The sequence below is a fragment of the Schistocerca gregaria genome, chromosome 2 (assembly GCF_023897955.1).
Source record: "Schistocerca gregaria isolate iqSchGreg1 chromosome 2, iqSchGreg1.2, whole genome shotgun sequence".
Classification (NCBI taxonomy): Eukaryota; Metazoa; Arthropoda; class Insecta; order Orthoptera; family Acrididae; genus Schistocerca; species Schistocerca gregaria.
In genome coordinates, this window is record NC_064921.1 from 32,698,091 (window position 1) to 32,842,269 (window position 144,179).

The window sequence follows — 144,179 nt, forward strand, 5'->3', positions numbered from 1 at the left end:
GGATCTCTTGCCATGTGATGTTGAGTCCCATAGTGCTCAGAGCCATTTGAACGTCATTCCCAACAAATTGCCTGAGACAGAGGACCTGAGCTATACAGCGTTTCCTGGTCTGAAACACGCATTTCCCTGTGTTTTAACTGGCTCTACAAAATGAGTCAAACGAATCATCAAAAGTCACCCAAAGATTTTGTGCATATGGCACAACAAGGATATTGGACTATAGTTTTCTGGATCAGCTGACAATTTTTCAAGTTTAAAGATAGGAGTTACACGATATCTTCTCCAGGTTTTAGGAAAACTACAGTCTTTAATAAAGTTGTTGGATAGTGCCAAAAACCACTTGCTCACTTTATTGTCATCTACTCCTGCTGCTTTGCCAGCTTTTTTTTCTTTTTTTTTTCTTTTTTTGTCATCAGTCTACTGACTGGTTTGATGCGGCCCGCTATGAATTCCTTTCCTGTGCTAACCTCTTCATCTCAGAGTAGCACTTGCAACCTACGTCCTCAATTATTTGATTGACGTATTCCAATCTCTGTCTTCCTCTACAGTTTTTGCCCTCTACAGCTCCCTCTAGTACCATGGAAGTCATTCCCTCATGTCTTAGCAGATGTCCTATCATCCTGCCCCTTCTCCTTATCAGTGTTTTCCACATATTCCTTTCCTCTCCTCATTCCTTACCTTATCAGTCAACCTAATTTTCAACATTCGTCTATAGCACCACATCTCAAATGCTTCGATTCTCTTCTGTTCCGGTTTTCCCACAGCCCATGTTTCACTACCATACAATGCTGTACTCTAGACGTACATCCTCAGAAATTTCTTCCTCAAATTAAGGCCGGTATTTGATATTAGTAGACTTCTCTTGGCCAGAAATGCCTTTTTTTCCATAGCGAGTCTGCTTTTGATGTCCTCCTTGCTCCGTCCGTCATTGGTTATTTTACTTCTTAGGTAGCAGAATTCCTTAACTTCATTGACTTCGTGACCATCAATCCTGATGTTAAGTTTCTCGCTGTTCTCATTTCTACTACTTCTCATTACCTTCGTCTTTCTCCGATTTACTCTCAAACCATACTGTGTACTCATTAGATTGTTCATTCCGTTCAGCAAATCATTTAATTCTTCTTCACTTTCACTCAGGATAGCAATGTCATCAGCTAATCGTATCATTGATATCCTTTCACCTTGTATTTTAATTCCACTACTGAACCTTTCTTTTATTTCCATCATTGCTTCCTCGATGTACAGATTGAAGAGTAGGGGCGAAATGCTACAGCCTTGTCTCACTCCCTTCTTAATACGAGCACTTCGTTCTTGATCGTCCACTCTTATTAATCCCTCTTGATTGTTGTACATATTGTATGTGACCCGTCTCTCCCTATAGCTTACCCCTACTTTTTTCAGAATCTCGAACAGCTTGCACCATTTTATATTGTCGAACGCTTTCTCCAGGTCGACAAATCCTATGAACGTGTCTTGATTTTTCTTTAGCCTTGCTTCCATTATTAGCCGTAACGTCTGAATTGCCTCTCTCGTGCCTTTACTTTTCCTAAAGTCAAACTGATCGTCACCTAGCCCATTCTCAACTTTCTTTTCCATTCTTCTGTATATTATTCTTGTAAGCAGCTTCGATGCATGAGCTGTTAAGCTGATTGTGCGATAATTCTCGCACATGTCAGCTCTTGCCGTCTTCGGAATTGTGTGGATGATGCTTTTCCGAAAGCCAGATGGTATGTCGCCAGACTCATATATTCTACACACCAACGTGAATAGTCGTTTTGTTGCCACTTCCCCTAATGATTTTAGAAATTCTGATGGAATGTTATCTATCCCTTCTGCCTTATTTAACCGTAAGTCCTCCAAGACTCTTTTAAATTCCGATTCTAATACTGGATCCCCTATCTCTCCTAAATCGACTCCTGTTTCTTCTTCTATCGCATCAGACAAATCTTCACCCTCATAGAGGCTTTCAATATATTCTTTCCACCTATCTGCTCTCTCCTCTGCATTTAACAGTGGAATTCCCGTTGCACTCTTAATGTTACCACCGTTGCTTTTAATGTCACCAAATGTTGTTTTGACTTTCCTGTATGCTGAGTCTGTCCTTCCGACAATCATATCTTTTTCGATGTCTTCACATTTTTCCTGCAGCCATTTCGTCTTAGCTTCTCTGCACTTCCTACTTATTTCATTCCTCAGCGACTTGTATTTCTGTATTCCTGATTTTCCCGGAACATGTTTGTACTTCCTCCTTTCATCAATCAACTGAAGTATTTCTTCTGTTACCCATGGTTTCTTCGCAGCTACCTTCTTTGTACCTATGTTTTCCTTCCCAACTTTTGTGATGGCCCTTTTTAGAGACGTCCATTCCTCTTCAACTGTGTTGCCTACTGCGCTATTCCTTATTGCTGTATCTATAGTGTTAGAGAACTTCAAACGTATCTCGTCATTCCTTAGAACTTCCGTATCCCACTTCTTAGCGTATTGATTCTTACTGATTAGTGTCTTGAAGTTCAGCCTACTCTTCATCACTACTATATTGTGATCTGAGTCTATATCTGCTCCTGGGTACGCCTTACAATCCAGTATCTGATTTCGGAATCTCTGTCTGACCTTGATGTAATCTAATTGAAATCTTCCAGTATCTCCGGGCCTTTTCCAAGTATACCTAATCCTCTTGTGATTCTTGAACAGGGTATTCGCTATTACTAGCTGAAACTTGTTACAGAACTCAATCAGTCTTTCTCCACTTTCATTCCTTGCCCCAAGCCCATATTCTCCTGTAACCTTTTCTTCTACTCCTTCCCCTACAACTGCATTCCAGTCGCCCATGACTATTAGATTTTCGTCCCCCTTTACATACTGCATTACCCTTTCAATATCCTCATACACTTTCTCTATCTGTTCATCTTCAGCTTTGCGATGTCGGCATGTATACCTGAGCAATCGTTGTCGGTGTTGGTCTGCTGTCGATTCTGATTAGAACAACCCGGTCACTGAACTGTTCACAGTAACACACCCTCTGCCCTACCTTCCTATTCATAACGAATCCTACACATGTTATACCATTTTCTGCCGCTGTTGATATTACCTGATACTCATCTGACCAGAAATCCTTGTCTTCCTTCCACTTCACTTCACTGACCCCTACTATATCTAGATTGAGCCTTTGCATTTCCCTTTTCAGATTTTCTAGTTTCCCTACCACGTTCAAGCTTCTGACATTCCACACCCCGACTCGTAGAACATTATCCTTTCGTTGATTATTGAATCTTTTTCTCATGGTAACCTCCCCCTTGAAATCCGAATGGGGGACTATTCCGGAATCGTTTGCCAATGGAGAGATCATCATGACACTTCTTCAACTACAGGCCATATGTCCTGTGGATACACGTTACGTGTCTTTAATGCAGTGGTTTCCATTGCCTTCTGCATCCTCATGTCGTTGGTCATTGCTGATTCTTCCGCCTTTAGGGGCAATTTCCCACCCCTAGGACAAGAGAGTGCCCTGAACCTCTATCCGCTCCTCCGCCCTCTTTGACAAGGTAGAACGAGGCTGACGTCTTATACCGGAAATCTTCGGCCGCCAATGCTGATTATTTATCAAAATTTAGGCAGTGGCGGGGATCGAACCCAGGACCGAAGACGTTTTGATTATGAATCAAACACGCTACCCCCGTTTTTTTCTTTCTTTTTTTTATCTCATTATGTTCGCTTTTGTTCGGTGTATCTGCTCGGGGCGGACGTCGTCAGACATCCGTTTAAGTTCGTTGTTGATCCATTAGCTCAGTTTTTTTTATAACAGAGGGCTGCTAACCCTCTGACCGAACACGGTTAAAACATGGAGGCGCCGGGGCTTGAAACCCCTAGACCACGGGGAAGTACAGCCTTACAGCTGTTTATGGTTACAGAAGTTGAGTAGCGTTAGTTCCTCTGCCAGTACAACTTTCTAATCTAACTGACGTATAGGATGGTCCAGTTTAACATTACTGGCAAGCTATCGAGCTGCTTAGCTGTTACGTTTGCATGGTCCTTTCTAGTTGCTGGTCCACAACTGAGACGCTAAGAGACGTCTACGCTTTGCGGCTACCCTTGCTCAGATCTGTCTCCTCCATGAATTTCACAAAGGATCTTCCTAGTTCTTGGATACTGCTGTCAGCAAATCTTCCCCAGCCTACAAAGCTAGACGATTTTATAACAATGGAAATGTTTTCAGAACGGACTGGCCAGGAAATGCAGTAAGTACAGTGCTGATATATGCCTCATTTGATATGCAGTCATACGTATACATATGAGTCCTTAAAAGCATACTGCATGCAGTAAAATGAATATTTGACGACTAGCAAGCTAGGTATCAAAAATGTTTTCACCTACATGTAGTGTTTTGAAATTTGCACTTCTCAGCTGATTATTATGTTCAAGTCTGTAATTGTGACATTGTTCATCTGTCTGTATAGAAAGTAGTGCCTCTACCCATACTACACGAAACAAGTTGCTTAAATGACACACATCACCAATATCACATATTTGTAACTTGTCTAGGGTTGAAACTGGCCATTACTGTAATTTATACGCATTGCGAATTAAAGCAGTGAAATTGACACCCTTCGGTAGTTAAAATGGTTCCATCATTTAGACAGAAAACTGAGTCTATAGACCCATACATGCAGTGATCAACTGGAGAAGAACCGAAGGATGGGAAGAATACGTTGGACTGATAGATTGAAAAACGAGGAGATAGAATTGTGTAAGATCACACACAACTGCTGAGAATAAGAGACAGGAGAAGAAGAAGTTTGGTTGGACAGAAGGAAAGGCTTTTAGAAACCGTCTTACAGCCATAAGTGCAAGGCAAGAGGAGGCAAAGAAGGAAAGGTGTTGTTGGATCCTAGATGATGTGCTGGACGGCAACACAGACAGCCACAATAAGAAGGAGGCAGTGGGTGCCAGGAAATGGAGATGCAAAGGACGTGCTTACATAGCAGAAAACTTCAAAAATACTCAATATTTTATATCAGTGATTATGCTCCCAGTACTTTAGAAATACTACGTAACACAATTTTCTACATGATATTATACGCAATCCTTACTGGGGCGGCTCACTTATAGCGATAATAGCCATTCGCAGGGAAGATCTCTGATCAGTTCTTGTGTAACCGCAGGAAGACCTTCCACCAGCAGGGGAAGAGGTGAACTCCAGTGGCAACATACTGACGCCTCTCTGACGAAACTGTGTGCAATCAGGGGTTCGCAGCTGCTGTGAACATGTTGGCACCCATGTCAGCTGAAAATCTCGTCAAGTCAGCCGCTTGTGTTATGTTGACACGAAGATGCTGGTTTCAATTCAAACTATAAGATACTCCACCATTTCGAGGAAATTAAGTAAATCCGTCTCACGTCAGGACTATGAATTTTAGTATGGTGAGAGCCCATTTTCAGCTACAGTAATTTTGAATTTGGTACACAAGCTTTGTATCCCAAGACATCTTGGTTATCGTTCTAGTTTGCGGTTGATCTTCCTGGGGTAACCTGATATGCAGTGGGGCATGCATGCATTCTTTTGTTTCTTTACTGGGCTACTCCCTTTCGTGACACGTGACGAACGTGGACTTATCATAACATTTACTATTGGCTGTTTTGGCGTTTTGTATTCATACTGGCGAGTGGCGTGGCTTATTAGTGTCGGTAGATACTTCGCATTTTTACATTGCCTAGGGAGCTACATGCGCGAATAAGTGCTCTAAATCTTTCTTGGCGTATGAATTTCTTGCAGTCGACAAATCTGCCCTTTCATTGGCGCTTGTGTTTTCTTGTTTTAGTGACTTTTGGATTAATGCAGTTTTTGTGTTTCAGGGGAGCTAACAGTCATTTCATAGTTAGTACTGTACTGAATCCAAGCGTGAATCTGGAAGCTGGCTTTGCTGTATTGTCCCGTGTGCACCCGAATGGAACTATCTCCACAGCCAATTCGAAAGAAAAATAAAAGGGGACAACTGACACCTTTGCGTTCTGTTTAACCCTTTATACACCACTGGACAGAGGTATCTTATGTCTTCGTAAAACCGCTGGTCAGCATATTACATGTATACACTGTACTATAATTTGTTTAATGCGTCAGAGTACGTGTTTGTTTGTCTCCTTCTGCTGCCTCAGGAGACTATAGCTGATGTACTCAGCGTGCGAATTCATGGTGTAGGCAGATATTAACTGTTTCAGCTATTACTTCCTCTAACAGAGCATTTAACTTAATTTATTTGCCTCAGGGCGGTACAGTTTTAATTTCTTTGCCGTTCTGGCAGGTCCTGCTTAGCTATAGTATATAGCAGTGCTCACAGGTAATTTTACAACTTCCCTAATAATCTGAATGACCGGTACGGACCTAAATTTTTGATGCCTCCTGATTCTATATACTTTTGCTGAAGCTATTTCTGTAAATCTTCGATAACTTGTATACTACTGCATTTGTCGACAATTTAGTGTTTTAAAATTGAAAATCACTTTCGTGTTTGCTGTGTCGTCCGAACAAGACACAGCCAGGGCAAAAGCACCACAGGCGCAGAGATGCGAGCTGCTGCCAGTGCCTAGAGACTCGCCACTGCGTGAGTTCCATCAGCGGCGCGGGCAGCGCTGAGGGTGAAGATATCGACTTCGCCTCCGCCTGTTGCCGGCAGTACAATCCGCAATGACTGGACGAGAATGGACAGACGCCTACTCAGAAGAGTAGCTCTCGATTGACTTAGACAGGGAACGTCGAATTAGTGAACTCATAGAAGTAAACAGACAGTTGTTGTAAATTCCATTTGCTATGTACTCTAAACTTTACCTACGATTATTTGCACTTGACCATTTAGGGCCTTTTTCGGGTCATATTACATACAATGTTGCAAACTTCATTATTCGACAAGTCACAAAGATACGTAAACCTTTTTAACAGATTTGTGTGACTATATTACTCTGTTGGAGCGTTGTGGAACCTCCGTTCCCCTATCCTGTTACCTTACCCTGGGGTATAGCTGTGTAATAGTGGCAGGGACAAACTGTCCAGCGGTGTACTGCACCAGAAGCCGTTTCACGAATTCACTAACTCGTCCTACCGAAACAGCAGTGGTAACTAGGCAGCCACAGCAGTAGCGACGGGGGCCTTACAAAATGGCGACGAGGGTATACAAAAGTGTTCACTGAGGACCTCAACTGTACGTGATTCCGTACTTCGTATATGTTTAATACTCGACTGGGCATTGGCCGTGGATTTAACAGCGGTCAAAAAAGGAAAATTAGCCTGTATGCAGGCAATGGCGTATTTGGATTAACTTATAGATCTATTATTGGTGGTGCTTCTTGTATTCGAGTGAACTACTCTGTAACTACCTTGTGGGGCGTGGACCGCTAATTTTGTTGCTCAAGGTTATTATTATTATTATTATTGTTATTGCTAACTCTTGCCCTGAAGTTATTGGTCGCAAATTGTTAATGTTGTCTTAATTAGTTTTGTATTTTGTCTTTTGTACTGTCATACTTTTAGAACTGTTCAGTGCTTTTAAAAATTGGGAAATTTTACTTCATTGTTTTGTTAGATAAATTTATGTTTAAAAGTAAGGTGACCAAATTTTCTGGACTCAAATTTGGGACATTAATATATTTCCTAGGCCCAAATCCGGGACACATTAAATATGTTGCAAAATAGGCTATATTTATTTATTTATTATATAAGAAGAAAGTTTCAATTAAATGTAATAAATCGAAAATATCAATTAAATGTGTTACAGAGAAAAGCACATTTACATTTTATTAATACCTTCTAAGATGAATGAGTGTGATCAGGGCACCTGTATTTATCAGTGCTGTGAATTTTCTTTATCCAGTCTGTATTTTTCCCATCATAACTAGAACTAATAATAAAATATACCGATACAGGTGAAATGAATGTCTAATTCGGGACAAATTGATCCATGATTGTTAATTTAGGGGCAAACAGGTGTCCCGAATTACGTTTGAAAGAATTCGGGACAGACACACAAAAATCGGGACTCTCCCGAAAAAAACGGGACGGATGGTCACCTTATTAAAAGTCTTTATTTCTTCCAACTTTATTGTAATCCTCTGCTGTCAAGAGATTGTTGTGTTTAGGAGAAAATAAATTATTATTTATCTAAATACGATTTAATTTGCCCAACACCATAGCATTCTGCACCCAGCTACCTGATGCTATAGTGGTAGCAGTGTATAGTTAAACCTGAGTGATCCTCTGGAGTAGAAGGAAGAGAGAATTTCGCTGTGTATTGTATATTTTGATTTTGACTCCAAACAGTCGTCAAAAGGGGCAAGGTGTTGGACCAGAGAGTAGTCTTGGCAATATCCTATCTTGCAAAAGCCCAGTTGCAACGAGAGTTGGCCATGTAGTTAGAGACCGAGTGCACCACGGCTGAGCTGCGTCAGTGTTTGCGAGGGCACTGGGCGGCCGTACTCTTACCGTTACATCTGACACAGTGGGTGAGCTAAGTGGTGCTTGCTCCATTCGTGGCAGCCTCTTGGTGGGTGTTATCACTGGGCAGTATTCCTATTTGAGCTCAAGTATTTAATATCCAAGCCCAGCTTAACCACTGGGAATCGAATCCTCAGATCCTAAACTGATATCAGTAAGTGAGGAAGTGGAGGATAAAGTTAACCATTTACAACTCAAAAGTGTCTCAATGAACTGGCAGGACAATGCAAGACGTGAATAGTGCTATGTTCCTGGGTAGGTCAGATCCGAGCTTGTAGGGTGGGGTCAGATTGAAGCTTCGCAGTTGTTTAACAAGTAACCCAACGCACTTTAGTCTGTGTTAAGGAAGCATGAGCCTATCCAACTGAACAAGTGGTAGATTTGCTGTCGCAAGGGACCTTGCGGGCCACTGACCCCGTGATATTTCAGGTTATTTACCTCCTGATTCGTGGTAAAATACGTACATCAGCGTCAGAAGTCCTTGGTACAGATGAATCGCAAAAAGTGTTTCGAAGTAGGTAGTTTGGTTGCCATGGTGCCTCATGATACATGTGTGGTCCTGCCCACTCGTGTAGGATGCCTAAAGGATGCTGCATTCTCGGAATGCTGTACAACAATTCAAGCAAAACCCATTAACAGTTTTAATTACAATAAAGAAGATAGACAATACTTTGTATTACATGAACGTGACGCAAGCGATGGGAGACAGGAAAACAGTCTGTGTCTTTCTCTATATACAATGTCCACACAAGTAATGGCTGTGGATCGCTAATGACGACCGCTCCTGTCGTGCTGCGGTTCTGGTCAGCGGGCTATTGACTGACGTCGTCTCACAGCCTTCTCTGCGCTTGTGTTCTTCATCTTCATGCCCGAAAAATATATAAAAATTTTCTAACTTCATATCCGTCTAACTGAGTTTAAACCTTTAACATACTTCTCAGCGAGTACATCTCGGCCAGGAGCTACGATATTATATGAAACTCTGGTAGCCGTTAGATATGCAACCAGCAACTCAGACGTGGTGACGCTCTCCAGAATACCGGAGGGCCGCAGGACTCCACCGCGTATTGCTGCCGCTGCTCAAAGCAGTCATTTAATATACAACACAGGTATCAGTATTCGACGCTAAAATAATCTCCCACTTCGAAAATCGCAGGAGGAGCTTTTATGCCCCGAAATAATCAGGCAATAAATATAGAATCCAAATTGATTGTATACTTGCGGAATATAGGTACAGGAATACAACCGATGAGAATTACACAATTTGTGCATACCAGAATAGAAGCAAAAATAAAAAAAAATTAAGAAAGCTAGTTTGCTGAAGATGTGAGACCTGTAGAAGATAACATTGCGGTAGAAAGAATTACGGGAATGCCTTTACTTGAGTATATTAACACATCACGTGACAGATGTCACGTGATGTCAGTAGTTTTAGAATATGATAAAGGAAGCAATCATAAAAGCCAGGCAGAAAAGTGCAGGCAGAAATTGTAATTGCAGGTACTTGAATACGGCGATTAAGCCGCAACAGTCTGTCGTAAATAAAGATTACTTATTATAAGTAGCTATTTGGTGCATGGAATCTAATAATCATGGCGTTATAAGACGTGTATTACGCTGCTGTCCCTAAAGAAGAAAAAGAAAGTGAGTACAATTTCAGGAAAAGTGGACGATTTATTCAAAAGATTCATAAACTGAGTGCAAAAGTACCGCAGTGGCCTACCTCTGGCCCTTTTGCAGGCAGTTTTTCTATTTGGCATTGATGTCTTCTCGAGGAATGTCGTGCCACATTCTGTCCAATTGTCGCGTTAGATCGACAAAATCCCGAAATGGTTTGAGCGCCCTGCGAATAACACTCCGAACTCTCCCAAGCCGAGTGAGATCCGGAGACTTTGTTGGCCAAGGTCAGGTCTTGCAAACACGAAGATAAGAAATTGAAACCCTCACCGTGTGTGGACGAGCATTATCTTGCTGAAATGTAAGCACATGATGGCTTCGTATGAAAGGCAACAAAACGGGGTGCAGAATATCGTTGAACTAGCCCTGTGCTGCAAGTCTGCCGCGCATGAAAACCAAAGGGGTCCTGCTACGAAAAGGAATGACACCCCAGACCACCAGTCCTGGCTGTCGGACAGTATGGCGCGAGGCAGTCAGGTTGTCACCCCACAGCCGTCCGGGACGCTTGGAATCCCACGGACTGCAGTAGAATTGTTTTCAGTGATGAGTCCCGCTTAGAGCTGAGCCCCGATGACAGCGATATTGAGCGCTTGTAAATAAGCACATCGCGAATGGTGGAATGTCTGAGACAGAGAAATCACGGAGATGCTGAATAACATGAACTGGCAAAGGCTCGACGATAGAAGCAAACTGTCCTGCGAAAGCTTACTTACAGAGTTTCTGGAATCGCTATTAGGTAACTAGTATAGGAACATACAGTGTATCGCTCGCGTAGGGACATCAGGTACAAGATTAGGCTAATTACAGCAAACAAATTTAAGGCATCATTCGCTTCACACAAAGGAGAATGGAATCCATTACTTATAGCTCAGTGCAAACTAGGTTCTGCTCTTCAGTTTACAATGGCTTTCTCAGTATAGTTGTAGTTGATGATATTTGGTTTGTGGGGCACTCAAATACGCGGTCTTCAGCGCCCTTACAGATTCCCAATCTAAACACAGGCCACCCTGGTCACTTTCATAAATGATGATGCAATGATGAGGACAACAAACACTCAGTCCCCGAGCAGAGAAAATCCCCTACCTTCTGGGAACCGAACCCAGGACGCCGTGATCCAGAGGTAGCGCCAATGAAAGTCTCCAAGCAAGAAATTGAAGCCAGGCGCACCAGAAATTAATGGTGTCTGTCCCGTACCAGAAGTAAGAATTATTTATGTCCACTATACCTAACGATATTCCCATTAATTTTCCATTTACTAATAAATAACCTAGTGGATCTTCTGATGATCTTTCTTTTGCCTCGATGCGATGTTACACATCGATCATGCCACACGTCTAAAGAACACTGAGTAGTAGTGAAAAGTGCTTTCCATATTGAGTTGTCTTTTTAAAATCGCAGTGCAGCAAGATAACCGCCGAATACTTTGATTTGTTTATAAGTGTTACCATCAGTTTACAGATTTATCGATCGCGGTTGATATTCTTAGTAGTCATTTGTGTTACATGACAGAAAATGTACCGTAACCATTTTTTTCCTTTTATTGGTAAATCTGTCTCTCACTTTCCAATAGTAAGACATTTATGCCCCCTCCTACATATGTTCATTTTTCTTTACGAAGTTAAAAACGGCAATGCGCTGTGCATGCTAATTGCAACCTGTGAAATGAATGAGACAAAGAGGTAGTTACACTAAATTGTATATCAAAAGGAGCGAGGAGGTGTTCAAGGAACTTAAAATAGGATCCATCATACATTTCATACAGTGTAAGGTGTCAGGTAAATCCAACACCTTCCATGAAAACCCTGACATAATAAGCAAATCTATTAGTATGTCGCATAGCTCCGAATAAATCGTGACATTAAATTAACCAAAGTAATACAAGTAACGAGTGAGCAAATGGAATGCCACAGACTAACACAAGAATGCCTAAATGCATGTCATACCTTCCCACCGTGAGGCAGACGCAGTTCCGAGGGGAGAAACGAGGACAGAAGCCGAGAGCAGAACCGTCTTAAGCTAGAAGGCCCTCCGATAACGGACGGTCTGGACACCGACGTCGGCAGCCTACCTATAAGTCTACCACCCGCACGTTTTAGCCTGAGACTTTTCACCACCCCCCAGCCCATGTTAAAAGCTGGAGCCCTCCACAAAAACAGTATAGATCTTACGATAACACAAAAAGGGCCACTACCACCCGCAAGTTTTAGCGAGAGACTTTTTCGCGTCTCAGGTACGTCAAGGACCACCCCCCAGCCCATGTTAAAAGATAGAGCCCTCCAGAAGAACAGTATAGATCTTACGATAACGCTAAAAGGACCACACCACCCGCACGTTTTAGCGTGAGACTTTTTATCGTCTCTGTTACGTTACAAACTTTAAAAACATTGCCACACCACGAAAAGTATAACGTTTCTCATTGGATAGACAGAATTTTTGTAGGTGGAGCTTAAGGTTAACATCGAGACCCTGACTGGTCAGATTAAAACACAGCCAGATAGTTTTTTTTAAACTAACTTCGGTAAATTGTAGTAAGAAAAAGTTAGAGGAGAGAGTTGGTTCCGGTACGGCGAGCTGGATGGCTGCTGCGCCGGCCGCTGCCGCCCTGACGCTGGCTAAACACCGACAAGGTAATGAACGCACGCGATGCCGCATTTTTGAGCGCATAAGGTTTCACTCAGAACTGCAGAAGTCTCATCTGTTACACTCCCTTTTTGCGTAATACTAGTGTCGATCGTTAATTAAAACTCATGGTGATCACATTTGCCACTTGAAGAAAAGATTTGAAACGCGCTGATTTTTCTTTTATATAGTTATTGAGAAGCCACATCAGCCACTGTAATTTACGATAAGTTAAATAAGTAATTAAAGATAATTGTGGGTCACTGTAGACCATTTTGATAGTTTGCTCTTTTGTGAAACTTAAATTAAACCTAGATTATAGATGTGATATTGCATAGGTCATCCTTCGATCGATTGTAGAACTTGGAAACCCATTCAGGGAATATTCGTTCACATTTTTGTTGAACGCAGTTGGTTTTTACCATCCTGTATTAAAACATTTCCTTTTATCAATAGTGCAATTTATAAACGATGTTTTGTGAGTAGAATAAAATTTCCAATGGTAAACTTAACTGCTTTTTCGACGTTATTTTACCAGCTAACTAAAAATAGGAAAGCCTTGAACCCTTTCCACTAAATTTAGTTAGTATTAAGATTCTTTTACAGGGAGTGCAGTGAAGCTGACGCTGAGATCATTTAGTATTTTGTTATATCATCGCTAGTCTCACTGAACTCTTCTGAATTCTACATGTCATGTGTGGTCTGGCGTCTCCTTACCAGCAACAGGTCCCAGGTTCAAACTTGTTAATTCCCTAAAAAACACGCTCAGAGCGTCGTTGCGCGAAAGAGGTAGGGTACACGATATAGTACAAACAGACACCACCATGAATGTTTAGAATAGAACTACCAAAACAGCTGGAGAAAACGTCTACAAAGAATGAGCTCAAGGAAGATCCCAAAACTAATCTATACTACCATCCCAACGTTGCAAGATCGATAAAGATGGCACGAGAACTTCTGGGCGGGACCATAGCAGGCCAAAAGCCTAACGCTTTGTAGGGAGGAGAAGAAGACATAAGATTAATAAAAGTCGTCAATTGTAATAATAATAATCATAATCTCTGATGGACAATGACGGTAGACCATTATTTCTAATATCTGTTTCTGTTTTTGAAGCAAACCAGGCGCTGTATCATGTGTGAGATACAGAGGCGAGCGAGTGCGCCGGGCTTACCCCAGTTCACTGTTAGTAGCGCCACGCCACCTTAACGCGTCTGCATGTAGCGCACAAGTATTGCACCACAATTTAGTATGAAATTAAAAATCAAAATTTATGTTTAAAACTTTGTTAAATTATAGTTTAGTGTAATAATGTTCCAAATACCAAGTCTTCATGCTCTAAACTTAATAGTTTACGGAAAAATGCCGTTTTAAGAAAAAAATCAGAGGCGGTAAATAATGACGCTAGGAAGAAAGAATTTGGTCAGAAGGGGCAGTTAGAAGTTATAAATAAGTGATGCTGGTTTCCATAACCATAAAACAAAAATTAACGCCAGAATCCACATTTTTCGGAAAAATCAGAGACGCTAAATAATGGACTTACAAACTTGAAAATTTGTTTTATGCTTCATTACACCCCAAAAATAATAACAGAGAGTTCACGTTAATCTACCTCCTATAGTTTCTGAGTAATTAAATAAAAACTAATTTTGTAACTAAAATTTACCTACGTGTTGTAGATGAAGTACTTGAAATTTTAATGATAGAGGATTTTGGTTAACCCAGATGATAAAATATATCAAATAATAGAGCTACACCAATTTTAAGACTTGTAACACAAATAGTAACTGATATAAGTCTTAGCAAAGGTATGGTTCAGAAGTAACAATCTACCGTTTGTTCCACTAAATAAATTCTGTTAAGCAAAGTTTTCATTCTAGCGAGCTGACACTTTCTACATGCTTTCAAACTGCTTTTCTTCATACAAACAAAAATTAAGAAGTTTCTGAAGTAAATGGTAACTATATTATTAAAGATTATGTGCCCGAGATAGAGGTCGTTTGTAGACTGCCGCCGTATGCAAATAGGCAAAGACAACAAATGTTTTCTCAGCAGTCCGCACCGGCACCATATAAACACAGCCCCTGAGGCAGTAGGAAGGTTCACTTCGCTCTCAGACACTGTGAGGTCAACGCCAGTTAAACGTCTGGTCGCGCTCTGCCTCGGATGACGTCAGAGCCGAGCTGTGACAAGCGCGTATTGGGCAGTGAAAACGGATAGTGAACTCGCGAGGACTGTAAACCGTCCTGGATCGCTTAGAATTCGGTAATATAACTGATAGTGTGGCGTCCGTGTGAAATTCAATTCCGCGTGGCAAGTGGTGAATTTATTTCCACTTTTATGACGAGCATTAATTTTTGAACATTCATTGCGAACTTTCAATTAAGTGATGTTAGTCAGGGTGAAAAACAATCTGGTAGAAAGTTACCGTAGAGGTCCCCTCTGAACTGCTAAAGGTGCTGTTAGATTAGAAAGAAATGTTTTCAATTGAACATAACGCAATTTTAAGTGTTGTTTGTGAGAAACTTTAATTAAATCAAATCTTGATTGGAACTTAAAACTTTTACTGGAGTCACAGTCCTGATCCCGCAAAGAAATTGGGAACAGACTCTTTTCTCTCAGTGGGATGGACCGGAATGTAGCCGTGCAGACTGGAAACTAAGGTCAGTATGTTTCCCTTCGCTGTCTGGCTGACCACCAAATTAGTTGCCTGGCTCACGTGATTAAAGACGGCATCAAAACTATAAACCAGTGAAGTAACTTACTCCCTCCCCTCCCCACTCCCCACACAGGTTATAACCAGCTAACTGTTTCCTGATCCTTAACCTATACTGATGCACCGTTCAGGTACATAGCGAGTTTGGCCATTCCAGTCAAAGTGTGGGCAATTTGTATATTGAGTCATTAGTCTTCTGGCTGGTTGAGTGGTTTGATGTGGCACGTTAGGAATTCCTCTCCTAAGTCAACCTTCTCATCCCACAGTAGCACTGGCAACCAGCGTCCTCAATTATTTTCAGGATGTCTTCAAATCTCTGCCTTCCTCTAAAAAAAAAAATGGTTCAAATTGCTCTGAGCACTATGGGATTTAACATCTGAGGTCATCTGGCCCCTAGAACGTAGAACTACTTAAACCTAACTAACCTAGGAACATCACTCACATCCATACTCGAGGCAGTATTCGAACCTGCGACCGTAGCGGTCGCGCGGTTCGAATCCATGCCCGAGGCAGGATTCGAACCTGCGACCGTAGCGGTCGCGCGGTTCCAGACTGTAGCGCCTAGAACCGCTCGGACACCCCGGCCGGCCTTCCTCTATAGTTTCTATCTTCTGCAGCTCCCTTTAATACTATACTTACATTTTGGCGATGAGGTAAACGGTAGTCGTTGTTGCTATGGAGGCGAAGTTGGTCTGTCTGCTGGAGCAACAGCAGCATCTCATGCAGCAGCAGCAGCTCCAGTTAGACATATTACAGAAATCACTGCAGTTGCTAACGGATAAAGTCGATGCCCGGAGCGCATTACCACAACAGCTTCAGAGTCATCAGGTTTCCGATGCTTTTCCACGCCCGCCGTCGTTTCCACGCTAACGAGGACTGGGAAACCTGATTAGATCGGCTGAAAGAACATATCACGGCTTTTAAAGTCACAGACGACTTCTTGCAGTGGTCGTTGTTTTTGTCTTGGGCCTCCCCGGACACGTTCTTTCTTCTCTGCAAGTTAGCATCGGTGTCTCATCCTGTGGCTTTCTCTTTCCAAGAGATCTGCCTTTTGCTGACAAACTATTATTCCCAATGCTACCATGTGGTCGCCTCCCGGCTGGAGTTTCACCAGTACCATAAACAGCCTGGTCAATCGTACCGTTCCTGGCTCACGGACTTGCAGGGTCACAGCAGTCGATGCGATTTTACGTGCACCAGTCAGCAGTGTAAGGCTTCGTATGCGGACTCCCTGATCCGGTATGTGGTGGCTCAACTGGCTCCCAATCCTGAGGTCCGTACTGCGGCCTTGAAACTCGACAACCCCTCCTTGGAAGAGATTCTCCGCATTGTCCACTCCTTTGAAATTGCTCAAGTGGCTAACGAGCGTCTTATGGCGCGACCGCAGGCGGCGTCGATCGTGGCGTCACGGCGGGTTCGGCCCTCGCGACGTCGACCTGACCCGGCCGACAGAAGCCAGCGCCGTCGGGACTCCTCGTGTTCCGACGTCTCTATGGCATCGGCGCCTTCGGTCGCCCCTCGTCGCCGGTCATGCGGCCCACTTCCATCTCGCCCGTAGAGCTTTACCGCCAATTCGCGGGTTGATTGTCCCCACCGCTGAAAAACGTGCGCGCTGTGTAACAAGGAGGGCCACATCCGATCGGTTTGTCGCAGTCGCTCGACTCGATCCAGTCCTGCCCCTCCTGGGCCTCAAGATACTGTCCATGCTCTACAATCGGTCGTCCCACAGGATGACCGGTCAGCGCAGAAGCTTCTCCTCACGCTTTTACACTGAGGATGTCAGTTTTCAGGACGACACTGGGCCCACCGTCTCCCTGATTACTAAGGCTACACATACATGGCTGGTTTCTCCTGCGCTGTCGCCTCCCTCTCGACGTTTAGTCGCCTACGGAAACGGTTCCATTCCTCTTCGTGGGCAGTTCATTGTCCAGACGACGTACAAGTTTGTTCCCCGGCTCCTTCCCGTCTCTGTCGTCGACCATCCGTCAGCTTCGAATATTTGGGGCCTGGATGAGTTTCATCTGTTCGGTTTTTAATTTCCGACGAAGTTAAGGTCGATTCCACGGCTGTTCCCTTTCATGACTTGGACGATCTGTGCTCCGCTTTTGCGTCATTGTTTGCAGCAGATCTCGGCTGTGCTTCCAGCTCTTTGGCGCACATCACCCTTCGACCGGATGCACAGCCTTGCTTTTTCTGGGCCCGGCCCATTCCGGTGGCCTTATGGCCAGCAGTCAAGCAGGAACTTGATCGGCTCCAGGTCGCTGGAGTGCTACAACCTGTAACTTACTGTGCATGGGCGACACCACTGGTGGTCATATGGAAACCCAATGGGTCCCTTCGGCGGTGTGCGGAGTTTGGCGCTACAGTCAATGCTCAGTCCCTCGTTGACACTAACCCTCTTCCCTGACAGGAGGAACTTCTTGCAAGGCGTTAAGTTATAGATCGCAAAGTTATTAAGCACGTGCAAGTTGGCCACGGGCCGGTGTCAGAGAGAGAGAGAGAGAGAGAGAGAGAGAGGGGGGGGGGGGGGGGGGAGACTGCAGCTTCGAGCTGACCACTTAGGTGTCGATCAGCAGTCAACAACGGTTGTCACCTGGTTCGAAAGCTCATCTGTGGGAGTTGGCTTTGGGTCACAACCACCCTCATTTCAGCAGTCAACAACGGTTGTCACCTGGTTCGAAAGCTCATCTGTGGGAGTTGGCTTTGGGTCACAACCACCCTCATTTCAGCAGTCAACAACGGTTGTCACCTGGTTCGAAAGCTCATCTGTGGGAGTTGGCTTTGGGTCACAACCACCCTCATTTCAGCAGTCAACAACGGTTGTCACCTGGTTCGAAAGCTCATCTGTGGGAGTTGGCTTTGGGTCACAACCACCCTCATTTCAGCAGTCAACAACGGTTGTCACCTGGTTCGAAAGCTCATCTGTGGGAGTTGGCTTTGGGTCACAACCACCCTCATTTCAGCAGTCAACAACGGTTGTCACCTGGTTCGAAAGCTCATCTGTGGTAGTTGGCTTTGGGTCACAACCACCCTCATTTCAGCAGTCAACAACGGTTGTCACCTGGTTCGAAAGCTCATCTGTGGGAGTTGGCTTTGGGTCACAACCACCCTCATTTCAGCAGTCAACAACGGTTGTCACCTGGTTCGAAAGCTCATCTGTGGTAGTTGGCTTTGGGTCACAACCACCCTCATTTCAGCAATCAACAACGGTTGTCACCTGGTTCGAAAGCTCATCTGTGGGAGTTGGCTTTGGGTCACAACCACCCTCATTTCAGCAGTCAACAACGGTTGTCACCTGGTTCGAAAGCTCATCTGTGGGAGTTGGCTTTGGGTCACAACCACCCTCATTTCAGCAGTCAACAACGGTTGTCACCTGGTTCGAAAGCTCATCTGTGGGAGTTGGCTTTGGGTCACAACCACCCTCATTTCAGCAGTCAACAACGGTTGTCACCTGGTTCGAAAGCTCATCTGTGGGAGTTGGCTTTGGGTCACAACCACCCTCATTTCAGCAGTCAACAACGGTTGTCACCTGGTTCGAAAGCTCATCTGTGGGAGTTGGCTTTGGGTCACAACCACCCTCATTTCAGCAGTCAACAACGGTTGTCACCTGGTTCGAAAGCTCATCTGTGGTAGTTGGCTTTGGGTCACAACCACCCTCATTTCAGCAGTCAACAACGGTTGTCACCTGGTTCGAAAGCTCATCTGTGGGAGTTGGCTTTGGGTCACAACCACCCTCATTTCAGCAGTCAACAACGGTTGTCACCTGGTTCGAAAGCTCATCTGTGGTAGTTGGCTTTGGGTCACAACCACCCTCATTTCAGCAATCAACAACGGTTGTCACCTGGTTCGAAAGCTCATCTGTGGGAGTTGGCTTTGGGTCACAACCACCCTCATTTCAGCAGTCAACAACGGTTGTCACCTGGTTCGAAAGCTCATCTGTGGTAGTTGGCTTTGGGTCACAACCACCCTCATTTCAGCAGTCAACAACGGTTGTCACCTGGTTCGAAAGCTCATCTGTGGTAGTTGGCTTTGGGTCACAACCACCCTCATTTCAGCAGTCAACAACGGTTGTCACCTGGTTCGAAAGCTCATCTGTGGTAGTTGGCTTTGGGTCACAACCACCCTCATTTCAGCAGTCAACAACGGTTGTCACCTGGTTCGAAAGCTCATCTGTGGTAGTTGGCTTTGGGTCACAACCACACTCATTTCACCATATTCCACACATTTTCGATTGACTACAAGTCTGGCGATATGGAGAGCCTGGGGCAAAAGGTTGACATCCTGTGACACGGAGAAGGCATGCGTTCATGCAAGAAATTGTAAATCTGTGGGTAACAAGATGTCATTCACGTTGATCACGCTGATCACAGAGCACTGGATGTGCACCATCTGTGATTTGTGGTTGGATCCAACAGCGCCCCACACCATAAAACCTTGAGCTGGTGCTGGATCTCTTGTGCGAATGCGATCACTGTGATTCTGCTCCCCCTGTCTGCGGTGAACCAAATTCGGCCATCATTTTCAATCAATCTGAAAACACTATCTGATGCTGTACCTATCTCCAGAGACGTCGTTCCATACACCATTGCCGTGTAGCACATTCGTCAAATGTAGGCGGAGAAGAGGACGACACGCATCTAACCCATGCCACAATAAAAGGCGATGGACTGTCACCCCTGGTGTATGATGTGTTAGATTGTTCCACTGTTGCGCCGGAGCCGAGGAGGACACAGATGTGTCCTGCTCTGTGGAGTCGATCATCTCGGGGAGTGATCTGACCGATCTCGTCGTGTTCTAAGGCGTTCTGAGAAAAACTCAGCACACACCTCTTGCACTGCCAAAGGGGTTACTTATACACGAGTAGCAGTTTCCCGGATGGATGCATCACATTCCCTAATGACATTAATGCACCCACTTTCAAACTCACTGATTTGACGATACGGTTCGCGCATACGCCTGCGAGGCATGCAGCAGATCTGCTCAGGTCACACTGACTCACTACCTTCTGTTTCTAGCGAAAATGAGAGCCGCAGGCACATGTTACCGGTAGGTGGTGTTCCGCCGTGGGTCGACGCGGCTGAGATGCTAATGTATATGTCCTAGGAGTATGAGCGTCCTATCTCAAGTCGTTCAACGTGTTCTGTCTTTTTTTTCTGGACGTGGGTACACGTTGCACCTAACATACGGAGATCGGATGAAAATGGATGGCATACGACAAGACGTACAACTAACTCTTTGACGAATCTAGACCAATAGGTACGCTAGACATAACAGTGGACATTGTTTCAGGAACAGTTCAAGAAGAATAAGCAAGAGAGGTCGTGCAGGTCCAATTATTACATTAAGACACAGACTTTTTATGCGAAAACTATCAAGGACTTTCGGTCGCGCTGGGAGCAGCGACTGGGCGCAAGTTGAGAAATAATTATAAACACAACAAGGAAAGAAGTAAATGGACGAAGAAACAGACTAGAAAACATAGTGGTAATGAAATTTAAACAGATATACGTTGCCTGTCGAACGTGCTGTCAGAATGTTTTCATCTAAATAATTATTTTGGGAAGAAATATACACTGTAAAGAGCTTTTGTTATATGATGGATGGTTTTTAAAAATATATCTTACCGCATTTCACTGTTACAAAGCGGATTTAAAGTGACACTGTTAGTTGATAGACCTTTTAACATTTATACTCTCTTGATTCTTAGTTTCGAGCTGCTTATGTGCAAAACTGAAGGCTATTCCAAATTGTCTGTCCTGGATTCCGGCTTCTGATTCGCTCACAATACACGTGGTATACCTCACTGCAAGCTGATCGTGTGTAAAACTCCGCTGAATGATGTTAAGAAGTAACGAAATAGGCACTGGTCCCCGTAAATTACAACCTGTTATGTAAATCTGACGTTAGCTTCCAAGCGAGGTAAATCTGCATTGTTATACTTGAGATCTTGTTATCAGTTCAATTTCTCATAACGTTTATAATCTCAAGCACTTTTCAGATGTGTTTCAACCTGTGCAAGAAATAATAAAAAATTTGAATTGTAAACCCTATATGGACCAAGGAATTTCTTTGCTAGATCCCGATGGGTAAGAAACAGAGAGGTGACGACGTAATGTAGAATGGTTTGTTGGCGTCAGATGACGTCCACGAATAACGCAGACGCATGTCGTTGAAAAACGAACTGCGAGGGAGGGGCCACAAGGAGGACATTACCAGACAGTGGATATCAGATGGCTGGTGGTGACTGGGGTGGTGATTAAGATGGCGCTGGTAATAGAACTGCATCTGGTGTCCTCCTACAAATCACGAGCGAGGTTTAGAGAAAGGCGTCCTCTGCAACTCACTATTTGCGGTACATGATACCAAGGTCTCTTCTAAGGCAACTGCATTATCAAAATATCATTTCCTCTTTCCATTTTGCACGAGATTATCCAGTCTTCATAGGGCTACACCCTTATAGGGCAATGCTGTAACGAAGTAGAAGTGTGCGTGCGCGGCTGCCGTCGACACCACAAACTGCACATGCTGGAACTCCACTGACGTGATGCCAGCCCTTTTGGCGACAGTATCGTGGTGTGATCGTCAGTTGCTGTTGCCTATCAGCTGCTAGTGTCAACCGTCTTGTACAGAGCGATGAGAAATTTTCCAGTTTGCATTAAAACTTCATATAATCATAATCTTCGTCCGTTTTCATACAGATCCGGTCAAGTTAGGAGTCATTTCCTGGACTAAGGGTGCTCTTCATTGAGTCGTGTCATCAGTGAACCTACAATTGCCATGCAACTGTTTCCTGTCGAAAGTCAAATTTCGTGTTTGGCAATGGATGGATGAAACAAGAAAAAAGATGGAGCACTTCTTTGTTAGAAATGTTTGTTCATTTTAATTAAGTCAGTTTTACAAGAGTTGCACGCATATAATACCAGATCCTTTAAGCGGTATTCATATAAATAAAGCAATGTGATTTATGATGTACATCTGTGAAGGTGTTACGGTCGTCACCTAGACCAACCATTCGTGTCAACTTACTTCTTAAGAGGCCAATGCTTCTTCGCTAGCCCATAGCTTTGCCCCGGAGTGCCACGCTATACCTCCTGTAGAATCAATCGCACCGTTTCTGCTTTTAGCTAAAATTACCATTTGGCTTTATGGGAAATTTGTTCAGTGTTGTAAATTCTTAGACAACACGTGTTTTCAGCGACATCCAAAACATCCATCGTCTTCGCAGTAGACTATGTAACAGATTCTCAATGTAGATGGTGAACATACAAGCATCTCGTTGAAAGTATAATTTTAGTTTCCATCGAAATTTTGTTTGTGTAATGAATTTTCAAAGTATTTATGTTGTTTTATTATGAAAACAAGAAAGGTTTAAGAATTCCAACTCTTCTCCATATATTTTAAAAGCGAAAAGAAAGTATCACCTATAAACATTAGAGAAAGACATACACTGTTAAATTAAAAGAAAAGTTAATTCAAAATCGTCACCGATTTCGATTATTTTGAAAGCTTAAAAAGCTAAAAACATTATGAAAACAGCGATTTAAATTGTTGCCAGTTGGTTCGTAGGTAAGCTTCGAGTTTCTTCCTCACAAAATTTAATGCACGAAGAAAACTTTGTTATAATTACTCAGTTGTTACGCAGTATTTTTTTCTGCATTATGGATTCTAGAAAATAATTCCCACCAAAAGCTCAGTGACTGGTGTTTGTGCTACACAATATAGGCTTTACACCACGCAATATTTCTGTTAGAAGCAAAGGAAAAATCAGTCTCGAATTCGCTTACATAACAGCCCTTTACAAAGGAATTAACTGTAAAGCAGCTGCTTCCATTGCTAAGGAACAAAAAAGGTTGTAAAAATTGAGTTAACCTTTTTGCGTCATTTGAATATCACAATGAACTACAAAATACCCATCTTTCCCCGCGAACAACGTTGAAATATGTTTAAAGTGAAATAACAACAGACTCTCGATCCCTTTTTCTGCAGCTGCTTGCTCCTTTCGCTGTCTCTCGTCGCTTCGGCGCCGTAATGGAGTGAGTGACCTCACACAAAGGACGTGCCTGCTCTTGGCGACCGCTTCAGTTCTGCGCTTTGCTGGCAGCGAAAAGCTGTGAATAGACAGCGCCATTACCTGACTAACTGCCACATTCCCTTGTCTTTGTGCCGCAACACGTACTTGATGTGTGGCTGATGAATTTCTCATTAACTTGAGGGAACCGAGCTGGAGAGATTCAGAAACGAAAACTGTCCGGGTGACCTCCTCATGAATCTCTCTTCTCTGGCTACAGCCCATGATCAAACAACTGTGGACACGTCTCTGACAACGTCGTGTCGTGACACGGGATACCTCAGTGTGCGATCTGGAATACATAAAAAAGGATTCACGATCATCATTTCTAATGTTCACATGTCAAATTTCAAAGCACCAATTAAATTTTTGTTTGTCTCCGAATTAAGCATCTTCAAATCTTTAAAAATAATAAGATATGAAATTTGTTTGAATGAACGGCAGATATTTTAAAATTTTTGCAACTATTTTGTAATGGTTTTATTTATCGTACATATTACGACCATACTTGCAGGAATGATTCACATGGTAACCGAATTTAAACTACCCATAAAAATGTTTTATAAAACTTAGAGACAACTTAATCTCAACAGATCATTAGGAAACCATTCTAAGAGTGTCATAAAAACAGAAAAGTATTGCTCAGCTTAACCGTAGGCTCCAAGAAACTCCGCAGATACTGCAACGTGGCGGAGATGTGCCAGGGGGTGTTATCACAACGATAAGACTCAGACATGAAAAATAGCGCCTGCAGGTCAAATTTTAGAAATTTACTGTTGTGTGCCAATTCAGGCTGATAGCATTAAACTGTACACGTTCAGTTCTGCGTTTGTATTAAACAAAGTACGGCACGTAATGTAGCACATTAAATTATACAAATTGTATCAACGTAATGGTAAAGTTTGTAAGGAAAACTTTAAGTAAGACATAATGACAGTTACACTGTACGAGTGTGTAAATCTTAATGTGGCCACGGGCGCGTTTTGCTGGTAGAAAGGATGGTGTGAAGCCTCACAATGGCCATGTGCTCACGTATAGTTTAGACTCAGGTGGGGCTACTGAGCTATATCCTCATTATCTCAGCCGCTTCTGGTAGGTTACGCTTTTCTCTCTCTTGGCTGCATATTGAGTACAGATACCACTACTGCGTGCCTATCACCTCAGTTCAGCACATAGTTGCTAAATCTGCGCTACTGGCCATTGAAATTGCTACACCAAGAAGAAATGCAGATGATAAACGGGTATTCTTCTTCTTCTTTCGAATAACCCATTTGGAGCGTACGACGAATCAACTTTGGCTAATCTTCATTGTATTAGATTTCCTCAGCTTCAAAATTTCCTTCATCCTTTTAGAGTGTTGTTCTCTTTCTTCTTGAGTCCACTTTCGTCTAGTTATTTTCTTTCTCTCCTGAAATTCTGCCTTTTGAACTGCCTTTTTGAAATGTGTTCTGTTTTCTATTGTGTCTATTGTAACTCCAGCATTTTCAATGTCCTTTTCAGTCTCTATGAACCATGCTGGCTTGGATTTGTAGCTATTGAGTAATGTGAACATCCGCTTGGTTAGTCTGTTGTTATCCATTCTGAATATATGTCCAAAAAACTGAAGTCTCCTCTTCCTCATTACATCAGTTAGTTTCTCCATTTTCAGATATAGCTCTCTGTTTGGTCTTAACCTGGATTCGGCATTATCGTTTCTTTTAGCTACCAGTATTTTCCTTAAAATTCTTCTTTCGACCTTCTCTAGTTTCTCAAGATCTCCATTTCTTGTTAGTTTAAGTGTTTCTGCCGCATAGAGAGCTTCAGGACTGGCCACTGTTTGGTAGTGTCTTAATTTCGTGTTCCAGGAGAAGGATTTTTTATTATAAACTTTTTTGGTCATATGAAACACTCTTTCCATTTTGTGCACTCTAGTTTCTATAGCTACCTTTTCTTTGGCATTGCATGTAATCCACTCTCCTAGGTATTTAAAGGAATCTGTTTTGTGTATTGTGTTGTTGTCAACTGCAATATTTTGAGGAGCATCACAGATGTTTGTCATAAACTTTGTTTTTTCATAGGATATTTGTAGACCTACTTTGGCTGCTTGTTTTTGTAGTTCTCTTATTTGTTCTTGGGCATTGTCTAGTGAATCTGTAATCAATGCCATGTCATCTGCGAAGGCTAAACAGTCGACAGTGATCTTGTTTGGATTTCTCCCTAGTTGAATCCCTTTAGTATTGATGGCCTTCCTCCATTCTCGAACTACCTTCTCCAAGACACAATTGAAAAGCAGAGGTGACAGACCATCTCCCTGTCGAACACCTGACTTTATTTCAAACGATTTTGAGAGCTCTCCCCTAAATTTTACTTTCCATTTTGTATTTGTCAAAGTACCTTTAATTATTGCAGTTGTTTTAGCATTGAGTCCCAATTCTTTTAAGATATCAAGCAATTTCTGTCAATTGAATCATAGGCTTTTTTTAAATCCACAAAAGTAATTACATATTTTAAGTTCCTGATTTTCCTCATTTCTATTATGTTCTTTAAATTTACTATTTGTTCTGCACATGACCTTCCCTTCCTAAATCCAGGCTGATACTCTCCTAGCTGTTTGTCAAGTATCTCTTCTGCTCTTTTTAAAAGCGCCTTAGACAAGATCTTATAGGTCACTGGTAAGAGGGAGATTCCCCTATAATTGATAGGATCTGTTTTCTTCCCTTTTTTATGTAGTCGATGTATTAATGCAGATGTCCAGTCTGGTGGTAATCTGTGTGTTGTCCAGATTTCTTTTAGTATTTCTGATAGACACTGTATCATGTTGTCACTAGAGTGCTTCCATAGTTTAGCAACTGTATTATCCTCTCCAGGGGCTTTATTATTTTTAAGCTCTTTTATGATTTCTTTTATTTCTTCTGTGTTTGGCGGCTTGGAGTCTGGTGGTGTTGGTTTTCAACATTGAAATTAAATTTTTCTTTCGGTGGATAACAGTTGTGTAGTTCTTCAAAATATTCAGCAAGTGTTCTACAGTTCTCTATGCTATTGTATGCAGTTTTCTGCGTTTTTATGTCTGTAAAAAATAGACTAGGAGGAGAGTATTTCCTTAAATTACTTTTGAAAGTTTTGTAAAAGTCCCTAGCATTGTTCTGTTTGAAGTTGGAGTCTATTGATGATAGTTGGTCTTTTATGTATTGAACATGGATCTTTTTAAGGCCTTTTGAAGCTTGCTTCCGGGCTTCTTTTAGGGAGTTCCTCTTTTTATCATTTTTGTTTGCATTCCAATTGTTCCAAGCTCGTTGTCTTGTTAGGATTAGTTTGTCACACTCATCATTCCACCAGGCATGTTTCCATTTTTCGGTAAGGAGAATAGTTTCTTCTGCTGTCTGTACTATATCTTTTTGAAGTTGTTCCCATGTTTTAGGTGTTTTCTTTTTCAAAAAGTCCTGAAATTGTGTTCCTTGATTAATTTCTGAGTGTCAAACTTTTTAGGATGATATTCGCTTTTCTTTTATATATTGGCCTAATTTTGAATTTAACGACAGATAGATAGTGATCTGAATCTAAACTTGCACTCTTAGCAACTTTTACATTGAGTATCTCTGATCCAGACACTCTGTTTATAGCAACATGGTGAAGTTGTTTCTCCCCACAGACTGGATTCAGGGATACCCATGTAGTTTGTTTTCTAGGGAGTTTTTTGAAATATGTAGACTTTAGAACTATGTCATGTTCTCTGCATAAACTAATAAGTCTTTCTCCATTTGCATTGGTTCTTTTATGTGCAGGGAATTTGCCTACTATGGATTGGTGATGACGTTCTTTGCCGATTTGAGCATTAAAGTCTCCCAACAATATTATTGTGTTTTTAGATGAAATCTGGTCTAAGGTGTTTGACAGTTCCTGCCAAAAAATTTCTGTTTGTTCTTTTTGTGTTCTGTTTTTCTCATTTGTTGGTGCATGTGAGTTTACAATGGTATACAGTTTGTTTACTGATTTCAAAGGTTAATGTTGAAAGCCTTTCATTGACGGATTTAAATTCTACTATCGAGTTTAATATATTTTGGTTTAAAATGAATCCTGTTCCAAATTGGGGTACATTCTTCATAACTCTTTTTCCTGGCTTCCCTTTGAAGATTCTGAATCCCTCTGAATCAAATGAATGTTCATCAGTATACCTTGTTTCTTGGAGTGCAGTTATCATTATATTTTTCTGTTTTATAAAATTTATTAACGTTTTAAGTTTCCCTGTTTTTAGAAGTGAGTTTACGTTGAACGTTGCCAAGTAGTTTATATTTTCGTGTTTAATTTTATTTCTTGCTTGCTTAAGGCAGGTTTCAGGATGCTCCGACTCATCCTTCGCACATTGCTGTAGGCCCCCAGAATCCGAATGCCTACTTTTAATTTCCTTCGAAATTGGAGATTGGTTACTCCCTGGGGTGAAATCTCTTACAAAGTGCGTATCCATTGTTGATTGTTTGTTGGGTTAGAGGAACAAGTCCCCTAAGGATTCTACTCGAGGTTATTAGCTCCGAGGAATGGTTTTCAGCCGCACCACGGGTATTCATTGTATAATATAATAAAATAATGAAATAGATTATAATAAAATGTTGAAATGCGTGACTTTTTAAAAGTATTGAATTAATGACATTAATTTTTCACAAATTTAGCGTATTCGACGCTCCTTATTTTTTACTTGCGTCAACGCGCTCACTTTCGTAAAGCTACATATGCTTAAACTAATGTTATACTCTTAAAATCAGTGCTCTTTACAGTATAGTCGCCGACTTAGGAATAAATGTCTCGATTAGTTTAGTTTGTGTAGCTCATCTACGTCAGAGTAACTACCTGATGGGTGCCCCATTTCGAGTCGCTTCTGTTTTGTCCAGCTGGCTGCGCGGTGTGGATGCCGATTGCTTAAATTCTAGAATGGTTTCCGTCGCGGTGCGCAGTGTGTATTTGCGCATCTTACTGGGAACACTGAACTCAACCTTGCTTTTTGCCTACTTGGCCCCTACGATCAGCTGTTAGCCGCTTCAGTACGCTCTCCTTTAAGTGCGGCAGCACGGCTCAGTACACTTCATCCATCATGCCCCTCGCTTAAAGCTCGCGCGCAGTGAATTAAATCTTAAGAAAGTACAATATCAAAATACAAGGAAAATTTCTTTTCACTAGGCTGTATCTCACTCTCTGCATGTTAGATAGTGGAAGAAAATTGAACATTCCTTATTGGCTAAACAGGATAGCAGAAGAGGGAGAGGGCACAGTAAATATAAAAATATTGTACCCCCTAGCTGGAGAGGAACCGAGCGCCAGTCGGTTTATTCGTCAAAGAGCGACAAATCTCCTACGTTCTTGCGTTTTATTGATGCAACAGATAAGGAAAGAATGAGACTTGGATTTTCATTTCTTGCATTTTCGCAAATCTTTATGTGGATAAATGCCTTTTATTTTACCATTTTTTTATATTTCCTTTCAAGTAGCACCCCGGACGTGGCTTGTCAACAATGATATACGAACCAATATATAACAATTGTCATTTTTTATTCAATGCCTTTAATTTCTATGATTTCGGATGCATTCTTAGTAGAACCTCCTGTCCAATTTGGAATTCTGTTACGTTTCTTCAATTTCCTGTCGTAAATTCCTTTCCTTATTTGAGCCTGCTCTTCCAGTGTGATTAGCGCTCGTCGTACTTTCTCATCTAAGGCTACGTCTTTGTGCCGTAATTTATGAATCGGTTTACTCATTCATCTAGTTTCACCCTTTCAAACATAAGTTGGGCCGGTGTGTGCCCTGTTGATGTGTGTGGTACGTGATTTACTATGTGCTGAAACGGACCCAGGTATTCTATTCATTTCCTTTGGTTCTGTGGTATATATGTGCGGATAAACCTATTAAATTCACGGAAGCACCGTTCGACGGGACTTGCTTCCGGGTGGATACTAAAATATGTTTTGTGTTTTTAAAAATGATTTCAATTGATCACACGTAAAATTTGAGGCGTTATCAGTTGGAGTTTCCCAATTCGTGGTATGCAGTCTTCCAGAATCCGCCCTATAATTGGTCCTGATCTAACTGTTTTGACTGCGTACAGCTGAAGATAGTTACTAAAAACATCATACAGGGTTACGATATATTTAACTCCACCGCGGGCTTGGGGATAAGGTCCTGCGGCGTCAATAGATACAAGATCCGTTGGCTGCTTTGGTATTATTGGGTGTAGTATGTTAAGACATGCCCTATTTTGATGTTTGACGTTTTGACACACACCGCACGTCGCCTCATATTAGGGAAATAACAGTACATAGAAATTTTGGCAGCACACTTTAGCACTCCATAGTGTCCCCATGTGCGGTGCGTGTGTTGAATTAAGTTTTCCACATATTCCTGAGGTATGCATGCACACCACTTATCCATTCATCCATCTCTTCTATGAAAGAGGACGCCATTATGTATAATGTACTACTGCTCTAACCGTTCGTGTGTTCTAGCCTGCAATTTTTTTCTTACCTTGCTCCATCTCAGGTCTTCTTCCTGTAAACTTTCCATGTTTTTGCACATTTTAATATAATATGGTTCAAAAGTTCCGTCACTTATTAAAAGCACCTTGAAGTTTGCTCTTTCTTCCTCTAACTCTTGGAAATCGGCAAGACCTTGAGGTAACCGTGATAGTGCATCTGCCAAAACATTCTGTTCCCCTTTTATGTACACTATCTCAAAATCAAACTCTTGGACATAAACGCACCACCTCGCTATTCTCTTATGTAACAACTTGCACGTAAGAAGAAAGGACAAAGCTTGATGGTCACAGTAAACTTTGGTATGTTTTCCCCAAAGGTAATATTGAAATTTGCGAAACGCCCACACTACCGCTAACGCTTGTAGCTCAGTTACGGAATAAGATCTTTCACATTCTGTGAGGGTTCTACTGGCAAAACTGATTACATTGACTTCTTCCTTACCATCCTTTGTTATTATTTGAAACAGGCACGCACCGAGACCCTGATAACTAGCATCGGTGCTTAAACAAAAATCCAATTCCATATTTGGGTGTTTCAGGATAGGTGCGTTAATCAGCGCCTACTTAATCTGCTGAAAATCATTTTCACATTCTTTAGTCCACAACCAACTGTGGGTTTTACGCAATAAGTTTAATAGTGAATTACTGTTCAACAATTGTTGTGGCAGAAACTTCCTGAAAAACGAGGCCATTCCTAGAAAACCTTTCAATTGTTGCTTAGTATAGGATGTTGGGAAATTCCGTATCGCATCTAGTTTACTGGGGTCAGGTAGAATTCCTACTGGTGAAGTAACATGTCCTAAAATTTTTTTTTTCCTTTCCGAATTCAGACTTTTTAAAGTTAACTATGACATTGTATTCATCAAATTTTTTAAAAACCCTTTCCAAAATACTTACTTGTTCATCCCATGTTTGAGTTTGCAATTAATAGATAATCAACGTAGGTTTGTCGACGCGCCAGTATCCAAAACAACTAGTACATCTATGTTTCCCATCTTTACCTTTACTGTTGCTTGAATAATTTCACTTACCTTGCGTGTTGTATATTTCTCTTCAGTTAACAAGTTTTCTTTCATTTCTGCGTCCTTGTCATACCTTAAAAATAGTTTCCGGATATGCTGTATGTGTAGGTTTGTTTCAGCGTCTACCTCCTCCTTTCCGCTCCTGCTCGTGTTAGTTTTTAAGTCGTTCATATTAGTACTGTGGCACACTAATTGTTATTATTTCCTGGGGGCGGTAAAGGTGTTGTTTTATTTTCTGCCGTCACTTCTACTATGTTTACCGCATGTTCGCGTGCTCGCCAGTTCGTGTCCTGGTTATTTGGATTTGACTGTACGGGCTGCCTGTTATCTCTCGAATCCCTGTGTTGCATATTCCGTTCCTGGTCATTTGCATTTCCTTGTCACCTATTTTCGAAGTTTTCCCTCGAATTTCTAATGTCTCGGCCATTGCCGTACCTATGGGGCTGGTATTTATTTTCGTACCCTCGGTCACCCTGTGGCTGATGGGTAGACCGATTGTACGGATTTCCGTTGTGGCGCGGCTGTGTACACGGATGCCATTCATTCATACGCACACGACCGTTATAATTTCCAAAGCCATTGCCGTTACCGTAGTTCTTCCCGTTTAGGTTGTGTTCATTACCGTTACGATAACTAGACGTCGTTTGCCCATCCTCATGAATCAGATCTAGTTGAGTCGAGCACTGAAAGAAAATACTCGAGATCATATTCGGGAACAGTTATTAATTTTTCCCTAACATTTGCAGGTAACTGGTTCTTTAAGATTTTCAGTACATCGACATGAGATATCGGATTATTCCAGTAACGGGTCTTGTTTAGGTATTTTTCAAAATAGCTTCTTAGCCCCCCCGAATTTTGAATGATATGGTACTGGATTAAATACCTCTCGTCTTAACCTCTCCTGGATAGCTGTTGACCAGTAATTATCTAAAAACGCATTCTCAAACTGATCATTGTCTCGCAAAGTTCTGACATCTCCTCAGCCCACAAAAGGGCATCACCCTCGGTGTGTCCTACTTTATATTTAATCTTTTTAGCTTCTGTCCAAGTCCTGTGAAGTACTGGACAAACACTACCGGGTGCGTTCGCTTTTTCTCATTTGAGAATACGGGAAACTGTCGATGTTTTATGAAGGTCTCATCCATTAACAACGCTGTCCAAGAGGGCGGAACAGCATTTCCCTGCAGTGACGGTATATTTGTTTCACAAAAATTTTGCCCGTTGCTCGCGTCGTGCGTCGACATGCGGTCGCGCCGCGGCGTGGGTGGGGCATTGTTGTCCGCGCCACTGATTCCTCCCACTGGCGGATGGCTGTTTAGCGCTCCGCTTACCGCCCCCGGCGATGATATTACCGTACTTTGGTTGCTAACTATTTCGTCTCTTAACCGTTGTTCTAACTGTCTGATGTCATGTCCTACGCGTTTTAAGATTTCTTCTTCCTTGCCCCCCATTACTTCCTTTACCGCTTCCACGCTGTTCATGTCCGCATTTATCTGCGAACGCTGTATTTTCGTCCTTTGCATTGCTCTTTACCGATTCATAAAGCGGCACAGTGTCTGAGTTGATTCTCTTGAGTAATCCTATCTCCAATGTGATTTTTTCTACATTTTCTGGCAAGTCTTCACAGAAAGAATGTAGCTTCGCTACTTCTGATTGTACATTGTCTAAGTTGACCTGCGTATTCTTTAGCATTGCCTGTAAATTCTCTTGGGTTTCTCTAATTCCGGATAGCTCCTCTCGATACATGTGTGTTAGTGTTTCAGATTTTTCGCCCATTATGCCTTTTAATTTCTCACCCATATCGTGAACCCAAATTTGTACTTGTTCATTAATTTTCCTATCCACCTCCGTGGAGATTTGCGAAATCTGCTGTGTGACCTTCGTGTCAAGACTATTGAGTTCTGTGCGCAAATTTTTTACCTCGTCTGAAATGTGTGTCATGTTTGTATTAACCTTCCCGATCTCGGACTTTAATCTGGTCATGTCTGCTTTCATATTTGTCATGCCTGCTTGTATCGTTTGTAAACCTGACATTTTAATCTCTAAACCCGACACTTTTGAATTTATGTCTGATTTCAATGCATTCATGCTTGTTTGTATAGTTTCTGTTAAGGCTCGAAATAAGGCTTGCATATCTGCCCTATTCACTTCCGGCCTACTCCTGTCAGCATCTGCGTCCGTACTGCGCGTACTACTCTCATGTAAAATATTCTCTTGCCTCGAGGTGCCATTAGTTACGTCTACTGTAACCAACGTTGTTGTTGTTGTGGTCTTCAGTCCTGAGAACGGTTACATGCAGCTCTCCATCCTACCCTATCCTGTGCAAGTTTCTTTATCTCCCAGTACCTACTGCAAGCCACATCCTTCTGAATCTGCTTAGTGTATTCATCTCTTGGTCTCCCTCTACCATTTTTACTCCCCACGCTGCCCTCCAATACTAAATTTGAGATCCCTTGATGCCTCAGAACATGTCCTACCAACCGATACTTTCCTCTCGTCAAATTGTGCCACAAACTCCTCCCCAATTCTATTCAATACCTCCTCATTAGTTATGTGATCTACCCATCTAATCTTCAGCATTCTTCTGTAGCACCACATTTCGAAAGCTTCTATTCTCTTCTTGTCAAAACTATTTATTGTCCATGTTTCACTTCCATACATAGCTACACTCCATACAAATACTTTCAGAAACGACTTCCTGACACCTAAATCTATACTCGATGTTAACAAATTTCTCTTCTTCAGAAACAATTTCCTTGCCATTGCCAGTCTACATTTTATATCTTCTCTATTTCGACCATCATCAGTTATTTTGCTCCCCCAATAGCAAAACTCCTTTACTACTTTAAGTGTCTCATTTCCTAGTGTAATTCCCTCAGCATCACCCGACTTAATTCGACTACATTCCATTATTCCCCTTTTGTTTTTGTTGATGTTCATCTTATATCCTCCTTTTAAGACACTGTCTATTCCGTTCAACTGCTCTTCCAAGTCCTTTGCTGTCTCTGACAGAATTACAATGTCATCAGCGAACCTCAAAGTTTTTATTTCTTCTCCATGGATTTTAATAACTACTCTGAATTTTTCTTTTGTTTCCTTTACTGCTTGCTCAATATACAGATTGAATAACATTGGGGAGAGGCTACAACCCTGTCTCACTCCCTTTCCAACCACTGCTTCCCTTTCATGCCCCTAGACTCTTATAACTGCCATATGGTTTCTGTACAAATTGTAAACAGCCTTTCGCTTCCTGTACTTTACCCTTACCACCTTTAGAATTTGAAACAGAGTATTCCAGCCAACATTTTCAAAAGCTTTCTCTAAGTCTACAAATGCTAGAAACGTAGGTTTGCCTTTCCTTAATCTTTCTTCTAAGCTTAGTCGTAAGGTCAGTATTGCCTCACGTGTTCCAATATTTCTACGGAATCCAAACTGATCTTTCTCGAAGTCGGCTTCTACCAGTTTTTCCATTCGTCTCTAAAGAATTCGCGTTAGTTTTATCCAGCTGTGACTTATTAAACTGATAGTTCGGTAATTTTCACGTCTGTCAACACCTGCTTTCTTTGGTATTGGAATTGTTATATTCTTCTTGAAGTCTGGGGGTATTTCGCCTGTCTCATACATCTTGCTCATCAGATGGTAGAGTTTTGTCAGGACTGGCTCTCCCAAGGCTGTCAATTGTTCCAATGGAATGTTGTCTACTCTGGAGGCCTTGTTTCGGCTCTGGTCTTTCAGTGCTCTGTCAAACTCTTCACGCAGTATCATATCTCCCATTTCATCTTCATCTACATTCTCTTCCATTTCCATAATATTGTCCTCAAGCACATCGCCCCTGTATAGACCCACTATATACTCCTTCCATCTTTCTGCTTTCCCTTCTTTGGTTAGAACTGGGTTTCCATCTGAGTTCTTCATATTCATACAAGTGGATCTCTTTTCTCCAAAGGTCTCTTTAATTTTCCTGTAGTCAGTATCTATCTTACCCCTAGTGAGATAAGCCTCTACATCCTTACATTTGTCCTCTAACCACCCGTGCTTAGCAATTTTGCCCTTCCTGTCGATCTCATTTTTGAGACGTTTGTATTCCTTTTTGCCTGCTTCATTTACTGCAGTCTTATATTTTCTCCTTTCATCAATTGAATTCAATATTTCTTCCGTCACCCAAGGAGTTCTACTAGTCCTCGTCTTTTTAGCTACTTGATCCTCTGCTTTCTTCACTACTTCATCCCTCAGAGCTACCCATTCTTCTTCTACTGTACTTCTTTCCCCCGTTGCTGTCAATTGTTCCCTTATGCTCTCCCTGAAACTCTGTACAACCTCTGGTTTAGTCAGTTTATCCAGGTCCCATCTCCTTAAATTCCCACCTTTTTCCAGTCTCTTCAGTTTTAATCTACAGTTCATAACCAACAGACTGTGGTCAGAATCCACATCTGCACCAGGAAATGTCTTACAATTTAAAACCTGGTTCCTAAGTCTCTGTCTTACCATTATGTATCTGATACCTTTTACTATCTCCAGGATTCTTCCATGTATACAACCTTCTTTTATGTTTCTTGAACCAAGTGTTAGCTATGATTAAGTTATGATCTGTGCAAAATTCTACCAGACGGCTTCTTCTTTCATTTCTTTCCCCCAATCCATAATCACCTACTATGTTTTCTTCTCTCACTTTTTCTATTCTCCAATTCCAGTCACCCATGACTATTAAATTTTCGTCCCCCTTCACTACCTGAATAATTTCTTTTATCTCATCATGCATTTCATCGATTTCTTCATCATCTGCAGAGCTAGTTGACATATAAGCATGTACTACTGTAGTAGGCGTGGGCTTCGTGTCTATCTTGGCCACAATAATGCGTTCACTATGCTCTTTGTAGTAGCTTACCCGTACTCCTATTTTTTTATTCATTATTAAATCTTCTCCTGCGTTACCCCTATTTCATTTTGTATTTATAACCCTGTATTCACCTGACCAAAAGTCTTGGTCCTCCTGCCATCGAACTTCACTAATTCCCACTATATCTACTTTAACCTATCCATTTCCCTTTTTAAAGTTTCTAACCTACCTGCTCGATTTACGGATCTGACATTCCACGCTCCGATGCGTAGAACGCCAGTTTTCTTTCTCCTGATAACAGCGTTCTCTTGAGTAGTCCCCGCCCGGAGATCCGAATGGGGGACTATTTTACCTCTGGAATATTTTACCCAAGAGGACGCCATCATCAGTTAACCATACAGTAAAGCTTCATGCCCTCAGGAAAAATTACGGCCGTAGTTTCCCCTTGCTTTCAGCCGTTCGCAGTACCAGTACAGCAAGGCCGTTTTGGTTATTGTTACAGGGCCAGATCAGTCAATCATCCAGACTGTTGCCCCTGCAACTACTGAAAGGTTGCTGCCCCTCTTTAGGAACCACACGTTTGTCTGGCCTCTCAACTCATATCCTTCCGTTGTGGTTGTACCTACGGTACAGCCATCTCTCTCGCTGAGGCACGCAAGCCTCCCTACCAACGGCAAGGTCCATGGTTCATTGGGGAGGGGTGGGGGGGGGGGGGGGGGTAATCAACGTATTGCTTGTAATTAAATGTTCTGTATTCACAGGCGTCGATTGCAACAAACCACTCATTGTTGCATTTTGCAAATGAGCATCCACTACAATGGCATTTTGATTTTCGAATGACATTTCCTTATTGTTTTGACCCTCCATTATAGAAATCCTTATGCCACTGCAGTTATCAAAATCAAAATTTTTCTCTCTTAAGATTTTACTTCCGCACTACTTCTCATGCGAAAAAATGCATTAACAGTTTTATGTAATTGTAGTATCAACTGTTCTTCAATCAATATATTTTCTTTACTAATAAAGAAATGTCATTGTCTCTACTTGACCACAATAGCGTTTATCTCTGAAGCTTTAGGTTCTGGATTTTAGGAAATAGGTGGATGGGGAACGCATTCTCTATTTGCATTGCGCGGTCCTACCTGATTGTTGTCTTGTAAATGGTACTTCCTCTATTGTGCTTTGTTGTGTGTTCTTGGTATTGTCTTCTTCCATCTAATTTATTTATTATTTCCTTTTGATAGCATTTCTTCAGTATCACAGACCCGTCTCCGTCACATCATCAGCATATATGGAACATAAAGAAATTGTTAACATGCATTTATATTCATTTTCTTAACAATACTAGTACTTTGCCCACTACGCATCGTGCCTATCACTTGTCGCCACTTTATAATATAATAAAATAATGGAATAGATGATAATAAAATGTTGAAATGCGTGACTTTTTAAAATGTATTGAATTAATGAGATTAATTTTTCGGTATGAATGACATGCACAATAAGCTGAGCTATCCCTGGAAATAAGTTCGTATTAGTTCTTATTATTTTGCAGGGTGAAGTAGTTTGTTTCCCCGCTGTAGATTTGTGCTTACCATTCTTTATAATGCTACGTTTGGTCGCCGTGTTCACCTTTGAAGTCTTGACTGTGTTCCCATTAAACTTATCGGATCTTCGTATTTTTCCAAAGTACACAGATGGGCTTCAGTTTTTGTAATTATCGTACTATTTGAAATAACAACTCACACGACCTTCCTGTTAATATAACAATACTGTATTTTTCTAAACGGTGCACATATGAAATACATACTCCTCACTTATTCGCAGCGACCCCAAAATGGCGGTCTACAATTACTCGCTAAAAATGGCGTGCTTCTCACTCGTTGACTAGCTGAGCGCTTATCCTTCCTCCCTCCTACTGGTACCAGAAAAAATACTCTGTTTTTTAACAAGTGAAAAACAAAACTACATGACGGTACGCATAGGCTCTATGATGGGCCATTGCTTCATCTTTTCTCTTTCTCTTTGCCTTTAAAGAAGGCGAAAACATAAAAGAAATGCAAATGGCTTTTCACAATTGGACAAATATATTATACTAGAACTGGCATGTGATTACATTATCACGCAATTTGAGTGCACAGATCCTGAGAAATCAGTGCCCAAAACAACCACCTCTGGCCGTAATAACGGCCTTGATACACCTGGACATTGAGTCAAACAGAGCTTGGATGACGTGTACAGGTATAGCTGCCCATGCAGCTTCAACACGATACCACAGTTCATCAAGAGTAGTGACTGGCGTATTGTGACGAGCAAGTTGCTCGGCCACAATTGACCAGACGTTTTCAATTGGTGAGAGATCTCGAGAATCTGTTGGCCAGGGCAGCAGTCGAACATTTTCTGTATCCAGAAACGCCCGTACAGGACCTGCAACATGCGGTCCTGCTGAAATGTAGGGTTTCGCAGGGATCGAATGAAGGGTAGAGCCACGGGTCGGAACACATCTGAATGTAACGTCCACTGTTCAAAGTGCCGTCAATGCGAACAAGAGGTGACCGAGACGTGTAACCAGTGGCACCCCATACCATCACGCTAGGTGATACGCCAGTATGGCGATGACGAATACACGCTTCCAATGTGCGTACACCGCGATGCCGCCAAACGCTGATGCGACCATCATGATGCTGTAAACAGAACCTGGATTCATCCGAAAAAATGACGTTTTGTCATTCGTGGACCCAGGTTCGTTGTTGGCTACACCATCGCAGGCGCTCCTGTCTGTGATGCAGCGTCAAGGGTAACCGCAGCCACGGTCTCCGAGCTGATAGTCCATGCTGCTCCAAACGTCGTCGAACTGTTCGTGCAGATGGCTGTTGTCTTGCAAACGTCCCCATCTGTTGACTCAGGGATCGAGACGTGGCTGCACGATCCGTTACAGCCATGCGGATAAGATATCTGTCATCTCGACTGCTAATGATACGAGGCCGTTGCGATCCAGCACGGCGTCCCGTATTACCCTCCTGAACCCACCGATTCCATATTCTGCTAACAGTCATTGAATCTCGACCAACGCGAGCAGCAATATCGCGATACGGTAAACCGCAATCGCGATAGGCTACAATCCGACCTTTATCAATCTCGGAAACGTGATGGTACGCTTTTCTCCTACTTACACGAGGCGTCACAACAACGTTTCACAAGGCAACGCCGGTCAACTGCTGTTTGTGTATGAGAAATCGGTTGGAATCTTTCCTCATGTCAGCACGTTGTAGGTGTCGCCACCGGCGCCAACCTTGAGTGAATGCTCTGAAAAGCTAATCATTTGCATATCACAGCATCTTGTTCCTGTCGGTTAAATTTCGCGTCTGTAGCACGTAATCTTCGTGGTGTAGCAGTTTTCATGGCCAGTCTGTGTAGCCACTGTAGGCCTACCTGTCTGACCAATAGACAATTTGTTTCAGTTAATGCAAGTGTTCTTGTAAAAAGCACTACTAGATAGCAGCTCCGATTCATTCTTGGTGGAGGCACTTTCTAGATATCTCTTCTCTCCTCTATTGTAGCCACTACAATTCAGTGCAGTGAAGTTTTACTGAAATACTTTGGATACCACTGTCATAACCACCACAGAAAAGGCGCTTTTCTGTAAACAAATCACTGGCCTAGACGCACTCTGGCTAATTCTTTTCTTGTACATATATAATATTTTACTGTGAAACTGTAACTGGATACCTATGTGCGTACGTCTCTGTCATAGTGCCAGACGCTGTAAGGTGGCTAAAATTTCACTCCTCAAAAACGCTCATCCGCATACCTTGCCATGAAATACAACCACAATGAGATATCCTTGATAGGTTGTACATCGTATATATGAATATTAAAAGAGACTCTCATTGTCATATACACCTTGTAAATAATTGTTAACGCTTATTGCATGAAAAGTGATGTAGTGTCTTTACTTTAAAAACTGCGCAATGAATGATTGCCTATACTAGTTGTGGTTGGAACGCCAGTGGAAATGAAATGGCAGGCGGAACTATAGCCCAGGGTCGAAGGCCCACACATGTGTGTTAGTCTTGATTAAACACAGGAAGCAGCGAGGCGGACGTCATAGCGCCTAAGTGCTGGAGCCTAATAGAGTCGCGATTGGCCAGTGTTGTAGCCGAACCGGAAGGTTTATACTTTGGAAACTACGAAAATCTTGGACGCACATAAGAGGAACCAAGAAGTGACACGTCGGAAACCATGCAAGATGGGCTATTTCCAAGGATTTTTACTCAGAAGCGTACCATTGTACGAGTATAGGTTTTTCCTCGCAAACTTTTGGCGCTGTACTACAAAAGACTAAAATATGGTTGGTCGGCGTTCGGAAGAATCTGTATAGAGGGAGAATATTCTGTGGTTTCGGGAATATGATTCGTTTTCGGAATTACGATGGTGGGGAGCCGAACCTTGCTGAGAGGCCAGCGGTGGAGAGAAGAGGTCATCTGTTGTGGGTGCCGTGTGTGACGATTGCTCGATATCAGCTTTGTTGGTGGAGATGAAGATGCTGTCTTTGCTCTCAGGAGAGTTTATAGCTAGAACAGTTAGGTACTGTACTGTTGCGAACCTATACGATTTGGACTTCACCTCAGGGTTGGAAATCGTCGCTGAGTGCGCAGTGTTCAGTAATTGAGAGCACTTCCTCTGCCTATGCTTATTTTGAGACGTTATCTGAACTCCGTCCTTGTGGCTGGGAGTTCGTATCTCTCGTCTGTGGAACACAGAGAGGAGAAGACAGTATTAGAGTATGTTAGTCAGAGGACAGCCTTCTGCCGGCCTAGTGTTTGCAAGGGTTTATTTGTGGCTGTAGTTCTTCCATTGATGCAGACGTGTACGAGAACCAGCATGTCGATGCACCAGACGCAGTACATACTATGATATCACAAATTGCTTCAGCTTATTATGGCTATAAAGCAAACGCCTGTGATCTCGTTAGTGTATTTCCACTGAGGTTCCACACCACCGTAGATCATCTTTGAAAGTAGAGTCTTCTAGTGTTAGGTTTGTAGATGATGTCAGTTATTTCTCATTATTGATATTTGACCGCGCAGTCATAATATGAAGCAGAGTTGGGCAATTGATTAGTAATTTTACTTAGGAAATGTAAACTTTGTAATCTAAAGTTTTAAAAAAATCTACTATAAATATATAAGCAGGAACAATGTTAATGTTCTGTAGGATTAGTTGCCTTCATTATTCATTTATGTTTAGATTGTAATTTATAGAAACCAGAGATCCTAAGATCTGTTTCAGAGGGTAGTCACACCAGGCCAAATCTTCATGTAGCGTTTATTATTTTCCATTGCGAACATTCGTTTTACACCCGCCTGGAGTAGCATCTTGGATATGGCGACCCTGCCACGATCCGACTTAGACTCTTCTGACAGTAGTCAAAAAGTGGTTTGAAAATTCAGAATTTTTTTTTCCCATTTATTGTTTAGGTGTCATTGATAGTGATCACCAACTTGCATGTATAGTTTTCAGTGGTAAAGTCACACGATGACATTAAAATAATCATTGTGTATTTTAATGTATTTCTTTTCAGAGGCGTTGTGCTTCAGCCCACTGGCTGCAATTTCTTGATTTATGTTATGTAATGTGTCAGTGAATTTTGTTTTATTGTAACGACACTGCTCATTCACGATGTTGCCATTAGTTTAAGTTCTTTGTTATAGATATATGTCTTACCTGCCATTACATAATAAATGTGGGTACTGTAAACTAAGTGTGTTTTAAGAGAGAATTGACTCAGGAATCAGTCCATGTTGACTAGGACGAAAGTGCACTTAGTAGCACAGCAGAACACTAGTTGTAATACTATAGAAATGGCAGGTACATATGGTAGTCAAGAAAACCTATGGTATGAGAAAGGGTTAGTTATGTTAGTAGTACAAGGCACAGTCGACGAGAAGACAAATTCAAGAGAGTATTTTGAGGATGACAGACACATTCAAGCTTGTGGTAGGCAACCTGATAGCAAAGATGAGCAACAGCAACACACTGAGGCAATCGTAAAGATATGGGAATATAATGTAGTGTAGGGAAGTAGCCTACTCACGCCATATAGAATTCATATGCTTTCCATTGTGTGCCAGCCTAGTCCGCTGTAACTAGCAATGATGTTACGAATGTTGCACAAAACCTTAAAAGTAAAGCAAATGGTCTGAAAAGTTAGTAGCATGTCAGGAGTGATGCTAAAACGATAATGTGTTAAGTTTCAATTTAGTAAATTTAACAGTTTTAGAGACCTGGACGTTTTACGTAAAAATCATCGGCTCAACAGGAAGAAGCTAGAAACTCAAAATTTATATTCTGATTCCTTTTTCATTGTGATTTAATGGAAACAGCATGCTCGTTCTCACAAAGTAATATTTTGACTGAAATTCATGATTTACTGTTTTTGTATCCTGAAAGTATGGAAGCAAAATAGATTAAGTAAGTGATTATATAAAGCAAGGATGTTTAGATTTAGGTAGAATGGAGATACGCTATAATAACAAAGATGTGAGAAGTTTTCAAAAGGTAGCTATAAACTATAGCTAAAATTATAACTGTAGCGTCTCTCCAAAGGGCAAGTTCAGAGCTCAGCTATTGCACGCAGTGCAACTAAAACAATTCTGTCCCCAAAAGTATTTAACCTGGCCACATCAGATTTTTATTATAGATACTTACCTGCGTGCTTATTGCACAATTAAATTAAGATCTTCATCGGCCTTCAGCGATTGAGGCAATAATTATTTAGCAACTTGAAGTGGTGCTCTACTAGCCCAGCGGCTAGTCAGGAAGGCAAATTTTGTCGGCTGCGCTTTCGTCGGTCCACACCATCGCTATATAAGTAAGAGCGCTGCGAACTGGATGCAGGCGCCAGTTCTCGTCTAGATTCGTATCAGCACACACTCCGTGTCGGAAACCGCGTCACGTCTGTGCAGTTGCAAGGAACAGCCTCGGATGCCGTATTCCGTAACTCGGTATGCACATAACAGTGAGTTCGCAATGTGGTAAAATTTTAATTGCAGAACGACCTCAGTGATTTATTCTCAGTTTGTGTCTGTCGAATTTTCACGTGTAGCCGCAGGACAGAACTTCTACCAATACTAGTGTGGCATTTGATGAGTATTAACATCAAATTTTGGCGAGAGTTCATTTTGAACATTTACATCGATAACGATTATTGAACAGGTTCGTTATCTAGGGATAATGGGATCCACGCAATAGACTCTGAACAGCTCTGATAGTACAAGAGGTGATAGTAGCATTGCTTGGGTAAACTTTTGTCTGGAACTTTACACTTTACCGTTTTCGGAACATAGTGAAAATTGTTATAGTTGGTTGCCAACATTGTAGTTAGAGAGGCTGTGTTGAAAACAGCAACAATAGTATAATTTCCACACGCTGCCACACAGTAGGGAGTCCAAGGGAACACAGCAACTAAGAATTGTGGTAGATCGCCGTCTCTGGCATCGTCACGAGGCAGCATATCATGGGCCCGCGGTAATGCCGTTTTTGAAAACCAATAAATGGAAAGGGAAAAGGGAGAAGATCACCTGAGAGTAGAGGAATGAAAAGTCACAACAAGAGAGAAGATTTAGATAACACAGGTGTGTTGGACATCCTTACATACCTGAAAGCAATGGGAAGCGAAATGGGAAATAAAATTCAAAACGTTAGTCCTGAAACACAGAAAGTCAACTCAGAAATGGGAAATAAAATTCAAAACGTTAGTGCTGAACTGCAGGATGTCAGCTCAGAAATTTAAAGTCAAATTCATTGGACAATTTGATATATCATTACCTCCTCACTGGCCTCTGATGTACAAACGGACCTCACATATCGAGGGAACAACGACCGAATGCGTGCTGAACACGGCCAAAACGTGCACGTCATACGAAGTGTTTCGTGACGCGTTTTTCAAACAGGAAATAGTGATGCGTAGAGACTTGGAGAGTTCAGGGTTCTGTAGTCCGGTGGAGTTTTTCGAAAAGTTGGCCAAGAAGAATCAATATTTGGACGACCCATACACACCGGCTGAGATCATAAGATTGTGTTACATCAAGTAGTCAATTTCGTACCAGAAACGCTCGTCGGCCGATGTGGAAGTGATGTAGAAGGATTCAAGAGGATCCTACGAAAGTTAGAGTTCACTTTTAACGAGCAACAGACGCTAGAAAAACGTAGGCAGAGAGACGTGCAAGGTGAAAGAAGGGGTAACAACAGAGGGAATAAATGAGGCCATACTTGGCAAAACAACGTAAAACGTCCGGCTCACCGAAACATGGACCAGAGAGATCGTAGCGGGAATAATGGACAATTGAACTATGGCAGAGAATATAGGAAACAAAATGACCGGAGATAGGAGCCACATAATAATGGCGCATCATGGGGCGACAACAGAGAAATTCATCAACGGCCTGACCGAGAATCGGGTGGAATGAGCAACAATAGGAATCGGGAACAATCGATTGAAATTAGACCACCTAACCCTGGGAGAGTACGCCAAGACAACATGGAAAATGAACAATGACTTGGCCAGGCGACGGGCACTAGAGAAACTGCGCCGGTAAACCGTCTGGGAAGTAATAATATACATATTACAGAATATGTGGACATGGTTGAGATATTACTTGAAGAAAAGGAAACGTTACCTTAACAGGACATCTACCTGGTGGTAAAAATACGAATTGAAGCAATTATGTGTACTGCTGTAATGGACAGTGGAAGTGAACTCTCAGCTATTTCAGATAGGCTGTTCGCTAAATGCAAAGATTCAGTTAATCCAATGGTGCACACAGTACAAAAAACAAAGATACGAGGTGTGTTGATTGCCAAGGACACCATATGACTGCAAATATGTTCATAATACCGAAACTAACAGCTGATATAATAATCGGTGTAGATTTTCTCTCAGCGCAGAAAGCTATCATCGATCTTGGAAGAGAGGAGTTATCGTTGGGGAAAGAAAGTAAAATTTAAATCAGATTTTATGAGAAGGCAATAAAAGCTCAATTTCCGGCGAGCTGTTTAAAACTACAATTCACGGGACAACATTCAGTTCAGAAGGAAGAGTGTAAAAAAGATAATGAGAATAGAGCAAAGTTCAAGTCAGAACGTGAACATATTAATGAAATTAACTGTAGGATTGATTTGAAATTTGAGAATCTGGATAACATAGATAATAAGGACATAAAAGTGTTGGAGCGTGCACTTAAAAATAACGCAGAGATCTTCGTGCCCAAAACCGGATGCATTAAGGGGTATCATTATAAATTTGAGGTAAAGAAACGTAGACCATTTCGGGTACCTTCTTATGCCATCCCATGGTCATACGGGGAAAGGGTTCTAAGTGAACTACGAAGACTGGAGGACGAAGCTATAATTGAGCCCGCAACATCTGAGTACCGTAGTCCACTACGCGTAGTAGACAAAAAGGACGGTGGAATTCGACTGGTGTTAGACTGACAACAAATAAATACCATTATTGTGCCAGAGACGGATCGCCCTCAAAGGCTTGAGGAGCTGCTTCAAAAAGCGAAATCCGTCACTGTAGGAACCCAGGCTCCTTTATACCCAATTATTCTTGAGAAGCTAAGGCAGCGACGGATTTAATGGGACCATTACCCAAGACACCGAGGGGCCATCAATATATATCGGTAGTATTGGGGCTGACATCCAAATTTGTAACATTGACATCACTAAAAAGGGCGACTGGTGCAACTGTAATTAGAGCCTTGTGCAGAGACTTCATAAACCAACTGTAGACTGTATCATCTCAGACAATGGACCTCAATAAAAATCTGAGATATGGAAAAGAATACTAAGAAGGTGTAAGATAATGCCCATATTTATTAGTAGGTTTCGACCGCGTTTGAACCCTGCAGAGAGAACGATGAAAGATTTGGGCAATTTATGCAGATTACACTGTGGAAAGAATCATGCTATCTGGGATGTGTTTCTTAAAGATTTTCAGGATGTGATAAACGAGCTTTCCCACAGCACTATACTGATGCCACCTATGATGGTTCTGAAGAATAGGGACCCTCCACATAAAATTCGAGGATTGATCGATTTTCCACAAAGGACGCGGCGACAGCGTAAAGTCATAGTGGAGCAGGCTTTGCACAATATTCGGGTCGTTGGTGAAACGCGCAAGGTGCGCGCAGACCGAAAGGCGCACGTAAGGGAATTTGTAGTAGAACAAAAAGTCTTAGTTAAGTCTTACAGGTTCTCCAACAAACAAATGAAGCTGTATCAAAAGTTCTACAAGAGTTACAGCGGCCCTGTACGTATTAGAAGCCCAGCGCACGAAAATGCGGTTGAAATTGAGTCTGTGAAAACAGGAACATCTTTGGGACTCCATCATGTGAGCCATCTCAAGCCACTTATAGAATAAGTAGGGAAAAAGTATAGTATTGTATATAGTTAGCAGTCAAGTATTACCCTGAAGGCTCCTGTAGGTGTATCAAATTTCTACAACATTATCATGTTAAAAGAGGCACTACTGTAGATAAAAGGTCAGGATGTCGTGGGTAAAAAAATTAGGGTATGTTTCTTGGTAGGTTATAACTATGTGCAGAGCAAGCTGAGCATACAATTTTAGAAGGTGTTAGAGTTTAATATGTGCTATCTGCCCATAAACGAATTAAGTGAAATTGAGAGACGTGTGGTACTGCAAAAATGTTGTAAAGATGTGTCGAAGGATAAAAATGGTTAACCAATTGATGTGGAACGTACTTGGACAGAATGTCAGTAAAAACGTTTTTAGAAATGAGTGTCTATTTTACATGTTTAGTAATAGGACCATAAATGAGCGACTTGCTAATAGTGTATGCGGTGACACGCAAGTGTGTCGTCCAAGTATGATTTGTCTCCATTCAGAGAAACAGTTCAATAGGTGATCAGCTCCACGTGTCTATGCGAGGGCACACCTTTATTTGTATGGGAAAGTTGTACTTATGCTGTCCAAAGGCACGGAATAATTGTGTACATGGTGGCCAGTTCTGCGGAATTCTGTATGAGTGCACCGAAATATTATTTGAGTATTAGAGGGACATGATATTCAAGTGTACCTTCAAAGCACATGACACAGAGAGTAATACATAAGGACATAGCAGTCATGTTGATGAGCAGTGATTTTATATAATGTACTAAAATCTTCGTATTTCCAGGTACCACTAATAAAATAAAATATTACTTTATTAAGAGGAAAAGAAGAGACCACCAGAGAAAGGTAACAGCAGCAGATCCGAAAAAGGGGGACAGAGAAGAGAAGGTATTACTGATGAACCCATGAGAAAAGTTATGTGAAAGTGAGATTAAAATAAAAGATCAGTAATTGCACTAAACTTTCTATATAGTATGTTTGTCCACTGGAAGCATGCCATGAACATGAAATGAAGATATGACCCACCTAATCATTCGTTTGTGTATGTGTGTGTGTGTGTGTGTGTGTGTGTGTGTGTGTGTGTGTTTGTGTGTGTGCAGACGTGGACTTTATTGTTCACAGACATTCACGACGACAGCCATGACAGAACTAAGAGCCATGAGATCGATCTTGTGATACCCACGACAATGTAGTAGTTAGACTAGTATTTACATCCTACTGGCCAATAGTTTAGAAATTAGTTAACATGTAGTTTAACAAGTAGTTAACAAGGAATAAGTAGTGTAAGATGTAGTTTAACAAATGGTTTAACAAGTAGTATTTGCAACTATTTACATTGGGAATTGGTGAGGATTAATTCTGTTATTGTATGAACAACTAATGGGCATGTATTTTTATAGGTATACAGGTGCTGACAAATATTTAATAATTCACTGACACAGGTGGAGGTGTATTACTTTACAAGTAACATTAACTTGGTACATGAAATTGTTATCAAAATAATAATAGCAAATATATGTCTTGGCTGAGGGTCCAAAGACTGACTTGAGGCGAAGTTCGTCATCCGGGAGGAAGGGCCTTGGAAATTGTCCTGATGAAGGAGATGGAGAGTGTGGAGGTGGAGAGAGGGAGGGATACAGCGATAGAGGTGCGGCAACGTGCGAGGAGTGGAGAGGAAGGAGGCAACCAGAGGGTGAGGGGAATCAAGCCTGCGGACAATCTAAAGGATGCGAAGATGTTGGAGGAACAGGAGGAGGTGGGGGAAGGGGATCAGTTCATACAGGAGCCGTGTGGGGGAAGGAAGGCGGATACGGAAGGCAAGGCGGAGCGCATGGCGTTCAAGGATTTGGACGGCCTTGTAAAAGCGGGTGGGGGCCGAGATCCCGGCAACGCTGGCATAACAGAGGATAGGATGGATGAGGGATTTGTAGGTGTGGAGGATGGTACAATGATGCAATCCCCATGTCTGGCCAGACAGGAGTTTCAGAAGGCGGAGGCGGGAATGGGCTTTCTGCTGGACGGTCTGGAGATGAAGGGTGCAGGTGAGGTGTCAGTCGAGGGTGAGGCCAAGGTATTTCAGGGTGGGGGTGAGCTGGATGAGACGACCATAAAGGGTGAGGTAGAAATCATATAGGCGAAAGGAGCGAGTGGTGCGGCCTATGATGATTGCCTGTGTTTTGGAGAGGTTGAGACGGAGGAACCACTGGTTACACCAAGTGGTGAACTGGTTCAGGTGGGTTTGGAGGGTACGTTGGGACTGTTGAAGGGTAGGATAGAGAGCCAGGAAGGCAGTGTCATCAGCATACTGGAGAAGATGGACTGGTGGGGGTGGCTTGGGCATATCAGCTGTATACAAGAGATAAAGGAGAGGGGAGAGGACAGAACCCTGGGGGTCACCAGCCGTGGGATACAAGATACGGGAGTTGGTGTTGTGGATGATGACATAGGAAGGACGGTGCGAGAGGAAGGAAGCGACCGGACGGACAAAATTGATAGAGTGTAGGTTTGGAGTTTAAAGAGGAGACTGGGATGCCATACACGGTCATAGGCATTTTGGAGGTCAAGGGAAACAAAATGGTGGAGCGACGGGAGTTGAGCTGGAGGGACAGAAGGTGAACGAGGTTGAGCAGTTGGTCTTCAGCAGAGAAGGAGGGTCGGAACCCACACTGGGTAAGGGGGAGGAGGTGGTGTTGAGAAAGGTGCTGATGGATATTGTGGGAGAGGATGGATTCAAAGACCTTGCTGAAGACGGAGGTGAAGCAGATGGGACGATAGGAAGAGGCAGCAGAAGGGGGTTTGTTGGGTTTGAGGAATAAGATGACGTGGGAGGTCTTCCACAGGTCAGGGTAGAAGCCAGTAGAGAGGATGACATTATAGAGATGGGCGAGGACAGTCAGGAAGGAATAGGGGCTTTCTCGAAGGTGACGGTAGGTGACCCAGTCGTGACCAGGGGCCGTGTTGCGTTTGGACCGGAGGATAAGTTTAATGTCTTGTGCTGTGATGGGAGTTTTTATGACACTCCGAGCTCATAGCGCCCCTTAAATGCACGTGAACTGGCAACTTTTCCACCAGAGGGAGACATCAAAACTGCGATTGCAACAGCGGCGCCAGCGCCAGAAACGCAAGGCGTCTGCTTTACACTAAGCAGTGCTGCGCGCTCTTCAAAACAGCAAATTTTACCACAGCTCAATACTCTTGTCTAACTGATGTAACTGCTTGTTTTGCATATCAACGGCTAAGCACATGTAATTTATTCGATGACCACTTTTAAAACATTAGGATATTTTAATATTTCTCGCCTCAACCTTTGTTTTAGGGATGGGTGAATGACAGAGAACGTGGGTTCAAATTGCTCTGAGCACTATGAGACTTAACGTATGAATTCATCAGTCCCCTAGAACTTAGAACTACTTAAACCTAAAGAAATCACACACATCCATGCCCGAGCCAGGATTCGAACCTGCGACAGTAGCGGTCGCGCGGTTCCAGACTGTAGTGCCTAGAACCGCTCGGCCACAATGGGCGGCGGGCCTTAAGTCTAAAGAGAGATGGGAACTGCCATTTTTTGAAAGAGACTAAAAATTTTGTAAGGTTAGTTAAATTTCTTTTGATATTGTGTATTCCAACTGTGATGTCTCGGAACAATGTTAAAAACATAAGGGGTACACAGATCATAATAAACACGTAATAAGTAAATTTATGGCAGTAAACTCATGAGTGAATGCAGAATGACTGTAGAAGAACATATCATGATTCAAGTTTTCCTTTGCCCTCGTTTTCTTACTAGTTCCCTTGTACAGATAATTTGTTATATGATTTTGTACTGGATGAGATAATACTGTAAGTATTACCCCATCCTAGTACAAAATAGTTCGTTAGATGGAGGTATTGTAAGATGGCTATAATTTCTCACCTTACAAGCACTTTGCCGTGCCCTACAACCACAATTATATATCATTTGATAGGCTGTACATCGTATACATGAATATTTAAAGGAAACTGACATTATAGCGTACATCTTGTAAGTAATTGTTAACTCTTATTGCATGAAAAGTGATGGAATGTCTTTACTTTAAAAACTGCGCAATGAATGATTGCCTATACTAGTAGAGGTTGGAACGCCAGTTGAAATAAAATGACAGGCGGAACTATAGCCCAGGGTCGAAGGCCCACACATGTGTGTTGGTCTTGATTAAACACAGGAAGCAGCAAGGCGGACGTCATAACACCTAAGTGCTGGAGCCTAATAGAGTCGCGATTGGCCAGTATTGTAGCCGAACCGGAAGGTTTATACTTTGGAAACTACGAAAATCTTGGACGCACATAAGAGGAACCAAGAAGTGACACGTCGGAAACCATGCAAGATGGGCTATTTCCAAGGATTTTTACTCAGAAGCGTACCATTGTACGAGTATAGGTTTTTCCTCGCAAACTTTTGGCGCTGTACTACAAAAGACTAAAATATGGTTGGTCGGCGTTCGGAAGAATCTGTATAGAGGGAGAATATTCTGTGGTTTCGGGAATATGATTCGTTTTCAGAATTACGATGGTGGGGAGCCGAACCTTGCTGAGAGGCCAGAGGTGGAGAGAAGAGGTCATCTGTTGTGGGTGCCGTGTGTGACGATTGCTCGATATCAGCTTTGTTGGTGGAGATGAAGATGCTGTCTTTGCTCTCAGGAGAGTTTATAGCTAGAACAGTTAGGTACTGTACTGTTGCGAACCTATACGATTTGGACTTCACCTCAGGGTTGGAAATCGTCGCTGAGTGCGCAGTGTTCAGTAATTGAGAGCACTTCCTCTGCCTATGCTTATTTTGAGACGTTATCTGAACTCCGTCCTTGTGGCTGGGAGTTCGTATCTCTCGTCTGTGGAACACAGAGAGGAGAAGACAGTATTAGAGTATGTTAGTCAGAGGACAGCCTTCTGCCGGCCTAGTGTTTGCAAGGGTTTATTTGTGGCTGTAGTTCTTCCATTGATGCAGACGTGTACGAGAACCAGCATGTCGATGCACCAGACGCAGTACATACTATGATATCACAAATTGCTTCAGCTTATTATGGCTATAAAGCTAAACACCTGTGATCTCGTTAGTGTATTTCCTCTGAGATTCCACACCACCGTAGATCATCTTTGAAAGTAGAGTCTTCTAGTGTTAGGTATGTAGATGATGTCAGTTATTTCTCGTTATTGATATTTGACCGCGCAGTCATAATAAGAAGCAGAGTTGGGCATTTGATAAGTAATTTTATTTAGGAAATGTAAACTTTGTAGTCTAAAGTTTTTTTAAAATCTACAATAAATATATAAGCCGGAACAATGTTTATCATTTAGTAGGATTAGCTGCCTTCATTATTCATTTATGTTTAGATTGTAATTTATGGAATTAAGAGATTCTAAGATATGCTTCAGGGGGTAGTCAGACAACGCCAAATCTTCATTTAGCGTTTATTATTTTCGTTGCTCTCATTCATTTTACGCGCGCCTGGAGTAGCATATTGGAAAGTGTACAATGTCAACCGTAGATTATTATTTGATAAAATAATTCTCACACAATAGAGTAATCCTGTCGTTCCTGTGCCGGTAATAATGGAATAAGACATACGAAATGTGAATCTCAGTATAATACATAAATAATTGCAAAAGTACATTAACTAAATAAAGACAACATTATTCAGTAGACACTGCAGCTATAACATAAAGTGGCCCGAAACTACGGCACCTCTAGCGAAGGCTTGGCATATAAAAATTTGCAAATTTCAGTTCTCTACACCGACAGAAACCAGAGACAACACCGAAGAACCTCTTTTACAAATTTGGTGCCATGGGTCCGTACCCACTCAGATCTCATTTCGATACAAATATCATGCATACGTTAGTAGAATATTTGTCAGTTTTTACTCTTTTTATGTGCATCTATACTATTATCGAAAGTGAATGTCAAAGATTACTTACAGTTGGCACACGTATTAGCATTTCTGCCCATTCCATTACCGCGTGTAGCACAGGAGGAATAACTGCTTAAAGGTCACTGTGCACGCTAAGTAATGAGTCCACTCTATTAATTATTATCAGTATGGGAGAGATATGCATGGGGTTGCAACACATTCGCAGATACCCCACTTAATACTGATTCTCTAAACTCTGGAAGATGGCCTTCGAAAGCTAGTTGTCATGGTTCATTGTGTGTCTGTCAGTTCTGGTTTGCTTCAGCATTTTCCTGACACCTTGTCGTGGTTTAAGGAAACCTGTACCAAGTCTTGCTGTGTACAGTTCAATTGCACCACCTAGTGATGTTTAGTTTGTATCTCACAGACATTAGCAATACTGTAGGGTGTGTCATAGTAATGAGTGTGGAAAATTTTATATCCCATCTCTAAATATTTTACCACTGAAGTGATGTCTACCACCTGCTTAATCCACAGTGCTGACTATGAGATGTTTACGTTTCATATTTCAACAAATTGTTACACCTAGATATTTGTATGATGTGTCTGTCCTTTGATATTGGAATAGTTTTACACTACATAATTCCGTTTTGTGAAGAATACAGTTTTACACTTCTGAACACTTAAATCAATTTTAACCGCCTTCGTATCAAGATCTTCACCTTTCTTTCAGCAGTAATTAATCATTGATAGCTGCACAATCTGTAAATGTCTGAGGATATTATTAAAATGCTCGTAAAGGACATTAACACACAACATGAAGAGATTAGACTCAACATTCTTCTATCGTGACAACCTAAAATTACTTCCACGTCTGCTGGTGACCCCATCCGAGATAACAATCTCTGTCTTCTCTGACTAAAAATCCTCAATCTACGTAATTCGTTTGGTACCCCATGTGACCATATTTTCACTTTTATCAAATGCTTTTCTAAAGTCAACAGATAATAGATCTATCTGACTTGAGAGAAAGCATTCAAAAGATGATAGTATAGTGCAGTTGTATTTCGCATCACCATTGTTTCCCGATCCATGGTCAAAAGGAAGAGGTTGTTCAATTTGAGATATACTACTATTTTTAAGCTCAGACTGTATTCTAAGATTACATAATAACTGGACATGAACGTTGCTGACCCATATTCTCTTGATCGATGTGACTTGAATTACTTGTTAAAGGGATCTGTGGTATATTATCGTTAAAAGAGAGGCAAATAGGCTGTATAAATATACGGTATATATATATATATATATATATATATATATATATATATATATATATTATTGTCAGCTGAAATCGCTGAAACTAAACAAAGACCGATGTCCCACTGAAATTACAGATTCCTTACACTGTTTGTATCTATATATATTTATATGTATTGGTGCGAGATTTAAAGTGGGTACCTTGATGCTGGGGTTCTCATTATAAAGTAACATTTAGGGGAGAACTGCCTAAATCTAAATTGTACAGGTTCCTACTTTGTACCACTGCTATTAATTTCTTAGCGTTTGTACTATCCGACATCTAGTTAGCTCAGCGTGAACTAACTCTTGGGGCCATATCGTCAGCTACGAGTTGGGTGTGTTGACGAACAGGTCTTCTGAAGATGGCGCTGGCGAAAATAATTACTAAGTGACAACCTTATTTGTCAGACAGTCGTGGTTCTGTATTCGTTGTGGTTCATTTGTAGGAAATTGCTAAATAGGAACTGATGACGTTGGTTATAGCGCACCGCTCCAAATTTCCGGTATTTTGCCGATATATTTTAAGCAATTTGTTTGTGCAGTGTACTTTAAAAAATCTGTTTAACATTATTAGTGCAAAGAAATGTTTATAAATGATTTAGTGAAGTTACTGAATCCTAAGTTATTAGTTAAATAATTATTTTGTATTACAGCACAGAAACAGAAAGACGTTTAAGAAACTAGAGCTTATTTTTTTTATTTAGCTACAACAGAATATATAAATACGGATTATAGATTAAATGAATGTGCAGGAATATACAATGCACCGAACCCAACAATTAAGGTACATTCTGAAATATAAACAAAAGAGCAAACATGCATCTAAAAGTGTTTTTTGATTAATGTGAAAACGACCTGGAATGACATTTTCTTATATTTGAAGAAAATGATCTTCGCTTTAAGCATCTCGAATATAAGTAATTTTGCGTTTGAAGCTGCAGAAGAAAGCGGATTTACCCATAATTTCAGTGAAGTAGAAGCTATTGCTAGCAGCAGGTGGGTAGAAGGTCTCCACAAAGACATATGGCCGCTTCGAAGGGAACTCCAAGCAAAACTCCAAGGTGTGGCCAAGGACGCTGACGAGCATCCCACGAGAAGAAGACTAATCGAAGTAAACGACAACAAATTTAGAACGATAGCTCCACCCATGAGCTGGGAGTATTTTGTAGTGTCCACGCGGAAGTCGCCATTGAAACGCATTCGTAAAACAGAGAAACGGTGCTTCAAGCAGTACGAGAAAGATCGAATGGAAGAAATGATCAGCTATCTTAAATCCAAAACGTAGATTCATGGGAAGTGTGCAGGCGTAGGGACAGAAGTGAAAAAATTGTATTGTAATGTCTGAAAATACTGATATAAGAACTAAAATGTGATTAGAACATTTTGTTGAAGCTCAGAGCGTTAGTTTTAAGGGTGGTAAAATTTATGCAGCCCCTGCTACAATCTAGCAAAAAGGTTTGTAATTTGTACTACTTGCAGATGTTTAGAAAATTAAATATAGTGTGCCTATTTTTCTTAGAATTTTCGTCCTCTAAAGCAAATATCAAGAACACCTTCCTACAATTGAGGATGGATTGTTGAAATAATTTTGTAACCTACTATTTACGCTACCATAAATAAAACCTCCAAAATGTGAGAGTTTAGGCATCTCTCCCCTAACACAGCCTGGATTTTGTCAAAGGGGAGGAGGGTCCCATATGATAAAGAGCACTTTAAAAACGCTCATGTTTCTCATTTTTTCTAAAAACACATTTAATTATTTTTTAATTTTATGTATGCACTTTTCATTTGGAACTCTTTCATGTAAATAGTATTTGAGGTATAAAATTAAGCAAGAAAATCTTTTCTTAAAGGGCATAACCTATATTTAAAACGGTAAACATATATGAGAAATACTCAAATGTACAATTCGCTACTAGTTTTATGTACTGTACTTAAATTTACGACTTACCTGAAACCACTCCAGAATTTCTTCAAAGCATCCCAAGTTCCTCAATACCACCTCAAGTTTTATTAATGTGTTCTACAGTTTATTAAGGGTCTTTAGTTTCCTTAAGTAATCAAGAACTTGTTTGACATTATTATTTCAACAGTCAACTTGAGAGTATAGCAACCAATTTTATTTATAAAACAACACGGAATTAACAAATCCTCCGAGTGTGTTAAGATCCCAAATGGCAAAATTAGTTGACGTGTAGTAAAACTGAAAGATTTTTTGATCTGCAATCCCATGACGGAATGGGATATGCACTACCGATAGTCAACAATGCCATCGATATATTTAAACTATCGATAGCACTATCGGCTACTGCCTGTCCCTACTTTACCAAGACCAGCTACTGCACACTGTCGGTCTTACTTGAGCTCAGTTGTTGTTTTGGTAATTATTTCAGTACTTACTTCCAGCTGAATTTAATGTAAGTGCTACCGTTTCTCGTTTTTGTGTCGTATTTCTTCAAATAAAGTGTATGTGTTTACTGTAGCCAACAGTAGCTGTTTACAGCCCCATTCACAATCGTTGCCTTATCTTGCCTCTCCCCGATTACCATGTTCCAGCGGTAATTAGTGAAATGTAGGTGAAAAAGTAAGTGTGAGTTTCATAATTAGGAATCGAATTTTTTTATTGCAGCATTTCATTCATGAGCAATACTTCTATGGTAACAGATTCCATAAACGATAAGTAACTTTGCTACATCCAGCGTGTAAAATACAAGCTAAGTGCAGATGATACTAATAACACACTACCAGGAATCAGTGTTGGTAATGAAACGACAAGTTTCCGTCCCATGCCGATAGTGGGCACACGGAATCTGGCGGACCCAATGAAGCACGCCCACTGAGCCACACCTCCGGCAGCTCGGTACCTTGAGCGCCCTCTGATGCTGCAGTGTAGGGGTAGCGGCACACCCCGCACCCACTCGGAGCCACTTTACAACGGGGGGCTGTGCAGACACCATCTAGTCGCCACACAGGTATCATCACTCATGATTCAGTGCAGATACACTCTTCCTCGTTCATGTTGCGATAGCTGAACTCTACTTCTTGTTGCGTCATACGTAAGAAGTCTTCATGTATTTAGAAAAATTAAAAATTAAGCAAATCTTGGTTTGGTATGTTACTTCTTCAATAATCATTTCTGTTCCTGTCTAGTTTTCCTACGACGACAGTTTTCGTACCACTCTGGAGTCCACCTCTGCTTACTGTTATGTACAAAGTCCTATACAACAGCGACTGACATGGCTTTACCTACATTTCAGAGCAACTCATTTATTAAAATTGATACGCAGTGAGACAAACAGACAGCTTAAGTTGGTCTACAACTGGAATCCCTTCCTCTGTTGTGGCTGTCTTCCTCTCCATTTTCGCATACGTGTCAAACATCACTCATAAAACAGTGGTTGCATGCCATCGTTGGTCGTCTATGGTGATTTCTTCCCTCAATAACTCACTCTGTTATTGTTCTAATGATGTTATCGAATATTAAAAAGTGTCTGATGAGTTTGTGTCTTTTCCTGAATTCATCTCTGAACCTCTTCATTGATAACCTCCTGCTTATCTTCAGCACTTTCTGTGGCGCCAGATTACCAGAGCTTCATGCCGTTTTCTCTCGTTTTTACCTGATCTTCAAGTTTCACACACATATAGGGCCACACTACAGAAAAATACTTTCATGAATCGTTGTGATCTTCCAGACTGATGATCTTACTTTCTTTCGGCTGTATTTTGCTCCTAATTTATTTCATTTATCAATCATTCCAAGTGATCCTGCTTCCGAAATACCTAAATTCATCTATCACTTCTAACTCCTGCCATCCACTGCTCGATCTTCTTCAGTACTGTAAACCGTCAGTAAAGTCATTCGTTTGTTTAGTCTTATACCCTACCCGTTACAGAAAAATGCTTTCCATTGGGCTGACGAACCTCTCTGGATCTCCTTTCGTCCCCGTTCTTAACATGGATATTTTTTTATGTTTATAACACTGCCGATATTTTTATTTCGAGAGAGGTTCATCTGTCAGAAAATTCCTTCCACAGAGATGCCTACGTTAGCGATTCACGTCAGAAAGTTAGTTCCTCTTCAAGTGAAAGCATTTAATCTACAAAAGCGGGGATGGAAAGGAACAAATTCCAGGTGAGAGGAGCACGGAACGGAAGAGTTCCCTCGACAATAGTGCTATGAGACCACCGACAGCGCAGTCTCTTCCGAGCGTTGTTTCTCTCGAGCTGCCCCCTCTGGGGAGAGAGAGAGAGCAGCAGCCTGGCTCCAGCCCTCCCCCTCTCCCTCCCCCCCCCCCCCCTCCTCAGGACATTATATCCCTCCCTGCCCGGCGTGGCTGGCGAGGCGGAAGACTCGCTGACTGCGCGCAGCGCCCCACCACGTTCGCCCGGCTGCCTCCTAGATCTGCCGCGAGCCCGCACGGTATACCGGCGAGATAGCCGGCGATCCCATTACAGCGGGCGGTATATTGAGATGGAAAGTGACTGAGCTAAGACCCGGGGCAGCGAACGCAAACCAATGATAAAGAGATTAGGAATTCTTTCCAGTAGCAGGTTTCTGCGTCGTGAGAGGCACTTTTAGTCAATGAGATCAAAGCAAAATTTAAGCCTCGTTTCCTTCAAGCTGATATTTTGTGCAAGGTATTTCGTGCAAACGTGGAAGGCAGTTAGTCGCTACAGTCGGGAACCGTGCGACCGCTACGGTCGCAGGTTCGAATCCTGCCTCTGGCATGGATGTGTGTGATGTCCTTAGGTTAGTTAGGTTTAAGTAGTACTAAGTCTTAGGGTACTGATAACCTCAGAAGTTAAGTCCCATACTTCTCAGGGCCATTTCAACCATTTTTTTGCAAGGCATTTGCAACAGTCCACCAGCTGAACGCGGAAACTGTCGTGAACGAGTGCTAGCTTCACTTACAGGAGAAACAGAAAAGATTTTACTTGCACTGAGCGAGACAATGTTTACCTGGTATAAAGACATAAAACGGGGGCCACCGTTAATAGTTTATTAACTACTAACTTTGAAATCGCTGGTTGTTTAAAGAATCGAATTCCCGTGTGTAAAACACTAGTTATTGTGGTCTGCGTTATTTGCACTCTGTTTTAAGAAAAGGTAGTTTTTCGGGCATCTCAATGTTTATAACGTCATGCCTCCTTAACTATGTGTCCTACAGTGATATACGGTAATTTTGTAGATATACTTAAGTGGGGACTGTTTGGAAAATCTATTGCTGATAGAGTTAATAGCAGAGAAATAATAAATCACTAGGTACCGCTCGATACTGAACTTTTACTGGGCGGACACCGATAATGCTGTAGTAACTCATAAGCTTTTATTCGTTCGATTATTTTATGTACGCTTGTCTCGGAGGATTACTAAAGAGAAAAAGTTTCTAAAAGATACGAAAATATGTTTAAATGTAATTGGAAGGCAGTAAGTGCTCTCAATCTGAAATAGTGAATGAGTATAATCTGGGTAATTTTCGTGCCAGGAGTTACAACGCTCCAAGACACAGAGACAGTTTCTACAAGATTACACCTCTTAGCGAGTGGATCGGACACTATTTTAAATTGTTGTATATGGTTTGATTACATGATAATTACGTGAGCTACAGAAATCATACATCTGTTTCTCCCAGAAGCCCTGAGACAGCCAACGTGCCACTGGGAGCAGGTTACTGTTCTAACCGGTTAGTAATACAGATGTCACGTCTCTGAAACCGAACACGAGGTGTGAAGTAGCTACTCAACCTCTCACAGGAGTTGTTATTAACAAGAAAATACATTTCGGTTGCGGATACACAATATGTTCAAACCTTTAATATGAACAAAGCTATATAATGATTTCATAGTTCCTCGTCAAAAGTTTACTGCTGTTATTTCACCCAGATACGCAGAACATAACGAAGAAGCCTAAGTTTACGGGTCTGAAGAAAGAAGATTGCAACGAGGTAGAACACAGACAGCCATTTCGTAATCCTGCACATTTAAGGTCTTTGAGATTGTATAAGCCGGCCGGGGTAGCCAAGCGGTTCTAGGCGCTTCAATCCGGAACCGCGCGACCGCTACAGTCGCAGGTTCGAATCCTGCCTCGAGCATGGATGTGTGTGATGTCCTTAGGTTAGTTAGGTTTAATTAGTTCTAAGTTCTAGGGGACTGATGACCTCAGATGCTAAGTCCCATAGTGCTTAGAGCCATTTGAGCCGTTTGATTGTATTTATAAGAATAGTAGTTAGCTAGTACAGTGTTACATACAGGTTGATATTTCAAACTGTATTCCTTGTGTGAGTCACTAATTAAAAAAGTAGTAAGTAAGGATAGTAAGTATTGTAAGTAAAGTAAGTATTGTAACGAAAAATAATATGCAAGTTTCTAACCAAAAAGACCACCATAGTCAACTTAGCAACCCGGAATCGGATGAGAACGTTGCTGAGTAATGGCTGCTGTGTGACCACTCTGCCTACACCCATAACCCACAAGTTGAGCAGACGGCTGCTTCCCGCCCTCGGCCTCGTGCAGCGCCCCTCGCCGCTGCTGCACGCTGCACGCTGCACGCTGCACGCTGCCCCACGTCGCGCTCCCCTGATGGCCGAGTTGTGTCAGCGACACCAGGCAGCACCTCCGCAACACGGCGATGGCAGCGCCGTGGTGGTTGTCCTCTTTCTCCTTTATTTAATATTAAAATTCCGACACGAGGCCTCCTATACCTAAACACACAAGCATTTCGTAAGGCAGAAAAGCATAACGATGAAGCAATACACTTATCGAGCAGGCAATAAAAACCCCGCAGCATGACGAGGTACAGGTGAGTGTATAAATAAAAATTCAATTTCAGTATTACAAGTACTAAACAGTAATTACTTTGGAAATAATACTAAGTTTACAAGAATTCTTTTACGCGAGTATTATATTATTACGGGAATAACAAGAGATTGTTTACAATTTTAAATATTACCTTTACATTGCAGTTTACTGTATCACAAAACATCATTTACAACGATGTGTGAGCTGTAACATAGGTGAATATGTGAACCCAATGGTTACGGCATTGTACGTCATACAAGGTTGGACAAAAATATACGATAACACAGCACTCATGCATCTGCTAGCCAACCATGCAGGTTGCGCTGTCGTATTTGACCATGAACGGCCCCTATGCAGTGTCCCCAGTATCCTACAAGGGTCAGTTGTCTTAAAAACACTGTCTAGTATGTATGGGTCTCGGTGTGTGAGTTTAGAGCTTACGAGCGCTCAACAGCAGGTTATCAGCGCCCTTACACTTATTAAAACAAGCTAATGTGGCTAAAATCGCGAAGATAACTGCATAGTAATAGACGGCAAATCGAGTAAAACTGAAGTCATATAAGGTGTTCCCCAGGGAAGCGTCCTGGGACCTCTGCAGAGCTCTACAGATCTGCTGATCTGTATAAATGACCTGGGTGGCAATCTCAGCAGCTCTCTTAGGTTGTTCGCAGATAGTAAGGTCATCCGAAGACCAGTATCAGTTGCAAATGATTTCGAAAAGATTGCTGTATGGTGTGTCAGGTGGCAGTTGAAGCTAAATAACGAAAAGTGTGAGGTGATCCACATGAGTTCCAAAAGAAATCCGTTGGAATTCGATTACTCGATAAATAGTACAATTCTCAAGGCTGTCAATTCAACTAAGTACCTGGGTGTTAAAATTATGAACAACTTTAGTTGGAAAGACCTCATAGATAATATTCTGGGGAAAGCGAGCCAAAGGTTGCGTTTCATTGGGAGGACACTTAGAAGATGCAACAAGTCCACTAAAGAGACAGCTTACAGTACACTCGTTCGCCCACTGTTAGAATATTGCTGCGGGGTGTGGGATCCTTACCAGGTGGGATTGACGGAAGACATCGAAAGAGTGCAAAAAAGGGCAGCTCGTTTTGTATGATCACGTAATAGTGGAGAGAGTGTGGCAGATATCATACGCGAATTGGGATGGAAGTCATTGCAGCAAAGACGTTTTTCGTCGCGGCGAGATATATTTACGAAATTTCAGTCACCAACTTTCTCTTGCGAAAGCGAAAATATTTTGTTGAGCCCAACCTATATAGGTAGGAATGATCATGAAAATAAAATAAGAGAAATCAGATCTCGAACAGACAGGTTTAGGTGTTCGTTCTTGCCGCACGCTGTTCGGGAGTGGAATGGTAGAGAGACAGTATGATTGTGGTTCGATGAACCCTCTGCCAAGCACTTAAATGTGAATTGCAAAGTAGTCATGTAGATGTAGATGTAGATACTCATGCACTCGAAACGACACACAATTACTCTGTTAAAATACGCTAAGACAATGGAGAAAGAGTAAAAATAGCTATACATCAGATTAAAACACAAGTAAAACGACAAAGGAGCTAAGAGAAAGACTTAGACCATTGTGAGTGGCTAACTACTGACAAAATTAGGGTACGCCAGTCACCCTTCAACAGATTAAAGCCATCTCCCTAAAATCTTCTGAAAAATGTTTGACAATTCACAAAACTTTAAAACTGCAATCACACATTCATCGGTAAATTCGCCTGGCGCTCTGGTTGTAAAATAAAGCAAAGTCCAAGAGATTGTTCCACACAGTGATCAGTACGCCACAAGCAGCACACACTGGAGGCTCATCTCGCCGTAGCCGGAAGCCACGCGTCATAGGCCTGTGGCCCACGTGAGGACGGCATGGTTGGAAGGGGATACACCACAGTCACATTGTGGGCTTCACTAGACGCAGATTATTGTCTGCCACTTCCAGCCACGCAACCTCCCATCGGCGCAAGATTCTGGACATCAACAACGAAGCTATAGCATGCAGTAGGATGGCATACCGAAATACCTGAGGATCACGACACGCCTCCTTGGCTACTAGATCTGCCCTTTCGTTCTTTGCAATACTCATGTGCTCTGGTACCCACTAGAAAGACATGTCCTTCACCAGTCGAAGTTGGACGAGGATATCCTGGATGTTCTGGACTACTTTATCTGCTGAGTGCAAATCTCATAGGAAGTGATGGACACTCAGAGAATCTGAACAGACAAGAAATTTAGCATTGGAAGAACGTCTCATCTGCTCCAGTACCTGCAAGATAGCATATAATTCTACATCGAAGACAGTAAGATCTTCAGGAAGTCGTACCTTGAGAACACGATCTGGGAAGACAAGAGAACAACCAACTGACGGCCCCTGTTTAGACCCACCTGTAAAGTTAGCTACATAATTGTGGTGCCCATTTAAATGTCAGAAAATATAGCATTAAAAACAGAAGCAGGAGTTCAACCTCTCCTACACTGCACCAAATCTAAATTTACTGTCGGCTTGTGCTACCCAAGACAGCATAACGTTAAGACTCTGGATTTGGGGTTGTACTTGCTTTATGAGGGACTCCACCACATGCTGCATGCAGATCCCAAATGGCGCTGTGGTTTGTTGACAGCTGGAATAAAGGCGTTCCAGAGGCGGACGAACTACTGTATGGTATGCGGGTGAAGATGCAGCTGTCAGGAAGTGACATGCCTGATGACCCACGAGGACCTGCTGCCAGATGGTGAGTGGTGGATCCCCAGCCTCAGCACAGAGAATGGGTATGGGACTTGTTCTATGAGCACCCGTCACAAGCTGAATCCCCTCAAGGTGGACAGTGTCAATGATCTTCCAATGAGAAGGCCTCACCTATCCAAACAACATGCACTCGTAATCCAGCTGTAAACGCACCGAAGTTCCATAAAACTAGAGAAGACGCGCCCTATCCGCTCTCAAAGACCTGCCACTAAGGCACTTTATGACATTAAGTGCCTTGAGAGTTCTCGTTTTCAGTTGACTCTTTTGTGGCAATGACGAAAAATTGGACTCAATAATGAGTCCCACAAACCTCACTGAGTATCTGAAACGTAGAATGGCGTCTCTCATATACAAGTCAAGTAAATTACAATTACCACGTGAACGATTATAATGAACACACACACACAAGATGTGTCAATGTTTATGGCTGTGGCAAAGTGGATACCACTTAAAACACTGAGGGATATCATTCTCCTACTCAAAACGATTGGACAGCATGTCACCAACTCGGATCCTAAAGAAACGTTGAGACACGAAAGACCATAGGAAGATCGAGAGGTTGCCACGAAAGGCTCACTGACACAGTTGTGCGAGAATAATGTGTCTCCAAGTAGTACTGCATGCCATACTGCTATCAAAGAATGTGCTGAAACAGTTGTGTTTAATAGGGAAGCCTGCTGAATAGCCGTCCCTAGCGAGGTCAAGTTGTCGACAGTGGAATGAACGCTCCGGAACCCACGGCGCGTGGCTAAAGAGTTGTATGGTCTCTAACAACTACACCAGACAATCATCAACGACTCGTTCCAGGGTCGTTCCAATGCAGCTTGTTAAGGCGATACTCCTGTAACTACCACGACATGTGTGGTCCGTTCCTGGTTTGAAGAGAGGTATCAGAATTGCCTCCCTCCACAAACACGAAATTAGAGAATTTCCTCTTTGCCATATAAGATTAGAGTATTTGAGGAGGATTTCCATTAACACTGCTTGCAAACGTCGAAGCATGCAATACCAGACTTCGTTGTGACTGGGTGCAGTGTCACAAGTCTCAGACAGTGCCGATTTCAGCACCTGCATGGAGAAAGGGGAGTTGTAGAACTCAGAACTGATTGATCTGAGGTCGAATTTGCCCCTCTCGACAGCTGCACGGTAGCTATGAAACGCTGATTCCGGGCTTGCATCGGCAGTAGATTTTGCAAAATGCTCGGTCAGCATCCAAGCAATGTCTCCTGGTATTGTTTGGAGACATCACTATCTTAGCACTGCTGCTGTTGGTAAACGAATTTGTTTACTGGAAATCCTGCAGGTGGATTCCCATAAATCAGTCGAACGAGTGGAACAATTGACAGAGTCCAGGAACGCTAGCCATGAACGCTTTTTCTCTCCTCTTGGCCCTCACAGATCGAAAGGATGTGAGATTGTCTGCTGTTGGGCGGCATTTGAAAAGGGCGAAGAGCTGCATACGTGTCCGGATTGGTGAACGGCACTTACCAGTTCAGCAAGGTATAGGTCACCTTCCAAGATGACATGAGGCTTCGGGACAGAGAAGTTAGTATGACGATGGGTCATTCGTGTGATGTTGTCCATCCACTCCTGGACGCTGTCCTGGCGTTAGAAGCCAGCTAGTTGACTCAACAGCATTCAGTTAGCCCTGCTGACCATCCATTTTGGTGATATCAGTTCCAGCAATCCACCCAGTAGGTGGATGCCCCATGAGGGGTAGACAGCAGAGAGGTACGCCGGTGGCTGAGAACAGCGCACTGCCAGCACAAAAATGAATGTAGCAGTTTTTAGGATGTACAGCTCTTCAAATGTCAGGAGGCTCTCTGAAACCCTTGGTCTCCCTCTACGATTGTTACCCTACACGCTGCCCTCCGGTACTAAATTAGTGATCCATTGATGCCTCAGAACATGTCCTACCAACCGATCCCTTCTTCTAGTCAAGTTGTGCCCCAAGCGCCTCTTCTCCCTAATCCTATTCAATACCTCCTCATTACTTATATGATCTACCCACCTAATCTTCAGCATTCTTCTGTAGCACCATATTTCAAAAGCAGCTATTCTCTTCTTGTCTAAACTATTTATCGTCTATGTTTCACTTCCATGCATAGCTACTCTCTATACAAATACTTTCAGAAAGGACTTCCTGACACTTAGACCTATACTCGATGTTAACAAATTTCTCTTCTTCAGAAACGCTTTCCTTGCCATTGCCAGTCTACATTTTATATCCTCTCTACTTCGACCATCAGTTATTTTGCTCCCCAAATAGCAAAACACATCTACTACTTTAAGGGTCTCATGCCCTAATCTAATTCCCTTAGCATCACCCGATTTAATTCGACTACATTCCATTATCCTAGTTTCCCTTTTGTTGATGTTCATCTTATATCCTCCTTTCAAGACACTGTCAATTCCGTTCAACTGCTCTTCCAAGTCCTTTGCCGTCTCTGACAGAATTACAATGTCATCCGCAAACCCCAAAGTGTTTACCTCTTCTCTGTGCATTTAATTCCTCCACCGATTTTTGTTTTGTTTCCTTTACTGCTTGCTTAATATACAGATTGAATAACATCAGGGATGGCTACAACTCTGTTTCACTCCCTTCCCAACCACTGCTTCCCTTTCACACCACTCTACTCTTACAACTGCCATCTGGTTTCTGTACAAATTCTAAATAGCCTTTCGCTCATTGAATTTTACCCCTGCCAAATTCAGAATTTGAAAGAGAGTGTTACAGTCAGCACTGTCAAAAGCTTTTTCTAAGTCTACAAATGCTAGAAACGTAGGTTTACCTTTTCTTTATCTACCTTCTAAGATAAGTCGCAGGGTCAGTATTGCCTCAAGTGTTCCAACATTTCTACGGAATCCAAACTGATCTTCCCCGAGGTCGGCTTCTACCAGTTTTTCAATTCCTGCAAAGAATTCGCGTTATTACTTTGCAGCCGTAACTTATTAAACTGCTAGTTCGGTAATTTTCACATCTATCAACACCTGCTTCTTTTGGTATTGGGATTATTATATTCTTCTTGAAGTCTGAGGGTACTTCGCCTGTCTCATACATCTTGCTCACCAGATGGTAGAGTTTTGTCAGGGCTGGCTCTCCCAAGGCTATCAGTAATTCTAATAGAATGTTGTCTACTCCAAGACCCCTTGTTTCGACTCAGGTCTTTCAGTGCTCTGTCAAACTCTTCATGAGTATCATATCACCCATTTCATCTTCGTCTATGTCCTCTTCCATTTCCATAATATTGTCCTCAATTACATTGTCCATGTATAGACCCTCTACATACTCCTTCCACCTTTCTGCTTTCCCTTCTTTGCTTAGAACTGGGTTTCCATCTGAGCTCTGGATATTCCTGCAAGTGGTTCTCTTTTCGCCATTGGTCTCTTTAATTTTCCTGTAGGCATTATCTATCTTACCGCTAGTGATATATGCCTCTACATTCTTACATTTGTTCTCTAGCCATCCCTGCTTAGCCATTTTGCACTTCCTGTCTATCTCTTTTTGAGACGTTTGTATTCCTTTTTGCCTGCTTCATTTACTGCGTTTGTATATTTTCTCCTTTCATCACTTAAATTCAATATTTCATCTGCTACCCAATGACTTCTATTAGCCCTCGTCCGTTTACCTACTTGATCCTCTGCTTCCTTCACTATTTCATCTCTCAAAGCTACCCATTCTTCTTCTACGGTATTTCTTTCCCCCGTTCTTGTCAGTCGTTCCCTAATGCTCTCTCTGAAACTCTCTACAACCTCTGGTTCTTTTAGTTTATCCAGCACCCATCTACTTAAATTCCCAGCTTTTGCAGTTTTAATCTGCAGTTCATAACCCATGGATTGCGGCCAGAGGCCCCATCTACACCTGGAAATGTCTTACAATTTAAAACCCGGTTCCTAAATCTCTGTCTTACCACTATATAAACTCTCTGAAACCTACAGTGTCTCCAGGCCTCTTTCATGTATACAACCTTCTTTCATGTTTCTTGAACCAAGTGTAGCTATGAATAAATTATGTTCTGTGAAAAATTCTACCAGGTAACTTCCTCTTTCATTTCTTATCCCATTCATATTCATCTACTACTTTTCCATCTCTTGCTTTTCCTTCTATCGAATTCCAGTCACCCATGACTATTAAATTTTCGTCTCCCTTCCCTATATGAATAATTTATTTTATCTCATCATACATTTCATCAATCTCTTCCTCATCTGCGGAACTACACTCCTGGAAATTGAAATAAGAACACCGTGAATTCATTGTCCCAGGAAGGGGAAACTTTATTGACACATTCCTGGGGTCAGATACATCACATGATCACACTGGCAGAACCACAGGCACATAGACACAGGTAACAGAGCATGCACAATGTCGGCACTAGTACAGTTTATATCCACATTTCGCAGCAATGCAAGCTGCTATTCTCCCATGGAGACGATCGTAGAGATGCTGGATATAGTCCTGTGGAACGGTTTGCCATGCCATTTCCACCTGGCGCCTCAGTTGGACCAGCGTTCGTGCTGGACGTGCCGACCGCGTGAGACGACGCTTCATCCAGTCCCAAACATGCTCAATGGGGGACAGATCAGGAGATCTTGCTGGCCAGGGTAGTTGACTTACACCTTCTAGAGCACGTTGGGTGGCACGGGATACATGCGGACGTGCATTGTCCTGTTGGAACAGCAAGTTCCCTTGCCGGTCTAGGAATGGTAGAACGATGGGTTCGATGACGGTTTGGATGTATCGTGCACTATTCAGTGTCCCCTCGACGATCACCAGAGGTGTACGGCCAGTGTAGGAGATCGCTCCCCACACCATGATGCCGGGTGTTGGCCCTGTGCGCCTCGGTCGTATGCAGTCCTGATTGTGGCGCTCACCTGCACGGCGCCAAACACGCATACGACCATCATTGGCACCAAGGCAGAAGCGACTCTCATCGCTGAAGACGACACGTCTCCATTCGTCCCTCCATTCACGCCTGTCGCGACACCACTGGAGGCGGGCTGCACGATGTTGGGGCGTGAGCGGAAGACGGCCTAACGGTGTGCGGGACCGTAGCCCAGCTTCATGGAGACGGTTGCGAATGGTCCTCGCCGATACCCCAGGAGCAACAGTGTCCCTAATTTGCTGGGAAGTGGCGGTGCGGTCCCCTACGGCACTGTGTAGGATCCTACGGTCTTGGCGTGCATCCGTGCGTCGCTGCGGTCCGGTCCCAGGTCGACGGGCACGTGCACCTTCCGCCGACCACTGGCGACAACATCGATGTACTGTGGAGACCTCACGCCCCACGTGTTGAGCAATTCGGCGGTACGTCCACCCGGCCTCCCGCATGCCCACTATACGCCCTCGCTCAAAGTCCGTCAACTGCACATACGGTTCACGTCCACGCTGTCGCGGCATGCTACCAGTGTTAAAGACTGCGATGGAGCTCCGTATGCCACGGCAAACTGCAAACTGGCTGACACTGACGGCGGCGGTGCACAAATGCTGCGCAGCTAGTGCCATTCGACGGCGAACAGCGCGGTTCCTGGTGTGTCCGCTGTGCCGTGCGTGTGATCGTTGCTTGTACAGCCCTCTCGCAGTGCCCGGAGCAAGTATGGTGGGTCTGACACACAGGTGTCAATGTGTTCTTTTTTCCATTTCCAGGAGTGTCCTTCATTACGATCACGTGATAGTCACGTGATTTTGAAGGTCATGCATCACAGCGGCAATGATCCTGAGCTCACATACTTATGAAATTGAGTATGCTTTGCCTTCAACTACCTAGTTTCAACTACTTTTCAAGAAATCGCTGTGCAAGAGACACATAAAAATAGTAGATTTTAATTTAGAAATTGTGGCAAGTTAAAAATAAGAATAATATTTTTCTCTAGTAACTTTCCTCCAAACTGCTTGACGCCTCTCAGCTATTAGGTGGTTATTGTGGCAACTGTTGGAGAACTGACACAATCTTATTATTGGAATTGGTAACATAAATTATATCGCAAATGGTACACTGCTTAACAAGAATTATTTAAATGTGCTTACATCAATTACCATGCAAGCGATTGGTCGCTTTTATTCAGAAATGTATGTGTGAATGAAGTTATTCATGTACGTCCACGGTAAAATAAAAGCAGTGAATAATGGATGGAGTGCGAATGATAACAGTGGCATATTTAAATTAACGAAATAATGACAAGTTTCATTAAACCTTCATTTATTACAACTAGTGATAAATCTTATACAAAAATGTCAAACACTGATTAGATAAGGAATTGTATTTGATAGAGAAAGCATATATAGGAGTAGAAGCTACACAAAATCTGCCCTGAATTATGCCCTATTACAACGCAATCTGGCTTCATTTACATGAATCCATTCCGAGGCCCAATTCTATTCAAATGAAATCTCCTTGGATCGACTATACCACAAACTATGGTTCGCGTGAGTATACGAGCTGTGAATATCCATTAACAACCCTGAGCCAATGCAGCGGTGCTACCATATACCCTTCCACTTTGGTTCAGGTGGCAGCAGATAACGCCGCGCTGTGGGAGAGGAGCAGTCGGTGCGACAGCGGTAATGTTCCGACATGTCCACGAAAACAAGCAAACTACTAGGTCCGGTGCGTTGCCTGTCAGAACGCAGGGAGCTTCCGTATCAGAGTCCTGAAATTCCGGCAGATTTAGTGCGAGATACACCCGTTTGCTGGTCTTGCTGAACCAATTTGACTGACAGCACAACAGTGCCGACTCAGGACGAATGCGTTCACTCTCGTGACACACGCTGTGTCCTATATGGTGCGCACTTGCACCGCCGGTACAGGTAGAAAGTGCCACAGGCTCTTAGTCCACCACAAGATAAAGGTGGAAAGTGACACAGGCTCTTAGTCTACCACAAGATACAGACAGCAATTCTCAAACAGTAGGAGATGACTTGAAGCTCTCCACCAGGGGAGAAGACGAAGTCAAAGAAGCACCGTCACTTTCCACTGAGCCTTGGCATGGTAGCAAAACAAAACCGCCTCCACACTCCACCAACCAATCAAACTATCCTTTACTCGCTGAATCTCCTCTCGTGACTGTTCTATTTGCCTGATAGCCAATCTAGACACAACACTGCAGTACCCTCACGAGGGGAGCAACATTCTACTCTGAATATCCTGAGAGGAGTCAATGAGCCACTCCAAATCTTTCTCGTGTTTAAAAACGAAAATTTTAGACTAGGGAGGCATCGTTCTCAGGGTATACGTCGTCATATTTCTGTGGGGTCTTGCCCACTCGTCTCCTATAGGGTGCCTAAGTGATGCTGCGTTCTCGGCGTGCTATACAACAATTCAAGCAAATAACATTAGTAGTTTTATTTCAAATCAGAAGAATGACAATACTTAACTTCGAATTAACAATGATCTCGCAAGCGATGGGCGACATGCAAACAGTAATGTCCTTCGCTACAGACAAAGACCAAACAAGCAATGGATATGGGTCACTTGTAACTGATATCGTAGCGCTCTCTGATAGGCCGTGCTAATACTGTCCACTAACGTCCAACCAAGGCTGGCGGGAGTGGCGCTTATATTAACTTCTCGCAGAGATCGCACCTGTCGTGGCACGGTCTTTGTCAGCGGGCTGTTGGCTGACGTTGCCTCACCGCCTATTCTGCTCTCCCTTTCTTCCTCTTCGTTCCGGCGCTCGTGGTTACGCCAGAACAGTTTTTGCTAATAATCATCTACCTATATGGGAGCACAGTCCCTCGTTTGCGGAGTGATCTAATCTTACTGAGTGGAACATTTCCAGTTTCTGAAAGAAGACTGTTGAGCTCCACAGACAGTCGTACCCATGCAATATATACGGTTTGCCGCTTACTAAAAGACACTGGCGACTTCCAGTTGTACCTCTACTTGACACGTAAGCCAGCCGCTCTGTCTGTATTGTCACAGTTTCTGACATGAGAATTCACAGAGCTTTATGACCTTCCCAACGTCTGGACAAAAGATCAGTTTACATCAGTCTCTCTTACATGACTTCCTCCTTGTACTTTCAGCCATCTGGCTGTCTTCTCTGATGAACTGGCATCTGGACCAGGTACAAGATTTTATATGAACCAGCGCCCTTCTGTCCAGACCTAAGCAGGAGGACGAGAGGGCTTCGGCCAAAGGTTTCTCGGCAAAAAAGGAACACTGAACTCTGTTTCCCATAATCATTTGCATGGCCAGGTCACTGCACTCAGCGTTTTTGGCAGATCTGATAGAACCGTTCTGCGTTTCCAAAATTCTTGCACATATCTCCTCAAAAACGTGCTGAGGGCTAGTGTGTTTGTTGTACTTACATGAGACCCAGGTCAAGGATCGGGATTAATTCAAGGAAAACACGCGTTATTTAATAACAGTTCTGTCATAAGCCCGCTAAAAGTTACCAAGATTCTTCCCAAATTTGTACAAATAGTTAATGTTTTTAAACAACTACCATCATTCATAAGGGCATTTGCACTATATATAAAATTACAAGCGGTACTCGAAGAGCATCTCATTTGTGCAATACAGTGGTGGCCCAATTACAAACAGTCAGCTGATTAAATAAATCTGCGGCGGTACTCTGTACGTGCGACTAGCATCGCAACCGTGGGCTAATCCCACAACACCACTTGAATATAAGTTCAACAAACGTTAAATAACAGATACTGACGCGCATACTTCTCCACTGCGACTGTAAGCTCCAGACCTGTTCCGCCGACCGCTGTGGCGCTCTCAGTCTGAAACCGCGCTCCCGCTACGGTCGCAGGTTCGAATCCTGCCTCGGGCATGTATGTGGTTGATGTCCTTAGGTTAGTTAGGTTTAAGTAGTTCTAAGTTCTAGGGGACTGATGACAATAGATGTCAAGTCTCATAGTGCTCAGAGCCATCATCAGGACTGCTCCATGGCAAGAAATTAGACACAAGCACTTACGATGATTGTATGCAAAGTCTGTTAGCGGCCCCCTCACTAGGAGGTACACAATGACGTTAAACTCTCCCTCTACTAACAATACTAGGAGTAAGCCAAATGATGACACTTTAGACGAGATACAACCAAGCTGGTCAAATGCTACCGCGTGAAAAACCGAAGCAAGCAGTAATACTTCACCCATTAGACACAAGGCTATTACACTTAAATCAAGTTAAGTTCTTAAATAACCTATCCGTCCCGTAAACACTATTAAGGTGCTAATGAGAATTAAATCCTTATTTTTTCAAAGAAATCAAGAACCTTCCTGGCACAGTTTGCGCAAGTACCTTACACTAACTGAAATACTGAGTAAATTACTTCCCCAAAATCACTAAAGGCAAGTCAATCCGGCGACAATCCCGCCGCGTCACGGTACCAAAAGAATGATGAGAAGCTACTCAACTGAGCCTGGAACGGGAGATGGCAGAACCCGTGTGGCCTGCCAGTATCCAGGTCTCACGCGATGACGGGAAAGCTGTCGAAGGAGAAGGAAAACGCATTCGTACCCTGGACCAGCAGAACAGTAACGCGTCAGCCGTTGCCGATACAAGGCTGTCATCACATACCAAACAACAAATAGCAAACCAGTTTGGTAGAAATTAACATACTCAGCAATACTTAAAAGGGCAATTAAAGATTATTTTCAAGGAAACCGTCAAAATTACTATGTCGTCCGAACAAGAAGACAGAAGAGCATCTCTCGCCCACTTGGTTACAGGTCATCGTCCAGGGCTGAGAGACAGGGGACGTCGAATTAGAGAACTCTTAGAAGTTGTTGCAAATTGCAGTTGATATTTCCTGTGACGTTTAGCGACGATTATTTTCACTTAGCCACTGAGGGCCTTTTTTATGTTATATTACGTAGAATGTTGCAAAATTCATTATTCGACAAGTCACAAAGATAAAAAAAAACCTTTTAAAGTCAGTCACAACAGTGGCAACTCGGCCTCCACAAAAGTTGCAACGAGGCCTTCACAGAACTGGCGACGAGGATTTACAAAAAAACTTCAGTGTAGGAACGGCCCGCTCATAAATATTGCAAGTTAACCTTCCTAGAAACAATGTAGAAAGTCATTTAAGGAATAATCACATAATAATGAAACAAGATTAAATAAGTCAAAGTATATCTTTGCTGAGGCCTGTTGTTGCCTAATAGACACTGGTAATTTGGATATGCACCAAATGGCAGATGGCCGATTAAATTGTACACTTCTAACGCCAAGGGCTCCTCAACATGGAAGAAGAGTTTGTCGAAATACGAGCACGCTCACACACATGACACACACATGTGTACCTTTAGACTGAGCACACACAACTTAAGTAACAGACCAAATCCAATAACTCGCCACAGGAAGAGCCAAAGGGCAACAACAAACAGCAATTACAACCACTAGTATCAAATAGTCAGTGGTAACAAACAATGTTTTCAAGTCTCAGACTAACATTGCAAATACTGACTTGGCGCTCGCAAAAACATCGAAACTGACAAACAGAGCCCCAAAAAGGGCTACTGAGAGGTAAAGAAGAAGCGAATTGCTGGCCAGCTCACACCGCGTCAGAATTAACAATCTTTAAGTGCGGTACGTACTGAAAGGTCGTCACACATAATTTCGAGTAAATGCCAAATGTGTTTAGCACTCCAGGTAGACACCGGATAAAACTGCCCTCGCCATGTTTAGCGCACCACAACTGACTGATGCACTTCTTATGCAGGCTGTTCGCGGTGAGAGCGGCTCCTCGCCCGCTAACCTCGCAGGTGGAAGCGATCGACGCTGCAGGAAAACGCGGCCGCCCGTAGCCCACCGATCGGCGGTTTCAGCTCGCTGCATCCGCCAGGACGCCTAGTACTCCCGCAACCCGCCCAGCCCCGCGTCCCACACACCACTCACAGTGCACGGCCCCAGCGAAGATGATACGACGACTGCTAGAACCGATGGAACGCGCGCACACGTGGCCCCGGTAGGATCACGTTCACCGTCACAGGAGACCCCACGGCTCAAGAAGATATTGTCGGATGTACTGAAGATGAAAACTAAATTCATGTGTTTCCACTGTGTGTGACAGCATAAAATGCTCCACCACTTGTGTTACAGTTCATAGCTGACTGATTTATTGCACTCAGTTTTTTTAAGTTTAATTTATTTCTTTAGTATTGTGATTTCGTTCTTTCCGTCCCTTTGCAATATACACTGAAGAAAATAAATCGCAACATCAAAAAGTAATTAATGCAGAATAATGAAAATTCGGGAATACAATTTTCTAGATAACCTATTCAAGTGGTTAACCTTGCAAGATTTCAGGTTAATGTAAGCCGGAGATAAGCCATTGCAAATGTGAGGTACATTAAAAACCTGTTAACCACCAGAGTATTGAATGCAAGCGTCCAGACACGCATGCATTCTGATGTACAGGTGGCAGGTTTCAGTTTGTGGCATGGAGATCCCAGCCTGATCCACTTGGTCGGTCAATATAGGGGCAGTTAATGCTTTTTGTGGATGACTTTGGAGTTGCCGTCCGATGATGTCCCGTATGTGGTCGATCGAAGACAGATCTGATGATCGAGCAGGCCAAGGCAACATGTTGACATTCTGTAGAGCATGTCGTGTCACAACAGCGGTATGTGAGTGAGCTTCAGCCTGCTGGAAAACACATCCTGGAATGCCGTTCATAATAGGAAGTACAGAAGTTTGAGTCATGAGACTGACATACAGATGCACAGCCACGGTCTGCTCCTTCTGTCACCCGGTCATACGAAATCGAACCCCAGACTATAACTCCCGGTGTATGTCCACTGTGCTCAGCATACAGACATGTTGGTTCCAGAACCTCATCTGGCCTCCTAAGTAACAGTCGCCCAGCACTGGCACCCAGGCAGAATCTGCTTAAGCAGAGCAGACCTCAATTCTGCCCTCCCGTGTGGTAATGAAGTCGCAAGTGGCAGTGGCTTGGGGTCAGTGGTTAACCTTAAGCTGTCTTTATAAAATAACAGGCTTGTAACAGTCTGTCGTGTCACTGTGTTGAGCGCTGCTGCTCAGCCCGCTGGTGCAGGTGCAGTGCGATGCGCCAGAGCCTTACGCCGAACACGATGGCACTCCTGCTCGGTAGTGCCACGTGGAAGCCCGGAGCCCGGTCTTCTTGAGACCGCACGATCCCATGACCACCGCTGCGAGCAGTCACGTACAGTGGCTACATTCCTGCCAAGTCTTTCGCAGAAGGAACACAAAGCTTCTTGTAGTCCTATTACACGACCTCATTCAAACTCTGGCATTCATTATTACATCAACTCACCACGCCCAGTATCAAAGGTAACTAACGCTGACGATGGGTGCATTGAAAGCAAACGCTACTAGCGGTACTCGTATGCTACTGGCGCGAAATACGAATAGACGTGAAAACAAGCTAAACAACTTTCGTTTACGTCCCGCAACGCCCTCTTGGTGTTGCCATCGTTTTCTGTCAGTGTATTACGCTTGCCCGAAAATGAAAATATTTTTTTTTAAGTTGTGTGAGAGTAGATGTCTGAAATTTAATGACGAGGCAGAGATAGAGACAGGCAGAGAGGTAGGACCTTTGCAGTTGAGTGTAAATCAGAAAGAAGGGGCAATATTTTGTGTACACATGTGAGAAGAAATATAATGATTTTGCAGGGGTAGAAAATTATCCAGTGTGTGCGTGCGTGTGTGTGTGTGTGTGTGTGTGTGTGTGTGTGTTTGTGTGTGCGAGTGTGCCGTGTGTGTGTGTGTGTGTGTGTGTGTGTGTGTGCGTATGCGCGTGTATGTGTGTGGATACGCAAATTCATGTCAAGCCTATATAATTTTTTTTTTCAGAAATAGCTGTGTATTCACGTGAAGCTTACGTAATTTTTTGAGAAACATATGCATCGCTTTGAACTGGGAGACATTTTTACGCAGTTTAAATATCTGACTGCCTCGTTTTAATACTGCACTTACGAAATACTGATATATGCGTGTATTTGTGTGTACTAAATTCTAATGCAAATATCTTTATACATACCGTTATTTTATCTATATACATTTGACTCTGTCGCCTATTCTAATTAAAGTTATGTAATTTTTTTCGGAAATACTGAATGTCTTCGAACTTGGCACCAATTCAAATCAAGCTTATGTAATTTCACAGCTGCATTTTTATTGGCTGCCTCATTTTAATACTTCTCTCTGACTGACTGGAGAGGTGTAGGGGGATGAGGGAAGGGGAAAGAGGGAGGGGAAAAGGAGGAGATGAAAGGGGAGGGAGGGCGTACAAAGCATAACTGGACTATCTCCACTGTGTTGTATCTCCAATAAATTTATCACCACACAGCATGAATTTATTAAACTTTCCAAATGCTGCCATCTTGTTCTTTTTAAAAGTCCCTCCATCACCATATTGCCTTTCGAATTTCTAACCATTGCTATCTTGATGACGTCATGTGTTTGATGCCATCGCTTCTGCCCCTTCATATAAGCAACCTGCATAACACGTGCACCTTTGAAGGTCATTTAAGAGCAAAGCGAGCCAGGGACCTAACAGATATACTACTGGTAGACTACTGCCGTTGTTTCCATTATATGTATAATAGTTTTATCTAACCATTTCTATGTTATTATGTTATATGTTATTTCTCGCAATATGGTTTTGTATTTGATGTATCCTTTAACATTCTTCATAAACTTCATTTCAGCTAATTCAATTCATCTTTTGTCTTTGTTTCATAGTGCCCAACATTCAGTTCTACGTATTGAAATAGGCGTAGCCATTAGTCTGTGAAATTTTACTTTTTATCCTTCCCTGTCTTGTCACTTAGTGTTATATGTATTGTGACACACAACATTTCAGACTTATTTCATTTATCACGATTATCATTATTTTGTCTTTTGAGATTTTACATGCCAGCATTCACCATTTTGCTTCTTAGTATAATGTTACTTCGTGTGAATAACAGTCACAGACATCCAGTCACGCTACAAACAGGTGAGCAGGAACTCCATTCCTCATTTATTCTCTGTGCTTATTTATGAAACTTCGTGAAATTAACTACGTGTTGCACATCTTTAAACTTTCGTGTAGAGAGTATTTCCACTCCAACACAAGTTGGGTGAACAATCCCCGTGACTCTAAAAGGTCCCGCATAAAAAGTGAAGAACTTTCTGCAGAGATATTGGTGCTTCCTTGACAAACGATGCAATCTCACTGAGACTTTTTGACAGGTAACTTAAAATCCCTTATTCTCCCCCTTTGGTGCTGCTTCCTCTTCCGAGCTGTCCCTCAGTCCGATCAGTCAAAGATGACACAATTTACTGGTGCCAGTTCTTGCACTCATTGGGATATTGTCTTTCTTCCCTGAGTCGGTTGGATGATGACTTGTTCTTAAGCACAAGAGTCGGAGCCATTGCAGTAGACATATGGGGCAGACTACATATGACCATTTGAAACTCTTGGAGATACAGGTAGCCCCTATGATGCTGTTTGTTACAATAGATGGGGCAGAGCATTACAGCTTCCTTAGTAGCTCTCTCTCCCGGTTTCGGACTCGGATGAAAATGATACGCGAATACCAGTGTGATTCCCTTTGGCCACAGCATTCGCCTTCCAATTCTGTGAATGAAATTATTCGATGTATTCTTTTCTACGCGACCGACCTCCTTAATAAAATGGATTATGAGTACCTTAGCGACTGAACGTACTGTCACAAATCTCAAAGGGATGAACATGACGGGGTGAACAGTGTCTGACTGCCACTAGGACGTACCAAAACCCATCTTCCATACGAGCCATTAGTCCATTGTGGCTAATTCCTTTAGCCTAGTTCCTACAGCAGGATACAGCTCGGTCTTGTGCGATATCGTATAAAGTTTTACTAACTGAAAGCCTTGCGTGATGTGAGAACTCTTCATATACTTCTGTCCAAGTTAGAAAAATATTTCAATTGCCTTAATTTAGAAAAATACTTTCTTGGATCTAAGTGTACGTGGATTAGATGCACAACCAGACAAATCTGTTTATCAGTCGCATTAGCTCGCCTTCGGAACAGGACTCCATTCTTTACCTTATAGACGCGTGACTATGTTCGTACTGCTTATCCTTCAAATCCTTCAAGATGGAAACACTTTCTTGTTCCTTCGAAATATTCCTCAGCGTCAACACAGCAAAGCGCATAAATGAGGCTGGCTTGAGACATAAGATGCATCCACGTAGTCGTCTCTGAAGTCATCAGGACCTTAAGACGTAAGGGGCACTCGACAGAGCATCAGCAACTGTGTCTTACTTATCCGGGATGTAATGTATAGTGAACTGAAACTCCTGGGGAACTATTGCCCATTTCCTTAGCCTTCCATGTGATAATTTTGTTGATATAATGAATTGCGGCACCTAACGGTCGTTGCAGATCTTCATCATCCTCCCAAAGAGAAAATGTAGAAAGCGCGTGAATGCCCCGACGTTTTGCGACAGCCTCCAGCTCACTCGCGAAATAATTTCTTTCGGCTTTGTTTAGCAATGAACTGACAAACGTGATCGTCTTCTTCTTGGAACAGACCCACGTCGAGCCCAACCCGACAATGGTCCGTAGTGATACAGAAACCCTTATTCAAATATAGGTTGGCGATAATGGGTGCCTTCCATAGCGCACACTTGGGCTGCTCGACCTCTCACTGGGCGTTGTCTGATCTGTCGACGCTGAAGCTCTCTGAGTCCAATACTGCCCACCTCTACAGTTCTCGTGACTGTCAGTTACCTCCTGCTTTTCCTTCAAACGGGTTTCCCTAATGTCATCCAAATCTATGTACAATACATATTGTGATCTCCCACTACGGCAGACATCCCCTTCACTGATTTTCTAGTAAGCTATTAGCGCGCCACGGTCTCCCATTTCTCCGAACATCATGTATGTGGTCTATCTCTTGAACAACAGAACGGATGTCATGCAAAACAGGGTGCGTTCGTGATATAGAGGCTGCTGATCATAAAGGGATTGTTAGGATGAAAATAAAACACATGCTCCACAATTCACGTCTCCTGGGAATTGGTCTGCGTACCTGATTGATAGGCTGTACCGTAATGAAAGTTGTTCTCAAATAAACTTAAATCTTTCAGTCCGTTATGTTCAATTTGTAATGTAATTAAGGAAACATAACTGGAGAGAGTGGGAAAGTAAATTCTTCAGCGATTCATTTATTAGTGACATCATCCTCATATCCGTATCTAATATCGCAAGTTGCGAAACCTGTTCAGTTGGCAGTTCTTCAAGTACTGTTTTCGAGCGAACAGTGAATTTTCCTTTGAAGGCCCTTCTTTTAGTTTTCTCCATACTTTTAGTGAAATTTTTAAATGGTTGTTCTCTTTTACTTGAGTTAGACAATGAATTGTCACATACACATCATTTTCCGCTCTGTACCTCAAAGGCAAGGTATTTCCGTTTGTGTATCCTCGTATTAATCTCAAACATCATTCAACTTCCCGTTTCCTCTGTGTAATGACGTCATCTGATAATCTATGGCCGGCCTTGGTGGACGAGCGGTTCTAGGCGCTACAGTCTGCAACCGCGCGACCCCTACGATCGCAGGTTCGAATCCTGCCTCCGCCATGGGTGTGTGTGATGTCCCAAGGTTAGTTAGGTTTAAGTAATTCTATGTTCTAGGGGATTGATGAATTGATGACCTCAGAAGTTAAGTCCCATAGTGCTCAGAGCCATTTGAACAATTTTTTTTAATAATATGTGGAATACAGTAGGTGAAACAGTACACTATTACCTCAGTCAAGTGTTGGTGTGTGGCTGTCCTGTCTTCTCTTTCCCTGTGTTTATTATAATTTCTGTGTGTAGGTCACAGATAAACAAAATTAATGTTCTTCCCAGGTCTTAACTTTCCCATTCGTATGCTCAAACTTTGTTCCACTTGTGATTTACACACTTCATACCCGATTTCTGCGACCGTTCGGGTTGTTCAAAAATTGTTCAAATGGCTCTGAGCACTATGGGACTTAACATCTGAGGTCATCAGTCCCCTAGAACAGAACTAGTTAAACCTAACTAAGCTAAGGACATCACACACACACACACACATCCATGCTCTAGGCAGGATTCGAACCTGAGACCGCAGTTCCAGACTGAAGCACCTAGAACCGCAGGAGCACACCGGCCAGCTCGTTCGGGTTGTTGTTTCATGCATTTCTCGAGTGTGTTTCTCGGTTACAGCCTGTGTTCTCCCGACGCTACGATTGTGGCGCGAGCCCTGCTGTTCGCCTAAACTTCCTGATCAACCTTGGCGTATCACTGCGCAGATTGATTCCTCTTTCACCCTGTAAATGGGACTAAGTGTAATGAATTCAAGACCGCACGGAGAGGAATCTCTTTCTTGGGACATTGTCTTGCTAGAGGATACGGTGCACAGATAAGGTGTTCCTCCATAAACTGATAGACGCGGCACTCGTCCGTGACAGGGGACCCTGCGCGCCGCGCCGCCTACCGCCGGCGCACTCGGCAGTTAGCAGCCACGCACCGTAAGCAGCGCCTCCTGCCCCCATCTGTGTCTGTTAAGCACGCTGCGCTTTCCTCTGTCTTGCTATAATGGTTGCTGCACGGGGAACCGACACTATTACGCCGGCACTAATTCTGCTGCGAGAAAATTACTTTCTTCCCAGCAGCTGCTGTTCCACTTTCAGTCGGGAACTGATCCCCGCACACAAGGGGAAAAATTACAAACTGCTTTGCTGCCACTTCTGCTTCTGGCAGCCGTGGATCTTGCTTCTTTGGGTTTCGTTATACAACTGTTTCATTACAAAATTTTGTAAAATTAGCACGAAGAAAGAAAAAATTTTACTCGTTAAAGTGTTTTCTGTTCATAAATTCCTTTTCCTCTCAAGGAAAGAGCAGAATCTAACCTACGAGAGAAACTTCATCCTGTTTCGTCTACTCCACGGGAAGTGATTCTGTCAGTGGGCAACCGTCAAGGTGACTTTGCTGACAATAAATCCTAAATGAGGTTTTGCCAGATTAGTTGTCAGAGTTGCAACTACTTTGTCCAGTTATAGAAAATTAAAAATTTTCTATCTGGCCAGAAGAGTGTTGCATACACACGGTAAAATATTTCAGACTGTGTGGGGTTACCTTATTAGAGACAGCATAATACGCTCGGTGCCGAAAGATAAAACTAAAATATTCTCGAATCAAATTACAACTTGAAGCCTGGCTCCCTCATCTTCATCAGGAACAGCCGACAGCTGCAGTGCTACCAAAGATGAGACTTGCTGTTGTAGCAGCGGGCACGAAAAACCCTTTGACGCGCAAAGTAGCTATTCCAGGAAAAAAGTTCATCCTCAGCTGGAGAGACTTGCTGAATGAACAGACTCCAGTACTAACAATACATTCTGAAAAGGATTTCAACGTTTTACAAAAGGTGCAGACAGATAAGATTTCTGAAGAGACGAATCTATACTACCTCATGCACATTCTCCCAATTTCAAACCACTTCACCGAGTATACAACGAGTTCTATGCTAATTTCTAATGAGGGGCATCGCATTCAAAATAAAGTTCCAAGGCTGTCTTTAGCGAAGGGTAGTCTCAATTTCATAAACTAGTGCCGGTGATGCAAGATTCCTTTTTACCCGAATGCTAAAAGACTATTACCACACAGAATTCGAGCTGAATCGTAAACCTAACAGCTACACAGAGGCCATACAGTATGGCGCCCACTAAAAACCTTCAGTTTTCTGCCACATAAAGCTGCAGTACCTCGAGCTCAAGCATTCTTGATCGAATCTATTAATAGATACCATCTCGAAGATAAGTGCTTTAACATCTGGAGAACCGTCCGCAATCGAAATTTACCATTGTTCCTAGAATAACAACAATATTCCATTGCGAACAAAATCACGACAAACCAGAAAAAGAAAAGAATTCGTCTCCGCTTCACACCAGTATACGTGAGTTTTCTGCGGGTGTGTCACCTCCTCGCCCAGGCGCCGCCACGTTATCTGCATAGTTGCGTCGCAAACAGTCAGCTGTTAGCCGAGATAATCCAGATTATGTGAACTTGAAGGAACTAATTACTTCAGCAAAGCTCTGATATCAGTGCGGCAACGTGAATTACTGGACGGAACACTTACGCCAACTCTGGCGATTATTACCCCTACATTGAATAAGAGGATCATAAAGTAAGAAGTCAAGAAGAATGTTAAGTAACGTGCGGTAGCATCCTGCTACTCTCTAATTATGTTACTGTATTAAAAAGAACAATTTGCGCATTACGTCCTGACTCTGTATAAGTTTGAAGTTGGTGGTCGTGGAGTTAGACATGCTGTGAGTTATCTCTTGCAGGCTATGGCATACTAGAATCTCATGGAACAGGCGTTGTTAAGTGTAGGTGCAATATTCCACGGTTGTGGGTACTTGAAATAGACGCAATTCCAGCAAATGGACAATCAAGCAATTACACACACTCCAAGTGCGGAAATGACACACTCGCAAAGTGAATGTGTGGTTAGAGACGACAGTCTGTGGACCGTTACGATCGCAGAAAGAAAAATTACCGGAAATGCATAGGTCGAACATTGGAAACTTTTCTGGAGCCATAATCCGCATAGGATGGGATTCAGGGATGAGCTGGTTTTCAGAAGGACGAGGCAGCTTCCCATTGTGCCTTCGGTGCACAGATGGCTCCGGCTCTCAAGGGATTTGGTGCCCACGATCTCCTCACTTGACACAATTAGACTTCTTTGCGTAGGGCTTTATGAAGGCATAAGTGCGCCAAGTGAGGATTGACAGCATAGCAAAACTGAAACAATGAATTAAAGCCGCAGCTCATCAGATATTTCCATCTATGTTCGACTAAGTGTTTCAATCTGCTGAATAGAGCTGGCAGCGTCACAGAGATTTTCACCCAGTACTGACTGTCCCTGTGGAAGAAGACTAGTGTCATAGATTAAAACATTACTAGGTGGTCTCCACATCACAATTGTATCCCACTGCTTACTACACACACAGCGAATATTCTCATGTTGTTGTTGTTGAAGTCTTCAGTCCTGAGACTGGTTTGATGCAGCTCTCCATGCTACTCTATCCTGTGCAAGCCTCTTCATCTCCCAGTACCTATTGCAGCCTACATCTACATCTACATCTACATCTACAGCCATACTCCGCAAGCCACCTGACGGTGTGTGGCGGAGGGTACCCTGAGTACCTCTATCGGTTCTCCCTTCTATTCCAGTCTCGTATTGTACGTGAAAAGGAGGATTATCGGTATGCTTCTGTGTGGGCTCTAATCTCTCTGATTTTATCCTCATGGTCTCTTCGCGAGATATACGTAGGAGGGAGCAATATACTGCTTGACTCTTCGGTGAAGGTATGTTCTCGAAACTTTAACAAAAGCCCGTACCGAGCTACTGAGCGTCTCTCCTGCAGTGTCTTCCACTGGAGTTTATCATCTCCGTAACGCTTTCGCAATTACTAAATGATGCTGTAACGAAGCGCGCTGCTCTCCGTTGGATCTTCTCTATCTCTTCTATCAACCCTACCTGGTGCGGATCCCACACCTCTGAGCAGTATTCAAGCATTGGGCGAACAAGCATACTGTAACCTACTTCCTTTGTTGTCAGATTGCATTTCCTTAGGATTCTTCCAATGAATCTCAGTCTGGCATCTGCTTTACCGACGATCAACTTTATATGATCATTCCATTTTAAATCACTCCTAATCCATACTCCCAGATAATTTATGGAATTAACCGCTTCCAGTTGCTGACCTGCTATTTTGTAGCTAAATGATAAGGGACCTATCTTTCTATGTATTCGCATCACATTACACTTGTCTACATTGAGATTCAATTGCCATTCCGTGCACCATGCGTCAATTTGCTGCAGATCCTCCTGCATTTCAGTACAATTTTCCATTGTTGCAACCTCTCGATACACCACAGCATCATCTGCAAAAAGCCTCAGTGAACTTCCGATGTCATCCACCAGGTCATTTATGTATATTGTGAATAGCAACGGTCCTATGACACTCCCCTGCGGCACACCTGAAATCACTCTTACTTCGGAAGACTTCTCTCCATTGAGAATGACATGCTGCGTTCTGTTATCTAGGAACTCCTCAATCCAATCACACAATTGATCTGATAGTCCGTATGCTCTTACTTTGTTCATTAAACGACTGTGGGGAACTGTGTCAAACGCCTTGCGGAAGTCAAGAAACACGGCATCTACCTGTGAACCCGTGTCTAAGGCCCTCTGAGTCTCGTGGACGAATAGCGCGAGCTGGGTTTCACACGACCGTCTTTTTCGAAACCCATGCTGATTCCTACAGAGTAGATTTCTAGTCTCCAGAAAAGACATTATACTCGATCATAATACGTGTTCCAAAATTCTACAACTGATCGATGTTAGAGATATAGGTCTATAGTTCTGCACATCTGTTCGACGTCCCTTCTTGAAAACGGGGATGACCTGTGCCCTTTTCCAATCCTTTGGAACGCTTCGCTCTTTTAGAGACCTACGGTACACCGCTGCAAGAAGGGGGGCAAGTTCCTTCGCGTACTCTGTGTAAAATCGAACTGGTATCCCATCAGGACCAGCAGCCTTTCCTCTTTTGAGTGACTTTAATTGTTTCTCTATCCCTCTGTCGTCTACTTCGATATCTACCATTCTGTCAACTGTGCGACAATCTAGAGAAGGAAGCACAGTGCAGTCTTCCTCTGTGAAACAGCTTTGGAAGAAGAGATTTAGTATTTCGGCCTTTAGTCTGTCATCCTCTGTTTCAGTACATTTTGGTCACAGAGTGTCCGGACATTTTGTTTTCATCCACCTACCGCTTTGACATAGGACCAAAATTTCTTAGGATTTTCTGCCAAGTCAGTACATAGAACTTTACTTTCGAATTCATTGAAAGCCTCTCGCATAGCCCTCCTCACACTGCATTTTGCTTCACGTAATTTTTGTTTGTCTGCAAGGCTTTGGCTATGTTTATTTTTGCTGTGAAGTTCCCTTTGCTTCCGCAGCAGTTTTCTAACTCGGTTGTTGTACCACGGTGGCTCTTTCCCATCTCTTACGATCTTGCTTGGCACATACTCAGCTAACGCATATTGTACCATGGTTTCCAAGACATCCTATCCTCAGTCCTCCACAAACTTCTCTCCCATCTGCTTCATCTGGTCCTGCTTATTCTAATATTCCACTTTCCTGCACATTGACCTCCACCTCTCTGGTTACACCATCCACTACTCTGTCCATACTACAGCCATTAACCACCACTAGTACCTGCATTTTGATAGCTGTCATCCTTCCCACACAAAAAATAACTCCCACACACCCTGGCCACCCATGGGCATCATATCTATAGTGATAATACTCTTTCCCTGTATGCTGAAGGTTTCATGGGGGTCCATCCATCCATCCATCCATCCATCCATCCATCCATCCATCCCAAAAAAATCTAATACTTAAGCATATTTCCCATGTCATACCTTCAGACAACCCTAACTGTCCCACCACCCCCACATCCTTCTGAATCTGCTTATTGTATTCATCTCTTAGTCTCCCTCTACGAATTTTACCCTCCACGCTGTCCTCCAGTACTAAATTGGTGATCCCTTGATGCCTCAGAACATGTCCTATCAACCGATACCTTCTTCTAGTCAAGTTGTGCCACAAATTCCTCTTCTCCCCAATTCTACTTAATACTTCCTCATTAGTTATGTGATCTAATCTTGAGCATTCTTCTGTAGCACCACATTTCGATAGTTTCTATTCTCTTCTTGTCTAAACTAGTTATCGTCCATGTTTCACTTCCATACATGGCTCTACTCCATACAAATACTTTCAGAAACAACTTCCTGACACTTAAATTAATACTCGATGATAACAAATTTCTCCTCTTCAGAAACGCTTTCCTTGCCGTTGCCAGTCTACATTTTATATCCTCTCTACTTCGACCAACATCAGTTATTTTGCTCCCCAAATAGCAAAACTCCTTTACTATTTTAAGTGTCTAATTTTCCTAATCTAATTCCCTCAGCATCACCAAACTTAATTCGACTACATTCCATTATCCTCGTTTTGCTTGTGTTGATGTTCATCTTATACCCTCCTTTCAAGACACTGTCCATTCTGTTCAACTGCTCTTCCAAGTCCTTTTCTGTCTCTGACAGAATTACAATGTCATCGGCGAACCTCAAAGTTTTTATTTCTTCTCCATGGATTTTAATACCTATTCCGAATATTTCTTTTGTTTCCTTTACTGCTTGCTCAATATACAGATTCAACAACATCAGGGAGTGTTTCCTTTACTGCTTGCTCAATATACAGATTGAACAACATCAGGGAGAGGCTACAACCCTGTCTCACTCCCTTCCCAACCACTGCTTCCCTTTCATGACCCTCGACTCTTATAACTGCCATCTGGTTTCTGTACAAATTGTAAATAGCCTTTCGCTCCCTGTACTTTACCCTTACCACCTTTAGAATTTGAAACAGAGTATTCCAGCCAACATTTTCTAAAGCTTTCTCTAAGTCTACAAATGCTAGAAACGTAGGTTTGCCTTTCCTTAATCTTTCTTCCAGGATAAGTCATATGGTCAGTATTACCTCACGTGTTCCAACATTTCTACGGAATCCAAACTGATCTTCCCAGAGGTCGGCTTCTACCAGTTTTTCCATTCGTCTGTAAAGAATTCGCGTTAGTATTTTGCAGTTGTAACTTAGTAAACTGATATTCGGTAATTTTCACATCTATCAACACCTGCTTCTTTGGGATTGGAATTATTATATTCTTCTTGAAGTCTGAGGGTATTTCACCTGTCTCATACATCTTGCTCACCAGATGGTAGACGTTTGTCAGGACTGGCTCTCCCAAGGCTGTCAATAGTCCCAATGGAATGTTGTCTACTCTGGATGCCTTGTTTCGACTCAGGTCTTTCAGTGCTCTATCAAACTCTTCACGCAGTATCGTATCTCCCATTTCGTCTTCATCTACATCCTCTTCCATTTCCATAATATTGTCCTCAAGCACATCGTCCCTGTATAGACCTTCTATATACTCCTTCCACCTTTCTGCTTTCCCTCCTTTGCTTCGAACTGGGTTTCCATCTGAGCTCTTGATATTCATACAAGTGGTTCTCTTTTCTCCAAAGGTCTCTTTAATCTTCCTGTAGGCAGTTTCTATCTTATCCCTAGTGAGATAAGCCTCTACATCCTTATATCTGTCCTCTAGCCATCCCTGCTTAGCCATTTTGGACTTCATGTCGATCTCATTTTTAAGACGTTTGTATTCCTTTTTGGCTGCTTCATTTACTGCATTTTTGTATTTTCTCCTTTCATCAATTAAATTCAGTATATATTCTGTTACCCATGGATTTCTACTAGCCCTCGTCTTTTTACCTATTTGATCCTCTGCTGCCTTCATTATTTCATCCCTCAAAGCTACCCATTTTTCGTCTACTGTAAATCGTTCTCCCATTCCTGTCAATTGTTCCCTTATGCTCTCCCTGAAACTCTGTACAACCTCTGGTTCCTTCAGTTTATCCAGGTCCCATCTCCTTAAATTCCCACCTTTTGCAGTTTCTTCAAGTTTAATCTACAGTTCATAACCGATAGATTGTGGTCAGAGTCCACAACTGCCCCTGGAAATGTCTTACAATTTAAAACCTGGTTCCTAAATCTCTGTCTTACCTTTGTCTCTGGAACCTTCTAGTATCTCCATGGTTCTTCCATGTATACAACCTTCTTTCATGATTCCTGAACCAAGTGTTAGCTATGATTAAGTTATGCTCTGTGCGACATTCTACCAGGCGGCTTCCTCTTTCATTTCTTAGGTCCAATCCATATTCACCTACTACGTTTCTTTCTCTTCCTTTTCCTACTGTCGAATTTCAGTCACCCATGACTATTAAATTTTCGTCTCCCTTCACTACCTGAATAATTTCTTTTATCTCACCAAACATTTCATCAATTTCTTCATCATCTGCAGAGCTAGTTGGCATATAAACTTGTATTACTGTAGTAGGCATGGGCTTCGTGTCTATCTTGGCCACAATAATGCGTTCACTATGCTGTTTGTAGTAGCTTACGCGCACTCCTATTTTCCTATTCATTATTAAAGCTACTCCTGCATTACCCCTATTGATTTTGTATTTATAACCCTGTATTCACCTGACCAAAAGTCTTGTTCATCATGCCACTGAACTTTACTAATTTCCACTATATCTGATTCTAACCTATCCCTTTCCTTTTTTAAATTTTCTAGTCTTCCTGCCCGACTAAGGGATCTGACATTCTACGCTCCGATCCGTAGAACGCCAGTTTTCCTTCTCCTGATAACGACGTGCTCCTGAGTAGTCCCCGCCCGGAGATCCGAATGGGGGACTATTTTACCGCCGGAATATTACCCAAGAGGACGCCATCACCATTTAACCACACAATAAATCTGAATGGCCTCGGGAAAAATTACGGCCGTAGTTTCCTCTTGTTTTCAGTCGTTCGCAGTACCAGTACTGCAAGGCCGTTTTGGTTAGTGTTACAAGGCGAGATCAGTCAATCATCCAGGCTGTTGCCCTGCAACTACTGAAAAGGCTGCTGCCCCTCTTCAGGTACCACACGTTTGTCTGGCCTCTCAACAGATACCCCTCCGTTGTGGTTGCACCTACGGTACGGCTATCTGTATCGTTGAGGCACGAAAGCCTCCCCACCAACATCAAGTTCCATGGTTCAATACTCTAATATCTATGTGTTTCTCCGAAAAGATAAACTCTTCGGAAAAGAGAGTTTTGAAAATATTGGCAAAAGGTAGAATGAGGAAGCTTGCACATTTCTTCCTAATGAATACAAAAAAACAAGTTCCGTTGTAGAACATATTATCTCATGCGCACTGCGAATGTAAAGATGTGTAATTGTTGAGAGAGTAGCGGGTAGATTTTAAAACACATTTGTGTGCTTTTCTATTGAAACAAGGCCGTGTGAATAGTTTTAGCCTTTTAGATGTGACCGTTTCCACTATACACAATATCTGATTTTGTGGACTTGGATACAGTGTGAAGCCCCGCGCGCTGCGATCAAAATCCCCAAACGCACGAGTAGGTAGTGAAAGAGACTGCAGGTTATGGTTTATAGACATGAGGCAATAAGCAAACCTATTAATTTAATCACGGTACGTACACATAGAGAGAAAACATACGTGCAAATATGTTTCGAAGACATGATAACTTCGTGCAACTAGCAGCAGACGATTCTGAACATAAATCAATGTGATACACTGTGAGGAAGTCTGTAAAGGGACTCGACGTCTTTTGATCACACGGTGGATGGTTTTACACAAGAATCACCATTCCAACGCGCACTTAACAATATTTGTACGAGGCGCTTTAAGGAGGAATCATCACATAACTGAAAATGTAACCTCCTCTCTATATTCGTTTCTATCTGAAATTTCGCCCACCTCTAGCTCCCACTCTATAAAATCTACGTATTATCAAAAACTATTTCCCTACAAACTGTTATTCAACTTAAATTCATATGCTAACCTTTGACTAAACAGAACCTAATTTGAAGTGAACTGTAATGCAACTTGTGTTTATGTTAAATGCGCAACTGAGTAAAACAATTACCTAATCAAAATTTCCACATACCTCGCGTCTTGGTAACATTGTCGCAAATTTCTCGAAAGCACAATAGCAAACAGCAAGCAGGCAGCGACAAGGCTAGATTTCTGCTTCTAAATACATATTCAAACTGTTGTATGTGGTTATGTGCAATGACAAACAGTGGGGTGGGGAGAGTAAATATTCCAATGAAATGATATTACGAGACAACGATTTTGGCATGAAATATATATTCAAAAAGACAAAGTAAATCTTCGCGTGATCTTCACACACAACATTGGTCTAAAAAATAGTATAGTTAACAAAGTGAACAATGATTTGTAAAATGTAGGATTTTGACAAAGAATTTCTATAAAAATCAAACAGCTTAATCAATTAGAATGATACACCTTGATTCTGGGAAGTGTGGTGAACTTTGTCTCAGCTCTAAGCAGATTAACTAGCTGATAGCAATCATTCCAAAAATTAGGTGCGCAGTGCTGCAGTCGTACCTCAAACTTCTTCTCTCGAAAGAGAGTTATATTACTTAAATTTATATTTCTTTCACCTGTCATTGTGCACATGATATTCATCCTTTGCTGTCCTTTCTTCACAGCACTATTTAACACGTCCACCACCTATCAGTCTTCAACTTAGAATGTATCAGACTGCACAATGGCAACGACTGTGACACGACAAGACCACAGATTCTTTAACAGTAATGTAACTTGCTCTCTCTTTGACGTGCTCATAGATGAGATACAAGAATCAAAATGTGACCACCTTACAAAGACTGAAGGAGAAGTAATACCAAACAGATCTGTGCTTGGGACCACAATGCAACAGAGCTGACCTAAAACGATGTTCACTTAAGAAGCCTTCGTTCGACTAATTATTGTGAAATATTCCTCAATATGGGACCCATACAATTTTTCTACCAACCTTCTGGGTTAAAGAAACAGAGTAATATTTTTTCAGCAAACAGATGTTTCTTTCGGCGCGCAATAGTCTTATGAATTGGAAAAGAGGGTAATGAATTTGATATACCATTACGAATCCTCCGCGGCACATGGAACTGTAGCTCTCAGAATAGAAATGTACACACATATTTTGATTTTTACTTACTATAAAAGTATGTTGAAGAATTAGTGACAGAAAACATAAGTAAGATACATCAAGAAAGGAAAATTTTGGAAATATCTGTGACATTTATTGACCAAACCATCGAGGCATTGAAACAGAGGATGAATTTACACGTCGTCTTATTCCAACAGCTTGACCATTATCTTTGCCAATCTGTCTGCTACTTTTCTTCCAAGGTGCTAGAGTCTCGCAAGTCCAAAGAGTCTCTCCTCACCAACATTGCAAGAAAATACACCGCTTGATCAAACGTGTAATTGACAATCAGATGTCACGGGAAGAGGAAACGATAATACCAAAGCGGGCAGGGAACATGGCTGTGTCATCAGAGAAGCAGAAACAGCAAATGGTTTAGTTAGTGGAGCTCAGTTACTTCCAATACGGAATACTCATTGGATGTCACCTAAGCAACAAATCCACCAAGGACATTTCAATATTTCAGACTTGTAAAGCTGCCAAAGACAGCTGCAGGTGATACCACTGTGAAGTGGAAACACAAAGGAACAATCTCAGCTGTACAAAGGTTGGGCAGACCTCGTGAACTGAAGGATAGGGACCGTCGAGCACTGTCGAGGGTGGTTGTCAAAAATCGCAGTGAATCAGTGGAAGGAATCACTCGTGACTTTCAAAGTCCTATCAGGAATCCAGTTGGAACAGTGACTGGAAGTATGACACGTGTCTGCAGTCAGCGCTGGGCGACGCTTGAGGCGGTGCAGAGAGTGAGACCACAGTGAACGACTGGAAAAGAGTGATTTGTAGCGATGAATCACACTACAACCTGTGGTAATCCAGCGGAAAATTTGAGTTTGGATGCTGCTCGAGGACATTACCTGTCATCACATGTGATGTCAGTAGTGAACTGCGGAGAAGGTGGAGTTACGATATGGGGGTGTTTTTCGTGGTTGGGGTTAGCGTCCACAGCAGACTCACGAAAACTCTACGTGCAGGAGGATACGTACACATTTCGCAGCACTGTGTATTGCATACAGCGCAGGAAAAGATGGGAGCGATGATTGTTTGTTTCATCATGACAATGCCACTTGTCATAAAGCAGCATATTTGAGGCAGTTGTTTGTCCTGAATTACTTTCCTGAAAACAGCTGACCTTCCCCCAGTTAAGTCCTGAACGTAATGTAATACCTTTTATAAGGGTAAGAACATCGATTTCACTACAGACACCAGCGTCCAGCATCCCTAACTTCTCTAGTTTAGCCTCAGACTTCAAACCGCAACATAGGAGAAGGATAGGTACACACCATTAATAGATACCCAGATACTTATTATCAGCCGCGCGGGATTAGCCGAGCGGTCTAGGGCGCTGCAGTCATAGACTGTGCGGCTGGTCCCGGCAGAGGTTCGTCCTCCCTCGGGCATGGGTGTGTGTGTTTGTCCTTAGGATAATTTATGTTCAGTAGTGTGTAAGCTTAGAGTCTGATGACCTTTGCAGTTAAGTCCCATAAGATTTCACACCCATTTTGAACTTATTGTCATACGGTACATAGCGATAAACTTAGAAGGATTTTAGAGTATGTACGTCGACGTGTCAGTCGTCACTGTGCCTTTCCGTCGCTACAGTGATGTGGTCTGTGGATGCGTTCGAAATTTACTGTCAACCCATTGCGAGAACAACCGAATGCGGTCCACCGGTTATAACACTCCTGTCCGCTACTGCGATACCATAACCTTAAAGTGGGAGGAGGTCGTGAAATAAAAACTATCTTGTTAAAGTGATTATGGTATAAAGCGACAGAGCAGTGTCACCCTCTGAGAGGAATTTTGTTACGTTGACCGTGTTGTACCTAACGGAGGTGGCTTATCGGAAGTGAAAGTTAGAATTACTTGAATGTTTACGTAGTAACAAACAATAATTTGCCTATCGACACTGTTCAAAGAGTAAGGAAAACGGTCGCCAGCCTAATTAGGCAAGAGAATTATTGACAGTCTTGTTTATGAAAATAAGTATGAGTGACTTTAACGGACAAACACAAACTATATTTTGCTATTCGCCAGTGCAATAAACTCTGTCACCTGCAAATGTTCACGTTAAAGAAAATGCTAACAGTTATAAGATAACATGGCTATTTGTATAATGGCATCAGGAAAGACATATACTTTTGCCTTCAAGGTTTGTTCTAACTGAATGGTCTCTATAATATTACTATCAACATTCAATGTAGAATCATAAATTCGGTACAGGTTCAATATTACTTTTCAAACATATGCCTATCTTATAAAAAAATTGTAAATGTAGTTCACTGCAAAATTATGAACTGGTAATAAGTTAAGTCTCTCTCTCTCTCTCTCTCTCTCAGCTAAATGCTTTTCTAATTAGAATGAAAGTTAAATGTATTTCACTAACAAAAAGTTTCTCACTGAATTTTGAATGAAAGAAGTTACTGTTTTGATAGATAGTGGTCTTTAGCATGAGCACAATAGACAAATTATAGATCCTGTTACAACATCAAAATGCATTTTTAATACACAAGGGGAGTCCAATATTGTACAGAAGTTCACTTGAATAGGAAGAGTAATTGAAACTTGCTATAAATAAGTATCTTTGGGCATTTGAACTACTATCAGTGGAGGTGGGGGGGGGGGGGGGGGGGGTTAATCTTGACCACTGTAACAGAGCATAGTAAACACACTTTCTATACACTAAAGAAACAAGGTATTAGTTATCAACTCTTACTGCAGTAAAACACAACTTGACATATCTGTAAGAAACTGACTCGCCTTTTGCGATTTGCAACAAGCAGCAATGTAATCATTTACTAAGCAAAACTTTACCATCCTCAGTTTTAAGAACTTTTAATTTTGAAATTGGCAACAATAGATTAATAAGCAGTTTTAATAAAAATTATTTTCAGCAGGCATTATTTGCTTTAGCTCACTCTCTTGCCACATTAACTTTCTTTCAATAAAGGACACTCGGTAAGCACTTTAGAGGGAGTAGGACCCTAATTGGATCTGTGACTGAGGATAAATCATGGTAGGTACAAGAGTTCAGTTAAATTTTACCTTGTATTTGAGTACACTAAACACCCAATGCGCTGATCCTTCTCTGTACGTTTTTTAGTGTTCCGTTACAGTGATTGCGCAATGTGGTGGGGAATGCATGTTGGTAGGTGGATTTGCAGGTAGAATTGCCGGACTCTGTTACTTCTTGGTGGCGATGATAGACATCAATTCCAGAATAGCTTCGGCTCTTTATTCATCCGTCCGAGACAGGAAAAGCCTCTCTCAGAACCAACACAACGTACAACTTTTATATGGGCAGTGCACAGTTTGGCAGCTCGTCCCCGACTGACTCTTTGTTCCACCTTTTCTACCTAGGCCAACCACAATTTGCGCGCGCTACTAAGTTCCGTTCCCGAGGGGAACCACACCACCTTTTACATACAAAATAACTAAGAATCCTAAGTGAATTTCAGCAGTTTACATAACAGCAAACAGTCATTTTAAATAAAACAGAACATTTGCACATATTGGTATTTCTACAAAAAAAACTATTTAAACAAAATTATTCAATCTCAAAGATAACCAAAGACATTAAGTGAGAAAGACAAACATATGATTTGCCCATATCGTATATATATTACGTAGGTCAAACTTCCCACATTCCAAAAGACATCAAGTTTATAACAAAGAAAAGAATAAACACTCCCATGGTATGGATTCAATCCAACAACATGTACAGAAACTCAACTATGTAACATTAAATAAAACAAAAGGCAAAATAAATCAGTAGAGTATTAGAGCTATGGTGTTACACAGTGTATTCACATACGTTTGCTGACGAAGCGTGACCTAGGGCCTTGTGTGTGTGTGTGTGTGTGTGTGTGTGAGAGAGAGAGAGAGAGAGAGAGAGAGAGAGAGTGTTCCTGATAACTCGGAAAGGCCTGAACAAATTCCAGCCAGAATGTCCGGTAAACATTGGCTCCCAAATGCATACTCTAACAGCTATGATCACGTGTTCTTCATTGATATTCTGAAGTACTGAAGTACTGGCCATAGCTCTTAAGATATTCAGTTTGGAGCCCATATTTATAAGACACTCTTTCTCCTTTTGGTCCATACCACCTCCTTTCAGTTTGTGGAAAGCAAAGAAGTGCTCACTGCTCTTAAAGAATGCGTTTTAGAACCCATCTTTACTAACCTATTTTGCTTCGGATATCATTCCTGTCCCATTCCAGAATATTGACTATCACTCCTAGGATACCCTATAGACTCTCTGAAGAGTAATGGTGGGAGAGGAACGGGCCTGAAATGTGAGCTTCTTCAAAGGGCATTTGCGTTCTAAGACATGGTCAGCATATCACAAGGACATTCTATCAATTAAGATAAGTATACCCAATTAGTGAAGTCTGCTGCCTTGGAGAGAAAATAAACGACCGAAGAAGTTAGGAGGTCAAAAAAAAACAGAGTATTACAGGACATTCCTGGCCAAAAGAAGTCCATTAGTATCAAACATCTACCTTAATCTGGGAAGAAATTTTGAAAATGTATGTTTGAAGCACAGCACTGAATAATAGTGAATTGCGGAAAACTGGAAAGGGAGAGAATGAAAGCATCTGAGATGTGGAGCAATGAAAGGATTTTGAAAAGAAGAAGTTGTAGGAAGACAGAATATATGTTTCACATCGAGAAATAACCTCCATGAGGCTTTAGCGAACTGTAAGAGGTAAAATCTGACGTGACGCATCAAACGTCAGAAAGTGATTAGACGAGAATTAATGACATACATGAATGATAAAGACTAGAATGTTCGTTAACGTTGTCTTCAAAAATCTCGAAAAGCTGTTGAACGACTTACTTCAAATTTTTGTACGATACTCATGTAAACCGTCGGTGTGTATAGCATTTAGCGTGTGTTTGTATGGCTGCCTATTGTATGTATGGCTGCCTAACGGAGGTAAAGGGCCTGTAAACTAGTAGACTGACCCTGCCCTTGACGTCTTATACCAGGGGATTTCCCTAAAACAAAGTACCGCGTTGTTTACTTCAGTTTAACACATTAAAACCAATAATTCTTATCGAGATTCTACTAGAATGAATCGCAACGGAATACAATAACTCGTTGGTTCATAAAAAACATGTAAATTTCAAAAATAGTGCAAAAATGAAATACACGATATTCAATCTTACACCGCAAGTAATTTCGTGATTGGCAGAACACGTGTTTGACTTCCGTCATTAGGTGGACAAAAAGTTAGGTGATGCTGATTAGCGGTGGGAAACAGAAGACCTACAGTTTGACTAGCACTTTGAGAAAAAAGCTCAGTGGGCAATCAAATGGAACACATTTAATGTGAGTGTTTACCTATCCGCCGAACTGTATTGCTCGTATCACCTATTGAAGCACGGACAACTGTTGTGCTGCACCTATGATCTGCTCGTCGGAGCGTTGGCCGTAACTGCAATCCTACTCAGTGGATACAATAAGCCGTCTACAGACTCCCAGGGCAGAAATTACTTCTGTACAAGCATGAACACGAGTTAAGATTTGTGTTTGCTCACTACGCAGGAACAGAAATAAGGAAAAAGTATTCTGCCACCAAAGAAGCACTTCAATATGTGGCAGACTCCACAGAAAGCTAAGGAATCGTTACTCGAGTAAGCGGAATAGCAACTCTGTCTCAGAGAAACGCCTCACAAGTTTCCCCCGTCGAAAGAAATGATTCTAAAAATGTGACCAGCAGCTTCTCAGCCGTGGCTCTCGCCAGCGGAGTGCCTCCTAAACATCTCCGGAGGCAAGGGTCGCCGATTGCTGCCGGCATGGAGGCCCCTCTATCTCCCGCCATACGCCGCTCCCAGCTGAAGACGCCTAGCGTCTTACGTTTGCGCTCCAGGCGACGAATCCCAGGGAGCGTTACAAAACATTACCTCTCACTAACTGGGTCACGTATCAGCTAGCCAGTCACGTCATCTCGCGGTTAAGGCGCTCAGTCCGGAACCGCGTGACTGCTACGGTCGCAGGTTCGAATCCTGCCTCGGGCATGGATGTGTGTGATGTCCTTAGGTTAGTTAGGTTTAAGTAGTTCTAAGTTCTAGGGGACAGATGACCACAGATGTTAAGTCCCATAGTGCTCAGAGCCATTTGAACCAGTCACGTCAACCACATACTCCTTTCAGAAGAATTTCGGGAGGGCTCCATTTCCCTTCCTTAAAGCGTCTGCCCTTCCTTCGGCTGAACGTGTGCTCCGGTGCGTCAGTGAAAAGATTCGAAAGAGGTCAGCTCTCGAGCATCATTGGCGACTCCGCACATTCCTTCACACTAAACAGATGTCCTTTCGCATTCTTCCGCCCCCGACGCACTTTCTCCAGGTAGGCTTTTCCGTCTCGCGACATAGCAGCTTCCATTTACTCTCTGCCCATAACGGGGGATTTGCGGCCTCTAGGGCTATAAACCACTGCTGACATGCACTGTTCACTTTCAGGGGAATACGCTGAGGTGACAAAATTATGGGATAGCGACACTCATTTACACAGATAGTGGCAGTACCGCGTATAAAATGTGCGAAAGGGAAATGGATTGCCGGAGCTGTCATTTGTGCTCAGGTTATTCACGTTAAAAGGTTTCAGATGCGATTATAGCATTTCGGGCATTAACAGGCTTTGAATGTGGAATGGTAGTTTGAGCTAGACGGAGGGGACATTCCATTTTGAAAATCGTTAGGGAATTCAGTATTCCGAGACCCACGATGTCAAGAATAAACCGAGAATACCAAATTTAAGGCGTTGCCTCTCACCACGGACAATGCAGTGGCCGAAAGCCTTCTCTTAATGACCAAGAGCAGCGGCGTTTGTGCACAGTCGTCACAGCTAACAGACTAGTAACATTGAATGCAGTAACCGCACAAATCAATGTGGGACGTATTCGTTAGGACACTCCGGCGAAATCGGCAGTTAATGGAATATGGCAGCAGAGGACCGATACGAGTGACTTTGCTAACATCACGACATCACCTGAGCGTCTTTCTTGGGCGCGTGACCATGACAGTTTGACTCTTAGACGATTGGAAAACCGTGACCTTGTCAGATGAGCCCGGATTTCGGTTGGCAAGTGCTGATCGGTAGGGTTCGAGTGTAGCACAGACCCCACGAAGCCATGGAGCCAAGTTGTGAACAACGCACTGTTCAGGATTGTGATGGCTCCATAATTGTGTAGGCTGTTTTCTCACGGAACGGACCGGGTCCTCTGGTACCGATGAACAGGTCATCGACGGGAAATGGTTATTTTCGACTGCTTCGAGACCACTGCAGCCATCATGGAGTCCATGTTCCAATACAGCGATGGAACGTTTAAGAATGACAATGTGCCATGTCAGTGGTCCACAATTGTTCGCAATTCTGGACATTTTGAGCGTATGGTTTGGCCACACAGATATCCCGACATGAACTCCATCAAACAATTGTGGCACATAATCGAGAGTTCCGTTCGTCCACTCCGGCAGCTTTTTTTTTCAGTTATGGACTGCTGCAGGGTAAGCATGGCTCAGTATGTCTGCAAGGGACTTCCAACAATCTGTTGAGTCGATTCCTCGCCTAGCTGCCGCACTAAGCCGCCACGACACTACACTGTGAGGTACCCCGTAACTCCCACGACCCCAGTGTCTATGTCCGTCTCTGCACAATATGACAAAATGTTTCCCAGTCCCTCCTCAGCCAATAGTGGCTTCCGAGGAATGCGAAGCCATTTGGCCCTTTGTGTCAGTGCTGATCCCTAATAATTTCTGTTATACACGCAGTATAACAGAAATTATTAGTACGTGGTGCTAGCAAGTAATAGCCAATGAACTGATTAATTCGTTTTTGCATAGTAAAAGTGATCTAATGTAAACAAAATGTATGGTGGCAAAATCTTGCCGCCCAACACTATAATTGACTTTCCGATGTGTATACGCTACATATTTTTAAATATGTATAAAATGTAAATACATGTATGTATCTGTAGTAACGTATAAAGACAGACGCATAACGTTGTTTCCAAAAACTTCAAAAAATTCTTGAACTATTTACTTCAAAATTAATACAACAGTCTTCTGGACATATGCGTTCAGATGGACCTGACTACATTATTGTTGAATTATATATGGTTTATAATTGTATACACAACATATGATGGGGAATTTCGTTTGCAAGAATCTCCATACGTTCTTGACCACGTTACTTCAAATTTCTACAGTATTCTGTAATAAATGATAAGACACACATGGGCTACTTACCTTTACTTATATACGACATGTGTTTCAGAGCTGTAGCATACCGTATGTATTCGGTAGTGAGTAACGAATAATTTGACTGGCTCGAAGTACTGAATCGTTATCATAAATACGTTTCGTTGCTACCATCTATCGATACGGCCTCTTTGACGGAAACTAATAAGCAGCATGCGTATATTGGAATGCGGCAACGGTGAAAGCGATACGAATCGTACGGATAGGGACTGTATGGCGTTGCCACTCGACTCCGCATGCAGAATGGAACTTGTTACCGTTCTTTGAATTCGGCTCGGCTCACTCGTTTCTACTCAGCCATCTTCGAAATACTTAAGAATGCGTGCGCATCGGCGCAGTAGTTGCTGTTTAGGAAGTATGATTTGCGTTGTACACGCTTTAGAGTCGTGTAAATTTAGTTTCATTTAAAATAGTGTTTTTGGAATTGGAATATTCGGTTTTAATATTTACTGTGAGGTGAGTAATTCATACAGACCTGCTGGACGAATTTTAAGTGTGTAGCTCTACGAGTTAGATGGTTATTATTTATTGTAAGATGTTCTAGATCTTAATTCTTATTTCGAGTTTGCAGATTAATCCTACATGACTCTGAGATCCGACTTTAATGGCAAACACACGTTTTTTTATTGTTTTGCCTGCAACTGTTTCAATTTAGTGGTTATTATTTGTTTTTTCATCTAGTATACAAAATATTGTATAAAAAGTATAAAAAATGTCATCTTCAAATGTGATATTTTTTCACTCGTGTCGACATTAACAATAAAATGACGTCCTAAAAAAAAGCACAACAGTCCCACGGTTCGCAAATGCAGCGCTACAACTACGATCGATCACATTCTACAACTGCGATCGGCCTTACGGGCGGCGATGGAAACAGCCGATAGTGGCCACGAAATATTGCGACCGGTTCCGACATTCCCTGAGCGAACTTCGGGCCATGCCGCCCCCTCCCCCCCCCCCCCCCTCCCTCTTATCACGGCCGGCCGCTGTGGCCGAGCGGTTCTAGACGCTTCAGTCTTGAACAGCACGACCGCTACGGTCGTAGGTTCGCATCCTGCCTCGGGCATGGATGCAGGTGATGTCCTTAGGTTAGTTAGGTTTAAGTAGATGTAAGTTCTAGGGGACTGATGCCCTCAGAAGTTAAGTCCCATAGGTCTCAGAGCCATTTGAACCATTTATATACTGAGCACAACATTGCTGGATGCTGAGTGTGTAAGAGTGCATAATAAGCTAAACGACGAATCTGGTGATGCGCCTCGCCTTTCCATCACCAGCGACGGCTCGAGTACTCGGGTATCGAGGCCCTGTCGGGCAGCCGCCGTACACTGCTTCGTGAACTCAAGTCCGTATTATTGGGATACTTTGGATGTGACGAGCGGTATACAGCTGACTACACTAGAATGCAATTATGTAATTTACTGTGTAAGTGGGAAGTACAAGATATTTGTCTGTGCTACAGGTAATACCCCTGATATGAGAGCAGCAGATCGTTTGGCGGGCTGTGAACATCTGCCTTCTGTCGCGCACGCACTTAAGAGCAATGGAAATACTGTAAAAAAATCGCAGAACACTTCCATAGAAGCTCATTGTCTACAAAACAATTAACCTCAATGAAGAGCAGTTCAAGACTGGAGGAAAACCTTTGAAACTGAAAATGGACGTCGGCACTGGGTTGAACAGCGCGTCGGAGATCCTCGAAAGGATTTCTGTTCTGCAAGAACCTCTTGAAGCGGCGCTTGGACTTCTTTACAATCCTGTGGAAAGTCTCCTTGAAACTTAATGGCAAGCCGTACCAGGAGTTCTTAAAATTTTAAAGCGTTTTAAACAGCTTACAGAAGAAATGTCCTAGCAAACACAAGTGTCTGTTTCAAAGGTGCTAGCAGCCACCGACAGTGTAGCGAGGATATTTGGCAACATACATACTAACTTAAATACGGAAATAGCAAAGAACTTTCTGTTTAAGCTAATTACCGAATTTAATAACCGATTTAAAAACTGTGTAGACAACTGGTTCTTTCTGAAGCGTCCCTGTTAGATCCAAGACTTACGAGGGTTGCTTTTAAAGACGAATCTCCTTACGAGTAAGCCAAATATTCATTAAAAACTCAATTATGAAAAAGTATTTATTGAAGGAAACCATTTGAAATAGAGTTGACTGAGTCCGTATAGCCCATTCCTTATGACAAAGAGGACTCAATTCAGAAATAACTTGACAACGTCAAACTCTACATAATCTGTTACCAGCAAAATTTCAATGATGAAATACGTGGAAGATAAGTTATTAAGTAGGCTCGAGCGTCCTTTAAAGTGGTGGCAGGCGGGAATACTCCTCTATCCTGAGCTGTGATGCTTAGCAACAAAATACTGATGTGTCATGGCTATTTTCGTCAAAGAGGCCATTCTCAAAATCAGGTCAAATACTGTGTGACAGGCGAAGTTCTCCGAAGCCGAAATACATGGATAAAATTTTAAACTTGAACCAAAGGTTTCTGTAAGAAACAATTGTGATACAATATGTATTTTTTGACTGATTGTTATGATATAGCCTGCATCTGTTGGTTATAGAAAAAAGACTTCCCAACCGAACTAAAACCGTAGACACGCTATTCAGCATACCGGGTTCAATATGTATCGCATTGACCGCCTTCTTCCAAGTTTCCGATGACTGATTTACAGTATTTTCATATAGTATATAATTAAAATATATTTACATAAGTCAGCCCAACCGGGAAAAAACTTGATAGTGGAGCCCCTCCTCATCTTCAACCGTTTGATATGGGACGTCAGAATTTAAAAAAAATCGCGATTTTTCAAAAATATTTTCATTTTGTAACAGATATCTTCCTGAAGATTTTCTTATATAAAACTTATATAAGGAGCTACTTTTCATAACGCATTGTGTCCCAAAAAGTAAATTTTTCAGGAGAAGCGAAAAATGTATACGGCAAAAATATTAGATTAATTTTTACGTATTTTACACTAAATACTCAGGTAGGGCTGTTGATAAAAATGTGTTTAATACAAGGATATTGCTTTTTATACTTCCAAACCATGAACACTTTAGTTGTTCATGGTTCTGTTGGACAATCTGCATTTTGATGTAAACTATTTTGGACATCATGCCTTTCGATTAGTTTTCAGTGACATAGAACTGGTAAAAATACTTTTTATCTATTTTTATTGTTTGAAAACAACTTTTTAACATTCAGTAAAACATTTTAACACCAAAAGTAAGAACAAAAACGAAAATGTGCTTCACTTACAATAACAAAGTTCACAATATTTTTCCCAAAAGAGCTCCTTTTCTAAACAATCACGATAGTATCTTGGGAAATAAATTCGCTACAAGGAAGGCTGATAGTCTGAGTGAAAATTCAAGTGTTTCATTTTCTCTCCAGTTGTTTCCATATCTGAGGCTTAGTACTTTTTCCACATCGTCTTTCTTTTCTTGTTTCAACCTCATCAGTGATGACACTTTGGATATATTTGATAGTTTGTTCAAGTTGTATCCACGTTTACCTAATGGCAAAAAGCGCTTTGAACGATCATCAGAATAGTAGGTGATGTTCGTCCAAATACTCTGTCAGGAGGTAAATAGGAAGTGGAAAGCAGATAAGTACATCAGTTACATACACTGGAGATTCTTTGAAATTTTGGGAGAGGTTGTACCTGCTGTAAATCAAAAGCAAATGTCATGCTACAGTCATACATTTGCTTCATTAATTTTTGAAAGACTCTAGCTCTTAATTTATGTGACCCTAGTTCAATCATTAGCTTATTCTTTGTGTTGATGTCTGTAGCAGTTTTCATTTGTTGATACATTCTATGGCAGAAGCAACAGATGTCATTTGGAGGAAATCCGAAACCCAGATTAAATTTTGTATTAAATATTTTCGTAAAAAAATGTTTTCTTCACTTTCAGATCAGTTGTGACTGAACCGTAATACGCGAGGAAAAGTCTGTTAACACTCAGGTCACTTGGCAGATAAAGGCGCTGGGTCTTACTTCTGGAGTAGTGACTCTCCCTTGCTTGTAGATAAATGAATTCAGTTACCTTTTTCTTTTTGCACTAATTTCCAGCTTTATGGTCTCTTCCTCTCTTGTCAAGCACTCCTTCACCAGTTTCAAGGAAATAAGCGATGGTATTCGCTCTTCTTGACCAATGCCAGAAAGCTTCCCGAAGAAAGCAGCACACGCAGGAGCCATACCACATTTTGAATAAACCTGAAAAGCATTAAAGGTAGCAATTATAATGTTATTCTTCTAACACGTTATATCAGGATAATAATTATAAATTTGACGATTTTTTACTTACATGATACTGCGCTGTTAGAGCAGTTGATTTAGTTTTCGGATCATTTTGTACTCTCCTGCGCTTAGGACTGCTCACATTGAGAATACTGGTAAGTACAAATAGATTAATTTGTATAGCTTTGTAATAACAGTAATTTTAATAATCTTTTCTCTTTCCTCATACTAGAGGTCAAAATGCTATTTGTTGAATATGCTACTTTTCAGTGCTTTTTCTGATGGTGTTAAAATGCGTTTAGACACAATCTAATTGCAGGAGCGTGTAGAGCGGGTGATAAAATACCGGATTTCCTATCAAACTCAATTTTGTCCACCAGTGGACGTAATGCGTTTAGAAAAGTTGCTCCTCACATGTCCGAGGACGTGTAAGACATGTTATTTGGTCTTACGAGTGCCACGCCTCTTCACACAGAATTCTATCGCCCGTCACTGTATTTTGCTCTGTGGAATTCAAACATGTATATTTTGCAGTGGAAGCCATCAAACCTGTATTTAGGACAGTGGAAAGATTAAGATGTCCTGTGGTGCCACTTCTGCTCCAAGTCGATCGGTCTGACATCCTAAGCCCTTAAAAAAAGGAAAAAAGCAAAAAATGAATACTTGGTAGGATTGTTTGTAACCGGGAGAATAAGAAGCCCTCACAAAAGTTGCACTCTTTATTGTCTACTACATAATAACTTCCTCTTTCATGTGCTATAAAATTAAATACAGGAAACATAAAAGCAGTAAACAGACAAACAAGGCAGTACACATTTCTTCAGTGTTTAGGTCCCGGAATTTTTTCTCTCTAAACTTCCAACAGCTTGACACAAAGTGCTTACTTTTCTACGAAAAGTTCCTCACACATTTCACTACATGACAAATCAAAATTTCGTTGTCTAACACTGAAAAAGCTGTTAATACGAACAGTACCCAAGATTGGTGTGGTTTCTCGATTTGATTACGTCTACTATGTCACTAAAACGAAATAGACCTTTCCAATATTGCAGCACGCCAAATAAACGAGACTATTTTGGCACAAATGGTCATTTTTATTCATTTACATAAACAACACGACAGAATAAAATTCATGAAGTACGAATGTCAAATGCACATCAGCAAAAAGTTTTATGTTAGGAAATAGTTTCACACTTCATTCATACCCTCTAGTTTCTCAAACATGATATCGAAAAGTAGTAGTAGTAAGAAATTTTTATATAAATTTGGAATCTTCATATTCTTCTATTTAATTTGTGTGATATTGCCGTTCCTTTTCCTTCTTCGATCTAACAAACAAACTTCTCGTCACTAATTTTGTAATTATTCTTACAACTGCCAAAACATAATTCTATGGTTAACTTCACTATCCCTGCCAGAATCAACAGTTTAGGTACACCGCGTTTATTCTCCAGTTAGGCGTTATTACTTGCTCGTACTACACGGTGACTGTTCAACTGGCTCTTAGTAATATAGCTTTCTGGCAAATATTTTCTGTCAAAATTTCATTTTCTTGGATACACTGAGAAAACATGAAATCTTTGTTACCTGTTCTTCCTGTTCGTCGTTTATTTATACTCTGCTAGTCTGGATCTATGGATTTCGCAAATAATTATAAAAACGCTTATCAATGGTACACCCAGTCAACCACTATACACAAACAGCGATGGGATTCACCCTTTCTGGTCCATTCGGCTCAGCTCGTATAGCCACGTCCCCTTTTGTGTGCTGGAAATATTTGTGTTTGTTTGTTTCTTATTTCCTCTTCCAGCTGTTTTTAGTTGTTCTCTTGAATTTATTGCCATGATGCATTGGTGTATATTCCACACTATCCCATGTTCCACATTCATGAATATCTTTCTCTCTCTCTCTCTTTGCCATGAGAGTGTTGTTGTGCTTTTACAGGAAGACACTAACTTTCTATAGTAATTACAGCAGTTTTGATGAATCTGTTGTGAAGTATAAATACCTGGTTTTACAATTCCCATTACTTATTCATTCGTATTTACAGGTGTGCAATGTCCACTTTCGGAAAGATGATCTTCTTTGGGAAACACAAATTTGAAAATTCAGGACAAATATTAAGTCCCCCCTGCCAAAAGCCACATTTGAAGCCAGACTGTCCTCACTACTTATTAAAAAAAGAGAGCAGACGTGAAGGGCCGAAGCAGAAAAAGTGTAAGCTAGAAAATGAACGACTAGGAGGAGAACTACAGTATACTTTGTCTATCTCGCGTCCGTCGCCCGTCGTAAGTTAATATAACATTATTGTTATTATTATTTTTTTATTGTTGCCGACATACGTGATGGGCCTTAATAAAAATGAAATTTCATTTAATTTTGATTTACGATTAAATGCTTTCCTGAAGTTCTCCTTTTTAACAATATTAATCTCAAATTATTGGTTACGGTAATGAATGATAGACTCGCTGAATCTTAAAACGTGAGTATATAAGCTGAACAATGTAATAAACTTTTCATATTAATTTCCTCGGCTAGTCAGCTCACTTTAAAGTAAAAGATCTTTAGCTATTAATTACAATTGCGGCCCACACACGCGCGAGAGTACTTTTTCTCTTACCTCCGTTAACCATTTCCACGCAGTCGGAGTCCTGGCCCTGGCTGTCGGCTGTGGTACTGAAAATGAGAATCTTAAAGCGACGTATTTCTGCAACTTCGTGCGGCCGTGGAGAAAAATTAATATTATGTTAATAGCGGGCGAGTATTTCGCCTCCGCTAATTTTTCATAATTTAATATCGCCAGGTAATGGTGCCGTTGGCTGCATCGGCCGCTGCGGGTGTTGGACTGTAAATTACTTGAATGCAGGTTAATTCATAGAAGGCGGACATGAAATCGGGATCACCTCTTACAAATTAAAAGCACACAATAAGATTAACTCAATGTATAATTTGCTTAACTCATACAAATATGCTTACATTTGCCAGCACTCGCAAGATGTCCGTCTATACACAATCAAGACAAGAGAAGAACTGAAGACGACTAAAAAATTGACACCTCTTTAGATCATTTTGTCATAACTTATTTCTTTGCAATCGAAACTTACATAGCGAAATTATTATTTTACGGCTACATGATAAAAATATATTATTCAATTTTTAAATGTCTCTTCTTTATAAATACTGTTTTTTAAGTCTTTTCGTAATATAGCACTGGGGACGCTACATCTACTAAAGGAAGACTACGATGTAGCTTTCAGCTTCAGTTCTTTAGAAGAGTTACTGTTACTTGCCAAGAAGTCGAATGCCCTGTGAGTGGAGTGTAACACAAAGGAAGAGTGAGTTTATGTATTTTTTGAAGATCACAAGAAACCCAGAACCACTGGTCACTCATTCTGTTGTTGTAGATACATACTTAAATATCTCATTCTCTAAGAAATATTTGCAACTTAAGGTATTAGAAAATATGTCTCTTCCCAGGGCAGTAAATGCTATATAAGAAACTGTGAGTCTGTGGCAAGAGTTTTCAGACATAGATTCTGGGTGCTCACAAAGTTGCATAAAGAATGTAGTAGAGCTAGTGACAGACAATTTAGTACTGCTCAGAAATTAAATGAAGGAGTGTGAAAAGGAAATGTTAGAATTTATATTTGAACAAATTGGTGCTCACAAAGTTGCATAGAGAATGTAGTAGAGTTAGTGACAGACAATTTAGTACTGCTCAGAAATTAAATGAAGGAGTGTGAAAAGGAAATGTTAGAATTTATATTTGAACAAATTGGTCTTATAAGTGTAAAAAATGAATCATAAATTTAGTTCCACCTTCATGATATTTTGTTGGTTATTGTTTCCTATTTCTTCTGATGCCTATAAGTTTGAACGTAGCAGTTCATTACTGAAAAGTTTGGGGCAAATAACTTCCTACCTTATGCGAAACAGTAATTTCAGTATTTGAATGTCAATGATGTAAAAGTTGTTTTGAATGCTGATGAAATTCATCTAAACTCTTACATGGATTGCAAAGGAGATATTGGGCTTGTCGTATAATTCAGTACATGCTCCAAAGTTAGCAATTGTGTTTATGTTGCAGAATGTAAGGACTGATTACAGAGATGTCGCTCACGTTCTACCAGTGTAAAGCACTTCTGCTAAGTTGTTACATGAAGTGTTATTAGCCATAATAAATGGCCTTGAAGTTGGGGCTATAGGACCTTAGTGTTGCAACTGACAACAACAAGATTAATAACAAAACAATGCCAGTGTTTTCTGTGGAGAAAGTTATTAATATAGTTTTTAAACATCCATGTAATACTGATTTTCCAATTTTCTTTGTGCTCGACCTAGTTCACATCTTGAAATGTGAAACGAGTGTGTGGCTGTATCAGAAAAATGAAGACAGAGATGTGTTCTGTCCTCAGTTTCCAGTCAGAGAGAAACTGGGAGAAAAAAGTTTTCTGTAGTTTCTTTTAAAACACTAAAAGAACTTAATGACATAGATTCCAGTTTCATTGTTAAATATGGTCATACACTTACTATCAATGAAACCATTTTGTCCTACAACATATAGAAACATAGCATGAAGCTAGTGTGGCAAATATTTAATCAGCATATTTCAGAGGACCGTGGCGTAGTTAATAGTAAATTTAATTGGCAACATGGGTCATCAGCAGCTGAGGACATTAGAATAATAACAGGATAGTTTGAAACAATGACTGTCAAATCAGTGTTTAAGGGGAACACAAGCAGAACCCATTTGTGGTTCCTTTGACAGCTGGTAGTGTCTCTATGATATTTTTGCAATCTTTTATAGACTGGCGTGATGCGTGGAAAGCTAAATGTCTGTCAAGTGGATTACAAGAGATACATTATTTGCCATTACAGAAATTCATCCTAACTGCACCGAAGAGCTAGATATGACGTGTTTATTGACAGCCAAGCTTCAAACTGATGTACTTGAGTGGCGTTCTGGGAAATATAGACAGCTAGCAGGTTCATGGTATAATGTTTCAGTGACACCGGTTTATGAAGGAGAAAAGAAGCTTCGCATTCAAACTGTAATGCATCTGCTTTTAAGCTCTACTTCTCATGGAAACATCACGGTAGGGACCATTAAAATTTTTATATTTTCAGAGGCTGAGGAGACAGACTCTGTTGGGAATAGTCCAATAAGACATGTCGGAACCAACCCTGAAATTTTTTACACGGGAATAAAAGGAAAGAAGTGCAGCAAAAATTTTAGCTGCTAAGAGGCACTGCAAGAATTATAAAAACAGCTGTAAATTGCCAAATTCGTAGCGCACTACTGGCGCTGTAGCAGCTGAGCATGTGCAAGTAGGTACACAACACACGCACTCGAGGTCGGCGGTACATCTGTAAACAGGAAACACGACCCAATCCGACAGCAATTTGTAAAGAACGTTTCAGATTACCGTTCTTTGATAGTTTCTCTGACACTATAGCACACAAATATCAGTCTCAGTTGCTCAAATTTCCTGGTGTTTACCAGGTTTCGGCTAAATTTATCTAGCCTTCTTCAGGAGCATAAAACTGCTATAACACGCCAGAGTAAGGCGCAGTCAACATTAAAAGTAAAAGCTAAAGTACCGTTGTACCATGTCGAATTAAAACTACTTATCTGAAGTTCTGCCTCGGCATATCTTCACCAAGCGGTCAGTTAGCAGCGGCAACTACATCTACATCTACAGTCATACTCCGCAAGCCACCCAACGTTGTGTGGCGGACGACACTTTACGTGCCACTGTCATTACCTCCCTTTCCTGTTCCAGTCGCGTATGGTACGCGGGAATAACGACTGTCTGAAAGACTCCGTGCGCGCTCGAATCTCTCTAATTTTACATTCGTGATCTCCACGGGAGGTATACGTAAAAGGAATCAGTATGTTCCATACCTCTTCCAGAAACGCACCCTCTCGAAACCTGGCGAGCAAGCTACACCGCGATGCAGAGCGCCTCTCTTGCAGAGTCTGCCACTTGAGTTTCCTAAACATCTCCGTAACGCTATCACGGTTACCAAATAACCCTGTGACGAAACACGCCGCTCTTCTTTGGATCTTCTCTATCTCCTCCGTCAACCCGATCTGGTACGGATCCCACACTGATAAGCAATACTCAAGTATAGGTCGAACGAGTGTTTTGCAAGCAACCTCCTTTGTTGATGGACTACATTTTCTAAGGACTCTCCCAATGAATCTCAACCTGGTACCCGCCTTACCAACAATTAATTTTATATGATCATTCCATTTTAAATCGTTCCGCACGCATACTCCCAGATATTTAACAGAAGTAACGGCTACCAGTGTTTGTTCCGCAATCTTATAATCATACAATAAAGGATCCTTCTTTCTATGTATTCGCAATACATTACATTTGTCTATGTTAAGTCTCAGTTGCCACTCCGTACACCAAGTGCCTATCCGCTGCAGATCTTCCTGCATTTCGTTACAATTTTCTAATGCTGCAACTTCTCTGTATACTACAGCATCATCCGCGAAAAGCCGCATGGAACTTCCGACACTATCTAGTAGGTCATTTATATATATTGTGAAAAGCAATGGTCCCATAACACTCCCCTGTGGCACGCCAGAGGTTACTTTAATGTCTGTAGACGTCTCTCCATTGATAACAACATGCTGTGTTCTGTTTGCTAAAAACTCTTCAATCCAGCCACACAGCTGGTCTGATATTCCGTAGGCTCTTACTTTGTTTATCAGGCGACAATACGGAACTGTATCGAACGCCTTCCGGAAGTCTAGAAAAATAGCATCTACCTGGGAGCCTGTATCTAATAATTTCTGGGTCTCATGAACAAATAAAGCGAGTTGGGTCTCACACGATCGCTGTTTCTGGAATCCAAGTTGATTCCTACAGAGTAGATTCTGGGTTTCCAAATACGACATGATACTCGAGCAAAAAACATGTTCTAAAATTCTACAACAGATCGACATCAGAGATATAGGTCTATAGTCTTGCGCATCTGCTCGACGACCTTTTTGAAGACTGGGACTACCTGTGCTCTTTTCCAATCATTTGGAACCTTCCGTTCCTCTAGAGACTTGCGGTACACGGCTGTTAGAAGGGGGGCAAGTTCTTTCGCATTATAAGTGTAGAATCGAATTGGTATTCTGTCAGGTCCAGTGGACTTTCCTCTGTTGAGTGATTTCAGTTGCTTTTCTTTTCCTTGGACACTTATTTCGACGTCAGCCATTTTTTCGTTTGTGCGAGGGTTTAGAGAAGGAACTGCAGTGCGGTCTTCCTCTGTGAAACAGCTTTGGAAAAAGGTGTTTAGTATTTCAGCTTCACGCGTGTCATCCTCTGTTTCAAAGCCATCATCATCCCGGAGTGCTGCTTCGAGCCACTTACTGATTTAACGTAAGACCAGAACTTCCTAGGATTTTCTGTCAAGTCGGTACATAGAATTTTACTTTCGAATTCACTGAACGCTTCACGCATAGCCCTGCTTACGCTAACTTTGACATCGTTTAGGTTCTGTTTGTCTTAGAGGTTTTGGCTGCGTTTAAACTTGGAGTGAAACTTTCTTTGCTTCCGCAGTAGTTTCCTAACTTTGTTGTTGAACCACGGTGGGTCTTTCCCGTCCCTCACAGTTTTACTCGGCACGTACCTGTCTAAAACGCATTTCACAATTGCTTTAAACTTTTTCCATAAACACTCAACATTGTCAGTGTCGGAGGAGAAATTTTCGTTTTGATCTGTTCGGTAGTCTGAAATCTGCCTTGCTAAACAGATAAACCTTCCTCCCGTTTTTTAAATTTTTATTAACTTCCATATTCAGGGATGCTGCAACGGCCTTATGATCACTGATTCCCTGTTCTGCACTTACAGAGTCGAAAAGTTCGGCTCTGTTTGTTATCAGTAGGTCCAAGATGTTATCTCCACCAGTTGGTTCTCTGTTTAATTGCTCGATGTAATTTTCCGATAGTACACACAGTATAATGTCACTCGATGCTCTGTCCCTACCACCGTCCTAAACGTCTGAGTGTCCCAGTCTATTTCTGCTAAATTGAAATCTCCACCTAAGACTATAATATGCTGAGAAAATTTATGTGAAATGTATTCCAAATTTTCCCGCAGCTGTTCTGCCACTGATGCTGCTGAGTCGGGAGGTCGGTAAAAGGAGTCAATTATTAACCTAGCTCGGTTGTTGAGTGTAACCTCCACCCATAATGATTCACAGAAACTATCCACTTCTACTTCACTACAGGAAAATCTACTACTAACAGCGACAAACACGCCACCACCGGTTGCATGCAATCTATCCTTTCTAAACACCGTCTGTGCCTTCGTAAAAATTTCGGCTGAATTAATCTCTGGCTTCAGCCAGCTTTCTGTACTTATAACGATTTCAGCTTCGGTGCTTTCTATCAGCTCTTGAAGTTCCGGTACTTCACCAACGCAGCTTCGACAGTTTACAATTACAATACCGATTGCTGCTTGGCCCCCGCATGTCCTGACTTTGCCCCGCACCCTTTGAGGCTGTTGCCATTTCTGTACTTGCCCGAGGCCATCTAACCTAAAAAACCGCCCAATCCACGCCACACAGCCCCTATTACCCGTGTAGCCGCTTGCTGCGTGTAGTTGCCTCCTGACCTATCCAGCGGAACCCGAAACCCCACCACCCTGTGGCGCAAGTCGAGGAATCTGCAGCGCACACAGACGCAGAACCGTCTCAGCCTCTGATTCAGACCCTCCACTCGGCTCTGTACCAAAGGTCCGCAGTCAGTCCTGTCGACAATGCTGCAGATGGTGAGCTCTGCTTTCATCCCGCTAGCGAGACTGGCAGTCTTCACCAAATCAGATAGCCGCCGGAAGCCAGAGAGGATTTCCTCCGATCCATAGCGACACACATCATTGGTGCCGACATGAGCGACCACCTGCAGATGGGTGCACCCTGTACCCTTCATGGAATCCGGAAGGTCCCTTTCCACATCTGGAATGACTCCCCCCGGCATGCACACGGAGTGCACATTGGTTTTCTTCCCCTGTGTTGCTGCCATATCCCTAAGGGGCCCCATTACGCGCCTGACATTGGAGCTTCCAACTACCAGTAAGCCCACCCTCAGCAACTGCCCAGATCTTGCAGACTGAGGGGCAACCTCTGGAACAGGACAAGCAGACATCTCCGCCGAACATCAGTATCAGCCGGAGACAGAGCCTGAAACCGGTTCGTCAGACAAACTGGAGAGGCCTTCCGTTCAGCCCTCCGGAATGTCTTTCGCCCCCTGCCACACCTCGAGACGACCTCCCACTACACCACAGGTGAGGGATCAGCCTCAACGTGGGCAGTATCCCGGGCAGCCACAGTCGTAGTCCGATCGGGGGATGCGTGGGACGAGCTGGCCGTCCCCGACAAACCCCCATCCGGACCCCCACAGTGATACCCATTTGCCACAGCCTCAAGCTGTGTGACCGAAGCCAACACTGCCTGAAGCTGGGAAAAAAGGGATGCCAACTCAGCCTGCATCCGAACACAGCAGTTGCAGTCCCTATCCATGCTAAAAGCTGTTGTGCAAAGAACGTCTGAATTAATCTACAGAGAGCACAAACAATTCGACACAAAGGTTAACCTTGGCACTGACACGTAGATGCCGCTGTCAACAGACCGCGTGGTGAAGATGTGCCGAGGAAGGATCTCAGATAAGTAGTTTTAATTCGACATGCTACCACGGTACTATAGCTTTTAATTTTAATTTTGACTGTGCCTTACTCTGGCATGTTATAGCAGTTTTATGCTTCTGAAGAAGGCTAGATTAATTTAGCCGAAATCTAGTAAAGAGCAGAAAATCTGCGCAACTGACGCTGATTCTTCAAAATATTAGTCTATCACAGTTGCTGACAGGGCTGCAATATGCTAAAAATTCTTAAACTGCAGCACACAGTTATATTCTCTCGAATCAGCCTCTCAAGTAACATCTATTCTAAGTTATTACTTGCTTTTTGCAGCATTAGTAAGTATTGACAACACGGATAAAGCTGAATTAATATATATTGTGATTTCGTAAGGCATGCCTGCTAATAGTACCTTTTTTGTTCTTCCAGTTTCACAGTAATGTGGAATCCAGTAGGCGGTCCTGGTTAAGCAGTGATGAAATATGAAGAAGGTGGTTTCCAGCCGAAATCAAGTGCTTCTCCTGAGGTCGTACATATGTGTCATTTTTTAGTTGATTTCCTTGACATTCATCCGAATGATATTGACACATCATTTGATATTGTGGATACGTTAGAAGAAATAGGTAACAACAGTGATGATTCCATGAATTGTGGCTCGGACGACATCCGTTGTGTCAGTAACAGTTTTGAAGAAGAATACCTCCCAAGCCCAAGAAAAACACGTACTGCAACAGCATTCAACGCCAACGAAAAGGCAATGAAATATTGGTTAAGCGAAGGAGGGAAAAAACGCTTGAAGTTACACAGTGCAGAGGCGTTTTCGTTTCAAAAATCTGAGTGTGGGTGATACAAATGGAAGAATGAATTACATGAAGTAAGAAATACGCGCCAAACGGAAACCCGAAGCCATCTGAATGAAAAATTGTTAGAAAGATTTAGACCTGCCCCTGAGGGGCTATGCACAGTTACCGATGGAGATCTACGTTACAGGACCCTCCGAATTGCATCTGACATAAACAGTGCTAATTTCCAGGTTTCGTCGACTTGGCAACACAGGTTAGAGATATCGTGCAGAGTCGCAAAATTACCAAGTTTACGTCAAGTAGATGCGTAGAGCGGGTGCCAGTGATAGACAGTGGTATAGAGAAATCCATAGCTGACGTAAAGACGAAACTTATCCCCACATCTGCTGTACATAACGCTGATTAGTCAGTTTTCGTGAAAGAACTGCGTGCACACCGCACTTTATCATTTCTGGGTAAAAAAAAGACGGAACCAGCTGCCCAATCAGTCAATCACACATTCAAATACGACAACGTCAGTAATAAGTGTGAGTGGTTTACTGATTCTGCAGCTGTTATCTGTCTTCAAGAACGGCAAAGCAGATTAGAACCAAAAATAAAAAAATGAACTGTTTAGTTGCAAAAATCTTGTAACCGACGTATCAAAATCTAAGAAAATGGGAGAGAATAATTTTCAACATTTCGTTCGAAACGTATTCCTACTATGTGCAGAACCTAATTCATTGTTTTTGTTGGATTCATGCTCTGGACGTATCGACACGTCTGTTTTTGTGTAGGACGACGAAGAGTCTGTAGATTTAGAGTGGATTCCGCCTGGAACTACCAGCGCCATTAAACCTCTCGGTAAAGAACTTTTTCGACAGTGGAATGCATTTTTCACGAAATTATCAGACTATATAATTTCCAGTGCCTCTCCCTCATTTCAGGTTTATCAGCAGAACAGTATTCTTAAGCTCCAGTCATTTGTGCAATGACAGTTTTCTTCGCCACGCCCAGTATGCAGCGCAATATGCATAACAACGGTCGGGACCATTACTGAGTCCATCCCAGTTCTGTCTAAGTAGATCTAGTGGTTACTGTGAAGCGCCTAACTGCATCAATTTTTCCTATGGTTTTGTCATTCAATAGACACTTCGCATTTTTGTGATAACTACAGTGAAAAAACAAAGAAGTGTTTCACTGAGAGTCAAATGTACATACAACAGTCAAACATTGTTATAAGGAATGGCCTACAGGAATTGTGATAAAATGTAGTACAGAGAGACGCATTTCATCTAAAACAATTACAAGTCATCGTTGATGGTAGCCGTCTGTGACAGGAAACACTGCCATGATTTGATTTTCTCTGCTAGCCACTTTTATCAGAATTACATGTGCGACAATTTAACAGTCGATATGAAGTTAATCAAAAAAATGTTTGCATGGTTTAAGCCAGGTTTTCACCAGAGCAAACAAACTAAGAAGCGCGAGCAAAAGAGAATTCTGCCTGGTGTACCTGGCAGGCCTCTTGCGAGTCTTCCAGCTGGACGCCACTGCGGCTACTTATGTGTCCCTAACCTTCCCCAGATACCTCATCTGTAAAAGGAGACTTGCAGGTTAACGTGGAATCCGAACCACATCTCTTTCGTGCTCACTCCAACACCTGTGAGAAGTGAATGCTCAGTTAAAAAATCATAGTAAAAAAGTTGTGATCTAAACAGGATTTGATCGCGCACTCTCTGCATCACGGAGTGCGTGCTTTGCCACCAGACCATTATTGTTTTAGAAAAAAAAAAAAAAAAATGACCACTAGCGCCAGCACGTGCAATGGAAACGCTAGCTCTGTCACTTCTTGAGATGTCCCTCGACGTCGGCTATTAGTGTTCTGTTTTTGAATTTCCCCTCAGTGGTAATGATAATTCAGGGAAAAATGTCAGCCCACTTACCAATAACATTCTGGACCAGGGTGAAGGACAGATGGAGATGCACGACCTCCACGCTTGTCACGCTTCCATACAAATTCAGTCACTTGAATTCTTCCTTCTCTGCACCGTATAGCATACTCTGTCAAGAACAGTGCCCTCGCTATGTAAAATAATCCTCTCTGTATAGTTTCGCATTCTGGCTATAACAAGGTAGACTTGTACCGTGAATGTCGAGTATAAGTTACAAAAACCAATAACACAGCGTTCATAGGCAAGGTTCACAACCGCGAGTTCTATTCCCTCTGGAATGAACAATCCTACCCATATACAAGTGAATGATACTGAACTTCCCGCAAATGCTCATTCGCCCGTGTTCGCTTTCATTCGCTCCACTGTAAACCAGGCTCTAGAAGCTTGAGTTGTCTGTGAACTCTGGATGATTCCGCCACGCGGCGCTGCGTGACTGATTCGCCGAGTTGAGAGCTAGAGGAGGGGGGGGGGGGGGGGGTAGGGTGGTACGAACCGCAGTTATAAGCTGTTCTTCGCCTGGCAAAAATGTGTAACTTCAAAATTTTTCACAAAATACTTGCAGTGCCTCTTAGCAGCTAGAATTTTGATAGTGCATTTCTTTCGTGTTCTTCTTCCCGTGCTATAAATTTCAATGTAGGTTGCGACATGTATTATTAGACGATTCCATTGTTAGAAATCAGTGTAAATGAGAAAGTCATATTGTCATTAACAGACATTACATCTTCTTTAACATAACATTGCAGGCTATTGTTCTCACGCAGTAATCAACGCTTTGAAATGTGGGATTTCCCTTAGTGAAATTGTTATTGATAAAGAGTTGCCTATAAACGAACATTTTGGTTTAATACAGTGACTTGATTATACGCTGTTTTTAAGATCGTTGTTTGTACTTCTGTCGTCATAAACGATGTTTTCTTTCCTGCAGCAATCAACGTGCTGCTGCATGTGCAACATCACTTGCTTCTATCAAAGAGACTGACATTGAATTATTTGATGGCTTCTGCTCCAAGGGACATTCATCTAACACAATAATGGAAAATGTTGTTTGGGTTGGTGTCATCAAATTTTTGAATAACTATTGTAAAACAATTAATCGCAACAAAATTTCAAAGAATGCCAAGCAAACACTGCAAAGTCTTTCTAATTAATTTTTCCACTTCACATGAATGTAACTTAATATGTGAAACTGTCCTTTTGTATTTGACATAGTTATTACATGTGGCAATGAAACACTCTATTTCAAACATGTATTGTTATGTCATTGGTGCAGACTGATAAATGAATAATTTCCAATTGTAATGTTTCCTGCATTTCACTTTGCATTGGTTTATACAGAACAAGTTGATGAATAAAAAATAAAATTTCTACCTAACACATTTACACGTTTTTAGCTTTATTTTACTGGCAAATCACATTTTTGATTCTGTGTTCAACAACAAAGGCACCTCTGTAAAAGGTTTGTCAGATAAATCTCTGAAAACTGACATACAACCAGTACTTCCATTTACGAAATGCCTTGAAATCAATACAATTTTTACACAGGCTGCACTGTTACTTTGATGGTTATTTTTCTCAAAAATCTGAAGCAAACATTCAATGACTGTATGCCTAGCCATTTCCAAAAGAAACATATTTAGCTTGTACATTTTCATATATTTCAGAAGATACGACACACATTCAGTTATTAATTAACACTACCAGCGACCACAATTTGCATTTGATTTTTAAAATGCATTGCACTTAAAGGCTTGTAAGCTTCTCTTCAGGTGTTGCACTTGTTGAATTTTTGGTCAGTACAGTTGAAATAAGGTGCTGAATGTAGGTAAGTATAATTTTTTCATCGTCATTTCATTAACTCTTCGTTACTGTGTTGAGATTTCACACACTCTAGCTGATATATTTCTCAGCATTCCCATGAGATGGCACATAATTCGTACGTGAACACTTGAGCAGTTTACTTTTATAAACTGTTAGTCGCGTTATAGTAGTAAATATTAGTTACCTCGGTTTGTGGAGGAAATCAGAGGTGTTTTTTGTCTGTCCATTATGTAATAAATCTTTTCTGAATTTGTCTTGCGCTTTTTCTTTCTTTTCTGATAAAACGAGTATAACGTGTGTTTAACTATGGCATCATCGTAATATTATATCATGCCACAGCACAATCTGCCATCTTAATCTTTATATAACTTTAATATTCGTTGCTTCACCAGCTCTCTACTGAATTACCTCTCTACGTAACCTAGACCTCGGACTACACTGCCCAACTAAGATTCGGGGGGGGGGGGGGGGGGGTGCGTTGTTAAACATCACACATCACTCTCTAGTCAAATGTATTTGTGCTACTGCTAGGTAAAACACGATGTGTAAGATTTTCTCACAGCAAGTTATCTTCTGGTTTCTTTTCTTCAACCATAGTTAAGTTATACGCTCATGGCATGACACAAAGTTCTTAGATCAAGCTGTGAACGTCAGTCAACAGATGACACATGGCAATGAACATTATAATGCATAACTGCATCTTTTAGTGATCTGACTTGACTGAAATCACAGCTAGATGCTATAAAGTTGTGATGGTGAAAACTTTTTTATCTCTCGCACATTATTATTTATGAACGATACGTGATTTCTTGCCCATCTCTAGTGGGAAAGGTGTTTCAGTAATGAAGAAGACAATTAATTAACATTATTTGCGCCAAATATTACATGAAATATAAATATACAACTACAATGAGGACACTCTATTCATTATTTCTCTTACTTTTGTCTACGCGAGCAGTGAGAAAATGAAACTATTCTTCCTTCGTAACTATTAGAAGAATGGAAGTGAAATTTGTATTGACAATCGGTGATTTGATGCTATCTATAACATAAATTGAAAATACCCTGTAGAAAAAAGCGAATTCGGCGGAATTTATGAAGTAGGCCTGTCATAACATTCTGGCAACAATAAACATATTTATCTTCAACAAGTGGGACATTTGAATGGAGACGTGTTTCTGTAGTGGAAGCTACGCGAACTGTGTAGAATAATAACTTCAGCATCTGCAATTATTCTTCTTTTAGCCGTCTTAAGGTTACTGCAATTTAAAATAAGTTTCTCACTAGACTAGTTTCGCTTGTATTTAAAAATCATCGTTTGTGTTCGCTGTTGTTTTCTTATTTTACATGTTTTGAAGTCCACTGCTTTTCCTGCACTGTTAACGCAAGTCAGACAGGCGGGAAAAAAAGAAACATGGTTGCACCTTTACTTCGGCGATTTATCGGCTTTCACAAACTCTTTTTTTCTTATGTGGCGATTTTTTACTCTTGACTTCAGTAAATTCCACAGAAATAGTTTTCATGGAAATGGAATTGTAGTTTAACTTGTTCCACACTCAGGGCTTGTGCGCTAAGTACGAAAGAAAAACAGAGCACTTTAAAACATGTAGACAAGAGGAAGAGCACAGGAAGATGCTTGAAAGACATATGCTAAACGCTCTGGCCTAAAACTGCTTTTAAACAGTAGTAAACTTAAGACGGGAAATTTTTCAAATAAAAGCAAAATGAGAGTGATGAAAACTTCCTCTTAAATAGTGATAAACTTAAGACGAGAAACAGAATAATAATTTGTACATAATATCTGCTGCGGAAGATTCCCATATATATAGAAGTTCCATGCAGACGTACTGCGCGATAGCTGACGAGGCTAGCCAGCCTCGGAGCTCGAAATGCCACGGACCACGCGCGTGACGTCACAGACGGGCACACGGGCTTTCTTTCTCCAGGGAGTTCTGCACGTATACTATTTACGCCCTCGAAAATCAGCTTATGATACATTCAGAAACCAGCTTTGAATGTGTCCAAGACTGTTCGAAAACCAGCAAGAATTAATTTCAAAAACATATGAACTATCGATAAACTAACGTGCTCTGGATGGTATTGCGAAACAAGGCTTCTTCCTTCGGCAATGTGAATTTGGCGACCCTGAAACTGCCGCCCGGGGCAGATAGCCGGGATTACTCCCTCCTCTACCTCCCCCCCCCCCCCCCCCCCACTCCGTCCTCCGATCTGGCCCTGACATAAGTTCGTAATTGATATCCTGCTTTGAAATAAAGCACGAAACCCCCTTTTTCGTTTATTTTGTTGATTGAAAAATTTATAACATTATTTTCATTTTGCTTATATATAGTATCTTGCAATGGTAAAAATTTGTCTTTAACTTCAACCTCAAATAATTTAAAACTTATCGCTTTCTTGTTTTTTTTTTAACTATAGTACTTTTTAAATGAAATTGGTAAAAATTGTTTCCAAAACTCTTGATTTAATTCATATTTACACGCATATTTCTACTTCATAGTTATTCTTACTTCCGTCTTTAATTCCCTCCCGAAGGGTGAGCGCGGGAACATAGACGACTAACTGCTATTTGATACACAATGGTAAACGCGTTTTCTGTTAAAACGGACTCAGAGAAAGAAAATGCAGTGCAGTGCTGTGAAAATGTGTGGTTACGTTTACTTTCTCGCAGTCAGTTCTATAAACAACAGCAGGACCTTTAAACGATTTGTCAAAATGTATTTCCTAAATATATTTTTCGTCGTAATATATAATTCCAGACAGAAAATGTATAATCAGCAATATTCTGTTTGTTTTCTTCCTCGCAGTCGCTTTTAACAGAAATCAGGAAAGTTGTTTTATGGCTTACCGGCTGGTGATTAGAAAGCTACAACGGAATCTGAATGGTCCGAAAATTCTTAATCCCAACCTTTCGCAGATTAAAATTATGTAAAACGCTGTCAGTGAAGATAGTATCCTCACAGAGCCAACAGCTGGAGAAATCTCTCGCATAAGCTGTATACCAATGATCCCCGTATACTAATCATCCCAAGTGATTTACTCAGTAATTCGAGCGACTTCAATTCCCAAACACTGGTTCATCTGATGTGACAACAAACAAAGTTTAAGGTCAGAGCGAAGAGAAGAAGAGGAAGTGGACGGAGAGGGGCGTAGAAAATGGGCACAGTAAGGGAGAAGCAGAAAATAGACAGAAGAGGGGAAATGAGATAATGGACTGAGAGGGTGTAAGGGGCGATGGAGGTGACGAACTGGGAGATGGGGTAGGAAGAGGGGATGGACAAAGAGAGACGGGTGAAGGACATCGGGGCGTATATCCAACTCCTACACATATTTTACAATTGCGAAGCACTGCCGGGTTCGCTAATGTACATATAAAACGACGTCTTGATCGATTTCTGTGAATGGATTTAATACGTAATCGCAAGCTCGAAGCTCAGGCGTTCTCTTTGTGCGTCATCGTGAAATTGCAGCGTAGCAAATGACCCAACGATTCTCAGATGTCCCCTACGAGTAACATGGGTAAATTACACAAAAAAGTGACGTGCGCTTGTTAAAATTCATCAACACCGGCGCCATTTTCCGCTGCTGTCAACGTACTGCGAATCGCCTCGCGGCTCTTTCATCTCTATCCTCTATCAAATTTATGGCCGGTACGCTGCCATTGTCACTGTCCATTATCATGAATAATTATGGCAGCCCGCTGTGTAATTTGGTGAGCGTGACGTCGGCTGCTGTCGCTGACATTTATACTGGCGCCGGCGCTCGCCGGGGACGTGCTCGACATTTGATTTCGCTTCAGGGTTCTGATCCGCCAATCGCGATATCCCTTTGCTTCCCTTTTCCTTCGTCAGCGCGTTTGAGAACACACCTGGGCGTTAGTTAGAGCGAGCGCTCCGAGTGGTCCCACAAAGTACATGTTTCGTCTACGCGCTGAAGCTTAAATAAATGAGAAGTTGGTGTTTCTGGTTCAGTTGTACCTAATTATTTCCCTGCACTGTGTTCAGCTGAGTCAAAGCATTCAAATTAATAACTGTGGTCTCGTTGAGCCATGATCCTTTGGATGTGTTTGTATTCCTGTGTCTTCCTTTGTCATGTCGTGTTCTGTGTGATACGTGGGTCAAGTCTGTTCCCTGTGAATCATGTAGCACTGAGTGCGATACAGGGAGCTAGGTTCCTTTAACATGAAGTCGTCCAATAAACCGTTCAGTAGTATGTGTGCCAGCGCCCTCAACACAAGTTGTTAGTCGGCGGAATCCACATCGACAGAACTCTCAACAAGTTATGCAGACCAGGTACCCTGAGATACAGATAACTGTCGGTTAAAACGGTTAATAGATCTGGAATACCGTGTCGTTATCTGAACTCCAGACTACAGCACTTTCAATGAAGAGTGGTTCAAATGGCTCTGAGCACTTTGGAACATAACATCTGAGGTCATCAGCCCCCTAGAACTGTACTTAAACCTAACTAACCTAAGGACATCACACACATTCATGCCCGAGGCAGGATTAGAACCTGCGACCGTAGCAGTCGCACGGTTCCGGACTGCGTGCCTAGAACCGCAAGACCACCGCGGCCGGCAAACCTCATTATTTATCGATTTTGCACGTGCACCTGAAAGGAGCAGTAACAACGGTCTACCTGAGGAAGAAAATGAAGTCGTAGTTTGACGATTTTGGTTTCGCAAACAGAATGAACTTATTGAGTGTGTTAATACCAACACGTCTACGAAAACGTTATTCAGTAACAAGCCATGTAAATGAAAAAACTAAGTAGAAATGGTTTTGTGTTTACTGATGACTGGACTGGGTTAGTATTGTCAGCAGTGTCACTGGAAAAGTACTCTCAGACGATTATGACCACTAAAAATTTTGGCGTTGCTGTTACAACCGGTGTAATTAAAAGTGAGCTCCTCGATATGAAAGCAGAAGTTATCACTGATAGAATATTTACAGCGAAAAGTAGGACAAATAAACAAAAGCATTTTCACCGAAACGGGACTTCTGTGTCGTCATTCAAGAAACCTATGTTGTAAAATGTCGTGGGAGATCAACATCGAAACAAGAAAGAAGTTATATTCTATAAGGGCAAAAAAAACCTGACATTTTAAAAGTAAAGGCCCCAGTGGTGAGATTAAAGATATCGAACGAAACAGAATCTCTAAAGCCTTCAGTGCAGTTTTTTTAAGCGACACTTTTAATAGAAGTGACTGATATGCTTATTCGAATGTTGTGGAGAGGCAGTTGTTGTTTTTGTTGTTTTTGTTGTTTACAGGTCCTCCAACTCTGACTTGAGAGCATTTCTGCTCATGCTAGAGAGGGTTCTGACTTCAGTATAAATTTTGTATATGATGGTGCAAGAAAAAGCATGTTGGTAGATCTCCTAAATTCATATTATCTTATGCAGACTGTTTTTTACAACTAGGGTGCAGGGGAACAGTAGCACAGTCACAGACAATATTTTTATTCATTTTTCATACTAGATGGGTATTCTGTTAGTGAAGGGTGTATGGCCTTTAGACCATGGTGCGCAAATGTTAAAACTGAAAGGCTTTTGTATTCAAACAAATGTCATATAATTACAAACTATGTAGGAAAGTTAATCCAACAGCAACAGAGAGTTTTTTAAACTATGTCAAGGAACAGGTTTGGCAGGATGTTTATCGTGCTGATAACATAAACGACAAATATAATGCCTTTTTAACACATTTTTCATGCTCTTTGATAGTTGCTTCCCATTAGAACTTTCTAAACGGGGTATTAGCAGTAATAGGCAGCGAGAGTGGCTGACAAGTGGGATAAGGATATCATGTCGAAGAAAGCGGGAATTATATCAAAATGTTAGATCAGTCATAATCAAGCTACAGAAGCCCATTACAAACGGTATTATAAAATGCTTAAAAATGTTATTAGGAAGGCAAAGAATATGTGGTATGCAAATAGAGTAGCTAATTCACAGCATAAAATTAAAATTATCGGTCAGTTGTGACAGGGGTATCTAGTCAGCAGCATAAAGTCGTTGATAGAAATTTGGTCCATAGTAAAAATATTGCTCTTACTGATAAATCAGATATGTGTACAGTATTTAAAAACACCCATTTTCTTTTCTGATCACTGCTGGTGAAGTAAAAATTTAGTTTCTACAGGGAATCCTATAAATTTCTCGGCGAATGCCTTTCCGGGATTGATGTGTGAAACACTCCTCTGTGATACAGACAAGTTGGGGATTGAGTCAATAATTAAATCACTGAAGACCAAGGACTCTCATCGTTATGATGGAGTGCGTAGCAGCATGTTAGCCCAGTACTTAGCCATATTTGTAGTTTTTCCTTTAGTAATGGTCAGTTTCCTGAACGATAAAAGTACTCATTAGTGAAGCCTCTTTATAAAAAGGGAGAAAGGGATAATACAGATAATTTCAGACCTATTTCTCTGCCATAAGTGTTTCCTAAAGTTACTGAAAAGGCTGTGTATCTAAGGATAACTGATCATTTTATATCACACGATTTGTTATCAAATGTACAGTTCGGCTTTAGAAGTCGTTTAACAACTGAAAATGCTATATTCTCTTTTCTCTGTGAGCACTGGATGGGTGAAAGAAAAGATTTCGAGCTCTAGGCGTATTTTTCGATTTAACTAAAGCATCTTATTGCGTTGATCACAAAATATTGCTCCAGAAGTTGGACCATTATTAAATGCGGGGAGTAGCTCACAACTGGTTCATCTCTTACTTGAGCAACAGACAGAAAAAGGTCATTATTCACAATGTTGAGAATGGCTGTACTGTGAGGTCTGAGTGGAGTACAGTCAAGTGGGGGTGCCCCAGGGATCAGTGTTGGGGCCACTCCTGTTCTTATTTATGTAAATGATATGCCCTCTAGTTTTATGAGTAAGTCTAAAATATTTCTGTTTGCTGATAAGACTAGCTTAGTAATAAAGGATGATGTGTGCAACATTAGCTCGGTTTCAAATAGTGCAGTTCATGACCCAAGTTCATGGCTTGTAGCTTAATCGCGGTCAGACTCAGTTTTTACAGTTCCAATTAAGAAAAAAAAAACCTGATGTTATAATTTTACAGAATGGCAATATGATTAGTGAAACTGAGCAGTTCAAATTTTTAGGTGTTTACATAAACAGTAACTTCAGACTTAATGCAATCAATTTTATTATTCGAACGGTGTCTAAAGTGAGTGATCGTTCGATAAGAAAATTGGTGTGCATTGCTTATTTTCATTCGCTTATGTCGTATGGTATTATATTTTATCGTAACTCTTTCCATTCTAAAAGGATGTTTTTGGCTCAGGAACGGGCGATTCGGGCAATAAGTGGTGTAAGTTCACATTTCATGTAGTGACACGTTCCACGACCGTGGATATTTGCTCCTCAGTTTCGTCCTACGGAACTTGACGTGTAAATAAATACAAAAAATAAAACGAGGGAAATGAAGAAAAAGGAAGTCTGATCCTATGTCAAGAGAAGACGCACATGTTGTGTACGACTTTGTACAGAAAGGTTAAGCAGAGGTTGGCTACAGAATGGTGTGGGAACTGTCATTGTAGAAAAGCAGGACAGGAGGAGAAATGACTAGCGAACAAATTAACACAACAATCAGAGGACTTCCTAACGTGTATTTGTACAAGAATATGAAGAAGAAGAAGCGAGCAGTAGAGTTCAGCTCTCAAGGTCAACAAGGGAGAGGCTTTCTGTACTAAAACGTGAAGTTTGATCCGCAACTGGGCGGCGTCTAAGTGAGTTTATGTAGCGAAAAGTCTGCAAGCATGAGTGGGCTGTCTGGCTGCCCCCAGCCGCTCTACGTCGCAGCAGCACAGCGCATCCGTGGTATGGAGCTGTAGGGCTATGACTCGGCATGCGCTGTCGACTGCTCCGTATCCCGCACAACTGCTGTCAGCATCTAAAGGAAACTTGCAGTTCCTTTGCCAGCGTAAAGAAACCAGCAGGGTGGCATCGATAAATGGTTCCACATCAAAAGACAGCTCAATTAGAGGAAGAAGCTGATAACCAAAAACTTGTTCCACAATAAGATGTGAAGCGAAGAGGATTAGAAGTTTAAACCAATCAGAAGTTTCGACGTCTATGAGACTTATTATTCTGCTGGAACTTCAGACCAAATGGAGGTCTCAACAACTGTGGAGGAAAACTTTTCCAGACCTGATGCAGAATATTGGGAACATGCTACGGATGATAAAATACGAGCTTTTGAAAACAACGATGCCTGAGAAGCGGTCAATCTTCCAGAAAGAGCTTGTGAAGAAATAATATTACAGAAACATGAGAGGAATTTAATGAAGATGCGATGGTAAGTATGATACTACCAAAGAATTTGGAAAAGCACTGAAGGACTTTAGTCAAAATAAGGCTCATGGAGTAGACGAATTTCCCTCTGAATTCCGAGAGACAGAAATGATAAAACTATTTCATCGGACGTACAATGTAAAGAGGGGTGACAACAGTCGAGGGAGACCTCCTGATGTCGCCTCGGGCCTCCTTCAGCCTGGACTAGTGCAACAGCTCCACGTGGCACGGACTCACTCAGTCGTTGGAAGTCCCCTGTACAAGCACTGAGCCGTGGTGGATCCACAGCCGTCCACAACTGCAAAAATGTTGACGGTGCACGATGTTACGCACGAACTTACCACTCGATTACGTACTATAAATGTTCGATGGAATTCATCTTGGAGGATCTGAGTGGCCAAAACATTAGGCCGAATTCTCCCATGTGTTCTTCAAACCACTTGTGAACAATTATCGACCAGTGGCATGCCATCGACGCTTGGAAACATGAAGTTCATGACTGTCTGCAAATGGTATCCAAGTAGCTGAAGTAGCAGAACGTAACTGTGTCCAGACAATGATAGGTTCAGTTGGATCAGACGACCCTTTCCATTCCATGTAAACACAGCCCACGCCATTTTGGAGCCACCACCAGCTTGCAGTGCGCCTCGTTGACAAATCGGGTGCGTGGCTTCGTGGGGTCTGCGCCACACTCGAACCCCAGTGGCTGAAGTCTTTACCGATCTGGCCAGGCCACAGTTTTCCTGTGGTCTGTATTTCAACTGATATAGTCACGAGCCCAAGACAGGTGCTGCTGGCGATGTCCTGCTATTTCCAAAGGCAAGTGTGTTGGTCACCCGCTGCCATTTTCGCCAAATATCGCGCCACCGTCCAGACGGATACTTTCGTGGTATGTCCCACACTGATTTCTGCAGTTATTTCATAAAATGTTACTTGTCTGTTAGAAGTGAAAACTATGCGCGAAAGCCCCTGCTCTCGGTCGTTAAGCGAAGTCCGTCGGCCTCTCGTTGCCTGTGGTGACAAGTAATGCCTGAAATTTGGTACTCTCGGTACACTCTTGACACTGTGTATCTCGGAACATTGAATTCCCTTAACGATTTCCTAAATGCAGCGTCCCATGGGCCTAGCTCCAACTACCGTGCCGCGTTCTATGTCTTTTAATTGTCATCGTGCAGCCATAATGACGTCGGAAACCTTTAACATGAATTTCCTGAATACAAATGACAGCTGTGCCAACGTACTGCCCGCGATACTACCGCTATCCCACGACCTTTGTCAACACAGTGTGCATGAGACAGGCGAAATCCCCTCAGACTTCAGCTACATCTACATCTACATACATACCCTGTAATCCACCATACGGTGCGCGGCGGAGGGTACCTCGTACCACAACTAGTATCTTCTCTCCCGGTTCCACTCCCAAACAGAACGAGGGAAAAATGACTGCCTATATGCCTCTGTACGAGCCCTAATCTCTCTTATCTTATCTTTGTCGCCTTTCCGCGAAATGTAAGTTGGAGGCAGTAAAATTGTACTGCAGTCAGCCTCAAATGCTGGTTCTCTAAATTTCCTCAATATCTATTCACGAAAAGAACGCCTCCTTACCTCTAGAGACTCCCACCCGATTTCCTGGAGCATTTCCGTAACACTCGCGTGCTGATCAAACCTACCAGTAACAAATCTAGCAGCCCGCCTCTGAATTGCTTCTATGTCCTCCCTCAAACCCGACCCGGTTGGGGTCCCAAACGCTCGAGCTGTACTCAAGAATAGGTAGTATTAGTGTTTTACAAGCGGTCGCCTTTACAGATGAACCACATCTTCCCAAAATTCTACCAATGAACCGAAGACGACTATCCGCCTTCCCCACAACTGCCATTACATGCTTGTTCCACTTCACATCGCTCTGCAATGTTACGTTCAAATATTTAATCGACGTGGCTGTGTCGAAAGCTACACTACTAATGGAGTACTCAAACATTACGGGATTCTTTTTCCTATTCATCTGCATTAATTTAGATTTCTCTATATTTAGAGTTAGCTGCCATTCTTTACACCAATCACAAGTCCTGTCCAAGTCATCTTGTATCCTCCTACAGTCACTCAATGACGACACCTGCCCGTACACCACAGCATTATCAGCAAACAGCCGCACATTGCTATCCACCCTATCCAAAAGATCATTTATATAGATAGAAAACAACAGCGGACCTACCACACTTCCCTGGGGCACTCCAGATGATACCCTCACCTCCGATGAACACTCACCATCGACGACAACGTACTGGATTCTATTACTTAAGAAGTCTTCGATCCACTCACACACTTGGGAACCAATACCATATGCTCGCACCTTATTTAGGGTACTTCCTACGGTAGGAGGTAAGTATTAGTTTCTTCTCGCAACATCCGCTTATGGGGCGCGGGTAGGATGATGGCTGATAGGCCTTTGTGGGCGAAGTAATTAGTGTAGCCTTGTCGCCGAGGTCAGTGCGTGAGTAATGGGCAGGAGGTTGCAGTAGTTTCTAAATTCTTGACCTAATACGGGTTCTTGAAAAATAGGATTTCGCGGAACAGTTTCTAACTGTAACCGTCTGCCAACTCACGATTTGCTAGCATTGTAGCTAAGCTCTCCCACGAATCAAACGGAACTGCGAACATGGTTGCTACCATTCCTGTTACACTTTCATTAATCAGAGTTAGCTGTGTTTGGTATCGGTTGCACGTGATTGAGCAGTATTCTAATGTTAGATACACTACATTTTTGTAATTAGACTGTAATTTGTAGACTGTATTTTCTCATTACATACCAGTGAACTAAAGTCGGCCAACTGCTTTACCAGCAATTGAGACGGCAGATTAAAACTGTGTGCCGGACCGAGACTCGAACTCAGGACCCTTGCCTTTCGCGGGCAAGTGCTCTACCAACTGAGCTACCCAAGCACGACTGACGCCCCGTCCTCACAGCTTTACTTCTGCCAGTACCTCGTCTCCTACCTTCCAAACTTTGCAGAAGCTCTCCTGCGAACCTTGCAGAACTAGCACACCTGAAAGAAAGGATATTGCGGAGACATGGCTGAGCCACAGCCTGGGGGACGTTTCCAGAATGAGATTTTCACTCTGCAATGGCGTGTGCGCTGATATGAAAAGCTGGGAGGACGGGCCGTTAGTCGTGGTTGGGTAGCTCAGTTGGTAGAACACTTGCCCGCGAAAGGCAAAGGTCCCGAGTTCGAGTCTGGGTCCGGCAAACAGTTATAATTTGCCAGAAAGTTTCAATTGAGACAATGTTATTATTCAGTTCTATATCTCTACAGATCGTAACACCGACCTATTTGTATCAGTTCATTGTTTACACGTACAATTCACGGCTAGTGTAGCCAGAGAAAACTAGGTTTCTGTATTTTGTAAAGGGGACAATTTCACATATTTGCATATTTAAATCAATAATTCAACCGCTCTGAAACCTTGTCAAGGTATGAGTAGGTATTTGAGGAGTTTACCTGAGTGAGAATTACAATACAAATATTTATATGGGTTGCAAAATAACTATTATTGCTATTGCAATTAGCACTATCTACGATGCATATCCCTGCGTTACAGCTGGAGTTTGTTTTACCTCCGTGAATGGCTCAGCGTTCAAGATAAGGTTCTGAGTTCCCCCCGGCCGAGAAATCTTCGGTCCAGTCGTCTGTGACCATACTTTGATTAATAAACGTTGATATGAGTCAAACGCTTCTTCTAAAAACCAATCAACCACACCTCACTGCCTTTCAAGATGACATATGAGAAATGTACAAGTTGGGTTCACATTTGGAATACATACTGGCTGGCAAAGAGGAGGTATAATTTTGTTTAAGATATTTTGTTATATCTGAGCTCAAAATATGAGACTCTACAAGGCGGTTCCACGTAAAATGTCCGTATTCTTCCCAACCTCAGAGAAACTCAGTCTGACAAAAAAGCGAAATATCCAGGACGTGAGGACGAAAACAAATGAAACTTCACTGGTTGAGATGGTGTGTGATATTATAGCAGTGATAACAAAATCGAGTCTAATCTTGCCAGTATGAGGCGACTTAGCAGCATGACGCTTCAGTCCCACTGTCCTGGATGTAGGCAATGATTCGACTGGAAGGTGTCATACAACCATTGTGTCCCCGCTGAGGCAAGTTTACCCCCAATTTTTGTTGGTGGTCCGTGATATGCTGGATAGTGGCACTCTGATAGACTAGACGTTTACGCTCGTCCCTTACGTATCTTATTGTGGACAGCTCTGGGGATGCTTCTGGCCATGTGAACCCCTCATCATTAAGCAGTTCATACAGATATTTTCCATGTGTGGACGAGCATTGTCCTGTTGAAAAATGGCACCACGTTGGTGTCACATGAGATGTAACACGTGACATTACAAGGTGTACCATCTTACTATCAGAGGTCCCTCCATTAATACCAAAGGTGACATGAAGTCATATCCATGCCGTGATGCTGCTAGTAATACAACTGTGCCTCTTCAAAGCACCGGAAGAATCTGACTCGTCACAAGACGGCCCCCATATTCGCCAATGATGGTCATCATGCTGAACACTGTAAAATCGTGATCCATGGCTGAACACAGTGCGACCCCACTGCCCAGCAGTCCATGCTTCCAGGTCACGGCACATTCCGAATGCAGCTATTGATGTTGTGACATTAACAGCAGCCAACACATGGACGATAATCCCCTGGTCCGGCTGCAGCTAGCCTCCGACCCGACCAACAGCGCGGCACGACACAGGAGGTTGCAACGAGTCCATTATTTACTGCCGGGTGAGAGGCGCACATGGGCAGTGGTTACAGTGCCCGGCGCACAGTTCCGCGACCCTGCCTCGTGGTGGTCCGAGCGTGCGTCAGCCCACGTCCGCACGCCGTCCACCATCAGGTTTCTGTCGCGTCTCAATGCCTCAGTTATATTTATACTGCGCGGCCAGACATGCTGGTCATATGAAAATCCACAGTGAGGCCCCGTTCAAGCTCTACCACGTCCGGTAACAGACGTCAGCTGAAAACAAACAGCAGCTGTGAAATCGCTCGTCTGGCCCAGCGACGCAGTAGCCTCTCTTACGTTGTGCCCGCCACGAGGTGCAGAGAATAGTCTGCTCACTGTGTCGACAGCATGTCATCACCCCCCCTTGCCCCCCCCCCCTCTCTCTCTCTCCCTCTCTCTCTTTCTGTCTCACAACAGCACTGCTGTCTAGCTATCTAATTCAACGAGTCACGAGTGCTTTGCAGACGCTTTCCTATGTTATTGGCCACGCCTGCTCATCACAAAGCCGTCCACACTCTCTAAAGGTAAGCGATTTTCCACGGTCGCAGTAGCTACATATCTTCTCCGCAAGCCATCGTACAGCGAATCAGAGACCGTACTTCTTAGTTGTATTAGTGATATTCTCTTCTGTTCTATTAACATTAGCCACCCACCTATTATAAGATATTAATATGGGGTGTATCCACAATTTGCCCTTACGACGGCTTGAACACTGCTGGAGTACTTTCATTACAGCACACAAAGGAAAGAGGAAAGTAATCATGAGTAATGAAATGAAATTAAATTCGGTGATTATATCAAAATTGTTGGAGAACTCCATAGACGAAGTGTAAGAATTATAATACCCTGTAACAAATATATTGCGTTACAGACGAAGTATGGCTAGAAGAAGCAGATTAGCAGAGTCAACTAGGCAGTTCTCGCTAAGACAATTGGCTGGTGGCAAACACGGGCCTCAATATGAGGAAGAAGTTTCTGGCAATGTGTGTCTGTATCACAGCATAGAGTGGGAGTGAATAATTAACTGTGGGCAAACTGAAACAGAAGATTTATATGACAGCCAAACATTCACCAAGAAATTCGAAATCGAGGACACTGTAAGGAGGAGACAGCTCCTCCCAGAAAAAACCTTCAGCGTCAGGTCCTGAATCCTATTTAAGCCATTCCCTATGGGCTGGAGTCAATTCAGTGTGCTGTCACTTCGGCAGTCTCGATCAGTATCAGTCATTCGCATACCTGTGACTGTGTGACTGGAAACCGTACTATTCACCAAATCACATTTGAGTTTCTTATGTAGAGGTATCCCTGCGAAAAAAAGGTTTCATCCAGTTCACATCTTATGTTATTGATAGATTCAAGATTATGGACCATAAACAATAAAAAAGACATTCCTACTGAGCCGTGTGCGGCTCGTGTTCATCCCATTTATTGCCTGTAATCTTCTTTTACGGTACTGCTGCCTTGTCGTCTTATTCCATTCACTGGCGTCACTAACTTCCTGTCTTATCTGCCTGTGAGTGGCAGCAGCAGCGCTTATCGATAAGTGCACTGTCCTACCATTTCTGGAGCGACCGATAGTACTTCCGATTCGTCGTGTGTCTGGAGCGAGTTGGGAACTCAGCCTAGACGCAGCAACAGTGAAGTCGGGGACGGACCAGCAGTGGAGTCGGGGACGGAGCGCCAGTGAGGTGCGGACATCCAGTGCCCGCCGACCGCTGGCGACACACATGAACTGCCGACGGAAGGCGATTAGAGCGGGACGACCGTTGGTTGGTCGTTCGGTTGGTCGTCTCATCGTGCGACTTGTATTTGTTCTGTTGACCGTTTCTGGGCCTCGTCGGTTCGTCCTCTTGCCGGACATGGGTCGGTTCCTTCATTGCGCTGAGATGTCGTGGTCAATGGGCAAGAGTTACCTCTGCATGGATGGGTCCGAGCCAGGGTGCCCGCGTCGCCGTGTCTCCGAATTCTGAACGGACATCGAGTTGCCGGCCTCTGAGGCCGAGCGGTTCTAGGCGGTCCAGTCCGGGACCGCGCTGCTGCTACTGTCGCAGGTTCGAATTCTGCCTCGGGCATGGCTGTGTGTCATGTCCTTAGGTTGGTTAGGTTTAAGTAGTTCTAATTCTATTGGACTGATGACCTCAGATGTTGTCCCATAGTGCTCAGAGCCATTTGAACCATTTGGACATCCAGTTGAGTCGGGCTGGAGCTGCAGTCAGCTTCGGACAGTCAAGACTCGCCCGACCGTTGCCGACACACGTAACTTGAGTGGGAACGATATGGGTTGGTCGTTCGGTCGGTCGTGTCATCAGACGACATGTATTTGGTCGCCGACCGCTTGTGAGAACTCTCTGTGGGTCGAACTGGTTCGTCCTTGTTGTTCTACAGTGATTGCTTTTACGACTGTTCGAGTTCTTGTGCAAGTGTGTTTACGTGGAACCGTGTGTAGCTTCTGTGATTTCCACGAACAGATGAATGCTGTGTGCGTACTGGAATAGTCAGTTGGGCATTTGAAATACAGCAGCAAGGGCGTCGGTGGAAGGGAATTGATTAGGCTGTTCTTCACCCGTCCCTACGTCGTGTTGCCACCCGATTGTTTAGTGCTACGCTTGGCTGCCTGTCTCACCTAAACCGTGCTTAGAATTTCCTCCAGAGGCCGACCCTTGGAACACCTCTGAGCACCACTGTTTGTTCTTTGTGACTGTCATTTTATTTGTTCGCAGGTACTGTGCCAGGCCTTCAGTCGTGTAATAATATTGTCTGTTTTATGTTTAGTGTATAGCCTTCAGCTGATCTTCATGACAACTATTTTAAGATTAGTCCTTCAGTCCTGTTTCATTTTAAATCCTTATTGCTCTGTATTTAAGTCTTCAGCCGCGTTTGTTTCAAAATTTGTGGCTTTAATATGTAAATCCTTGTCTGTAAAGTTTCTCTTTAACTATCTTGAGTTCTTGAAACGACCTTCAGCAGTGTTCTGTAAATGTTTATCTAAAGGTAGTCTACAATTATTCTTGAGTAACTTTTTGGGCCGACAAGATACTTCAAGTTTTCTTAAGATGTTTTGCTGTTCCACTGTGTAAAAGCTTATCTTTAAAGTCTCTCTTTTATTTTGTAAAGAAAATTCTTTTATTGGGGTCCCAGCCGAAGAATTAACTTGAATTTTTGTTAATATGGCCTTTAGTCGGAATTTGTAAATGCTTGGCTTTTAAAGAATTTCCCTAGCTGATCTGATATATTATTTAGTCCTTTAGTAGAGAAGATATTGTAATTTTACTTAAGGAAGACCTTCAGCCGTTACTCTAAATCCTGGTGTTTTAAAAGAACCATTTACACTTGTCCTGGAGAAGTTACGTTAGGCCTTCAGTCGTGAACTGATATTTCTTGTTTTATAGAAAGAACTGTGTATTGGTTTGAGGAATAAAGTTGTGTGTTCTTGAGTAACTAACAGTAACTGATGTTGGCCCCTTTCCACAACCTGATCCCTTCTGTCATGCAATACCGGATTTCACCTACTTCTTAATCATGACATCAGCTGAATGTATTCATGGTCACATTTTGTAAACGTTTGTTGTACACTTCGCCTGTCGTACTATAGTTAAAGTTTCTTGTACGAGTACAGCGTACAAAAACACCTATCGGAATATTTGTAGACTCATATTCAATTAAGCAAATCAAAATATTTTGTACATTCGTATGTTATGGAAACCAATAATATTCGATGAAATCAAAGAATAATGTTTCCGAGAATGACCCCACTTGTATTTGCTTCAGGTACAGTGCATCATTATCGAACCTCTGCAGTGGAGTAAATACAGTGACATCTGAGGATTGTCTGAACTCGTCTACGCACCTACGTAGCTGTTTCGCCATCTCCACCTCACAAAAAAATCCATCTACTTATAATACAAAGCATGGAGTACAAAGCAGACATCAGTTTATGACACCTGGAAGAATTAAAACGAGTGTAATGTAATATTACGAACAAGCTACGGCAGACAACAAGTACTGATTCAACGCCACTTTTCACCTATTCTGTGTCATCATTGTCAGGCTCCAGAATGATTTATTACCCTTATGCAAGCGAACTGGAGGAGGAGGAAGGCGGTAACTTGAAAAGAGTGGTAAATAAACACCCAAGCGTTGTATCAATAACCGGTAACAGCATATGTGGACAGTTTGGTGAATTAGGATAATAGCCGAGTGGTCTGCACGGAAAGAGGTGGGGGAAGGCGGAAATCGGATCCTAAATAAACATCTTGCCTTAAATAAATCACCGATGAGAGCACAAGTCGGTGGTTTGTTTAAATTAGGATACGAGGGCACGTGGAGGTTTTGTTCAGGAGGTAAGGACAAGCGCCCAGTTTGTTAACATAAGAGAACAATGGACCCTTTATACTGGGGAAGTAAGCTGACATGTACACTTAAAAGCTGTAATTCTTCCTTGATCCTGGTGATAGAGACATACACGGGGTGCACTGTTAATGACTCCTCATGATTAGCAAACCTTTACGCTGGGGCACAAGTGAATAAGACGAAGAATGTACAGTTTCTTCGCTACATACAAATTATGTGATTTGAAGTTACGTGCTTCAGTAATCTCAGAAACATATGTGAATTTGGCATTTACCATTTCACATTATTCAACGGTATGCATGTAAATTATATTTTCTGATAAATGAATAATCCATGCGTTTGTATGAACATTCCTTAATTTAATACGGGTTTTCTTTAATGACAGAAGAAAACACTATACAAAGACTCGTTATTGTGCTCTAAACGCAGAATGAAACGTCTATTTGTAGTCCCCTCAGCAAAGGAACGAATGCTTAATTGTTTTTCTGGTCCTCAGTCTGAAGAATGTTCCGATGCAGCTAGTCTACCCTATGTCATTCTTACGATCTCTGTATAAAGGGCTCTCACACCTGAGTTGAAGGAAGGGGGGAGAGGCTTGTACCACCCTCCATCCCTAGCTGTCAAGGAAACGGAAAAATATAGAGTAGTCTGATGTTTTTCTTTCAAGAAAATGATTTAAAAGTCGCTGTTACTCAGGTTTTTAATGGAGTTGTAACTGTAATTTTTCTATGGCTACTTACAAGTCGCCATTTGTGTTCCACAATATTAAAAGTATTCCACACACCCAGGTCTAGCCCGTCCCCCCTCCCACTCGCCCAAAAAAATTTCGTATTGGTTCTTTGACTGCATATTATAACATGTTTGCATTTGTTTACTGCAGTCATGCGTTAGTCTCGCTCCACGATTTTTATCCGCTCTCATTTACCCCCACAATGACATCTACAGTATCTTGAGGACTCAGATCCCTCGTTTAGTCGAGATGTCCCACAAGTTCATTTCCTCGTCGCTCCCACGTAGTACCTCCCCATTGGCTATCAGATCCACCCATCCAGCCACCACTAGTCTCACGTTTCGAAAGCTTCTGTTCTCTTCTCATCTCATCTGTTTACCGCCGACGTTTCACTAACGTACAAGGCGCCATGCGAGACAAACATCTTGCAGCAAACCGCTCAAGTAGATCAGATGCACTCGATTTCTTGTCCAGCGATAGTCGTAATCTATAGGCCTATAAATACAGCGATGTACGCAATGATAATAAAAATATAATGGAATAATACTAACGAACCAGTGCAAGAAAAGAGACAGACAAAAAATCAATAGATTCGAACATCAGAAACATATATATATACGTTGCCGGCTGTTTCCTGGACGCGCTGTCATTGAAAAGACACATAATGCATTCGTGTCTCCGCACACAAGAAATACGGAGTGTCACTATTTGGAAACGAGCGGCTGTCTGCCATTTGAAATCTCCCCCTCGACAGCTGTCGTTCGGCAGGAGATCTCCCAGCAGAAAACACCGTTGTTCTGCACAGAGCTCGCCCCCATTCCTGGCGCCAGTAGCGGCGACACGCCCAGCTGCTTTGGTCTCTGGCGCTGGGTAGTGATAAGGCGGCTGGCAGTGTGCCGTTCTCGCCCCCGTAGCGACCTGCCGGCGGCACAATGTAGCGGAAGGGAAGGCGAGGCAGGCGGAGGGAGCGCCGGCTGCCGCCGTGGCCGCACCGTACCGAGACTCGGCTTCCCCGGCCACCCCCTCATCAGGTGTTTCGATGTAGGACGTTGAACTTCTGTGAAATTCTGAGCAACAGACAAATACTCTTCCAAGCAAAAGAAAGGAAATTAAGGTTAATGGACCTGCTTAGACTGAGAGAACAGTAGGCAAGGATTGACTCTAATATGGGATGAAATACAACCGGAAAGCGAATGAATAAGTTTGAGAGATGATATAATCAAGGCTCAGAGGGACGAATAGATAAAAAATGACATGGCCTAGTAGAAATCCTTCGTTAACTCAGAAGATACTACATTTCATTGAGAAAAGAAAAAAAGGTACAAAACATAAACCAGATGAAAGGGAAGGCTGACGTATCAGGATGAAACTGACAGAAAGGGCAAAATGGCTAAGCAACATGGCTAGAGGACAAGTGCAAGGCTGTAGAAGCATGCCAAACAAGGGGAAAGATAGGTGCAGCTGACAGGGGAATTAAAGAGAGCTATGAATACCAAGAGCTCAGATGGCAAACCAGTTCGCTGCAAAGGAGGGAATGCTTAAATGTTGGAGGAATATACAGAAGGGCTGCACAAGGGAAATGAAATCTGGTGTGGCGCATCAACGTAGGTCAGCACCGCCAACAGTGTGCAGGGAAGAGCCACTGAAGGGCGAGAGTCACGCCTGACAGGGAAGGCTGCAGGCATGACGCGTGTGAATCGAGTGAGATGGACTCCAGTCTGGTTAGGCAAGCTGGCCTTGAATCATTACAACTTCGAGCTACTCAAATTAATGTAAGCTGTTTTCAAACCTTTCTGAATGACACTTTATACAAAGTTTCTGTCAATAATTTCTTTGATATACGTGAATCTCGGTATGTGACCAACTCATTTCCAAAGTTACGAGAAATTATCTATAATTCTAAATTTTGGACTTGAGTGTAACCTGAAATGTTCATCAAGAAAGCAACCAATAGTGTATTAAGTGTGTAGATGTTTAAACAGAGCAGCGAAAGTTACTTCTCAGGGCTACATTATTTTTGGTAGTAACACGTTTTCTTTTGTTTCACATGTGTTATTATTTTAATTTTTGCACTTTAAATTTCATAGTATCGCTAATTCCTTCTTTTCTGTAATGTGTGACAATGATAAGTTTTGCACCCCGCCTGGAAGTCGGCGCTTGGGTCTGCTCCTGAAAGCTGACGGTGAGGCCGAATGAAGGAAGCGAGTAGGAGCAGGTGAGGTAAGGCACGTCGGTAATGCAAGTAAAGCGAAAGAGGTTTTGACTGGTGCATGAATATATATAAATGTAAAAGTAACCTTATACAAATGAGCACGTAGGAGTGCAGCCACAGTCCAGCTAAGAAAGTCCCAACAGCTAGTTAGCTAAGGCGATGGTACTCGGCCGTCTGCTCTTATGAATCGGGCGAAAGTGGAGCGGAGCTCGTGGAGCTGCACGGCGTCAGCTAGAAGGCGCTGTTGTTCGCGAAGATCTTCCGCTCTCGTAGTGCCACCACAATAAGTATGAGAACGCTCTGTGTATGGTAGCGCAATAAAAGTAATGTAATGGGTTAGCATATATATATATATATATATATATATATATATATATATATATATATATATATGTGTGTGTGTGTGTGTGTGTGTGTGTGTGTGTGTGTGTGTGGCAACACATTGCTTGTACTACGTGTGTGTATGAACCACAAGCATAGAGCATGTTCGATTTCTATATTCAGGTTGGAGGACGAGCGTTTTTAATTTTAGATCGTTCGTACCTGGATCAAGACAGTACAATGAATTAAAGTAATTAATATTAAATAGAGATCAATTAAGGTTACGGATTGGTAAATATGTTTCACACAGACTCTCGGCGCTTGAGCATGGCTTTTTTTTTTTGTTACGGTCCGTTCATGTATTTTAACTGTGTTTCTTCTCTCCGTGTTTTCCCTAAAATCAGACTCCGTAATAAGACAGCACCCGAAGACGACCGTGGATCGAGCTGGACGACTTTTTGCTCATAAATACGGAATCTTTTGCTATGCCAACTCTTCCAACAATCCTACAAGAGTAAAGATGCAAAATAAAACACACACATGTTAGGGATAACAGTATATTCTTAAATAAAACACAAATTACGACACTTACATTGAGACTTGCATTATGCAATTACGAGTGCCGTTTGGTTGCAAATCGTGAGTATATTAACAAAATAATGTCGTATTAATGGCGGTGTCCCAAAATACGACCGATCTGGACAAGATTTAGAAAACAAAAGGTGCCTCTCATTCCGCCAATAATCGGACGATCAAAAATCTTCAAATGTTTCCAGCGGCTGCGTATTTATACAGACGTGGGCTATATCTATGGCTCTAATTATTTCTCTATTTCATTACCTATAATTACGTTTTCTGCTAATAAAAGCTCAGCATGAAAATGCGCCACTAAACGTTCTTGTTTTCGGTATTTCTAGATTTTTGTGGGGTATTTATGTTATAATGACGATGAACGAATCGTCGCCAGTGTGAATAACTGGTAGCCAATGCTAAATAGAAACGTACAAATCCCTTCTTCACAGATACAGCAGATTTGTCGATGAAGTCGCTAAAGAACTGGCTGCATGGTCTGGGTGTGCAACGACTAAAATAATTAGAACATGTTGGGGCAGTGAAGGGGTGAGGGACGTGAATGTGAACCGACAACCATAGCGCTGCCCGTCAACCACGAACGGCAAAACGGGAATCCCACGGCGAATCGGAGCGCGTGGCGCCAGCAGTGGTGGATGTGGGGAGTGAGATGGCGGAGTTTTGAGAACGGATGATAAAGGACTGTTAGTGCTTGCAATGTTTTAATAATTCAGCAAGGGACTGGATAACAGCGTTGCTGGTTCTAAGGACATTCCAAAAAGTTTTGTGATTGCCAAATTGGTGGTTCATGGACTTGCTATATTGTCCGCAAGACTCTTCGATGGTGATTGTGCACATGCACAGTCGCAACAGATGGGCGCTGGCCTCTCTACAAGGACTACAGTGGGTCCGCACCTTTAATGGCCCACCAATACCATACTCTCTACCAGGACTACAGTGGGTCTGCTCTGTGATGACCTACGTACCAATATTCTTCAAATCTTCGACTGACTCTGCTGTGGGTTTGCTCTGTTGTGGCCCATTACCTGTCTGCATGTCAAGAGTCAGCACTGTCTTTCCCTTGGAAGGACAACACTACTTCTTCAAGACTGCATGGAAATCCACTATATCCGTGTGCATTATCTTTTACTTCTCAGACTTTGTGCATAAAATTGTTATGTGATGAATGATCAGGACTGTCTTTATGGACTGTCAGAAAATTTTAGCTTTTGATCAACAGTGTATCAATAAGTGTGAGCATTTGATATCTTTGTTATTGTAATTGTGAAAAATGTTAACAAATATGTATTGGCTAGTGCCCAAAACAATTTGTAAAATTTTTTGTGGGGAGCATGGGGGCTATGTAAGTAGGCTGTTTAGGTTTTTATATTGGTAACGCTACGTAGCGCATGTATGAAAACCACTGGCTGTGCTGTGTACAGTCTGTGGCTGGTTAGCATTGTTGTAATATTCGCTATTGTAGTGTTGGGCGGTTGTATGTTAACAGTGCGTAGCGTTGCGCAGTTGGAGGTGAGCCGCCAGCAGTGGTGGACGTGGGGAGTGAGATGGCGGAGTTTTGGGAGCGGACGATCTGGACGTGTGTCCATCAGAGACAGTAAATTTGTAAGACTGGATGTCATGAACTGATATATATATATATATATATACTATGACTTTGGAGATTATTAAAATAAATACATTGTTTGTTCTCTATCACTATCAGTAGTCAGTGCCTTCAGTAGTTAGAATCTTTTATTGAGCTGTCAGTATTGGCGCTCGCTGTCTTGCAGTAGTTTGAGTAATGAAGATTTTTGTGAGGTAAGTGATTCATGAAACGTATAGGTTATTCTTAGTCAGGGCCATTCTTTTGTAGGGATTATTGAAATTCAGATTGCGTTGCGCTAAAAATATCGTGTGTCACTTAAGTGGTGATCAGAATAAGTAAAGAGAGAAATGTCTGAGTACGTTCAGTTTTGCTCAGCTGTTTGGAAAGCAAATAATGTAAGAGGTTTATCAGCACAGTCATTCATGAATTTTTCGAAGGGGACGTTTCAAGTGTGTTGCGAATTGAGTCAGTAGTAAAGAAGCAATAAACGGAAAAGTCACTGAACTATTTATTACTGCACGCCATTTGAGCAGAACCTAGTTTTTCCCATATCTACATGTCTGTGACGTCATATCTCCTAAACTACGCGTCGCAGAATCATATGATTTTGCTGGCACGTGGATACAGTCTGTAAACTGTAGTCGATAGTGAGGAACTAGTGAATTAAAACGTCATGTCAGAAGCTGAAGTTTGCCAGAATGTAGCACGCGATAAACTTGAACCGTTTCGTCATTATAGTGGGTGTAAGCAGGAAAGAGTTTCGTAAAGGTTTGAAATTATGTGCAAAGTATCCTAGGAGTCGTTAAGTGCTACCATTCTCAAATACTTCATGAATAAAGTCGAAGTATTTGGACACCATCAGTGACGCTGCTTCGAGACAAACTTGCAGTTTCTATCTGTATTACTTTTATTGTTGTGTTAAGCTTTTAACATAAGATCGTTCTTCTTAGAAGTAGGTTATGATAGCATTTTAAAGTTTTAAATTCGATCAATAATTACGTGAAACATTGGAAATCAAGTATGTTTAAGTCTGGAAACCGTTTGATAGGCCACCCGTAATTTCTGCTGATTTCTGGCTTCGGACATGGACGCACAGGTGGTCGGTTGGTCGGTTGATCCGGGGGTAGGGACCAGACAGCGAGGTCATCCGTCCCATCGGATTAGTGAAGGATGGTGGAGGATGTCGGCCGTGTCGTTTCAATCGAACTATCCCGACGTTTGCCTGAAGTGATTTAGGGAAATCACGGGAAACCTAAATCAGGAAGGCCGGACGCGGGTTTGAAGTTTGAACCGTCGTTGTCCGAAATGCAGATCTAGGAAAAGCATAGTAATATAGAGTCTATGACGCTAACTGCGGAACACCGCGATACACAACAATTCAAGTGCTGAAAAATTAGGGATAAAAACGGTACATTGTGGCACCGTGTACCGACGAGCAACTGCATTTTTGGAAGCATTTTCAATGCGCATCGATGTCTACGTTTGCAGCAAAGGTGAAACACAGAGGAAACCTAGACAGTATTTCCGGGTGGATTTTGTGCAGGAGCGGTTGCTACTACCCTCGGCTGATCGCCTCACGGTTATACTCTGCGCCTTGTACGCGACAGCTTCACAACTGTTACAGTGTATTAGTTCGGTGCATAACATCGTAGCGTCCTTGTTTTGCGTGATGAGACTCCGGATGTCATGGGTTTATTTATCGATTGTCCCATTTATATTCCCATTCTGTAATTTGGAGATAGTGAGTGGGGCTGTGTACGCCAGAAAATGGAGTCGCAAGCAGAGAAATCGGAACATTTTAGACATACACTGACATACCTCCCAATATCATATCGCACCTCCTTGTATCCGGTGTGGAGCAGCAGTTGTTCGATGTGGCGTGGACTAAACAAGAGTTTGGAAGTGTTGACGGTGCAGGAATTTGTGCACGAACTGACCTCTCGGTTACGTCCTGTCAATGTTCTATGGGATTCATGTCGGCAGAACTGGGTGGTCATACAATTAGCTCGAATCGCTTTCAGCGTTCTTCAGACCAGTCGCGTGCAATTGAGGCACCGTGGCATAAGGCATTGACATCCACAAAAAATGACGTCCATGAACGGCTACATATGCTCTCCCAGTAGCCGACCATCCACAGACCTTTTTCCAAAGCTGTTTCACAGAGGAAGACCGCACTGCAGTTCCTTCTCTAAATCCTCGCACAGACGAAAAAATGGCTGACATCGAAATAAGTGTCCAAGGAATAGAAAAGCAACTGAAATCACTCAACAGAGGAAAGTCCACTGGACCTGACGGAATACCAATTCGATTCTACACAGAGTACGCGAAAGAACTTGCCCCCCTTCTAAAAGCCGTGTACCGCAAGTCGGAAGGTTCCAAATGATTGGAAAAGATCATAGGTAGTCCCAGTCTTCAAAAAGGTCGTCCAGCAGATGCGCAAGACTATAGACCTATATCTCTGACGTCGATCTGTTGTAGAATTTTAGAACATGTTTTTTGCTCGAGGATCATGTCGTTTTTGGAAACCCAGAATCTACTCTGTAGGAATCAACTTGGATTCCGAAAACAGCATTCGTGTGAGACCCAACTCGCTTTATTTGTTCATGAGACCCAGAAATTATTAGATACAGGCTCCCAGGTAGATGCTATTTTCCTAGACTTCCGGAAGGCGTTCGATACAGTTCCGCACTGTCGCCTGATAAACAAAGTAAGAGCCTACGGAATATCAGACCAGCTGTGTGGCTGGATTGAAGAGTTTTTAGCAAACAGAACACAGCATGTTGTTATCAATGGAGAGACGTCTACAGACGTTAAAGTAACCTCTGGCGTGCCACAGGGGAGTGTTATGGGACCATTGCTTTTCACAATATATATAAATGACCTACTAGATAGTGTCGGAAGTTCCATGCGGCTTTTCGCGGATGATGCTGTAGTATACAGAGAAGTTGCAGCATTAGAAAATTGTAGCGAAATACAGGAAGATCTGCAGCGGATAGGCACTTGGTATAGGGAGTGACAACTGACCCTTAACATAGACAAATGTAATGTATTGCGAATACATAGAAAGAAGGATCCTTTATTGTATGATTATATGATAGCGGAACAAACACTGGTAGCAGTTACTTCTGTTAAATATCTGGGAGTATGCGTGAGGAACAATTTTAAATGGAATGATCATATAAAATTAATTGTTGGTAAGGCGGGTACCAGGTTGAGATTCATTGGGAGAGTCCTTAGAAAATGTAGTCCATCAACAAAGGAGGTGGCTTACAAAACACTCGTTCGACCTATACTTGAGTATTGCTCATCAGTGTGGGATCCGTACCAGATCGGGTTGACGGAGGAGATAGAGAAGATCCAGAGAAGAGCGGCGCGTTTCGTCACAGGGTTATTTGGTAACCGTGATAGCGTTACGGAGATGTTTAGGAAACTCAAGTGGCAGACTCTGCAAGAGAGGCGCTCCGCATCGCGGTGTAGCTTGCTCGCCAGGTTTCGAGAGGGTGCGTTTCTGGAAGAGGTATGGAACATAGTGATTCTCCTTACGTATACCTCCCGTGGAGATCACGAATGTAAAATTAGCGAGATTGGAGAGGGCACGGAGGCTTTCAGACAGTCGTTCTTCCCGCGAACCATACACGACTGGAACAGAAAAGGGAGGTAATGACAGTGGCACGTAAAGTGCCCTCCGCCATACACCGTTGGGTGGCTTGCGCAGTATGAACGTAGATGTAGATGTAGAGCCATAGGGAAGAGTCCATTCCGTGTAAACACAGCCCACACCATCGCTACTACTTTGTCCACGGCTTCGTGAGGTCTGCGGCACACTCTGGC